We start from the raw sequence: 143,108 nt of genomic DNA, 5'->3' as shown, positions 1-143,108 counted from the left end.
ATCATCGATTCAATGGACTTTGCACACACTCCGGGGGACAGTGAAGGACCGGGAAGCCTGGCATGCTGAAGCCCATGGGGTCGCAAAGGGTCAGACATGACTGAGCGACTGAACAACAACAACATGTGTGTACATACACATGTGGGCTTCCCTGGTGGCTCAAGTGGTAAAGAACCTGTCTGCAATGCAGGATTTGCAATTTCAGTCCTTAGGTCAGGAGGACCCCCTGGAGGAGGAAATGGCAACCAACTTCAGTATTCTTGCCTGGGAAATCCCATGGAGAGAGGAGCCTGGCGGCTACTGTTCACGGGGTCACAAAGAGTCGGACACAACTGAAGTGACTGAGCATGTGGATGCATGCATACATATGTGTGTGTGTGTGCGTGTGTATATATTATTGAATAGAGTTCCCTGTGCTATATGGGGGTAGGGGTGGTCCTTGTTGGTTATCTGCTTTATATACAGTAGTAAATACATGTTAATCCCAAACCCCTGATCTATCTCTCCCATCCTTTCCAGTCTGGTAACCGTAAGTGTGTTTTCTATGTCTGTGACTCTGTTCAGTTCAGTTCAGTTCAGTTGCTCAGTCGTGTCCGACTCTTTGCAACCCCATTGACTGCAGCACATCAGGCTTCCCTGTCCATCAGCAGCTCCTAGAGCTTGCTCAAACTCATGTCCATTGAGTTGGTGATGCCATCCAACCATCTCATCCTCTGTCATCCCCTTCTCCTCCTGCCTTCAATCTTTCCCCCATCAGGGTCTTTTCAAATGAGTCGGCTCTTTGCATCAGGTGGCCCAAGTATTGGAGCTTCAGCCTCAGCATCAGTCCCTCCAGTGAATATTCAGGACTGATTTCCTTTAGGATGGACTGGTTTGATCTCCTTGCAATCCAAGGGACTCTCAAGAGTCTTCTCCAACACCACAGTTCAAAAGCATCAATTCTTGGTGCTCAGCTTTCTTGATGGTCCAACTCTCACATCCATACATGACTACTGGAAAAACCATATATAGCCTTGACTAATACTTTGTCAACAAAGTAATGTCTCTGCTTTTTAAAATGCTGTCTAAGTTAGTCATAGCTTTTCTTCCAATGTGCAAGTATCTTTTAATTTCATAGCTGCAGTCACTGTCTGTAGTGATTTTGGAGCCCCCAAAAATAAAGTCTGTCACTGTTTCCATTGTTTCCCCATCTATTTGTCATGAAGTGATGGGACCGGATGCCATGATCTTAGTTTTCTGAATGTTGAGCTTTAAGCCAGCTTTTTCACTCTCCTCTTTCACTTTCATCAAAGGCTCTTTAGTCCCTCTTTGCTTTCTGCCATAAGGGTGGTGTCATCTGCATATCTGAGGTTATTGACACTTCTCCTGGCAATCTGGATTCCAGCTTGCACTTCACCCAGCCTGGCATTTCGCGTGATCTCCTCTCATATAAGGTAAGTAAGCAGGGTGACAATATACAGCCTTGACGTGCTCCTTTCCCAGCAGAGTGACTCTGTTCCTGTTTTGTAAATAAGTTCATCTGTGTCACTTTGTTAGATTCCACATGTAATTAATGTCATATTTGTCTTTGTCTGACTTGGCTTAGTATGATAATCTCTAGGTCCATCCATATTGCTGCAAATGGCATTATTTCATTTCTTTTTATGGCTGAGTAGTGCAATATTTGAGTAGTGCAGTTTTTTGAAGTATTGAGCCTTATATTAGGAGTCATGCAGAAAAATCTCACTTTTTAATTATTTAACAAGAGCAGAACTAAACTTTACCTTTAGACTACCTATAGACGGCAGAGGTTGAGATGTTGGATAGCATCACTGACTCGATGGACATGTGTTTGAGCAAGCTCTGGGAGCTGGTGATGGACAGGGAAGCCTGGCATGCTACAGTCCATGGGGTCGCAAAGAGTTGGACACAACCAAGCGACTGAACTGAACTGATCTATAAAAAAAGAGAGCTTAACAAAGCAATTCATAGGTAAAGAGACTAAAAGGAGACATCAGTGACTTCAAGCATATTTTAAAACCAGCTCTGTATCTATCTTTATACAAACCATTTGTTAATAGCAAATAATTCTCATCTACTCACCCACAGAGGGCTGGCTGAGCTTGTAATGTTCAGTTAGTGGTTAGTTTAAGTTATTCTTCTTACTGAAAAAATGAAATTTACTCTGGCTAGCAAGATTATGGGTGATTTTTATTCATGGTGATTTACTCTTCTGCATTTTTTTCTGAATTCTCTTCGGCAAGCAGAATGTTGTAATGCCAGCATATATTGATATTTTTTAAATGTTTTTATGATCAGGGGGAAGTTGACAGTATTTTTTTTTTTAAAAAGAAACAAAATCTACTCTGTTTCTTTCTGCATCTAGGCTGTTCACCAGTGCAGTCTGATTTTTCCCCCAAATATCCTAAAGAGAAGAGTGAGAGGCTTTAACTGGGCCTGCAGCTCCTTCAAACTTTCAGGGCTTTTCCTTACTCTTCCTGGGGAGTTGACGATAACCTCCTCTGAATTCCTGTGGGGTCCTCATGGGACAGGACATGGTTACTGGCAACAGGTCCCAGGCCAGTTTCTCCCTCTCCTGCCACTGGTTGAGAGAATGTCGCACTGCGAACTTCTCCAAAGAGACGAAACCTGAGTTTCAGTGGCAGTGGGTCCAATTAAGCTGCTAAGAGTGAGATCTGCCGATTCCAGCATCTTCCCTGGTCCATCCTGAGAGGACATTCTTGCCTCGTCCTGTTCCTGCAGAGGAAGGGGCTGGTAAGGGTGGTGGTGGTTGGGGGTGGGGGTAGGGGTGGGTGACGGGCTGGGGAGATGAGTGGTCAGGGCAGCGGATGCTGGGCTGGGCTCGAGGCTTCTGCGTTTTTCCTTAGAACAAGTGCACACCTTCTGTCGCTTTCTCTTCCAGGTGCGCCAGACTCCTTGAAAAGCCATTTTCTTCCTACACCCTTAGCAGCTCTGGTCTCCAAAGCCACGCAGATCTTAGTCCCCTTCTAAGCCACACTGATTAAAGCCCAATTCTTTTTTTTTTTTCAAAACCCTTTTATTTTTGGCCGCACTGAGCCTTCCTTGCTCGTGTGTGGGCTTTCTTTAGCTGCATCTCTAGTTGTGATGAGTGGGCTTCTCATTGAGGTGGCTTTTCTCGTGGCAGGGTACATCCTACAGGGCTCTGGGGCTTCAGGAGATGCAGCCCACGGGCTCAGGAGCTGTGGCTGGCTGGCTTGAAGCCCGATTCTAAGCTCGATTCCCCGACACTGGATCTCCCTGTGGACGCCACGTCCAGTGACAGGTTTCTCACCAGGACACTTTCACACCCACCCTCCTGACACGCCTCACCCCACCCTGGGCAGGGGGAAGGGGGGGAAGCAGGAGGGGGCTCCTACAGACGGCCGTGGAAGAGTCACATCAGACACCCCTCTCATGCGTGCAGCAAAAAGGGAACCCTCTTACACTGTTGGTGGGAATGCAGACTAGTACAGCCACTATGGAAAACAGAGTGGAGATTCCTTAAAAAACTGGAAATAGAACTGCTGTACGACCCAGCAATTCCACTGCTGGGCATGCACACTGGGGAAAACAGAATTGAAAGAGACATGTGTACCCCAATGTTCATCGTAGCACTGCTTACAATAGCCAGGACATGGAAGCAACCTAGACATCCATCAGCAGACAAATATGTAAGAAAGTTGTGTACATACACACAGTGGAATATTACTCAGCTATTAAAAAGAATACATTTGAATCAGTTCTAATGAGGTGGATGAAACTGGAGCCTATTATACAAAGTGAAGTGAGTCAGAAAGAAAAACACCAATACAGTATATTAATGCATATATATGGAATTTATAAAGACGGTAATGATGTGAGATAGCAAAAGAGATACAGACATAAAGAACAGACTTCGGGACTCTGTGGGAGAAGGTGAGGGTGGGATGATTTCAGAGAATAGCATTGAAACATGTATATTACCATATGTGATCTATTTCACATAGATCACCAGTCTAGGTTCGATGCATGAGATAGGGTACTCAGGGCTGGTGCACTGGGATGACACAGAGGGATGGGATGGGGAGGGAGGTGGGTTCAGAATGGGGGACATATGTACACCCATGGCTGACTCATGTCAATGTATGTAAAAAACCACTACAATATTATAAAGTAATTAGCCTCCAATTAAAGTAAATAAAGTAATTTAGAAAAAGAAAAGCAAAAAGTAAAAAAAAAAGAGACCCCTCTCCTGTCCCTACGGGACGTGTGTTTGGAGGAAGTCACATGACCTCTCAGGACCTCTGTGGCCTCACCAGCCAGCTGGCGAGAGTGATGCCTGCCCACAGATCACTGTAATCAGATTTGAGAAGCTACTGCATATGGCTAAGGGTGCCAATGTCAGAGGCTCCGCCAATGCCCGAAAGGGTCTCCACGTCTCCTTCCCTGTGGACCCCTCCTCCGGGGTCCCCTCTGTCCCCACACAGGCGCCATCCATCATGTTTCCCTAATATCGGTAGGGTTGCCAGGTAAAAAAACAGGACATCCAGTTCAACTTGAATTTCAAATAACAATTAACTTTCAGCATAAGTATACCCCATGCAACATTTTTATTTGCTAAATCTGGCACCCTTAGTTCAAAGAGAGAACGTGCTTCCTGGAGTAGGACACCAAGTCTGACTCACGCCCTCCCAACCCTCTGTCTCCCTCCCCAACCTGGCACAGCACCGGGCACACTCACACACACTGGCGGACAGATATGAGACCCCAGAAGGGACAGTCCTGCCCCCTAGAGGCTGTTTTGGAGAATGGAGGAGGCATTTTTGATTGGCACCATCAGGGAGCCACCACTTGATTGCTTCCCAGGTGGTGCCAGAGTGGTAAAGAGCCAGCCTGCCAATGCAAGAGACATAAGAGACTTGAACTCGGGTTCAGTCCCTGGGGTCGGGAAGATCCTCTGGAGGAGGGCATGGCAACCCACTCCAGTATTCTTTTCCTGGAGAATCCCCATGGACAGGGGAGCCTGGCTGGCTAGAGTCCATGGGGTCGCAAAGAGTCAGACACGACCAGAGCAACTTAGCACACACACCACAGTGCAGGAGGCGACAGATGAAAGGGGCCCCCGCCAAGCATCTAAGGGACAGGAGCCAGGGACCCGTCAGGCACAGAACAGCAACCCTCAGCAAAAAGCTGTCCCTGGCCCTACACAACATTCCTGCTTCTGAGTGTCTGAACCTACCTGATGGGTAGGAGGATTAATTTAGTTACCTTTTGATAAAACACTAGACTATGGCGCATAGTAGTGTTATGTATAGATGCAATTAAATATACTCTTAATTTTTTAGAGCACAGCGGAATAAAAGAGGGTCTGCAACTACCCAGGCGGGAGAAGCATGAGACGGGGGTGTGAGACCAGTACAGGATGCCCTTCAAGCAGAGCGCCCCAGCTCAGGAGGGTCACCAGATCAGCAGCATGTACCCCTCCCAAGGAGAGCTGGGCTCCCCTGCAACCCTCTCTTTGCCTAAGGGGTCGCCTCCTCCTTACCCAGGCAGAGGGTAAAGCCCTTAGAGATCCCCAGTCAGCCGTGGGTGGGAACTGTCCCCTTGGTCAACTGAGGCTCCTGGACGGACAAGGAGGAGCATGTTGGGAAATAGTCTTTGGCTGACTGTGCCTGGGGTGTCTTCTGAGGACTCCTGGGTGGCTAGGGTTAAAGGGCAGCACGTCTCTACCATCTGCCCTGGAGACACGGCAGCTCTGAGGGGCCTCTGGAGCCAGGTGCCCCCCGAGGCAGCCCTGTGGCTGCTCTGGTAACTCTCAGCTCCATCCTGCTTGTCCAGGCAGGTCCACAGCCACAGGCTGCCCTCTCAGAGCCGGGGCATCCTCTAAACAGTCCAGTGAGGGAGTCTATCAGGCTCTCTGCTCTGGGCTTCTTCCTTCTCTATTTCCCCGGGAAATAAGGACACCATGTTTCTTTTTACCCATGCTCCTCAGGTCACCTCACAGCTCATGAAAACGCCTCATGTCTTTCCTTTTCAGGCAATGCACCCTCTTCACTGCCTACAACGGGGAGCACACTTTCTCTGAAGAGCCAGACGGTGACTATCTGTGGCTTCGTAGGCTATAAGTGGGGTCTCTGTCACAACTGTGAATGGGTGTGACTATGTTCCAATAAAACTTTATTGATAAAAACATGCAAGGGGCCAGATTTGACCTGGAGGTCATACTTTACCAGCTGCTGGCCTTTGAGGTTAAGGAATGTAAAAGGGCAGAAGTTTTCTGTTGGAATCCTGAAGAACAGCACGGGCTCCCTTTCCATTTCCCCAGCTGAGTTGCTTGGGCTGTTCTTCATCTCTGCACCCCAAGGAAAGCAGGTAGGCCTCATACTACTCGGCTGGTCAGAGCAGCCTCCAAGTCTCGACAAGACTGACAAGACTTGTTCCTCTTTCCCTTCAAGTTCTTTGGAGCTCACCCTGCTGCTTGTTAAAAATCCAGAACCTCCCTTAGCGAGTGCACTCCTCTCCGTGTGTTTTATGAACACTCAGGAACTGGCCCCATTTTGAAAGAGTTGTATTACTACCTCTTGCTGAGTGAATGCCAAGCCTGTCAAGATGCAGGGAGAGGAGATTCAGTTCCCTTTGTTTTATAGAAAAGAACAATCTCCCGGGCCCACAGGCTTTCTGGTTCCTTCTTCAGTAGCCTGAGCGGACCAGCTCCAGTGGCTAACACCAGTGACCAAAGGACCTATCCCTGGGACAGAGCTGGGCCATCTGGAGATCTTGTTATGATAGAAGCAGTTCCAAATACAGAGGATCCCTGGGGCTTTGTGAAAGTATCTTCTGACTGTTAGACAAAACAGCAGTGTTCGAAGCCGAAGAAACACGGGGTTTCTTCCTATATGATAGATTATGTTTCCAAAGGAGAGTTTGGGTCTTGCTTTAATTTAATCTGACGAACAAAAGTTTGAAGCCAATGCTTTTCCCTCAGAGCAAAGAGTCTTTGGAACGGGACTTTAAAACCCCTTCAAGTGGCTTAGAGAGAGATTTTTTCCCCCTGAGTTGAAGAACGTATTTGACATGTACTGAACATGCTGGATTTCCTGAGTAGGTGATGTACAGCCTAGTAGGCGAATAAGAAAAGTCTGGAAATGATGATTTCCAAAGGAACTCTGAAAAGACAAGGAAGAAAGAGGAGGGGGCAGAGAGCGTGCGGGGAAGGAGGCAATTTTTCACTTCCTACCTTCCCATATTCTTTTGGTTTCTGAACCACACAACTCTAGTATCCAGAACCCCCTACCACCACCGCCCCCCCCCCAAAAGCTAATTTTACAGTAGTATAAGAATGAAACTGTTCATTGCCTCTGCAGTCCAGTTGGGATCGTCGGCCACCTCCTTTGCCCTGGGCAGGGGACTGCTGGTCCAAGCCTTGCTGGGCGTGGGGCTGAAGAGCAGCGCCCCCTGGAGGTGAGCTGTGTCCTAGCTCTGGTTTTAAGACGCTGCCTGGGCCTTACCCCACTTCCAGTCAAAGGTATCCAGCAATTTCAGAAACATTTAAATTTCTTGATTTATTGCTAAATGAGTTCTTCTAAGAACGGCCAATAGTTTCAGCAGGGCTGTGTGGCCATCAAGGAGATCTCAGAGCCGTGAGGACAGAGGCAAGGAACTTGGGAGTCTCCAGGCCTGGATTCCATCCATCACAAAACGCAGACAAATCTCCAGTCTTGCGGACTTGTGAAGAGATGCCAGGGGATGTCCGGAAGTCCCTTAGTAGATCAGCTGCTGCTGCTGCTGTTTATTCGCTCAATCCTGTCCGACTCTTCGCCACACCATGGACTGTAGCCTGCCAGGCTCCCCTGTGCATGGGATTTCCCAGGTAAGAATCCTGGAGTGGGTTGCCACTTCCTTCTTCCAAAGGATCTTCCCGACCCAGGGATCGAACCCGTATCTCCTGTCTTGGCAGGCTCATTGTTTACCACTGGGTCACTGGGGAAACCCCAGGCAATGGGCAGGCTCTCAGTAAAAGAAGCTAAGACCAGCAGGGACCTCGGAGGGAAGACCCCCGGGGAAAGAGGCCGCCGCACCCCACCCCCGCCCGCCCATCACGTCCTAGCACCCGGCCTCTCCAGCTCCCCAGCCGTCCCAGGCCCCGCCACTTCCGGTCCCACCTTAGCCAACCCTCCACGCCCCTCCCCAGAACACCTGCCTTCCCAGGCCCGGCCGTGGCCTCCCTGGAGGAGCGAGGGGCTGAGGGGGTCGGGGTGAGCTCCTGGGCCCCTCCACACCTGCACACCCAGGGGCCTGCGGAGCCCAGGCTGGTCTCCAGATGACTCTGGCAGAAAACAACCACGGCCAACCGGTGCTTAGGGAACAGAGGGGCTTTTGACCTAATTATTCCCCATCGCTGGCCTCCATCGATCACCTTCTCCCGATAATTGCCCGCCGCCCCACATCTCTCGTGGGATAAATGGGGTGTGACGCTGAGAACCAGCAGTCCTCACTTTGCACACACTGGGCCTTTGTGGAAGAGGGTTTTGTTTACCGCCAGGGGCTGCTGGGGAACAGGAAGCTTATGAGGGGGCGAGCTGCTGGTACAAGCTGAGCAGGGCCTGGACCCCGGGAGACCCCGCTGCCTGGCCCAGACCCCGCTCTCTTGCTCACTCACTGGTGTTTGCACACCTTAGCCTTCCCGCCCTGACCCTGGCCTATGAGGACTTCCCCCTCCTGGCCTGGCACTCAAGGCTCCTCCACGTGCCGCCCCTTAGCTCTCTGATTCATCTCCCACCAGTCCCCGCAGTGGACGGCGGCCCTGTTCCAGCTCAGTCCACTATTTCCCGCCAGGACAGTGAATTGCTGCCTTGGCCCCTTCGCTTGGCCGGCGTGTCCCCACCCTGCCTTGCCTCCTCTGCCCTGACACCCACACACACTATCTCCAGCTCTGTGTTGCCCCCTCTGGGGGTGGGTGCTTGCCCGGCCCCTCTGGCCCAAGTATCCCCTCCATCCCATAGTGCTGCACTGGAATGCCCCTTTTTCTGTTTCTCCTGGCCTCAGCCAGCCTGGGAAGCCTGGGCCTTCGAGATCCCAGCATCGTGTGCAGAGCACATGCTGGACATCTGGTGGCTGATGAAATAACCAGGCCGACAGGTGCGCTCCCGGGACACTTACCCCACTGAGGCACTTCCTTTACAGAGCAGGCCCAGGCCTTCCACGCTCCTCCCTCTAAACCCATTGAGACACCTCTGAGCTGTCTGGGGCTCCCAAAGCTAGCCTAGCAAGAGGCTTCAGCAGCGAACTGGAGCCTCACCCTGACCGAGTCTGATTCCTCTGTGCCAAGAATCCCATGGATGGCTGACTGAGAAGAACATCTTGAAAATCAAACTCAAACAGCATGGGTTGGGACTTAATGGAGACCTTTCTCACGGAACCCGACAGAGGACTCGCAAACTGACCTCTCCTCTCCTCACCTCTTCCCCATCGTCCCTCCAAACTGAGCTGATTGGACATCCTGGCCCATGTGGGTTCCCAGCCTCAGTGTGGGAGTCGATGAGCTTGGCTCAAGGAACCTTATAACTTGTGTGTTTATGACATCTACGCCCCCCTAAATCTGTGGTTCTCAACCCTGCCAGGGTGATCTCTGCCCCCAGGGGACAATGTCTGGAAACATTCGCGGTTCTTACCACCCAGGGGGAGGGGAGGAGCCACGCTCCTGGCATTTGGTGGGTGGAGGTCGGGGTGCTGCTGTACACGCCACAGTGCGCAGGACAGCCCCCCTTTAAGAAGGACTCAGCCATAAATGTCCATTGTGCAGAGGGTGGGCGCCCTGTGAGAGTTCTGTAACACACGTAGGCACAGATCACAACGTGTGTCTTCTAGACGCCCCATCTGTTTGATTTGAACTCTGGGATGACATCTTCTCCTGGTCTTCCTTGTCCAGGGAGCTGCCAACGTCACCCTGGAGGAACAGAGAGCAGGAGGAAACGTCTAACTTGGAGAGAAGCCCAAAGTCACAGACACCATAAAGGCAAGTGAATTGGGATGCAGGCCGTCCGGGTGCGTTCCCGGGAGCCTCCTTTTGAAATTCAGAGCACTCCTTCAATCCAGCTCACAGGAAGGCTCCGGATGAAAGGTCGATGAGAGACGTGTAAAGAGAGCACTTTTGTTTCGAAGCTTACAGGGAAGGGCGGGGAATGTTCTGAACGGAGCCAAACCACACACACCTCTATCGGGCCGTGAAAAATGCGCACATCAACAGGACAAAATAATGCACGTGATTGAGCTTTTCAGGCGTACAGCACACAAGGCTTACCAGACGAAATGTGAAGGCTTATTTGTTTAGTGGAAATTCTCAAAGAACGGCTCTGCCTGTTGCAGCAAGTAAAACGTGTAGTGCAATTGTGCTGGAGTTTTTCAACACAGGATTTCTCTGTCTGACAATATTTGAACAGATGGTGTGTAGTGCAGCACCCATGACAGCAAGAGGCCCGAGCGGTTTCCAGCCTGAGACCCGGATCCAAGGTCTCCCACTGTTGGCCGATGTGCTTATGGAGCTCGGCGAGCTCAGAGATCTTTCCTGCCTTCTGTGTCACTAAGATTCCGAAGGTCTTATTTTTGCTGACACTTTCTCCTGTCCTTTACTGACTGTATCTGTTAGGACTGCCTTCAGCTGAAAGTGGCAATGACCCTTTCTAAGAGGGACTTGAGCAATAAAGACCCTCAATTCTATCTTGTCACAAGCAAGAAGCAGAAAATAGCAGGGTTGTTCTTGTGTGGCTCAAGCATGTCACTGAGGATTCTTTTCCTGCTTTGTTGCTGTTGCTGGACTTTTGCTTATTGTTGTTGTGCAGTTGCTCAGTCGTGTCTGACTCTTTGCGACCCCGTGGACTGCAGCACGCCAGGCTTCCCTGTCCTTCACTGTCTCCAAGAGTTTGCTCAAACTCATATCCATTGAGTCAGCAATGCCATCCAACCATCTCATCCTCTGTCGTCCGCTTCTCCTCCTGACCTCAATGTTTCCCAGCATCAGGGTCTTTTCCAATGAGTCAGGTCTTCACATCAGGTGGCCAAAGTATTGGAGCTTCAGCTTCAGCATCCACCCTTTCAATTAATATTAAAGATTGATTTCCTTTAGGATTGACTGGTTGGATCTCCTTGCTGTCCAAGGGACTCTCAAGAGTCTTCTCCAACACTGCATTTCAAAAGCATCAATTCTTCGGTGCTCAGCCTTCTTTGTTCTCAATGATTTAGATTTTCATCCTTAAACACATCATCTTGTGGTCCTAAGATGTTGCTGCAGCTGTAAACACAACATCTCAAACAGGAAAGAAAAGGTGGTCAAGGGCTTCCTGGGTGGTAGAGCAGTTAAGAATCCACCTATGCATGCAGGAGACACAGGTTAATAGAGCCCTGTAGGGGGAAGATTCCAGATGCCACAGAGCAACTAAACCTGGGCGCCACGACTATGGAGCCTGTGCTCTGGAGCTGGTAAGCTGCAACTGCTGAAACCTGCACGCCCTAGAGGCTGTGTTCCACAACAAGAGAAGCCACTACAATGAGACGCCCAAGCGCTGAAATTGGAGAATAGCCCCCACTTGCCACAACTAGACAAATCCCACACGTCACAGTGAAGACCAAATGCACCCAAAAATAAATGAAATAATTTTTAAAAAAAAGTTGACATCCCTCATTGCCCAGGACTGAATGGAGGTTTCTCTGGCAGACTGGGACACATTGGCCCTCATTCATAGGGGTACATCTCCTCCAGGAGTCCCAGCACACTGCCCTTGTGTCTTGGATCACACCCTCACCACTAGGCCAGTGCCTGGAAAGAGGCCCAGGACCCCGTCATGGTTCACCCCTTCCCCTGGGCTTGCCCACCACTCAGATAGAGTTGGTGCTCTATTGGCCAGGAAGAAAGCAAGGATCCAAACACCTGCCAGAGTGCCCCTGAAAAACCGGAATTTCCCAATTAACCATGTCTTACCAACTGAGTGGAGTCTGATGGACTACTCTTTCATTCATTGATTCATTTATTGAAAAAGTATGGGTTTTATGACCAACCTAGACAGCATATTAAAAAGCAGAGACATTACTTTGCCTACAAAGGTCCATCTAGTCAAAGCTATGGTTTTTCCAGTAGTAATGTATGGATGTGAGAGTTGGACTATAAAGAAAGCTGAGTGCCAAAGAATTGATGCTTTTGAACTGCGGTGTTGGAGAAGACCCTTGAGAGTCCCTTGGACTGCAAGGAGATCCAACCAGTCCATCCTAAAGGAAATCAGCCATGAATATTCATTGGAAAGACTGATGCTGAAGCTGAAACTCCAATCCTTTGGCCACCTGATGGGAAGAACTGACTCATTTGAAAAGACCCTGATACTGGGAAAGATTGAGGGCAGGAAGAGAAGGGGATGACAGAGGATGAGATGTTTGGATGGCATCACTGACTCAATGGACATGAGTTTGAATAAACTCCTGGAGTTGGTGATGGACAGGGAGGCCTGGAGTGCTGCAGTCCATGGGATCACAAAGAGTTGGACATGACCGAGCAACTCACCTGAGGAAGCAAAAGGACAAGGAATTAACAGGATTTGACCAAGTGACTTATGAACATAATTAATCTCCTGTGTTGGTCATGCCTCCCACTGTCCAGCCCTGTGGACTTCCCTGGTGGCTCAGATGGTAAAGAATCTGCCTGCAATGCAGGAGACCCGGGTTCAATCCCTGAGTCAGGAAGATCCCCTGGAGAAGGGAATGGCTACTCACTCCAGGATTCTTACCTGGGAAATCGTCAATGGACAGAGGAGCCTGGTGGGCTACAGCCCATGGGGTTACAAAGAGTCAGACACAGCTAAGCAACCTTCACTCATCAACTACCCTGTAGGAAGCTACAGAAACACTCCTGTCAACTGCTTCTTCAGGACTGAGCCCCCAGGAAAATGACTCACCTTGTGAGCTCTGACCCCAAAATGGATCTAACTCTGTATACAGTAAACACCACCACACCGAGGGTCGTCTTTAAAATGCTTCAGAACAAGCCAAACAAACAAGCACCCCCCACACATGCACTTTTTGAATTAAAATAATATAAAATCTAAATTCCTATTTCCCCTGAATATAGCAGAGGAGACTTGGTAAATCTGATCTCTGTAATACTCCAGCCAAGGAGGAAAAACTCTAATGACCTGATATTCTATCTGTCAAAGTGAAAGAAATGACACAGAGCTTTTAATCAATATTTATGTAACACTCACCAAAAGCTGTACTTGCTGAAGTAAAATATAACCTCTCTCTCTTTAAACACCTTTTACTTGTTATTCGGATAGGAAGTTATTCTTTCAGAATTAGCTACATCTGTCAACCCGGCATTCCTGGCTGCCACATATAAAGTCCTTACCATTTCCCACCTTCTCAATAACCTTCTCTTTAGCTTAGATTTTATTTATTTTTGACAACTCCCTGGGGTTTCCTGACAGGAGAAATCTTTAAAACGGAGGCAATATTGTTTTCACATTCAGAGCTACACTATTTTTTTATTGGCGTTTTCAACTCAGAAGAAGACAATGGGGCAAATCCATGCCAAATGCAATGAATTCTTTATTATTATTATTATTATTAATGGCCCCACAGATCCACATTTACTTTAAACCTTAATGTTCCAACTTTCTTGTCTCTTTTGTCAGTTTAAGAGGTGCCCAGTGTGTGCTCAAATGTGTTTTTGTTGGATCGGCATAGGTTAGATCTCTTTGGCAGGAAAGCATGGGTGAAGCAGATGAAAATTCATCAGAGTCTATCTGTGCACAGCTCCATGCCCTTACTACCATTGTTTTGTTCAGTTCAGTTCACTTCAGTCACTCAATCATGTCCAACTCTTTGCAACCCCATGAATTGCAGCACGCCAGGCCTCCCTGTCCATCACCAACTCCCAGAGTTCACTCAAACTCATATCCATCGAGTCAGTGATGCCATCCAGCCATCTCATTCTCTGTCGTACCCTTCTCCTCCTGCCCCCAATCCCTCCCAGCATCAGTCTTTTCCAATGAGTCAACTCTGCATGAGGTGGCCAAAGTATTGGAGTTTCAGCTTTAGCATCATTCCTTCCAAAGAACACCCAAAGAACACTGATCTCCTTTAGGATGGACTGGTTGGATCTCCTTGCAGTCCAAGGGACTCTCAAGAGTCTTCTCCAACACCACAGTTCAAAAGCATCAATTCTTCAGCACTCAGCTTTCTTCACAGTCCAACTCTCACATCCATACATGACCACTGGAAAAACCATAGCCTTGACTTACATTGCCATATATTGATCAGAATGAATCTGTCCCCTTTCTGCCACTGATCCTGGCTTACAATCCATTATCAAAGATGGACAAGATGGTTGGACAGCGTCAGAGACTCAATGGACATGAATCTGAATCAACTCCAGGAGACAGTGGAAGACAGAGGAGCCTGGCGTGCTGCAGTCCTTGGGGTCACAATAAAGAGTTGGACACCACCTAGCAAGTTAACAGCAACTATCAAAGACAGAGTTTTGAGCTTTAGTCCTTGACTGAAAATCACAAAGATTATCTCCTCCTGCCTCTGTCTTGTGCCTAATCCAGTGTCTGTAGCTCTCGCATCTGCCAAGGATACCCCTCCCTGCTATACTTAAACCCTATCATTCAAGTGACACAGAACTATTAGTAGTGAGGTTAGCCTTGGCGTCTCTCCAACAGAATTGTGCCCCTAAAGCAATGGCAGGGTTGAGATTTTCCTTACTCTCCTGGGGGGAACCTTAGAGAGAGGATCACAATGTGTCTCTGGGGGAGGGTGGTCCTAAAAGAGGAGGATGGTTTGTGTGCAAGAGAAAGGAAGAGTTTGATGAATCTGGCCTCAGAAGCTCTGATGTCCGCATACCTCTGGCATTCCCTTTGGGGTTTTCTGGATGTCATCTGATCTAAGTGGAAATCAGAGAGGTAGAAACCGAGCCCTTGAAAGACTGAAAGCAAATGGATTGGGTGAGGTCTTAAATCAGCTTTTTCTTTTCTTTTTTTTTAAAGAAACTGCAAACCACTCTGCCTGCTGTGCAGACACAGCCATTTCTAGGTTCTTGGTTGAAGAACCGCCCAGGCCCTAACTAGCAGGATCCCTGTGATATAGTCCAGATTTAACTTTAAATATATATTCTTTATTTTACCCTGCCTTGTTCCAGAAGGAGTTTAAGGCAGCTAGCTGAAATATATAATCATGAAAAGCTGATTCAACTTCTTATTTGGCAAAAGACGTCCTGCTGTAAATGGGGGGGGGGGCGGATTTGAAATCCTTTTCATTATAAAGTGAGTTATTTGAGATGATTACCTTATTTTACAACAAACAGGCATTTCCAGTAATTGAACACAGTTAAGTATCTGTCCAAAAATTTCCTTTGTACCTTGTAAATTATGGCTAATACTGCTAATATTTACTGTTTTCATTCCTTCCGAACCACCAGGAAATCTGATGTCATTGTATAGACCATGCAGAAGAAATGTTTAGCACAGGCGAGGCTGGACAGTCACCAAATTTGAATCACCTGAGGCCAGTGCTCTGCCTGTGGGACGAAGGGTCTTCAAGGGCTCTGACCCCTCCCAGGGTTCTTCCCCTTGTTATTTCATTTTATTTCATTCAGCACTGAGGGGCACGGGTTTCTAATTTTTTCCTTCCATGAGTTACTTAAAATACCATGTTTCTGTGATTTATTAAAGTATTCCGATGTCATTCTTTTACATCAGTTTAATAAATGAACTCTTGCCCGTATTCATAGCACAGAGCAGAGTCTGTGAAGTCTCTGGCTGGCTTTGGTGGGGCCCCATGGCAGTCAGTTCCACTCTACTGGTCATTACTGTCATTTCTGGAACCAATGGACAGATTCTGGAGAAAGGAGAGGAGAGATGCTATGGCGTCAGGTGGAGACGGACCCCTTGGCTCATGTGTGGGTGGGGCAACATCTGGACTCCATGGTCCCCTCTAAGTGCCTGGTGATTGAGGGGATACACTGCCCGCCAGCCCTCCATTATTCCTGCCTTATTCCTGAACAGACAACACCAGGTAAGCCAGGCTTAAGGAAGAGGTGACAGGGGCGGTCGGGGGGAGAGGAAGCTCTTTCCTGCGTGGGTGTCAAGCCCATTGGTGCTGAGGGTGGCAGGGGGTCTTAGAAGGTGGTTCCAACCAGACCCACATCCAACCATATTCAGGCCGCCCTGAGGCTGCTGGAGCCCAGACTCTGGAGCCTGTATCATCTTATGTGGAGGGGCTTTTACTATTATTTTTGCTTGTTTAATAAAAGACAGAACAGGGACCTCCTTGGCAGTCCAGAGGTTAAGACTCTGCACTTCCAAAGCAAGGGATGCAAGTTCACCCCTGGTCAGTGAACTAAGATCCCACATGCTGCAGGGCACGGCCAAAACTTTTTTTTTTAAGACATGAGTACATCAAGGAACAAAACAGAAAGAGGGAAGGACTCACAGGGGCCAACTTGTTTTAGACATCTCTCCTGGTATCTTGAGCTCAGTGGGGCAGGGCAGGTGCTGAGGGACTCTCACGTACAGAATCGCTCTGCGGAGGGGATGCCATCACCCACATTTTACAGATGAGGAAGCAAGACCCAGAGAAGCCAGGATGTTCTGAAGATCTGTTTGTTTTAATTAGCGGACCATAAAGAAGGTTGAGCATTGAAGAATTGATGCTTTTGAGTGGTGCCGCTGGAGAAGACTCTTGACAGTCCCTTGGACTGCAAGGATAACAAACCAGTCAATCCTAAAGGAAATTAACACTGAATTTTCATTGGAAGGACTGATGCTAAAGCTGAAGCTCCAATACTTTGGCCACCTGATGCAAAGAGCAGACTCATTGGAAAAGACTCTGAAGCTGGGAAAGATTGAGTGAAAGGTGCTCAGTCATGTCTGACTCCTTGCAAACCCATGGACTATACAGTCCATGGAATTCTCCAGGCTAGAACACTGGAATGGGTAACCTTTCCCTTCTCCAGGGGATCCTCCCAACCCAGGGATCGAACCCAGGTCTCCTGCATTGCAGGCAGATGCTTTATCAGCTGAGCCACAAGGGAAGCCCAGGAAAAATTAAAGGCAAAAGGAAAAGAGGGCTGCAGAGGGTGAGATGGTTGGATGGTATCACCGACTTGATGGACATGAGTTTGAGCAAACTCCGGGAGTTGGTGATGGACAGGGAGGCCTGGCGTGCTGCAGTCCACGGGGTCCCAAAAAGTCAAACACAACCTGCCAACTGAACAACAAAGCACAAAGACCCAGAAATGACTATCACAGAGGAAGGAGTTTATGCTCACAGCTTCTGAGAAGCAGGAAGCATGGAACACTGTGTAGGGTGACCCAGGGATGCAGTGGATCAGTCATGGGCAGAGGGCAGGGGAAGAGAAGCTTGGTTCACAGCCTTTACTAGGGTTTTGGGGGGAGGCAAGGCAGGGCACAGCAAACAGTTTAGCACGGGTGAGTTTGAATAATTACAGCAGGCTCTAGGCTGTAGGGCTGCCCCTGGTTGTCTGGCTCCTGACTCTAGGGTAATTTAGAGTACAAGAATATTTTCAGCATCTGTGCCAGGTAGATGCAGGAGACGGTTAAGATGTGAACTCTGGATTAGATGGTTTCTCTGTCAAAAACAGGCTTGCAGGGGAGCTGTTTACTGTCTGTAAGAATTAGCTGGGCTTCCCTGTTGGCTCTGTGGTGAAGAATCCACCTGCCAATGCAGGAGACACGGGTTTGATCCATGGGTTGGGAAGATTCCCTGGAGGAGGGCATGGCAATCCACTCCAGTATTCTTGCCCGGGAAATCCCATGGACAGAGGAGCCTGGCAGGCTACAGTCCATGGGGTCACATAAGAGTTGGACATAGTTTAGCAACTAAACAACAACAAAAAAGAATTAGCTAGCACTGGGAGGAGCAGTCTCTCCAAGTTCAAGTCCCCAAATGCCAGAGCATCAAGAATACAGAAAATAAGAAAATACGGTCAATATGCAGCTAATAAGCAACAGAGCCAGGGTTCAGACCCAGGCTGCCTGAGTCCAGGCCCTTCATCAGATTCAACCTGTGAGAAGTTTCTCATCTCCCACCCCAGCCAGCTGCTGCTGCTGCTGCTGCTTAATTACTTCAGTCGTGTCCGACTCTTTGCGACCCCGTGGACTGTGGTCTGCCAGGCTCCTCTGTCCATGGGATTCTCCAGGCCAGAATACTGGAGTGGGTTGCCATGCCCGCCTCCAGGGGATCTTCCTGACCCAGGAAGGTTGAACCTAGGTCTCCTGCATTGCAGGCAGATTCTTTACCAGCTGAGCCACCAGGGAAGCCCCAGCCAGCTAACAGGAGCCAACTAATCCTCAGGTCCTGCTCTTAGGAGCTTGTTTTGGTTAGAGAGTAAAAGTCAGAAGGAAAACATGAATATAAGATGAGATAATCTCCCCTGGAAAAGTCACCACAGTGGAGCAAATGGCATTTTAAGTGCTTCAGGGACATTGCTGTTTTTAAGGAGGCTCGTAATTCATTTTTTTCCCCCTATAAATTATCAACAGTTTCCTTGGTTTCCTTTCTTCTTTAGATCTACCTTTGTCATGCATCTTTGGGCCGGGGAGTCAGATTTACTAAGAACATGTCTGTTTAGCCAATATTTATGTGTGTACCTGGAAAATTTCTGAGGCAGAAGCAGCTGTCGGAGCTTGAGTTTCTGGAAGTTTCTCCCACTTGCTGGAGAACCACCACCCTGGCTGTCCTCTGTGCCACTGTCCACGTGCAGGCCCACTGTCCCCACGACCAACACACACATGCACGGGTGTCTGCGGAGCAAACGAGAAACAAATGAGAAGTGTATTGAGAGAAACAAATGAGGGAGAGAGGTCTAGGTCAGCCCCACCTGACAAGACGTGTCATTGAATTCTCCAGGCCAGAATACTGGAGTGGGTGGCTGTTCCCTTCTCCAGGGAGTCTTCCCAACCCAGGGATTGAACCCAGGTCTCCCACATTGCAGGTGAATTCTTTACCAGCTGAGCCACAAGAGAAGCCCATTCACACCTCAGATGTATTTAAAATTCTCCAGTAGCTATATAAAAAAGATAAAAAGAAACAGATGAAGAAATATTTAGAAATCTGTTCTATTTAAACCTGATGTATCCGAAGCAGTATCATTTCAACTCGTAATCATGTCAATATTTAAGATGCATTTAACAAAATTATTAACGAGATATTTGACATTGCTCTTTTCTTATTAAGTCTCTAAACTGGTGTGTATTTTACACTCACAGCATCTCTCAGTTCACACCAGCCACATTTCACTTGCTGATGTCACATCTCATGCGGCTGGTGGCTTTCACCCTGGATACAGAACGACAAGTACCAGGCCATTTGGCCTCATGGTTTTCTCCACTGATGTATGGGCCCAGGTTCAACACCTCCTTCAACTAGTCCGCAGATCGTTTTCAACGCTGTGATATGTAAACAATCCCAGGTTTTGAAGATGTTCACATATCTTCATTTGTCTTAAGCATTTCCTCAGGACAGATTACGGGGCAGTTTTGAAAAGACCGTGTCATCACACAGGTGACGCTGGGCCTCATTCTCTGAGGGTTAAGGCACCCACATCATGGGTAAGCATGCAACCTGTATTCTTGGCTTGTCAGGACCTGCCAGACAGGACCCTCAAACCTCCTCAAAGCGTCCCCCCTAAACTGTCCCCCTAAGGAGCAGGACGTGGGCCTCTAGGCTCCCTGTGGCTCCATCTGGTTTTTTCTGCTCACTTTCCCCGCACCCATCTTATGAGATGTCCGCAGGCCAGTTCCCCACGCTGAGGGCCCAACTCCCACCTCTGGGCTGATGGAAGAACAGCAAAGTCATTCCCAGCTCTGCCACATGCAGGCCAAGCTCAGCACTGCCTTGGCTCCTGTGTCTCTGTCCACAGACACCAGAGCTGGGCAGGCCTAGAACATTCCAGAACCCACCCACTAGGACAGCTTTATTACACTCAGGCAGACTGGGATATCTGCCAGCTCTTAACTGTGGATGAAATTAAAAGATGCTTACTCCTCTGAAGAAAAGTTGTGACCAACCTAGACAGCATATTAAAAAGCAGAGACATTACTTTGCCAACAAAGGTCCGTCTAGTCAAGGCTATGGTCTTTCCAGTAGTCATGTATGGATGTGAGAGTTGGACTATAAAGAAAGCCGAGCGCCAAAGAATTGATACTTTTGAACTATGGTGTTGGAGAAGACCCTTGAGAGTCCCTTGGACTGCAAGGAGATCTAACCAGTCCATCCTAAGGGAGATCAGTCCTGAGTATTCATTGGACGGACTGATGCTGAAGCTGAAACTCCAATACTTTGGCCACCTGATGGGAAAAACTGACTCCTTGGGAAAGACCCTGATGCTGGGAAAGATTGGAGGCAGGAGGAGAAGGGGACGACAGAGGATGAGATGGTTGGATGGCATCACCAACTCAACAGACATGATTCTGAGTAAACTCCAGGTATTGGTGATGTACAGGGAGGCCTGGAGTGCTGCAGTCCATGGGGTCGCAAAGAGTCGGACACGACTGAGTGACTGAACTGAACTAACTGTGAGTGGGTTCTTTCCAAGGGAACTCTCTCAGGCCTCCAGACCCCCGGCCTCCTGACTCAACCACCAACAAGCTTCAGAAATACCCAAAACCCATCGACATCCTAGAGTGAGCCAGCTCAGATTCTTGTTGCATCCCCCACCACAGACCATTGACCATCTATCTATTGGCGGTGACAAAGGGCTACCTGGAGATTTTGTGGGAAGGAGTATCATGGGCATCTCTGTGTGTCCAAGGCTGATGAGGATGGAGAGATTCAAGGGGACAACTCAGAGCTGGGGTCAGATGCACTTAAGAATGCGGGAATGCTAGAGTAGGAGGGAGACTTGAGCTGGTGTATCGGTCAGTGTTGCTGCGGTAACAAACAGCCCCAAATTTTCCACAGCTATGACAGGAAAGATGTCTTTCTCACTACATTACTGGGCCCGCTGCTGTGGCCCTGCTCTGCCCATCTTCTCATCCCAGGATACAGGCTCAAGCAGCAGCTTCTTCTGTCTCTCAAGGCAGAGGAAGAGAGCAGGAAAGAGGACAGCTGCTTCTACAGTGCCCACATGTGACTTAAGTCCATGGATTCATGTTCCATTGGCTAAAAGATACCCTATAGATAAGCCCAAGGTCAGTGGGGCAGGGGGTCTAAACCTTTAACAGCAGAGGGAGAGTGATTAACTATGAACACCAAGTCTAAGTACCACAGACACCACATCCCCAGTTCTGTTACACACCTGGGGAAACCGAGGCACAGTAAAAGAAAGTGGCTTGCCCAAGTCCACATGCCAGGTAAGAGCAGAACCAGGGCTAGGACCGAATCTCTGGTGATCAACCCGATGTTCTTGATACTACCCTCAGAGTTTCCCAAAACTTATCCCTGTGTTCCAAGGGATATCAACAAGGGTCTTTACTGTGAAACATCTCAGAGCCTTTTAATAAGCCACTGAGAATTATGACTCTGCCAGTCAACGAAGTGGGTTCTAACTTTTTCTGATTTTTTTTTTTTTTTACCACAAAACCCACAGAACCAGCTGAAGAGCAGTTTGTAGCAGTGGCCCTACTGGGAACACACTTTGGGATGCACAGCAACCCCACACCAGCTAATCAAATGGACTCTAATTAGCCATCAAGAACTTGAAGTTTTACGTCACTAAAAGGAATATGTTAAAACAATATAACCTTCCTATAAATTCTTCAAAGCTTAGAAATAGACGCAGCTCTCACTTTTTAGAAGGTTCACATAGTTTTGTGAGGCCATCATTAATTTTGATTATTTTTTCCACTTTCTTTTTTCAGTTGTAGCCAAAAATGTAATAAATGTAATGAAACTGATCTTCATGAAGTCTTTGGTGGATGAATCATAGGTCCCTGGAAAATGTGTTTGCCTGTCTACAATGTCTCCTCTTTTTTTCTTTGATAAAAACAACAAATGTTACATACCACTTCTCAACAATAAAAATATGTTTTAACAAAATGAAAACGTGTGCTTTGGTGTGATAATGACGACACATGTCATTCTCGAGACATCTCGACGGGTCATAAATGGTCTCCAAGTTGAGGCCATGGAACTATTCTGAAAAAGGCATGGGAATTAGATCATCTCAAATCATGAGAGTATTTTTTTTTCCATGATGAATCTTTTGATCTATAACATATGTGAAATTAAAATCAATGTCACACAGTTTTAGATTTCCCCAAAACCTTCAGAAAGTAAAAGCCTATTTAAATGGCTCCAAAATAAAACTATGAAATACACTGCAGTCACCCTTTAAAATAATTTTCTGACACACTCAAATAGATAGTAACTGAGGCCAGGAGGGACTTCCCTGGTGGCTCAGCCAGCAAAAAACCCACTTGCAATGCAGGAGACCTGGGTTTGATCCCTGGGTTTGGAAGTCCACATGCCAGGTAACAGCAGAACCATGGCTAGCACTCAATCTCTGGCAATCAACCCAGCATTCTTAACCCTACCCTCAGAGTTTTCCAAAAGAAGGAAATGGCAGCCCACTCCAGTGTTCTTGCCTGGAGAATCCCGTGGCCAGGGTCTCATCTTGAAGAACACAGTCAGGGTGGCGGGGGTACAGTCCATGGGGTTGCAAAGACTCAGACCCGACTGAGCGACTAAGCATTCATGCATGCAGGCCGGGAGAGTCAGCTCCTTTTTCCAAGGCTCTCAGGCAGGTAGCCCCCAAAATCACAAACTGCTGAAACAGAATATGCCTGAAAGCCACCAACCTGCTCACTCGGGACCTGGGTCCTCTCTGATAAGTCCCTCTAGGTCACAGCATGGGTCCCAGGACAGTCAAATTCCTTGGGATAGATCAGATGATACCAAACTATCCAACTATTTATTTGGCTGTGCTGGGTCTTCATTATTGTGCATGGGTTTTTCCTAGTCCCCCGATCAGGGATCAAACCCATGTCCCCTGCATTGGCAAGGAGGTTCTTAACCACTAGACCACCAAGGGAATCCCCAGAGCTGTTTGTTATGTGCAGTCAAGACACAACTTCCCTTAGGCTCCAACCCCTGGGGAAGGAGAAAGTGAGTCTAGTTCCTCTGTTCCATGACCATCCCTTCAAATACGTCAGGACCGCCAACTTCCTCCCAATCTTCTCTTCTCCGTGTCAAATACCGGCTGGTCCCAGGCTGCTCCTGGCATAAATGTCTCTAAGACTCTTCAGCTGCTGGAGACAGACATTAGCCTAAAGGAGCCTCATGTGTCCAGGACTCCAGACAGGGCAGAGACAACCTAGGGCTGCTATACACCAGGAAGTGGGGACAGGAGGCATCAGAGCCATGCGGGGCTGGAGGGTCTCTGTCTTCTTCATCTCTCTGTGTCTCCATGACTGGGACCCACGCTGCTATGATGGGGCCTACCCAGGACCAAACACTGGCTATGTGTGGGTGTTTCTTCCTGCAGCAATGCTGACTCATATACCATCAGCATATAATATATGTACAGCTTAGCTCACCAGTAGATCACATTCACAGATTTGCAAAATATCCATTCCAGGATGAAGTAGTTTATCATTTTTACTGGTGGACTGAACCAAATCTAGAATTTCAGGTTGTTTTCTGATAGTATTGAAAATGTGTTTAAAATAATTAAATCTTTTCGACGTGGTGTCAAAAGAAAAGTCCAGCCAAACTGTTTTCCTGTCAAAGTGTAAAGTGAAGTGAAATCACTCACTCATGTCCGACTCTTTGCGACCCCATGGACTGTATGTAGCCTACCAGGCTCCTCTGTCCATGAGATTTTCCAGGCAATAGTACTGGAGTGGATTGCCATTTCCTTCTCCCGGGGATCTTCCCAACCCAGGGATTGAACCCAGGTCTCCCGCATTGTAGACAGACGCTTTACCGTCTGAGCCACCAGGGAAGCACGTAGGTTTCTTTTCTCCCCAAGGCTCCCTTTGCATCCCAGACAATCTTGCTTCTACAGCAGTTGAGAGAAGGAAGAAAAATCATTTGGAGAAGAGAGTCTGGTCAGCTCTCCATCTCTGTCGGGGCCTGCTTGGGGAATCTCCCGAGTTTCATTCCATGATCCTAAAGGCTACCGTGTCTCTGTCCCCACATCCATACCCAGGTGAGCTGGAGGCCTCTGCTAACCGCTGGGGTCCGCCCACCTTCCGGCCTCCTTGGGGACAGTGAGCCTTTCTTTTTGTGAAGGAGAAAATGATGTTTAATGAGAGCACACACACCCTCAGCCTTCTCTGCCAAGGTCTCATCTCGAAGAACACAGTCAGGGTGGTGAAATGCAGTTGTCCTGGGCCCCCGGGAACCCACTCATCTGAGGTCACAGCTCCCCCATGACCCCCACTCCTGCAGGTATCACCTCGGGTCCCCGGGTACCCTGTCCTCCTGAAACTGGACTCCATGGGACATGACCGCAGGGAGTATTGGTAGCAACGAAACATAAGTCACTTGCTTTTCCTCCCTTCCTCTGGAAGCAGCCAGAGTCCATTAGCTATCTAACCGACGTGCTGGAAATCGCAACATGCTGAAATGTCTGCTGGATGACTATCAAGGTCTCAGCTTTGTCAGGAAAACCCTGAACTTGCCAAGGGGACACCCAAGATGCCAGTCTCTCTGCCCCACATCTATTCTGTTTCCATTACATCAAGTGTGATGGGGAAAAACCTTTTGTATTCTATTACAAATTAATCACTAAAGAGATGTTGCCGATAAGCTTAAATTACACATAACAACTCATCTCTAGGAACCTGCCTCCCAGGTAATGAACATGAGGCTTCAATAAAAAAATTAATTAAAAAAAAAAATACCTTTGTTTAGCTCACAGGAAATCTCCAGACTAGGCCCCACCTGCAAATGCCTGCAGGAAGTAAGAAACTAACATATCCCCTCCGGAGGCTGATGGGAACCAGGAAGTGTTTGCCTTTACGCCTCCCTTTTAGTATAAAAGGAGCCTGAAGTCTTAATTCAGGCAAGATGGTTCTTTGGGGGCCATGAACTTGCTGTCTTCTCAGGCTGCTGGCTTTCTGAGTAAAGTTGTTATTCCTTGCTCCAACAACTCATCTCTGAATTAATGGCCGGTTGTGTGGCGACCAGTGCACGCTCAGTCTCAGTAACTCAAAGGCTGCAGAAATCAGCACCCTGGGCTCAGTGTGAATTTGATCATAATTACATCTCTCACTGGTGCTTATAAGCAATGAGGACTCAGCATGTCGAGCACGTAAGGACAGGCTACTTGCTATGTTCCTATGTCCCGAAATAGGAAGGTTGCCCCAAAGACAAATACAGGGAGGAGGGTTCCCCGCCATCATCCCCTGGGATCAGACATCAGGAAGCTTTCAAAGCATCAACACACGTGTGTGTGGGCAGGTTCTGAAGCTGTGCCCCCAGAACCTTGTGCCACTCAGGACCCCTGGCATCTATCGGGCCTTGCCTGAGGGTAGTCTCCAGCCCTAAGTGGACTGATGTCCCATCCCATCATGAAGCCCACATGCAAGAAACACCACTACCTGGACCCCATGGATGAGTTGCTTCAACATGTTTGTGTTTATAGTTACATCTTTAGACTTTATTGAGGTCATTACAAGAAGCAGCTGAATGAGAGCGGCTTCTGCATTGGGGCGGATATCACTGTCAAGGGCAGGGCTCTGTTTGTCACCCAGTGAGCCCAATAGAGGTCCCAGGAAAGGTTTATTTTTTTAAAGAATATAATGCCACAGAGGAAAGGCCTTTGTGAAGATTGCAGGCCCCCCTCCTTCTAATAATGAATATTATGCAACCCAGTGGCTCCTAGGACATTTGGAACCATGGTCAAGGATAAGCCACAGAATGGTCTGCTTGCTGTATCTGCTTCCTTCTCCTCTGCAAGGTCTCGGGGGTTTTTGTTGTTGCTGCATTAACATTGCCATATATAAACCTAAACCAAATAATGTTATTTGGTTTGTGTACAGCAGATTCCAAGGTTTTTTGGAAGGAGATGGAGTATAAATAAATAGTGCTAGATATTAGTAGCTCCATAAATGAGCTTAGCCCTCCCTGTATGTCTGTAAGAATCCCCTGAAGTTTCAGGTCTGGCGACACCATCACAGCAAAACGGGTGGTCCTCATTAATAAAAGTTGCTAAGACATTTGCAAATCATAGAAATGTGGGGAGAAGGAAGCCCTGTCACCTGAACAGAGGAACTCTGATTTTGCGGCTGGAGGCCAAACACCAACAAGTCTCTTGAAAATGGCAATTTTCCCCACCTAGTTCTGGGAAATGATGGAACAGGCTGCAGTACTTTCTCTAAGAAATATTTCTGTTTTTTAAGTTAATTTATTTGTTTTTTATTGACCATGCAGTACAGTATGTGCTAACCTAGCTCCCTGACCAGGGATCAAATCTGCGCTTTCTGCAGTGGAAGCAGAGTCTTCACCACTGGACTTCCAGGGAAATCCCAAGACACATTTTCTATAAGAGAATATGCCTACTTCATCCCTCCTGAAAACACTCATTTTTTGAAAATTCCTAGTTAGAAACTCTACATCATCACTGACTAAAATAAAAGTTTCTCAAAGAAAAGACTGACAGATACAGGGAACAAGCCAGTCGTTACCAGTGGCAAGGGGGAAACAGCGAGGACCAACACAAGGGTAAGGAGAAAAAAGGGTTATTACAGGATTATATGAAATCAGGTGTGTGAAACTTTTGAAAACTGTAAACCACTATAGAATTTAAAGAATCTTTCCTTCAATTGAAAACTATAAAAAATGACTAAACGACAAATATTTCCAGAAGGCAACTGGCACACTAAAGCAGAAGTCTCTTAGGTGATTAGAACTTTGTGGTTTTCCCTGTTTTCCATGACACCACCTAATAACCAGGGGCTTCCTAGGTGGGTCAGATGGTAAAGAATCTGCCTGCAACGTGGGAGACCAGGGTTCAGTCCCTGGGTAGGGAAGGTCCCCTGGAGAAGGGAAGGGCAACCCACGCCAGGATTCTAGCCTAGAGAATCCCATAGACAGAGGAGCCTGGCCAGCTACAATCCATGGGGTCGAAAAGAGTCAGACACGACTGAGTGACTTTCACTTCACTTCACTTCACCTAGTAAGTGGGTTTCCCAGGGGATGCTAATGGTAAAGAACCCAACTGCCAATACAGGAGACATAAGAGATGTGAGTTTGATTCCCGGGTCAGGAAGCTCCCCTGGAGGAGGGCATGGCAACCCACTCCAGTATTCTTGCCTGGAGAATCCCATGGACAGAGGAGCCTGGTGGGCTACAGTCCACAGGGATGCAGAGTTGGACACGACTGAAGTGACTAACGGTTTTTCCTGTGGTCATGTATAGATGTGAGAGTTGGACTATAAAGAAGGCTGAGCACCAAAGAATTGACGCTTTTGAACTGTGGTGTTGGAGAAGACTCTTGAGAGTCCCTTGAACTGCAAGGAGATCCAAACAGTCCATCCTAAAGGAGATCAGTCCTGGGTGTTCATTGGAGGGACTGATGTTGAAACTGAAACTCTAATACTTTGGCCACCTGATAAAAAGAGCTGACTCATTTGAAAAGACCCTGTCCCTGGGAAAGATTGAGGGCAGGAGGAGAAGGGGACGACAGAGGATGAGATGGTTGGATGGCATCAGTGACTCGATGGACATGGGTTTGGGTGGACTCCGGGAGTTGGTGATGGACAGGGAGGCCTGGCGTGCTGCAGTCCATGGGGTCACAAAGAGTCAGACACGACAAACAACTGAACTGAACTGAAGTGACTTAGCACACACCCAATATCTCATCCATCATCAATCACATAAGGATCTGGGGAGAAGCCTAAAATTATCCCACCCCCAGCTGAAGATATTTTCAGTTAAAGACAGGAGGAGGCTCCAAGGACCTAATTCTTCATGGTGTTAAATGATCCTTGGTGTTCTGTTAGACAACCAAGGGTTCTAAGCTGCTTTGCCCTTAATTAGCTCTATGACCATGGAAATGTCCCTTTTCTTCTTGGCCTCCATTTCCTTATCTTTGAAAACAGAAACATGTCTTGGATGATCTTAAGGTCCTCGTTTATTCTGAGCCTGTTGCATCCTGGTGGAGCCAACCTTTCCTAGAATTGCCAGCAAGCGCCTCTCGCTTTCCTAAGGGGAATAGTCAACAATGTCCACCAGGGGGCGCCTGGTTCACTGCAAGCTGTGGCCTTGGGGGTCCGGATACCCTGTGGGGAGGCGGGGTGACCCCAGCTTTCCCATCCAGCCCTGGAAAGATTCCAGGCATCTAGGGATGGAAGGTCCTCCTAGGGGGTTAGGCTAGAATGGCATCATCTCCTCTACTAACCTGTTTGGCCATTTATCTCCACCTCTGAACAGCTGGCCTGGACATCTGTATTTCTGAAATTTCTGGTATTTGGTAATTTGGGACCAGCTGCCTATGTGAGAAGCTTTTCAGTTCATTCACTTCTGATCCATCAGAAGCCAAGAATCTAGGAGCTGGTTGAAGCTGGAAAAAAAAAAATCTGCCTCTTACCCTCAGTCCCTGGGTGCTGAGATCTGGGCTCATGACCAGTGTTTAGAGGGGGTGGTGACTTAGAGGGGTGGTTAATTAGGGGGTCCTGGGCAGGGGGAAGGGGGTGGGGGGCTGAAGATGGGGGTGTGCTGGTGCTCTTCTCCCAAGATGGCCTGAATGTCTCTCCACTCACGAAGGCTACAGTCAACCCTGGCTGAAATATGGTGCTCTGGCCCCTCTATCTGTAGCTAGAACTCAAGCCACATGGGAATTCTCCAACTATAAATACAATCAAACACAAGATTCCCTGTGCTCCCAATGAAGTTCTTTGGATTCTTGGGACTGCTGTTTCTAAGGCTCTTGAAGAACTTCGCCAACTCTGTAGAATATGTTTCTTACAGATTGTTATTCCCTCAAAAATACATGTTGAAATTTCAGCCATTGGAACCTGTGAATGTGATGTTATTTGGAAACAGTCATTGCAGATGTAACTGGTTATGTTAAGGCGAGGTCATTCAGGTGGGTTTTCAATCCAACGTGCCTGCTCAGTCGTGTCTGACTCTTTGCAACCCCATGGACTGTAGCCTGCCAGGTTCCTCTGTTCATGAAATTTTTTTTCAGGCAGGAATACTGGAGTGAGTAGCCATTTCCTTCTCCTGGGGGTCTTCCCAACCCAGGAATTGAATCTGGGTCTCCTGCATGGCAGGCAGATTCTTCACCATCTGAGCTACCAGGGAAGCTCTTGGCTCTTACTAAACTGAACAAAAGGTAGCCCTGCCTACTATCTCCAAACTTCCTCCATGGACTGTTTTTCCATCAACCCCTGCCCTTCCAACATCACCAACCTTTTCTTCTCCTCTCTTTCTTCCACTGCTTCTAAACAAAGATTGAAACAAATCGTTAACCTTTATCCATATTTTTCTCTTCTTTCAGTGTCAAAAATGTCAGGCTCTGGTCATACTGGGTTGACTGGTGGCCCTACCAAAATTCACATCCACCTGGCACCTAAGAATGTGACCTTAGCTTTGAATAACAAGTTTTGCAGATGTAATTGGGCTTCCCATGTGGCTCAGCAGTAAAGACTCTGCCTACAGTGCTGGAGACACAGGAGACTCGGGTTCGACCCTTGAGTCAGGAAGATCCCCTGGAGGAGGGCATGGCAACCCACCCCAGTATTCCTGCCTGGAGAATCGCATGGACCGAAGACCCTGTGGGCTACGGTCCATAGGGTGGCAAGGAGTGAGACGTGACTAAGCACGCACACACAACAAATCAAATATTCAGTATTGCTCTTAAAGTCAAATTCATGACATCTTGTAATAGCAGCTGCCATTTATTGAGCACTTTTTCTGTTCCCTGGTGGTTCAGACGGCAAAGAATCTGCCTGCAATGCAGGAGACCTGGGTTCGATCTCTGGGTTGGGAAGATTCCCTGGAGAAAGGAATGGCATCCCACTCTAGTACTCTTGACTGGAGAATCCCATGGACAGAGGAGCCGGGCAGGCTACAGTCCATGGGGTTGCAAAGAGTCGGACACGCCTGAAGTGACTGAGCATGCGTGCATACAGACGTTATTAAGGTTAGGGTCTCAAGATGACATCATCCTCATTGTGGATGGTGGTGAGCCCGAAGTCCAGTGACAGGTGTCCCTGGAAGAGTCAGAAAGGGAAAGAGCACAAGGAGGGCCACGGGGGAGAAGCCATGTGTAGACAGAGGTGAAGGCTGAAGGGATGCATCCACAAGCCAAGGAGCGTCAGGGGCCACAGAGAGCTGGAAGAGGCAAGGAAGGACCCTCCTGAAAGCCTTTAGGAGGAGCATGGGGACTTCCTCGGCGGCCCAGGCGTTAAGAATCTGCCTCACCATGCAGGGGATGCATGTTCGATCCCCAGTCAGGCAACAAAGGTCTCAACATGCTGTGGAGCAGGTAAGCGTGAGCATCACAACTACTGAGCCTGCACCACAACGAGAGAATCCCTGCATCTCCATGAAATGTCCGGATGCTGCAACTAAGACCTGGTGCTGCCAAATATATAAATAATTTTTGTAAAAAGGCCTGTTGCTTCTTGACACCTGAATTTCAGACTTCTGGTCTCCGTAACCGTGAGAGGATAAATTTCTGTTGTATTAAGGCACAGTAGGTTGTGGCCATTTGTGCAGCCACCCCAGGAACCTGATATGATGATCCAAGAAGGTCTACAGTTGCTGCTCCAAGGTAGATCACTTTCCTTCCTGAAACACTTCTCAACCTTGGCTGCAGAGACTATCCCAGCTCTTTTTCTTCCAGCACTAAATAGGCACTTAGCAAGCGCCTACTCTGTGCCAGACACACTGCTGGGTCCAGAGCTGCGGCTGCAGTGACGGGTGGTCCCTGCCCCAGGGAGCTCAGGTTCTTCTGCCAGCACGCCTCTCCTCCTTGGGTCCTCCTCCCACTAACCAGGGGGTCTTCCCTGCTCCCTCTGCCCAGCAAAGCTTCTGTCACAGGAACAACCTCCAAATCTACAACTGTATCTTCTGCCTGTGTCTCCTAGCTTCCAGACCGGACCTGCCTACTTCGGCTGCTCTGTGACTCCTCCTGGGGCCTCTGGAGATGGCAAATGCCCCCTTCCCTCTAAGCAGCTCTATCCCCATCTATATAACCCGGTTCTCCCGCAGAGTGCCCCATGGCCTACAGGCAGGTGCCTTGACACTCCTTCTGATGTCCCCACTCCCAGGCCCAGCCCAGGCCTGCCCCGCCTCCTTCCCTCCCCCTTCCACCCGCCCCTGGCTCATCCCTTATGGCCCCGTGTCCTCTGTGCGTCCCTCACGCAGACTCGGAGTCTGAATGCCTCACTGTCACAGGCAGGCCTCCCATCAAAGACCCCTGATGGCCTTGGCCTGACTCCGTAATACCGTCCGGCTCCTTGGCAGGGCCAGCCACAGCCCTCCTTAATGGGAGCCCAGCACATGTGCCCCTGAGGGCTTCCACCAACCTGGACCCTTCACATCCTTAAGTACTCCCAGCTCTGTCCTCCCCTTGCCTCCCTGCCCAGCGCCCTCTAGCTTCCCTCAATCCAGCCCTTCCAACCACTGGCCCAGCCTCAAGCTGGCCTCCATGGGGGATGGCGTTCTCTCCTTCCCCGGGACGCTGGCTTGGCCCTGGAGCAGGCTCTGACCTGTCGTCTGGGCCACGTCCCGTCTCCCACCTCCACTTTCTCCGACCTGAACCAGGCGGGAGCCACGGCCACACCACCGCCCACCCCTCCCAGCCACCCCTACAGGAGCAGTCCCAGCAACCAGCCTCAAGGTGGACCAGAGTCCCAGAGCCGTGGAATCAGGACGGGAGAGTTCGGCTCTTGGGGCACATTTTATCCTACTGCAAGTGAAGCATGATTCTCTTGAAGAAATGCAGGTCCACTGGTGAAGACTCTTTGCTTCCACTGCAGGGGGCACAGGTTCAATCCCTGGTCGGAGAACTACGCTCCTGCACACTGCACCCCGTGGCCAAGATGGAAGGAAGGTGACAAGCTCCGTGTGAGAATGAGAACTGTCCCCAGCAGACAATTTCCCACCCTCATCACCCGGACTGTCAAAGACTACGCCCCCACCCCAAGGCCCCCTGCTATGAGCTGTAATTCACATGTTGAAGTCCTAACCCCCCAATCTCGGACTATGATTGTACTTGGACTCGGAGTCATTGCAATTACACAGATGTCATTAATTAAGATGAGATCATCCTGAAGTATGGGGGCCCTTAATCCAAAATGACTAATGTCTATAAAAAGGGGAAATAGGGCACAGACACACAGAGAGGGCAGACCCCGTGAGGATGTAGGAAGAAGACCAACATCTACCAGCCAAAGAGAGGGGCCTCAGAAGACACCTACCCTGCCGGGATCCTGATTTCAGACTTTATTTTAATCAGACTGATTTTATCCTCCCCAACTCCAAGGCATTTCTGTTACTGAAGACACTCAGTTATGGAGGGACATTTACCAAATGTCCTTCCAACCCTCTGTCCTAAAGGGCTGCATTTGCCCCCAGGACTCTCAACAAGGGACGTGCTTAATTCCTAAAGGGCAGTTACCCAGCTCCAGTACGGGCTAATTGCAAGTCTTTTCATGGTGGGTTGGGAAAGGCAGGCGTGGAATAGCCCTGTTTCCCCTCTTCCTTTGTCCTCCCCTTTTCTTCTGGGGCCCCTTGGGCATTTCTCCGTCCAGCCAACACTAAGGGGAGGCCTGCCATATACCAACAAGGCCTGTGGTATGCAAACATACAGCTGGCCCACGTGTTACACCCTGATGTGAAAAGACCAGTGCACCTTGGGAACCTCATCGTGACCCCCATACGCCTGGCTAGCCAGTGGGCACGTTTCCCCTGGACCCTGAGTCCAGCCCTGGAGTAGCAGTTGCCCATGAGAACACAGGTCTTCTTGGGTGCAGAGCATTATGTACAAATATCCCAACTTTATGCTGTTCTTCAAAGGAAAAGAGGAGGTCCACCCCCACTTCTCTTGGGAAATTGCATCTCACAGAGGCAGAGAATGGACAACATTTTCCCCAAAGGATGGACTGGTGGTTCTTCCTGGGAGGCTCCTGGGCCCCAGCAGTGGTGGGAGGCTCTGGCTGTAGGTCTTCACACTGGAAACCAGGCCAGAGAATGCGGGCTGGGATGACTGAGCCCTGGACCCCCGGCAGGGCAGGGGGTTAGGGCCGGACAGAAGGCCAGCAGGGAGCAGGGCCAGGGAGGGAGGGGGTCCAGACGAGCAAAGAGAGCCCAGCCCACCACCATGCAGGCCTGGGGAGTCCTGGCGGGGACCCAGGAGGAGAGGAGGGTCCAGGATCTAGAAGCAGGCAGCTAGGCTGGGAGATGGCCACAGCAGGTCACAGGCCCGCAGTTTAGGAAGGAAACGTCAGACCTAGGTGGAGAGGGGGTGTGTGAGGGTGAGCAAGGCCAGGTCTCCCAAGGATAGACTGGGAAGCCCCCCAGCATGGGGGCAGCGGTCCCAAGAGCAGGACCTCAGCCTTGCCTCCCGGCCCAGATGATAGAAAGGAACCATGTCTCTGAAAATAAGAGGAAAGCCCACGTTTCCAGAAGCAGACTGGCAGAAGCTGCGATTTGAGAAGCCAGCCTCCTGAATGGAAGGCAAGTGCTTTCCGCCTGAGGTCAGGACCCAGCTAGGACACATGGGGACCAGGGGAGGGATTGGGAGAGGATGGGGGAGGGAAGGGCAGGTGCATGGAGCTCAGAGGGAGCAGGGCTGGGGGACCACGCCAGCCCAAGGGCCGTGCTTTTGGAGACCAGGCATCCTGATGGTCTTTGCACGGTCCCCAGATCCACTGACCTGCCCCAGACACTTCAACGACTTAGCACCAGCTCTCAGACTGCCTTTTCTACCCAGGCAACAATCTTCCGAGGCTCACAGGGGTTTGGAAACCACTCTTACTGCCTAAGACTCTCGGGTTGCAGGACTGGTCAGCAGTCAACCCCCAGGCAACACAAGGCCAGCCTGGAGCATAGGCGGCCCCGATCAGGAAGAGGTTTTACTTGGTCTCCCATCTGAGGTCTTGGGAGAGGTGGAAAGGAGTGGGTGGTTGAGCAGGTGACATGGAAAAGTGACCTGCGTTGATGTTTGAGTTGTGAAAACGCATTAACCAGAAGACTAATGTTTAGCCTGCTGCTGCTGTTGATAAGAGCAAGGTGCTTGAAAGTTGCACCTTCTACTGTTTCCTGAGCTGGAATAAAAAGAGGGTCTTTGTTCCATCACTAAACAGACAAATTTGGGGTTTCATCCTTCAGCGAGTCTGATCAACCTACATAATTGTTCATCTTTCCCTGTAATTCTAAAACCAGAAAAAAGACAAAGAGAAGCCAGTTGTGACGTTTAAAAGGAAAAGGAATTGGCAGGAGTTGCCTGCATTTTTGCAGTGTCTGGCTCCTCTTTCCCCTCTTCCACCGTCCACTCGTCTATTTTGGAGAAGCGCCGGCAGGGGTCATTTGTGGATTAGAAATTTCATGACCCCACAGACTCAACAGACAGAGTGAGCGCAGTAAGTAGGAATGACTGCCTCTTAGTAAGTCTGAGAACAAGAAACCGACAAGAGAAAGGGCCTCTTCTGCCTCTGGAGCTGGCTGTCCGAGGGATCGAGCAGCCAGACCAACATTCCCCGGGACGTGAAGGCTGATCCTCCATGGTGACAGACACGCGGAGAATCCACGACACCCGGACACGCCCCCTCCTCCAGCAGGTTCCTCAAGCGAGGGGAACCCTCTTGGTTCAGTCACCCGGATCCTGCACGCCAGGCTTTGCATGAGACACAGACACGGTGAGGCAAAGAGGATGCTCTGGTGGGAATCTCCCCAATCATCAGTGCCTGCTGTTTTAAATTTTTTTATTTTCCCCAAGAAGGCCAGAGGCTAACCAGCAGGGCAGAAGATCCAAGGACCTGAGATCTTAGTCCCGGCCAACACCTGTGGGAGAAGCTCCCCACTGTTATCTCAGGCTGTCCTTGACTCTTCAGCCCTGGGGTCCCTGAACCCCACCTGTGTGGATGGAATGTTCTGGAAGAATGAGAATTTGGGGGACCTCGCTGGTGGTCCAGTGGTTAAGACTTGGCCTTCTTCCAGTGCAAGAGGCGCCGCTTCCATCCATGGTGGGGGAACGAAGATCCCATGTGCCTCACAGTCAAAAAAACAAAACTTAAAACAGAAGCGAGAGTGCAACAAATTCCATAAAGACTTTAAAAACTGTCCAAGATTCAGGATGGGGAACACATGTACACCCATGGCTGATTCATGTCAATGTATGGCAAAAACCACTACAATATTGTAACGTAATTAGCCTCCAATTAAAATAAATAAATTAAAAAAAAATTGCCCAAGAATCTTAAAAAAACAAAAAGACTGAGAACTTGCTCCCTCCCCAGCCCACTCTGTTCAGAACCTACAAACAGCACAACATCGCACAACATGTCCCAAGACAGATCCATGGGGCTGTGAGAAGAAGCTTTTGTCCCAAAGCTGCCAGGGAAGGGCGTGGCTTCCTGACCCACTTTCAGGACCCAAAGCCTCCGCAGAAAGTTCCAGGTGGGATCCTGGAGTGGGGGAAGCCAGCCAAGCTGCTGGGCCTGGATGACCACTTAGTGACACCTTTGGGTGCTGGGGGCGCAGGGCCAGCCAGGAGCACCCTGGAAGGAGAACGCAGTTCCCTCTGGCCCTCGGCTCATCCACCCCATCTCGGGCCTCTGAGCCTCAGGGGGGTCCATCTGCCCCCTACCTCACACCTCACATCCCACCTGAGCTCCCTGACCCAGGCCGGCCCCGGGGGAGGGTAGGAACCCTCCCTGGACACATAAAGGCCCGCAGGCTACTCCCTGGGAAAGAGGCCTGGGGCAGGTCGCTGATGCTCTCCAACTTCCCCATCTCCTGTCTAATAAAGAACACCGGAGCCACCTCCGTCATGGTAAAAATCAGACAGCTGGAGCACACGACAGTTCTCAGGGCAGGGAACACAAAAAAGGCCACAAAAAAGACTCCTCAAAGGCAGAAGAGGGCACTTGGCTTCACTGCTTCTCAAGCCTGGGTGCTCCAGTCTTGCCCTCGGAATGCGAAACCAAGCAGCGATTAAGAAATTAGGGAGTATATGAACGCATTACAGGTATTTTATTTTATAATTATGCGTATATTAGCGCGTATATGTGGAATCTAGAAATATGGTGCAGATGAACTTACCTGGAAAGAGGAAATAGAGACACAGACGTAGAGAGCGCAATTTCTGGCACTATGGAGTATCTGTAAGAATTTGGACCCGTTTCATAACTTCCATGCCTCAGTTTCCTTGTGTATAGAGTGGGATTATAATGATGTGTTAGTAGTAAGCTAACTCAGGGTAATTGTGAGGAGGAAATTTCTTCAGGAAAAGTGTTCAGAAGAGTACCTGGCATTTTTTTCCCCCGAATTTTTGGCACGTACTGTGCACCCTGAACAGCCGGCAGCGCTCCATTTGATGCAGTTTGTGGGTGGATTTCAGAGGGCATGGGCTGGGGCAGCAAGGCTCCTTCATGGCAACCATGCCTCTGGCCCTTCACGGGTCCATGTCCAGGAGATAGCAGGAGGAGTCCAAGGTTCCCCTTTTCGGAGCTACTAGAAAGGACTTGGAGCGTGCGTTGAGCAGTCAGCAAAGGTGAGAGGCAGACCACTCAGACCACCCCAGGTCTGAGGTCTGCGGCAGCTGCGGATATCCATCTGTGTATGGACACCACAGGTGAGCTCTGGCGGCTGGTTTCAGGTGCTGGCAGTTGCTACTAAACTAGCATAAGAAAAGCAAAATGTTTTCCAAAAGCAAGTGGAAACGTTTTCCGGGAGAATCTGGGGTTTCATTCGGACAGACAGGTTGTGAGCTTTTTCATCAGCACTTCTCTGAGGAGGATCAAGACGTTAGGATGGACCCTCTCCACCTGCCCCCCAGACCTCACAGCTGGGCACCACTGCGTTGGTGCAAGCTTACAACGGTGCCTGGCATTTTGTAAGCTCTCAATAACTGCTGGTTACGATTGCCATTGTATTACTGGAGCATACCCTGAAGTAATTTTTCAAGATAGACTCCATGGAAGGTAAAACTTTGAGTCTTTTTTCATGGATGAAATGTCATTATTTTGCCTTCTTATTTGATTGACAGGTTGCAAGATACAAAGTTCTATGTTTGAGATCACTTTCCTTCCGTGATTCAAAATCCTTTCCCTTGAAGCATCGTCTTACTGTTTTCTCCCACCCAAGTGCTAACCAGGCCCGACCCTGTTTAGCTTACAAGATCAGATGAGATCAGGCTCATTCAGGGTGATCTGGCCATGGACTGTCTTGCTGTTCTCTAATATCCAGTGTTGCTAATGAGAAATTCCCTGCAAATGTGATTCTTGTACCTTTGTATATAGCTGTTCCTTGCATTTGTGAGTTTTAAAGCTCTCCTCTTTATGTTTGGTGTTTGGAAAATTCACAAGGATGTGTCTAAGGGTGAAATTTGACTTCTTCAACTTGCCCAATATTTGTCAAACACTTTAGCTGAGCCTGTGTTTCTCTTCAGCTCTGAAAGACTTAAGTTCTGATAATTTCCTTCTATCATTTTTCTGAATATTTCTTCCTTTCAATTTTCTTCTTTTGCACGTTTGGAACTGTCATCTGACAAAATACTGGACTTACTGCAAGCTGGTACAGCCACTGTGGAGTACAGTGTGGAGATTCCTCAGAAAACTGGAAATAGAACTGCCATATGACCCAGCCTGGGCATACAAACCAAGGAAACCAGAACTGAAAGAGACACATGTACCCCAATGTTCATTGAAGCACTGTTAGAAATAGCGAGGACATGGAAGCAACCTAGATGTCCATTGGCAGACGAATGGATAAGGAAGTTGTGGTACATATGCACAATGGAATATTTCTCAGCTATGAAAAAGAATAGGGGCTTCCCTGATAGCTCAGTTGGTAAAGAATTCTCCTGCAATGCAGGAGACCCCAGCTCGATTCCTGGGTCAGGAAGATAAAAAAGAATGCATTTGAATCATTTCTAATGAGGTGAACGAAACTGGATCCTATTGTACAGAGTGAAGTAAGTCAGAAAGAGAAACACCAATACAGTATATTAACACATATAAATGGAATTTAGAAAGATGATAATGACAACGCTATATACAAGGCAGCAAAAGAGATACAGATGTAAAGAATAGACTTTTGGACTCTGTGGGAGAAGGGGAGGGTAGAATGATTTGAGAGAACAGCATTGAAGCATGTATATTACCATATATGAAATAGATGTCCAGTGCAAGTTTGACGCAAGAAGCAGGGCACTCAAAGCCAGTGCACTGGGACGACCCAGAGGGATGGGGGAGAGGGGAAGGTGGGAGGGGGGTTCAGGATGGGGGAGGGGGGAGGGGGGTTCAGGATCAGGATGGGGGGACATATGTGCATGTGTGGCTGACTCATGTCAATGTATGGCAAGACCACCTCAATATTGTAATTATCTTCCAATTAAAATTAATTAATTTTTAAAAATGCTGGACTTACTGAATTTATCCTCTATGTCATCTACATTTTCTTTCTTAATTTCCATCTTTTTATTCTGGAAGACTGCCTTTGTTCTTCCTTGCAAGTCTTTTATTACAGGTTTTATTTTGATGATAATAGTTTTCAGTGTCAAGAACTCTTCCTTATTCTCTAAGTCCTCCTTTTTCAGAGCAACTGTTCTCATTTCACAATGGTGATACCTTCAAAAATTCCTCTAATATACCTATTGGAAGGTTGGATAGAAATTTTATTTTGAGCTCTTCTCTGTTGCCTAGTTTATCTATTCTTTCTCTTGCATTAGTTTTTTTTTTTTTTTAAATCATCTAGGTCCTCCTGCTTGGCCCATTTCTCCTTTTAAAGTATGGTGCTCCTCTGTTGCCCTTCATATTTATACACCAGGAGAGTTGGTTAGTGCAGGTAGCTATTTTCTCTGTTCTTTTTTTTTTTTTTAACATCAAAAAATAGTTGTAAATGTTTGTTAGAGATATTTTTAAATTAATTAGTTTATTTTAACTGACGGCTAATTTCTTAACAATATTGTAAAGAGTCCATTGGACTGCAAGGAGATCCAACCAGTCCATCCTAAAGGAAATCAGTCCTGAATATTCATTGGAAGGACTGATGCTGAAGCTGAAACTCCAATACTTTGGCCACGTAATGTGAAGAACCGACTCATTGGAAAAGACCCTGATGCTGGGAAAGATTGAAGGCAGGAGGAGAAAGGGATGACAAAGGATGAGATGGCTGGATGGCATCACCAACTCAATGGACATGAGTTTGGGTAAACTCCAGGAGTTGGTGACGGACAGGGAGGCCTGCAGTCCATGGGGTCGCAAAGAGTCGGACATGACTGAGGGACCCAACTGAGCTGAATTGATTGCGGTGGTTTTTGCTGAACACTGACATGAATCAGCCTTGGGTGCATCTGTGTCCCTGTCCTGAAGCTCCCTCCCACCTCCCTCCCCACCTCATCCCTCTGATCTGCTGCATGGATGGGCTAGGTGGGAATTGGGAAGCACGTGTTCTCTCTTCTGTCGCATCTGTCACCTCTCCCCTTCTCCCCACACAGGCCACTCCCTCTTTGCCTCTACTGGATTCTCCTCCTCCCTAAACCCCCCGCAACTAGCCCATCCACCAACCACAGCAAGTCCACACCCATAGTGTGAGTCAGCCTAAAATATCTCTGCAAGGGCTTTGGTGTCACTGGACCAGCTCCCACAGATACCCACTTGGTGCCAGGTTATCTCCTTTCCCAGGTGCCCAGTAGATACATGCTGCCCGCCCAGTTGAACATCAGCATTTTGTGGATGGGGTACTAGAAGCCCCGAAGCTAATGTACCCAAGCAGCTCAAAGCAGCTGTACAGTCTGCTGGTGTCTACACACCCCCTATCTAGAGGCGCCACGGTCTTCCTTTCCAGAACAAGGAGTCCATTCGGGACAGCGGCCCCTGGAGAACCACTACTGGCAGACTGTGGCTCAGTAGTAAAGAATCCGCCTGCCGATGCATACGCAGGAGACGCGGGATCGATCCCTGTGTCAGGAAGATTCCCTGGAGGAGGAAATGACAACCCCCTCCAGTATTCTTGCCTGGGAAATTCCATGGACAGAGGAGCCTGGTGGCTCCTACAGTCCAGGGGGTGCAAAAGAGTCAGACATGACTGAGTGCCTGAGCACGCACACAGTACAGACCACTACAGGGTCACCCACAGGCATCAAAGTGGACCCTGCGTTTTGAGATTTAAGGCACTGATATGGAGTTTAATAAGACTCATCATCCTAGATTCATGCCGGAAGCTGAAATGGGGTTTTCATTTCTTTCTTCCTTTTCTGTGTAATGGGATCTCAACAAACTGAGGGCTAGAGATAGAACTATTCCTAGGAGCCAGAAAACTATTTCCAGCAGCCAACACATTCCTGTGATTAACATGTAAGATACTTGGATACATGTTCCGCTCTGAGGAGGCTGCAGGGGGGACTGAGTACAGGTTAGTGACAATCAACAAACTAACTTACTACCAACTTTACTGTAGAATTACATTTCTGAACTCGGAAAGCAAGAGGAAGGATGCAGCTCCAAAACAATTTTCCAGCGAATGAGGTTTTTTTTGTAATCCATTGGTTTCAACGGCCGTGGTAAATCAAGGATATTTTGAACTCTGTGCAACCAAAGGATTCAATGATCTGCAAGTCTTGTCCCACTTGACTAGTTCTCCAACTAAACTAGTTAACACCAGAGACTGAACCAAGAGTGAGAGCTGTATCTGTGCCTTGCCTAGTTCTTTGTTCTGAGTAAAAACACAAATATCTATACTCAACCCCCAACCCCCTTATTATTAATTCATAATATCCATTTAACCACTACCGATAAGTTTTCCCACTCATTTTTTAAAACACAAGTTCAATTTAATTGTTCCAGGCTAAACATATTCAGCTCTCAGCTTCTCCTAGAAATTGGAAGTTAAAGAATCCCTTTGTTTCTCCAAATGAGTTACTGTAGTAATAATAATAATAAATTAGCACTACTGTATTACTTTCCTCAGTCAGTTCAGTCGCTCAGTCATGTCCGACTCTTTGTGACCCCAGTGGACTGCAGCACACCAGGCTTCCCTGTCCATCACCAACTCCTGGAGCTTGCTCAAACTCAAGTCCATGGAGTCGGTGATGCCATCCAACCATCTCATCCTCTGTCGTTCCTTTCTCCTCCCACCTTCAATCTTTCCCAGCATCAGGGTCTTTTCCAAGGAGTCAGTTCTTCACATCAGGTGGCCAAAGTACTGGAGTTTCAGCTTCAGCATCAGTCCTTAATATAAATATTCAGGACTGATTTCCTTTAGGATTGACTGGTTGGCTGTCCTTGCAGTCCGAGGGACTTTCAAGAGTCTTCTCCAACACCACAGTTCAAAAGCATCAATTCTTTGAAATTCTTTATAAAGCACTCAGCTTTCTTTATAGTCCAACTCTCACATCCATACATGACTACTGGAAAAACCATAGTTTTGACTAGATGGGTCTTTGTTGGCAAAGTAATGTCTCAGCTTTTTAATATGCTATGTAGGAATATTACTTTCCTAGAGCTTCCATAGAGTCGGACACGACTGAGCGACTGAATTGAACTGAACTGAACTGAGAGCTTCCATAACAAAGTACAACAAGCTGAGTGACTTAAAACAGCAGAAATTTATTCTCTCACGGTTTTAAGGGCCAGAAATCCAGAATTAAGTTGTGGGCAGGACTGACTTTTTCTTGGGGGCTCATGCCTCTCTCCTCATTTCTGGTGGTTGCTGGCCATCCTTGGAATCCCCTGGCTTGTAGCAACATAGCTCCCATCACTGACTCTACTGTCAGATGACCATCTTCCCTGCCTGTGTCTGTGCCTTTACGTGGCAGCTTCTGCTGTATGTATCTGTCCATTCTCTTCTTCCTATAACTTGCATCTTAATTACATCTGCAAAGACCCTATTTCCAAATAAGGTCACATTCCCAGGTATGAGGGGTTAGGACTTGATCTGGGCAGACCCAATCCACAACAACTGGAAGTCCCACGAGCATTGGTCTGGTTACCCTGGAGGAGGTGGGGATCTGGGGCTATCAGACAAAAATATGTTCGATCTTGATTCCAGCTTCTCAGTCTGTGACTATGCATACAGTTTTTAACAATGAGGTAAAATCTTGAATATTCACTGGGAGGACTGATGCTGAGGCTAAAGCTCCAATACTTTGGCCACTTGGTGCAAAGAGCTGACTCACTGGAAAAGACCCTGATGCTGGAAAAGATTGAAGGCAAGAGGAAAAGGGGATGACAGAGGATGAGATGGTTGGATGTCATCACCAACTCAATTGACATGAGTTTGGGTAAACTCCAGGAGTTAGTGATGGACAGAGAGGCCTGGCATGCTGCAGTCCATGGGGTTGCAAACAGTTGGACACAACTGAGTGACTCAACAACAACAACAAGATCCTAAAGATGGGTTATGTTGAAATCTGCGAAAGACCTCTAACTCTAGGACTCAGAAAACCCCAGGAATCCAAGCTCTCAGTCCTGGTCCTGAAAGCCGCTCATCTTCTGGGCCGTGAGGGTGTGTGCAGACGGCCCTGATGGTCTCCTGGCCATGGAACCAGCCCTGCAGACTTCCTCGGCAGCCTACAGAGCCGTGTGCAATATGTCGCGCTGCTCTGAGCATCTAACAAACGGCAGGATGTGGCTTTGCATGGTAGTTTGAAATGATCAAAAAAATGCATATTTACCAAAATATGAGCTGAACTAGGCCATCCAGATGCTGGGTGTCAATGCACCGTGGATCGGTGTTTAACAGCCGGGCCCATTGGTTTCACAGAACTGATTCGAATGTTTCCAACTGTACAGGCAACGCAGGAAAAACTAACACAAGGATTGGCTTATAGGAAAACATTTAATGGAGAGGTAAAGAAAGAAAAAAAGGGGGGGTGGGGGGGAGAAAAAGGCTAAAAGGAAAAATAAATGGACAAGTGAAACTCTAAGTCTCACAAATCTGCAGGGATTTGTAGCTCAGGAAAACCCTAAACTGAAACACAAATCAAAAAGTGACCGAGAACCATAATCCACATTCCTAAATAAGTTGTCTTTTCCGGTAATGAAAAAAGAATAAGACTGTAAATATAAAATATCTCTCTCCATCGTTAAGGCTTCTTTCATTTCTTTCTTAAAATATTACAAAGCAAACAAATCCTGCATTCTAATCCATTATGAACCAGTTCCATATCTAATCAACTTGAAGCCAAAGCCATATGGGCTGTGCAAACATAAAAAAAAAAAAAGTAATTCTAAGATAAGCAAAACAGGAAATTGGAGGTTGATGATGCTGAAACCGATATCCGAGTGGTAATCTGAGCGGTGAAGTCACTAAACCCTTCCTGCACCATAAACAGAGTTTCTCGGGGTGTGTTTCATTTTCCTTCCCTTGAGATTTGGCAGTGGGTTACACCAGTTAGTGAAAATCATCGTCTTTCGCTTTCTTACCCCCACGTCGGCAGAATGTGTTGGGGGCACCAGGCGTGGCCATCTGCTCGGCTGAACGCTGTGTGGTCCAGCCTTCAGCCGAAGCCCAGGGAAAGGCAGATGGATCCACCTTGGTTTCCCAGTGTCTGCGAAAGCCAGTCTGCCTATCTAGACCAGTCTTCTCAGCCACGGCGCTCGTCACACTTTGGCCGAGATTCGTCTGTTGTGGGCGGGCCGTCCTGAGCCTTGTTGAATCTTTAGTCACACCCCCAGCCTCTACCCACTAGATGCCAGTAGCAATTCCTTCAGTCTTGATAATCAAAAATATTTCCAGCCATGGCCAGACAGGTCCCTGAAGAGCTGGGGGGAGGGGAGGGACATAAGCAACAGAGAACCACTTATTTAAAGGAACCTTTGCTGGAAAGAGCTCAAATCATGCATTTCAGGAAGTGTACTTCCTAAGACTTCACAGAGGGAATTAGCTATATGATGCTTTGAACGTGAATGTCACCTGCATAAGACCTCCTCTGACTGCCCTATTTACTCTCACATACTATTTCTGTTCCATCCCTGGGTGGGGAAGATCCCCTGGAGAAGGAAATGGCCATACACTCCAGTGTTCTTGCCTGGAGAATCCCATGGACTGAGGAGCCCGGCGGCTACAGTCCAGGGGATTGCAAAAGAGTCAGACACAATGTAGCAACTAAATGACAGTTCCTTCAGTTCACTTGACTTCACATTCCAGGATGTCTGGCTCTAGGTGAGTGATCACACTATCGTGATTATCTTGGTCGTGAAGATATTTTTTGTACAGTTCTTCTGTGTATTCTTGCTGCCTCTTCTTAATATCTTCTGCTTCTGTTAGGTCCATACCATTTCTGTCCTTTATCGAGCCCATCTTTGCATGAAATGTTCCCTTAGTGTCTCTAATTTTCTTGAAGAGATCTCTAGTCTTTCCCATTCTGTTGTTTTCCTCTATTTTTTTGCATTGATTGCTGAGGAAGGCTTTCTTATCTCTTCTTGCTATTCTTTGGAACTCTGCATTCAGAGTTGGAAGTGCCAATGACCCCTTAATTGCAATTTTGTAGCAACAAACTATTGGCTGAGAGTTATGTTTATCAAACATGTTCTTTGTTTCTGCCATTTTCAGGTAGTTGAGCCTCAAGTACCAAGGCTGTTCCTCCAGGCTGGAGTCATTTCTCACTCCCGCTGGGGGTCTGATGGCATTTGGTGAGCAGCTCATCACAGGTCTTGCCAACAGACCCTGCTTTGTCTCACTGCTGCCTCAGGCTCTCGCCCTTCCTTGTTTCCAAGGAATCTGGTAGCTGATACCCCCATTTTAGATGGGGGGCCACCACTGACTGTCCACCCTCAACTATCCCAAAACCGACTTCCCCAGTTTGGGACTCCTTCTGGGTTCTTGCTTCCTTCCCCTCCTACTCCTCTACCCCTTCTGCCATGGGATCAAGTGAGTTGGCCAAAGGAAGAGAAAAATCCAGAGAAGACTACTCTACTGCTTTCCATCAAGGAACAGGAAAGCTGTGAACAGGGAGAGAGGTGACATAATTTGCAGGGTCCGGTGTAAAATAAGAATGCAGGGATGCTTATTCAAAACTTGTTGAGAATTTCAAGATGGTGCTAGAAGAGCTTCAGAGCAAGGGCAGGCCCTGCTAAGCACAGGGCCCTTGTGACCAAGCACAGGTCTAGGCCCCTGTTGCTGGTGAAGCAGTGCAAGAGGAAGGAAGGTCGATACACAAGAAACTAGTTATTCAAGCCCCATCTTGATTTAAGGGGACCCAAGTTCCCGGAACAGTACCCAAAACTGGGTAGATTGGAATAAACCAAGATGGGACATCCCAGCGGAGAAGTCAGCCATGGGAAACAGAACAGCCCCTGACCTTGTGTTGCCCAACAGCCCTGCTGCCCAGCCTCCTGGCACAGCAAGTCCAGCAGAGACAACCTCTCCCATTCTCTGCCAAACAAAACTCCCAAGAGACACTGATGGACCCAGCTTCAGGCAAGGGCCCATCCCTGAACCAGCTGCTGTGGCAAGGGGACCAGGTACTCTGAATGGTCAAGTCTGGGTCACGTGCTCTACCCATGCAGTCTGGAGAGGGTGGGGTACTTCGATTGGCAGCTCCAACAGAAATCACAGGGAATAAGGGCTGGTTTCCAAAGGCAAAGTGTATGCTGCAATCAGAAGGGCAATGGAAAGGTGTGTTCAATACAAAAAAAAAAAAAAGCAAATAAAGCCAGCCGCAACAACTCAAGCTAAGTTATACAAAAATGAAATTTAATTACATGAAAAATTGGGAATCCTAGAGTAGGGTTAGCCTCAGAGAGTCCAGGAAATCACACGTAACACCAGAACTCCTATCTATCTGGTTAACTATTCATCCATCCATCCATCCACCCACCCACCTGTCCATCTTTCTTTCTCACGGTCCTGCTTCTATCAATGTATTATTAAGGCACAAGGCTCTGAAGCCAAACTACTGAGGTTCAAGTCCAGATTCCATAACTTACAGGTGTGTAGCCTTAGGGAAATTTACTTAAACCCTCTGAACCTCAGTTTCTCCATCTGCAAAATGGGGATAATAAACTATCTCATAAGACTGATGTGGGGATTAATGGAGTTATTCTTGTAAAGCACTGAGAACAGCATCTGAAAAAGTGAAAGTCGCTCAGTCCATGGACTGTAGCCTATCAGGCGCTTCTGTCCATAGGATTCTCCAGGCAAGAATACTGGAGTGTGTTGCCATGCCCTCCTTGAGGGGTCTTCCCAACCCTTTCTTTCACTTATGACTCTTTAATTCACTTACTTATCCAGCTTTTATAGGCATTGGCATCCAGATCCATTCCATATCAGCTTTGTCCACCATGTTGCCAAAACCAGATGTGTAGGCAGACACTCAGCAAGACAATTGTCAAAATTCTGAAAAACAGAGAAATGAGCTGTCGTCTCAGAAAAGGGGAACGGTCATGCTTAAGCTGCCTGCCAGCCCTATTATTCTGCAACTATTTGAAAGATAATATGGAGAACATTACAGGTGCTACCCATCTTTTCCTTTTCCATTTGGCTTATGAGTTTGTTCATTCAGTCACTTAGTCATGTCTGACTCCTTGCAACCTCATGGACTGCAGCACACCAGGCTGGCTTGGCCTTCACTATCTCCCAGAGTTTCCTCAACTTCATGTCCATTGAGTTGGGAATGCCATCCAGCCATCTCACTCACTGTGGCTTATGAGATGGCCCTCATTAACTAAGAGAAAAGAACAGCCCAAGGTTGCTGTCATTAGCAACAATACAGATTGCCACTCTAGACAGCACCAGCTCTTCTTCCTAGCACAGAACTATGTTAACATTTTTGGAGGCTTTCCTTGACTCACTCGCATCCCTACCTCACCTCCATTTACCGGCTTCTTTGCCCTGCCCTAGAGTAAAGTTGCTGAAGCCCGAAACGCCCATGCTCTGGTTCAGGAGTCAAATGGCTCATCACTAGAATGTTCACAAGGCGATGAATATCAGTAATGCCCTCTCCTTTCTCCCAGGCTCCCACCCCTCCCTGAAGTCAAGTCTAGCACAAGGGCTAACTCTGGGTTGTGGGTCTGCCCTGGAAGGTAAATTGGGCCTCGGGGTATGCCCTCTTCCCTAGCCCACACATGAGCTTGCCTCTGCCTCTTGGCACAAACACAGACCCGAGTTTGCCTTCCAGAGACCACAGTCCCAGAGAGACCAGGGTCAGAATCAGATTCCACCAGCAGGAGTAGAAAGTCAGCCATCTAGAGCCCAATCAGCTTGAGGCTCTAGATCTCTAGGGTGATCTCAAGAGCACCCATCCATGAATTAGGGAATTGGATGAAGGAGGGGAAAGGACACCCAAAAAAGTCTTCACACCAAAGCTTTCAAACACACCGGACTGAAACCATCTGTGCACAACACATCTTTCTGCTGGCCCCTCCATCCCTGCCCCCTCCTCAGACCTGCTCAGTCTTCTCTTTTCCAATAACTTTCCTCTTTCCTAGATCAGTTTGATGAAAGTGAAAGAGGAGAGGGGAAAAGTTGGCTTAAAGCTCAACATTCAGAAAACTAAGATCATGGCATCCAAACTCTTCACTTCATGGCAAATAGATGGGGAAACAGTAGAAACAGCAGCTGATTTTATTTTTCTGGGCTCCAAAATCACTGTGGATGGTGATTGCAGCCACGAAATTAAAAGACGCTTACTCCTTGGAAGGAAAGTTATAACCAACCTCGGTTCAGTTCAGTCGCTCAGTCGTGTCCGACTCTTTGCGACCCCATGAATGGCAGCACGACAGGCCTCCCTGTCCATCACCAACTCCCGGAGTTCACTCAGACTCACGACCATCGAGTCCGTGATGCCATCCAGCCATCTCATCCTCGGTTGTCCCCGTCTCCTCCTGCCCCCAATCCCTCCCAGCATCAGAGTCTTTTCCAATGAGTCAACTCTTCTCATGAGGTGGCCAAAGTACTGGAGCTTCAGCTTTAGCATCATTCCTTCCAAAGAAATCCCAGGGCTGATCTCCTTCAGAATGGACTGGTTGGATCTCCTTGCAGTCCAGGGGACCCTCAAGAGTCTTCTCCAACACCAGAGTTCAAAAGCATCAATTCTTCAGCACTCAGCCTTCTTCACAGTCCAACTCTCACATCCATACATGACCACTGGAAAAACTATAACCTTGACTAGACAGACCTTAGTCAGCAAAGTAATGTCTCCACTTTTGAATATACTATCTATGTTGCTCATAACTTTTCTTCCAAGGAGCAAGCATCTTTTAATTTCATGGCTGCAGTCACCATCTGAAGTGATTTTGGAGCCCAAAAAAATCAAGTCTGACACTGTTTCCACTGTTTCCCCATCTATTTCCCATGAAGTGATGGGACCAGATGCCATGATCTTTGTTTTCTGAATGTTGAGCTTTAAGCCAACTTTTTCACTCTCCTCTTTCACTTTCATCAAGAGGCTTTTTAGTTCCTCTTCACTTTCTGCCATAAGGGTGGTGTCATCTGCATATCTGAGGTTATTGATATTTCTCCTGGCAATCTTGATTCCAGCTTGTGTTTCTTCCAATCCAGCGTTTCTCATGATGTACTCTGCATAGAAGTTAAGCAGGGTGACAATATACAGCCTTGACGTACTCCTTTTCCTATTTGGAACCAGTCTGTTGTTCCATGTCCAGTTCTAACTGTTGCTTCCTGACCTGCATACAGATTTCTCAAGAGGCAGGTCAGGTGGTCTGGTATTCCCATCTCTTTCAGAACTTCCCACAGTTGATTGTGATCCACACAGTCAAAGGCTTTGGCATAGTCAAGAAAGCAGAAATAGATGTTTTTCTGGAACTCTCTTGCTTTTTTCCATGATCCAGCGGATGTTGGCAATTTGATCTCTGGTTCCTCTGCCTTTTCTAAAACCAGCTTGAACATCAGGAAGTTCACGGTTCACGTATTGCTGAAGCCTGGCTTGGAGAATTTTGAGCATTACTTTACTAGTGTGTGAGATGAGTGCAATTGTGTGGTAGTTTGAGCATTCTTTGGCATTGCCTTTCTTTGAGATTGGAATGAAAACTGACCTTTTCCAGTCCTGTGGCCACTGCTGAGTTTTCCAAACTTGCTGGCATATTGAGTGCAGCACTTTCACAGCATCATCTTTCAGGATTTGAAACAGCTCCACTGGAGTTCCATCACCTCCACTAGCTTTGTTCATAGTGATGCTTTCTAAGGCCCACTTGACTTCACTTTCCAAGATGTCTGGCTCTAGATTAGTGATCACATCATCATGATTATCTGGGTCGTGAAGATGTTTTTTGTACAGTTCTTCCGTGTATTCTTGCCACCTCTTCTTAATATCTTCTGCTTCTGTTAGGTCCATACCATCCTTTATCGAGCCCATCTTTGCATGAAATGTTCCCTTGGTATCTCTAATTTTCTTGAAGAGATCTCTAGTCTTTCCCATTCTGTTGTTTTCCTCTATTTCTTTGCATTGATTGCTGAAGAAGGCTTTCTTATCTCTTCTTGCTATTCTTTGGAACTCTGCATTCAGGTGCTTATATTTTTCCTTTTCTCCTTTGCTTTTCACCTCTCTTCTTTTCACAGCTATTTGTAAGGCCTCCCCAGACAGCCATTTTGCTTTTTTGCATTTCTTTTCCATGGGGATGGTCTTGATCCCTGTCTCCTGTTATTAAAAAGCAGAGACATTATTTGCCAACAAAAGTCCATCTAGTCAAGGCTGTGGGTTTTCCAGTGGTCATGTATGGATGTGAGAGTTGGACTATAAAGAAAGCTGAGTGCCAAAGAATTGATGCTTTTGAACTGTGGTGTTGGAGAAGACTCTTGAGAGTCCCTTGGACTGCAAGGAGATCCAACCAGTCCATTCTGACGGAGATCAGCCCTGGGATTTCTTTGGAAGGAATGATGCAGAAGCTGAAACTCCAATACTTTGGCCACCTCATGCGAAGATCTGACTCATTTGAAAAGACTCTGATGCTGGGAAAGATTGAAGGCAGGAGGAGAAGGGGATGACAGAGGATGAGGTTGGATGGCATCACCGACTCAATGGACATGAGTTTGGGTAAACTCTGGGAGTTGCTGATGGACAGGGAGGCCTGGTATGCTGTGGTTCATGGGGTGGCAAAGAGTCAGACAGGACTGAGCAACTGAACTGAACTGAGATCAGTTTTCCTCTCCAAAGCTTTATCCCTCCCTATTTGATGTCCCAGAGCTGGATCTAAAAGAAAGATGTGCAGACATTTCTTCTCTACCTCAACCTCAGCATCGCCATTGCACACCATGGCCCCTGCTGGCCCCCTGCCAACACACGTACACCTGACGATTGACAAAGGTAGGCATCTTTGCTTGTCATCCAGTGGAGACCAGTGGCATTTGCAAAGGTTATTGCTCTTACAGTAAACGGTGTAGCCCAGGGACAGTCACCTTGTGAGCTTCTTTATTCATGAATCCTCAGGATGGATGGGTGACAGTTCCTCCTTCTGAGCCTTTCTTATATATATTTACAGTAGTTTCTGAAGTACATCTTTAATCAAAGGGGCCATGACTCATTGACACATCTTTGGAATATTACTGAGTAACTCATTAAAATGTTAATAGCTTCTGTCCAGATATATTGATCTTGATGTCAACTCTTCTTGGAATAATAAATAAAGTTGAGTCTTTAAATTTTATCTTTCAACCATGCTGAGTGATAATAGAGCAAAGGAGTGTCTGAGGGGAAATATGTTACCTTGGAGGCCTCCAGGTGGACGAGGATCAAATAAAGAGGGATCTTCAAGTGCTGTGATGAAAAATCTCATGGCAGGCTGAGTCAAGCTCCAACCCAGAGTAAGGGAAAATACCCAAAATCCACCATGGTTTTTTCCCCAAGATGTTTCTAAGTAAACCAATCTACAAGGATGATTTGGGGGACTTCCCTGGTGGTCCAATGGTTAAGAATCCACCTGGCAATGCAGGGGACACAGGCTCAATCCCTGATCCAGGAACGAATCTCCCACATGCTGCAGGGCAAACTGGCCTGTGCCCTGCAACTAGAGATCCTGCATGATGCAAAGAAGATTCTTTGTGCACCAATTAAGACCCAATTCGGCCAAATAAATAAATACATAAATAAATTTTATTTTAAAAAATGAGTTTATATCAACAATCTGTGCCAGGCTCCTCTGTCCACAGGATTTTCCAGGCAAGAATACTGGAGTCAGTAGCCATTCCCTTCTCTAGGAGATCTTCCTGACCCTGGAATTGAACCTGGGTTTCCTGCACTGCAGGCGAATTCTTTACCATCTGAGCCACCAGAGAAGCCCCAAATAAATAAAATTGAGAGGGAAAAAGAAAAAACACAATGCATGGATGATTTTGGATCAACAACCTGACAAATACCGCCTGGCCTTCCCAAGCGTTCTCAGTGATGGAGGTCAGGGCAACTTTAGACTGAGAGGGGCCAGTGGCCCACAAGCCATTCTGTTTCCCGAGAGCAAAGTTCAGGGAGGGCGTGCCCTGGTGCTCATTGCTCTCTGGCTCTCCCACCCTTCTCTTTCTACCTTTTTGATCTTTGAACACACCATATTCATATCACACTCCTACCCTCCCTCTGCCTTCTGCCTGGAAAGGTTCTTTGGGTCTCAGGTGTTCACAAGGCTGTGGAAGGCTGGATCCTTCCTACCAGTCAGCTCTCAACCCACCTGTCCTTCCTGGAGATGCTTCCTGGATTTCCCATCCTCCAACACGCCCCTCATCTGCAATCTAAACCTTCCCAATGAGAACCCGCCCAATTTTAAATGCCACATCCCTCTCTGAAGTCATCCTTGCTCTTGGTCCACTTGATTTTGCAGGTCTCCTCCTAGGAGAGTGAATAGGGACCCTGTGTCTATCTGTCACTGCAACCCCAGCCTCTCATCTGAGCCAGGGACATAGTAAGCCCTCAGTCAATACTGGTTGAATAAATGAGGAGTTCCCTAAAACAAGGAAGCGATCCTGGGATGCCCAGAGGGCAATTAAGCTGAAAGGGGCTCCGCTAAGGAAAGCAGGAAAGAGGCTGGAAAGGGACCAGTGTGGAAAAATCCACAGGCGATGTTTCCTACTCAGAGGATAGGGAGGAGGAAGGGATTTGTTTGGAATGCACACCAAAAACTCCAATGGAAAAAAAAAACAACTCCAATGACTACTTGGAGCTCAAGTAAAGAGGGAAAAATCCTTCACGTGGCTCCATGACCTGGGGCCTGAGTGCCATGGTTTAAAGATCTGCTTGAACCTTAAGTCAATGTTTCCAGAACAAACACCCACAACCCAAAGTGGCCAGGACCACTGACACATTACTCTGCTCTCTTGGGCTAGGGCAAGTTCTGTTAGGGACATTATTATCATTTCTGACGATCCCGCCATCCCAGCCCTGGCCGCTCTGATACCCATCAATGGGCCCATTCACATGGAGCTCCGTTTTGCATATTATTCTTAATAAACATTCATAGTACAAGCCATAATGGCCCTTTCAAGGCTGCTGCTTTGAATGCATGTTAACAACAGAGTGTCTTTGTGTACTTACATGTAAAAATACACTGGCCACCCTGTTGATATGCGGCATATATATTTATAAATATTTATCACTGAGTCACGGCTGACATTTTCAAAAGGCTGCATTTGAACTAGGACCTTGGTTTTTTTTTCTGTCTCCCGAGCCAAGGGGCCAGACGAGGTTAATTAATCCAATTTTGCCTAATAATGTGCGGGTAATGATCTCCATGCCCTGGTTTTATTTGTCAAGGGGGAGGGGCCCAAGGAAGGAGAGGTTTCCCAACTCCAGGCTTGATCTCCAGCCAGGCTGGGGCAATGGAGACGTGCCCCCGGCACCTTCTGGGGAAGCAAGAAAGAGAAGAAGCCAGTTGCATATAAAATCCAGGGCCCTGGACGCAGGTTATTCCCTGGGGAAGGGATAAAGTGGCCTAATGAGTTTCTCTCCCGATTCTGTCCCCGGCTCTGTCCCCGAGCCCCTGGGAGATTCCAATGACTCAGACATGACATTCCAAACGCACTCAGATGGACTGGGATGCAACCCCTTGCTCTTTGTAATGTGGTTGATATGAGAACCCTTTCGCCCCTGGCTAGGACAAAACATGCATTGGCTCTGATGAGGACTGGCCGACAGAAATACCTGTTTTTAGAAAAAACAAACTGAGGGAGGAGGGAGGTGGAGTGTATGGTGCAAATGCTTTGACCTCCTGCACTGGGCTGGTTCACAAACCACTGTGAACTGAAGACCCTTCTGCAAATCTGATGTCTCTCCATTTCCCCCAGAAGGGCTTCCTACTGTGTGCATTTTGATCCCTGTTCAGATTCATTTCCTAACTCTTGAAGCTGAGCAGCATCTAGGAACAGACACCGTCTTGCAAGGAGGTCTTCAAAGTGTGTCTAAATCCCCTGAACACCTGCTCATCTCTACTCAACTCCAGTTGGGGTCTCGGTTTTGCCTGGGTGCTGCGGGTGCCTCTCTTCCCTGTGATGTCCCACTGGGGTCTCAGGAATCCTCTTTACCCACCCCTGCTCTCCATCCCCAGGTGGCCTCCCAGGTCTCGGAACAGACCTCACAGATGACAGCTCCAAGCTCATTCTGCCTGGTCACCTCCAGGCTTCCCCTGTCCAGCTCTATGGGTTCAGGAAGCTTCCCTATCCCCACACTACCCTCTGCCCACACTCACCTCCATCAAGCAAACCTGGACTGCCAAATCCCAACACAACAGTCCCACTTAACCCCGACTGAGCAAAACCTAAGAAGAGCAGTGATCTATCAATACTTTTTTTAAAAGTCAAACGCAGGCACCAGATTAGATTTTAAGTCATCTGTTCTTTGGATCACTTCTTCATGAGGCTTAAGTAACAGATGTCTTAACACATCCTCACAAATGGCGTGACTGCCCAGCAGGTATTCACCCCACCCGTGTTCTCTTCCTCAAGCTGTACAGCCAGGAAAACAGCAATAGACTGGAAGTCAGAAACCTGGGGGGAAAATCCCAACTCTGCTGCCTAAAAGCTGCATGACCCTGACAGTGGGCACATTACCTAACCTGTTTGAAACAGAGGTTATAAACTTATTCCACAGGATCATGGTGAGTTCTGAATAAGACAAATTAAGGAAGCGCCCAGAGGGACTTCCCTAGCAGTCCAGTGGTTAAGATTCCGCTTTTCTGATGCAGCGAGCACAGATTTGATCCCGGTCACGGAACTAAGATCCCACAAGCAGGGTGGCACTGTTTAAAAAAGAAAAGAAAGCACCCAGCATGGAGCCAGGCCATAGTAAGTTCTCAGTTCTCAATAAAACATTGAAGAGATCACTGAGGGAGCAAGTCAAATCTAGAAATGCCTTTATTTCTGTTACTTAAAATCAGATTCAATAACACGTAGAGAGCTCCAGCAGCTAAGCCTTAACTCATAAAGCTGGTGTTGTTGTTCAATCAGTCGTGTCCAACTCTTTGGGCCCCCATGGACTGCAGCACGCCAGGCTTCCCTGTCCTTCACCATCTTTCAGAGCTGGCTCAAACTCATGTCCATTGAGTCAGTGATGCCATCCAACCATCTCATCCTCTGTCATCCCCTTCTCTTCCTGCCCTCAATCTTTCCCAGCATCAAGACTTCTTCCAAAGAGTCAGCTCTTCGTATTAGGTGGCCAAAGTATTGGAGCTTCAGCTTTATGGACTCAGAAAAAAAAAAAAAGAGAGAGAGAGAGATGAAATGCACATTGCAGGGGCAAGAGGCTGACTTCTCTCTGACAGGGAAGGAGTTGCATGTGGCAGCTGATTGTAGAGGGGAGTTAGCTCCCCAAGGGGTAGACATAGACCAAGGGGAAGCAGGAGATGAGAGGCAGAGAGATGATGAGCGGCTTCTCTCTCTCCATCCAGGGGACTGCACTGAGAAACACTGACATCCCACAGAGCTGAAAAGCACCTGTGCTGACCCACTACAGTAAGTCCCCTGCATACGAGCCTTTCAAGTTGTGAACTTTCACAGACGCGAATGTGCGTCCTGTCAGCATCAGGCGTGAGTGACATTGCAGCTCACCTTCCGTCTCAAAACTGGTCAGCTCTTAGCTCTCAGCCGGTCAGCTGGCCATCCTTCAGCTCTGCCATCTTCCGCCTCCACCCCCTCCTCCAGTCAGTCACTCTTCTTGCCCCTTCACTCAATGCCAGCCCCTGTGTGCCAGCTGTTGTACTGTACCACTGTACTTTCCAAGGTACTGTGCTGTAAGATTTAAATGCTTTCTTCATTTATTTTGTGGAATGTTCATTGGAAGGACTAATGTTGCAGCTGAAACTCCAATACTTTGGCCACCTGATGCAAAGAGCTGACTTATTGGAAAAGACCCTGATGCTGGGAAAGATTGAAGGCGAGAGGAAAAGGGGGCAACAGAGGATGAGATGGTTGGATGGCATCATCGACTCGATGGACATGAGTTTGAGTAAGCTCCAGGAGTTGGCGACGAACAGGGAGGCCTGGCACGCTGCTGGGGTCGCAAAGAGTCAGACACGACTGAGCGACTGAAATGAACTGAACTGAACTGTTTTTATGTATTATTTGTAGAGAGAAGTACTATATAGCTAACGACTGTATTAGTTGGGTACCTAGGCTAACTTTGTTGGACTTAAAGAAACGTGGTCTTGGAACAGAACTTGTTTTTATGCAGGAGACTTACCGTGGCTCTGTCTTCACATCGACACCTTGCTTCCCGCCCTCCTCGCCTCCCGCCCTCCTCGCCTGCACTCCCCCTTCCCTCACTCAGTGCCCTGAGACTGCACCGAGACTGCACCTCCGCTCCATAAAAAAGCATTAATACTGAATCTTGGCTTTAGGCTCAATTTCTTAGGGAAACTGGACCAAGACAGGTTATTCTAAAAAGGCACAAGCAGAAGAGCAGGGGGAAGGGCTCCTGAATTGAGACTGTGAAGGAGACAGAGGTTGAGACTGTTCATGAGTCCACTCAGTTGATTTCATTAAACCGCCTGGTTCACACGGTACGATGGACTGAATGTCTGTATTTGTCCCCCTGCCACCCCCAAACTCATCTGCTGAAAGCTCAGTCTCCAGTGTGGAGGTATTGGGAAGGAGGACTTCGAGGAGGTAATTAGGTCATGAGGGTGGAGCCGTCATGAATAGGATCGGTGCCCTTTTAAGAAGAGTCCCAGGGACTTCCCTGGTGGTCCAGTGGTTAAGAATCTGCCTTGGAATGCAGGGGGTGTGGGTTTGATCCTTGGTCAGAAAGCTAAGATCCACGTGGCTTGGAGCAACTAAGCCCTTGCATCGTAATTACTCAGCCAGAGAGCCGCCGCTAGTATCTGTGCACCGCAAATGAAAGATCTCGCATGATGCAGCTAAGAACCAACGCAGCAAACAAACAAATGTATTCACAAAAGAGCTTGCTTTCGCTCTCTTTCTGCCTCTTGAGGACACAGCAAGAAGGGGGCCTCCTCTAGCCCCGGGAAATGGGCTCTCACCAGGAACCCAGCTGCCCAGCGCTTTTGGCCTCCAGAACTATGAGAAGTAAATTTCTGCTGTTGAAGCCTGGGAGCCCAAGCTGACTAAGACATGCAGTCACACCAGTTACCCCTTGAAGTCCATGTCCTCTGAGAAGCAGGGGCATGAGGCCGTGGGCCCCACGTGCCAGTTCACCTTGCTGGGCTCTGGATGGCACCAGAGGGATGGTCCAGGAAACCCTGTTCCCAGCCCCTTTGTCTGAGGCTGAATCTTCTTTAGCTGCTCAAGCTCAGCCAAAAAACCCAATCAAGGGCAAAGCATCAGACATTTTCTCTTCTTAGCCTTGCGTTATTTTTATTTACTTCTTTATTGGAGTATAATTGCTTTACAATGCTATGTTAGTTTCTGCTGTACAATGAAGTGAATCAGCTATTTGCATACATATATCCCCTCCCTCTAAAGCCTCCCTGCCTCCCTCCCCACCCATCTGGGTCATCACAGAGCACCAAATTGAGCTCCCTGTGCTATGCCTTGCACTATTTTTAAATAATTAATACAGATGTGGTCACAAGCAAAGAGTTTTACTTTCATGCTGTCATGAAAATATGGTCGGATCAAGGTCGATGAGTCAGGTAGGCAGGCAGACGGCCTGCCCTTTGGACACACCTATTCTCTCTCACTCTCTTTTTTTCTCTGAAGTAGGCTGATCCACAACAGGGATTTCATCTTAATTTTGTCCCTGGAAGAATTCACAAGATCATAAGCCCAGCTGTGCTCCTTCTTGGCCAGGCCCCATTCACCATCCCACATAAAGAGGGCAGAGCACAGCTCCTTTTAAAAGATGCCAATTGAGGCCTCTCATAAGTAAACTTGGGCTTCCCAGGTAGCCCTAGTGGTAAAGAATCTGCCTGTAGTGCAGGAGACGGGGGGTTGATCCCTGGGTCAGGAAGATCTCCTAGAAAAGGAAATGGCAACCCATTCCAGTATTCTTGCCTAGGAAATCCCATGGACAGAGGAGCCTGGAGAGCTCCATGGGGTACAGAGACGGACATGACTGAGCATCTGAACACAATAAGTAAACTAGCAATTAAATCCAGAAGCCAGTAAACCATTCCTTTAACAGTAAAAACAGTAGTACATACCTTAGATATAGCACCACACCTTTTCAAAATTCTTTTTCAGGTGTTGTTCAGTTTGACTGTACAGAAGCCACAAAACTATGTAACAGTTTTGTACTGAGTTGAACCATATGACCAGTTTTGTAATTTAAAAATGGCTGAATATGTTTCAAATTCACTGAACAATGTATTGACAACCAATGTCAAAATTCTGTGTATTTGACAGCCAACGTCAAAATTCTGTAAGAGAAAGCAACATTAGTAAGCAAGAGGCCTTGAGAAAGTCAGGGCTAGAAAAGGAGACGCAGAAAAGGAAGAGAAATGGGCATTAAATTAAACGGTACCAACAGTGACCTCTTTTCTTAGTAATAAGAGTTCAGTGTGGTTTTGAGGTTTGAAATTTAATCTGTATTCCCTCAACCAAATAATCTTATTCCTACAATTAACACATTTTAAAGTGGGTATTTAACAAGTACTTAGTGACTGATGAATGGACACGAAGGTCAACATCGGGAAGAGGGCTACCGGCACCCCAAAATGAAAGGGTTGAGAGTAAAAACATGGCTTGTTTGTCTAAGCGATGGTGAGGCTTAAGCAATCGTGGTTTCTAATGCAGAATAATTTGTCAGATGACCTTGAATGAGACTGTTAACCCTCTTCTTGTTGCTGTGAGAAAGGGGGATAATACTTATTCCATACAGGGCAGTGCTGAAGGGGTAAACATGATTGATCACTTCGAGTTCGGGGAAGGAAGACGGTGTAATAAATACTAATTATAATAACCATTCCTGGCTTGTAAGAAAAATGCCTCCTTTTCAAAAAGAAAGGAAGGAAAGAAAAATTCCACACAAAGAGGGTCTCATGGGGAAGTCATAGGGTGTCATGGCCTTATGCTCCTCAGAATAAATCTAAAGGGTAAAAGGCTTGGTTACAGTTCACAACAGTCAGAGAAGGTGGAAAATATTCTTTTAAAAAATTCTCCTTCCATAAATGCATTTCACGTTTTGGTGACCAAATCTGCACAATTTTAGATTAATATATCAGATTATATTAATTGTAATTAATTAATTGTTCATAAGCACACATCTTCATAAATGCTAAATAAAAGACATTCAAAATGTAAATTTCATGAATTCGCCTCCTGCAATAGCTCAGCTATACATGAGTATGTGTCTGTGTTCAGTTGCTCAGTTGCGTCTGGCTCTCTGTGACCCCGTGCACTGTAGCCTGCCAGGCTCCTCTTGTCCATGGAATTTTCCAGGCAAAATACTGGAGCGGGTTGCCACGTCCTACTCCAGGGGATCTTCCTGACTTAGGGGTTGAACCTGCATCTCCTGCATTGCAGGCAGATTCTTTGGCACTATACCACCCAAGAAGCCCCTCAACTATACGTTGTGGTGTGTATTTCATCAGCCCCCCTGGGCCTCTCGTGGATGGCTGTATTCTTTTTCTTTCAATTTTTATTGGACTATAGTTGCTTTACAATGCTGTGTTATTTTCTTCTGTACAGCCTAGTGAACCAGCCATGCATTATCTTTAATGGATTTCTTCATGTAACCGTGGCTTCCAATTGTACATACTCCAACATCCCATAGTGCAATCTCAAAACAAATGGGAACACCACCTGAATTTTCAAGATGAATTTTCCAACCCTTTAGGTTCTCCCCTCTCAGCTTTCTGGGTCCCCCCTGTTTCTCCCCGATGCTGCACATGGTTTATAGGGCTTCCAGCCCAAACAGAACACACTCCACAGGGAAGGGGGGCTGATTGGTTTAGTTTGCGGGCAGCCCCGTAAGGGGTGGTAATCGACACTTTAGCATATGACATGTTGCGTTCCTTCATCTTGCAGCTGTAATTGAATACACATGAACCACCCCCCGCCCCCACTGCACTGGTGACCCCGGAGTGTGCCACACACCTGGAAGTAGTGAGGTTCAATTAACGTGTCACCGCCACTAATAGCGGCTACCAGTGAGAACCACCAGCAGCCGGGGCACAAAGCCGAGAGCAGGGCCACTCCCCAGCTGAGCTGCCCAGCACCAGCTCTTAAAACCTGGTTTTCCCAGGAAAACGATTTGCTTTTAATTACTCCAATTAATTTTACCTAATGGCTTTGCTCATCACTCACTCAAAGAGTTATTTTGGGGCCAACGTACCAAGTCAACGGAAAGGAAATGACAATGGCCCGAGTAAATTTCCGTGATAACACTTTTAAATAAAGAAACAGATGAGAGATTGAATATGATTTGAAAGGCGGGAGCAGAGGAAATGCAGAATTAGCATGACGAATTCCACCCCTTCTTTCTTTGGCTCCTTCCCTGAGTATTCGCACAGTGCTTATGACAGTCCAGGGACCCTGCAGGGATTAGTGCAGAGGGGTCTCTGCATCCCCAGAACCCAGGGCCTTGGGGTGAGTCAGAGCAGTTATGTGGGGCACCAGGGCCCGGAGGCAGAGAGGCAGTTGGAGCGAGTGGCCCCCCTGCCTGCAGGCCTGGGGCTGCTCCGGGAGGAAGCAACACCTGAGCTCAAGGAGGAGCTGGAGTTCACCAGGGAAGGGGGAAGGGAGAGAAGAGTTTTTCGGGGCAAAACCTCACGTGTGCAGACACAGGAGGCCAGAGAGAAATTGAAATAACCTGGGGTGGCTTCCCAGGTGGTGCTAGTGGTAAAGAACCCACCTGCCAATGCAGGAGACGTGAAGATTCCCTGGAGGAGGGCATGGCTACCCACTCCCGTTTTCTTGCCTGGAGGATCCCCGTGTACAGAGAGGAGCCTGGTGGGCTACAGGCCACAGGGTCACAAAGAGTTGGACAAGACTGAGCAACTTATGAAGCACAGGTGACAAAGAAGGGGCCAAGCTGAGGCGGGGGGTGGGGGTCTTTGCTGGAAGAACCTGAGAGGGAAGACCCAGGCGAGCTGCCACCTCCTAGTCTTCTGGGAGACGAGAGTTTGGGCTTCAGTGTCAGAGTCTAGTTACACTTTTTCCAGAGCCAAATAGCCTTTCTCTTTCTTAAATACACACACACACAGTGGGGGGAGCACTAACATTAGAACTCAAAAAGAGGGCAAGACTACAATTTTGATATATCCTTGAAAGAAAAGTATATTGCATTGTATTTGCTAAATTTCAATTTACATTAATTAATTTAATTTAATTAATTGCAGCGATTTCTGAAAGAGTGGAAATAACACCAAAGCTGGACGGCAGCCCTGTTCTACAGAAGGCGCCAACTGAGTTTCCCTGACCACGCTCTACTCTTCCTTGGCTGTGGCCACGCCCAAGCAGCTGTCACTCTGACCACGCCCAGTCCTCATTGGCTGTGACCACGCCCAGGCAGCTGTCACTCTGACCACATCTAGTCCTCGAGGGCCCTGGCCACGCCCATGCTTTCTTCTTTCCCAACAAATACACAGGCCTGTCATTTTGCTGACTGGCAAGGACTGCTTCGTTCCGGGCCTTGAGCTCCCCTGTGACACAACAAGGGTGTAACCCAGATACGTGTGCACGTTAGTGTGCTGGTTGACCTCCAAGGAGAACAGGACTCCAGGAACCCCCCGCTCGCTCTCTGACCAACTCCTGGCCCTTAAGTCCCCTGAGGAGGAAGGCCTCTTCCATCTAGGAGCCAGCCTGGGTGTCCCTAGACATGGAGGTCGTGTAGGCATGCTTATGGGTGAACCTCTGGGCTGGAGTGCAGACGTGTTTATCTCTACACCTTCCTCAGTTCAGTTCAGTCCAGTTCAGTCACTCAGTCGTGTCCGACTCTTTGCGACCCCATGAATCGCAGCACGCCAGGCCTCCCTGTCCATCACCAACTCCTGGAGATCACTCAGACTCATGTCCATCGAGTCAGTGATGCCATCCAGTCATCTCATCCTCTGTCGTTCCCTTCTCCTCTCCAATCCCTCCCAGCATCAGAGTCTTTTCCAATGAGTCAACTCTTCGCATGAGGTGGCTAAAGTATTGGAGTTTCAGCTTTAGCATCATTCCTTCCAAAGAAATCCCAGGTCTGATCTCCTTCAGAATGGACTGGTTGGATCTCCTTGCAGTCCAAGAGACTCTCAAGAGTCTTCTCCAACAACACAGTTCAAAAGCCTCAATTCTTCGGCTTTCAGCTTTCTTCACAGTCCAACTCTCACATTCATACATGACTACTGGAAAAACCATAGCCTTGACTAGACGGACCTTTGTTGGCAAAGTAATGTCTCTGCTTTTCAATATGCTGTCTAGGTTGGTCATAACTTTTCTTCCAAGGAGTAAGCGTCTTTTAATTTCATGGCTACAGTCACCATCTGCAGTGATTTTGGAGCCCAAAAAAATCAAGCCTGACACTTTCCACTGTTTCCCCATCTATTTCCCATGAAGTGATAGGACCAGATGCCATGATCTTTGTTTTCTGAATGTTGAGCTTGAAGCCAACTTTTTCACTCTCCTCTTTCACTTTCATCAAGAGGCTTTTTAGTTCCTCTTCACTTTCTGCCATAAGGGTGGTATCATCTGCATATCTGAGGTTATTGATATTTCTTCCAGCAATCTTGATGCCAGCCTGTGCTTCTTCCAGCCCAGCGTTTCTCATGATGTACTCTGCATAGAAGTTAAATAAGCAGGGTGACAATGTGCGGCCTTGACGTACTCCTTTTCCTATTTGGAACCAGTCTGTTGTTCCATGTCCAGTTCTAACTGTTGCTTCCTGACCTGCATATAGGTTTCTCAAGAAGCAGGTCCGGTGGTCTGGTATTCCCATCTCTTTCAGAATTTTCCACAGTTTATTGTGATCCACACAGTCAAAGGCTTTGGTATAGTCAATAAAGCAGAAATAGATGTTTTTCTGGAACTCTCCTGCTTTTTCCATGATCCTGCCTAAAACCAGCTTGAACATCAGGAAGTTCACGGTTCACATACTGCTGAAGCCTGGCTTGGAGAATTTTGAGCATTACTTTACTAGCATGTAAGATGAATGCAATTGTGAGGTAGTTTGAGCATTCTTTGGCATTGCCTTTCTTTGGGATTGGAATGAAAACTGACCTTTTCCAGTCCTGTGGCCACTGCTGAGTTTTCCAAACTTGCTGGCATATTGAGTGCAGCACTTTCACAGCATCATCTTTCAGGATTTGAAATAGCTCCACTGGAATTCCATCACCTTCACTAGCTTGCTTGCTAAGGCCCACTTGACTTCATATTCCAGGATGTCTGGCTCTAGGTGAGTGATCACACCATCGTGATTATCTGGGTTGTCTACACTCTCCTGACATTCCTCCAAAGTGGCAGAAAAGCAGAAACATTCAGTGTCTCCCAAGGACAAAAAGGTCAGGAGAAGAAGCATCAGAAGAGAAGAATTTGTGAGGTGAATACTAACTGGACAAATGGTACCTGACTTAGCAGGAGGGAGAAAGATGGCCCCTACATGCTGGAGGGAGGTGGTGCGAAGGTCGTCATAAGAGACAAAATGATCCCTGCAGAGCTGTGGAAAGGCTCAGGACTTGGGGCAGGCAGTTACTTCTGAAGACAAGGGTGCCGTGCCACGTTGGAATCCGGAGGAGTGGTTGAAAGACTGTGCCGGAGTGGTGGGGCCCTCAGGCCTGCTCCTCCAGTGTGTTTGTGGTTCTGCACTCGAATGGCCTGCTACCCACCTTGTCTTGGAACATGTGCTCTCTGTCCATCCCTTTAGGATACTAGAAGTTTTCTCAGTGACTGGTTGAACCAGAGACTCAGAGCACCAGACTCAGTGGAGGGCTAGCACACTCACCCCATCTAATGGCATTGCGAGGTGTGGGGTAGCCTTGGAGGGGATGGCCTTCCTGAATTGGCGGGGTGGCATTCATAGTTTGCCCCTTTCAAAACTGGTGAGCTGGGACTTCCCTGGAAATCCAGGTATTAACATTCTGAGCTTCCACTGAAGAGGGTGCAGTGTTCCATCCCTGGTCAGGAACTAAGATCCCACATGTCACGGGGTGCAGCCGAAGAAAAAAAAAAAACCCTGCTAAGCTGACTGCTCTCTCACCTGGATCCCCACGTGTTAGCATGCAAGAGAACTTTCTAGCCTCTGAGAGCAGAGGAGTTTTGTGCAGGGGCTTGCAGGAGAAAAGAGGAGGAACCAGCTGAAAACAACCTCTCCCTGTCTTCTGAGCTGATGTGCGTGTCAGTGGAGAGTTATGTTGAGACCCAGCCCGGGCGATGTGCCTTCAAAGCCCCATTGTGGGGCTTCCCTAGTGTTCTAGTTGTTAAGAATATACCTGCCAAGTCAGGGAACATAGGTCCAATCCCTGATCTAGGAAGATACCACGTAGTTCAAGGCAACTAAGCACAGGCTTCTCACTGTGGAGGCTTCTCTGGTTGCAGAGCACAGGCTCTAGGGCAAGCCGGCTTCGGTAGTTGCGGTTCCCAGGCTCGAGATCACAGGCTCCATAGTTGTGGTGGATGAGCTTAGTTGCCCTGTGGCGTGTAGGATCTTCTTGGACTGTGGATGGAACCCATGTCTCCTGCATTTTGCAGGCAGACTCTTTACCACTGAGCCACCAGGGAAGTCCATGGCCAAATTTTTTTACACAGAATTACCAGATTGGCTAAAATTTAAAGGACTGACAGTATTGAGTGTTGCCAAAGATTGGAGCAACTAGAACTCTCATATTCCTAGTGGGAGATATAAAATGTTACAACCATGCTGGAAAACATGTGGCAGTATTTACTAAACTAAACCCACCGGCTCTCTGTCCCAGCAGATCCGCTCTTGGACATACGCCCAAGGATGCAGGTACTTGGGTGCACAAAACATGCACAAAAAGGTTCATAGCAGCTGTCTTCACAACAGCCCAAGGTAGCAATCAACCCAAAGGTCCACTAAGAGTCGAAATGAATTTTTAAATGATCTGATATGTATACAACAGAATGCTGGGGGAAATTGAAGACAAAAGGAGAAAAGGGCAGCAGGGGATGAGATAGTTAGATATCATTACTGACTCATTGGACATGAACTTGAGCAAACTCCAGAAGATAGTGAAGGACAGGGAAGCCTGGTGTGCTGCAGTCCACGGGGTCATAAAGAGTCAGACCCGACTTAGCAACTGAACAAAAAAAACTAGCAAACTCTTTCTAAAGGCAAAAACATCTCACAAGCATAATGTTGAACAAAAGAAGTCATACCCTAAAGAGCACACAGTGTGAGACTCCATCTATGTGAAATTCAAGAACAGGCAAAGTGGATCTAAAGTGAGAAGAGTAGTTATTTTTCAGGATGGTTTGAGATGAGTGAGCCTGCTGGGGAGTTAGATATACTCTATAGCTTGATTTCAGCAGTGTTTACAGAGAGATATACAAATAGAGATCGTTATCAAGTTGTTTGCTTAACATTGGTGTACTTTATGTAATTTAAGCCTCAATAAAAAATGGAAGGGAGATTGCTCAGACATCTCCTGTCTGGTTTGGGTTTTTCTGGAGGCAGATCCTGAGGCTGAGACTGGAAGCATGTGGTTTATTATTTCAGAGGTAAAAGAACAGTTGTAAGATAATAGAAAATATGTATATTGGTCTCTCCCCTCCATTCCTGGCCCAGAGCTCCTGAAATCCTTGTAATTTCCTGGGTGATGGGAGTGTCTTTTGTTCTGAGTGGGTGGGCTTCTGGATGAGGGCTGGTTATAGAAAGAACAAATCGTGGTTAGAAGCTGGGGATTTTCAGCCCTGCCCCCCGAGTCTCTTGAGAAGGGAGAAGGGCTATAAATGGAGTTAAAGATGGATCATACCCATATGATGAAGCCTCCATAAAAATCCCCAAATCCCAAAAGTACAGGGTTTGGAGAGCTTCTGGGTTGATGAACATATGCTGTGAAAACTCTGCCCCTTCCCACTTGCCTCAAGCCTGCGTATCTCTTCATCTGGCTCTTCATCTGTATCCTTCATCATGTCCTTTAACACACTGGTAAATGTAAGTTAGTGTTTCCCTGAGTTCTGTGAGCCTCTCTAGAAGATTAATCAGACAGGCAGGGGGTGTCACGGGTACCTCTGATCTGTAGCCAAATCAGACAGCAGTTGTAGGTAACCTGGGGCCCCACCACTTACAACTGGCCTCTGATGTAGCATAGGAGCAGTCTCGTGGCACTGAGCCCTTAGCCTGTGGAATCTGATATTATCTAGGCAGATAGTTAGAGGAGGAAATGGCAACCCACTCCAGTACTCTTGCCTGGAGAATCCCATGGACAGAGGAGCCTGGTGGGCTACAGTCCCTGGGGTTGCAAAGAGTCGGACACAACTGAGCAGACAGCACAGGCAGATAGTAGGTGTAGGACACCCAACTAGGGTAGCAGAGGATTGCTTGGTGGTGAGGAAACTACCTCCCTGACACTCTATAATTGGCTCTTAGAATCATTTCAGCACCGGTAGCAAGTAAAGGAGTTACAGGAATGATACAAGGTGAACTGTGGAACCAGCTCTCATGGTTGGTCATTGGGCTTAACTCCTCAAGGAAACTTGGGGAAACTTGCAGAACACACAGAGAATTATCCCACCTAAGTAGGGAGGGAGCTGGGGTATTTATACACCTACTCCATGGAGTCAGAACTTAAGGGCAACCAGGGACAGGTGCAATCTCCTGGCACTTCTGGCCTGAAGGCTGGTGGGGCGGGTGAGCCCTCAGGCGGAAGGAAGTCAGACAGAGCACATAGACTGACAAAGACGAGGCCCTGACAACACCTGTCACACTCTCATATGATACAAGTCACACTGATAGTGCCCGAAGAGAAATTGTGTGTGTGTGTGTGTGTGCGTGCTCAGTTGTGTTTGACTCTTTGTGACCCCCTGGACTGTAGTCTCCAAGTCTTCTCCATCCATGGAATTTTCCAGGGAAAACTACTGGAGTGGGTTGCCATTTCCCACTCCAGAGGATCTTCCCAACCTAGGGATTGAACCTGAGTCTCCTGCATTGACAAGCAGAGTCTTTACTACTGTGCCACCTGGGAAGAGAATTTACCGTGACAAAAAATAAACTCTGAATTTCCAGAGGATCTTGAAATAAATGTGTACTTAAGTCCATCACATCTGCAACATTGGAAAGGCAGAGGTACTAATGTGCTTGTGAGAAACATCATTCGTGAAATCTCAGGGCCTCCTGGGGGGTCTCAGGACCCCAATAGTCAATGTATCAGCTACTAGTGCTCTTTCTATTATGAAATGAGCCAGCTGCCCCCCTCCAAGCCACAGCTGCTAGGCCAGGGAGTTGGGGAGGGAGGCATCTGGATGGCTTGATCACTAGACGATAACGTCACATTTTGGTATTATCAAAGTCTGAATTAAATGCGTACCCCAAATGATTATGGGGCTTCCACGGTGACTCAGACGGTAAAGAATCCGCCTGCAATGCAGGAGCGGGTTCAATCCCTGGTTGGGAAGATCCCCTGGAGAAGTGAATGGCTACCCACTCCAGTACTCTTGCCTGGAGAATCCCATGGACAGGGGAGCCTGGTGGACTAGTCCATGGGGTTGCAAAGGGTCGGACACCACTGAGTAGTCGCCATTTAAAACACAGTCATGGATTTTCCTGGTGATTCAGTTGTTAAGAATCCTCCTGCCAAGGCAGGGGACATGGGTTCGATTTCTGGTCCAGGAAGATCTCACGTGCTGTGGAGCATCTAAGCCTGTGCACCGCAACTACTGAGATCATGTGCCCTAGAGCCTGGGCTCTGCGACAGGAGCAGCCACCACAGCGAGAAGCCGGCACAGCACGACGAGAGAGCAGCCCCTGCTCGCCGCGACTGCGAGCCCATTCACTGCAGTGCAGATCAAGTGCAGTCAAACATAAATAAATTTTTAAAAAATACAGTCACTTTGAAGAATCTCTTCAGATAAGTCAGGGTTGGTTCTCAGGACAGTTCCGCACTTAAGTCTTAGATGATCCTGGGGGCTTCTGCTCCCTGTCTTCCCATTCTGGTTGCTCCTTTTCCTGGTGTTAGTGATGCCCGAGCAATGATTCCACCCCTATTCCATCCAGTCTGGTTCCCAGTCCCATGACCTATCTCTACACAGCCCCCTCCCCTCAGGGACCCGGTGCCTAGCACTGAACAACCCCCCTCCAACAGACACAGAAATATTCACCCCTCACCCATTCCCCGTAGGGCTGCAAGAGGGGACATCTAGGGCTCCCCCAGGGCTGGTGCACGGCCACCTTCCCTCTTCCCACCCCCACAGGCTTCCGTGTTTTGTCTACACAAAGAAGCCATTCTCCCCTGTCTGGGTTGTGGACCACATGCGAGACCCCAGGAGGGGCCCCACTGCTTGACTACACATGTGGGTTCCACACACACATGACCTCGATCCATTCCTCTTCCAGCAAAATTCGATTTGACAACAGCCCAAGGTCTCTTCTCTCTAATGAGTCTTTTCTTCCGCTGGTCACGTCCAAAGAGAGCAGCATCCCCCGGTGCCTGTTTTGTCTGTTAAAGAATCTTTTTCTCCTTCCCAACTCTCTATTCATGCACTGTAAACCCAAAGGGAATTTCTCTTTATGATATCTAATCAAATGCAGAAATAGAGAAATCGTGAACCCGCCGGAGAGCAGGGTTGGATACACAATGAAACAGGATGGGGGAGACTGTCTATGCAGACAAAGGGACAAGAGGAAAACAGAAAAGGATGAGCACTCAGGGGTGACAAGCCAAGGAGCCAAAGCAAGAATGATGTGAGTGGGACACTGATGTTAACCATCTAAGTAGCATCCCTGGCACCTGAGCTGCAGCAGCAGGGACCTGGGCGGGGTGCATATAAGCCTTTCAGTTCAGTCCCTCAGTCATGTCTGACTCTGCGACCCCATGGACTGCAGCATGCCAGGCCTCCCTGTCCATTGTCAACTCCCAGAGTTTACTCAAGCTCATGTCCATTGAGTCGATGATGCCATCCAACCATCTCATCCTGTGTTGTCCCCTTCTCCTCCTGCCTTCAATCTTTCCCAGCATCAGGGTCTTTTCAAATGAGTCAGTTCTTCGCATCAGGTGGCCAAAGTATTGGAGTTTCAGCTTCAACATCAGTCCTTCCAATGAATATTCAGGGTATTTATGCGCCCCCCCCCCATTTCTGGAAATCCATAAAGCAAGAGGACTCTGACGCTGGCCACCAGCCCAGAACCTCTGTGAGGCCTGACAGTTTATGTGGCCCCCTGATCTGCCCAGCCCTGCCAGCCTCTGGACCGCAGTCCCAGCTGGAAGGGCCCTATCTGGGGTCTCATACCACTCCAACCATCATCAAGTCCTCTTAGCAGTGCCGCCAGCCCCCACCAGGGGTGAGACCCTAGCACAGCCTCCATTGTGCCTTCCCAGGGAGGAGCTACAGCAGCTGTGGCACCCAGGTCTGGCCTGATGCATCCCACGAAGTTGCTAGCGATTGCTGAGAACTGCAGTCTAGAAGCATGCAGAGGCAGTGGAAGGAACCAGAAGATAAATGGCTTGCCCTTCCTGGCCCTTCCCACTGCCCCACCCCCACCTACCCTGTTTGTTCCAAGTTGTTTCCTTGCTAAGTCATGTCCAACCCTTTGCGACCCCATGGACCGTAGCCCGCCAGGCTCCTCTGTCTATGGGGATTCTCCAGGCAAGAGAACTGGAGTGGGTTACCATTCCCTTTCCAGGAGATCTTCCCCACCCGGGGATCGAACGTCGGTCTCCTGCATTGGCAGGCGGATGCTTTACCATCTCAGCCACCAGGGAAGCCCTTGTTCCAAGGAGCAGTGGTTAAACACAACCTCAAGCTGTGGCCAGCTGGGTAATGACCCACCTGTGTTTTCTCCTCTCCCTTTTGGCCTCACTCCCCTACTCCCTCACTCTGGCTTCCCTGGGATGGTACTACCATCCCCACCCCCTAGAAAAGTATTCGCACACAAGTTTTGCTGCAGGCTGTGTTTTCTGGGGCTCCTGGACAAGCCTTGCCCCAGCAAATCGGCACCCCTCAGCACAGCAGTGAGGAGCTGTACCCTGGGATATAAACTACACCTACCCAGTTTGACCTGGGTTTGATCCCTGGCTGGGGAAGATCCCCAGAGGAGGAAATGGCAACCCACTCCAGTTCTCTTGCCTGGAAAATCCCCATGGACAGTCCATGGGGCCGCAAAGAGTAGGACACGACCTAGTGACTAAACAACGATGAAAACAACTTGGAAAAAACTGGGTAGGTGTTTGTTTATATCCCGATCTCATCCGTTTCCTGGAACTGGGTGTTTGAGGCATAGTCATCTATACCCATTTCCTAGGATGTGACAAATTATAACAAAGGACCACACACTGAATGGCTTCAAACAACCAAAATTTATTCACTCATAGTTCTGGAGGACAAGGTCAGAGGTCAAGGCCCTGGCAGGGCTGTGCTCCCTCCCAGGATCCCAGGGGAGAAGCTCTCCTCTCCTCTTCGAGCCTCTGGGGCGGACTGGCCCTCTTCAGCCTCCTTGGCTTGTGGACGCATCCCTCCGTCTCTGCCCCCATCTTCCCATCGTTGCGCATCTGCCTGCCCCCTCTGCCTCTGTCCCTTAAGGACCCTCGTGATGGCATTTAGGGCCCACCTGGATGATCACTGCAGATGGTGACTGCAGTCATGAAATTAAAAGACGCTTACTCCTTGGAAGGAAAGTTATGACCAACCTAGACAGCATATTAAAAAGTAGAGACATTACTTTGCCAGCAAAGGTCCCTCTAGTCAAAGCTATGGTTTTTCTAGTAGTCATGTATGGATGTGAGTTGGACTGTAAAGAAAGCTGAGCACCGAAGAATTGATGCTTTTGAACTGTGGTGTTGGAGAAAACTCTTGAGAGTCCCTTGGACTGCAAGGAAATTCAACCAGTCCATCCTAAAGGAGATCAGTCCTGGGTGTTCATTGGTAGGACTGATGTTGAAGCTGAAACTCAATACTTTGGCCACCTGAGATTGACATGAGTTTGGGTAAACTCTGGGAGTTGGTGATGGACACGGAGGCCTGGCGTGCTGCAGTCCATGGGGTCACAAAGAGTTGGACACAACTGAGCAACTGAACTGAACTGAACTGAACTGGATGATCCAGGATGACGGTCTCCTCTCAAGATGCTCAACTTACACCTGCCAAGTCCTTTTACCAAACACAGTCTCACTCACAGGTTCAAGGGACTAAGATGTCAACATATCTTGAGGCAGGTGGCATTTTCCAATCACCCAAAGAATTGATGCTTTTGAACTGTGGTGTTGAAGAAGATTCTTGAGAGTCCCTTGGACTGCAAGGAGATCCAACCAGTCTATCCCGAAGGGAATCAGCATCCTCCTGCTTCTGGTTGGAATACACAATAAAAAGAAAGAAATTTTAAAAATCCAATGAAATGCTAACTGTATCACCAAACAGTTCTAAGGAGAAGCATGAGCAGGAAAGAAGTGTGAATGTTTCCATTTCTGGGGCCATCTGGGGCACAGGAGAGACCCCACTTTCAATCTTCATGTCAACATGTGTTATTTCTTCCTCGAGAGAAACAAAACGGAATAATCCAGCATCGCCAGTTAGAAGAGCTCACAAGCGCAAGAGCCAGGGCTGGCTGCCCGCCCCTGGCCCTTGGTGATGGGATCCGCCCACGCACCACCCCTCCCTTGCCTCCCACCAGCTCATTTCAGCTCCTCTGGGCCTGAAAGACCCCAGCTCTGCCATAGCTGGAGTGGAACTGTCAGTCCCCCCATTTAAAACCCATCTGTGAGAGGCTCATAAATCACACCCTCGGAAAACTCACTCGTCATTATAACTCAGCAGAGAACAGCTCTGTTCAGAGATTTAAATAAATATGAGCACATAGTAAGTTGGTTGTTTTTTCAGTGGGGGGTTCTATGTAAGGGGATTTTTGCATCATATTCTTTCAGCTGTTCATGTTAATAGAGCCAGGAATAATGACAGGCCTGTCTCCACATGCAGCCATCCCTACTGTCGATTAAGCAAGTGGCCACTGAATACTTAATGTGATTTCAGGGGAGCCAAAAAGGTCCCCCAGTAACTCTCCCTTCTGACCCTGCAAAACAACTCTGTCAATGTCCCAAATTCTACAATTAGAGCTTCCTTCCTTTGGGCTTCCCTGGTGGCTCAACTGATAAAGAATCTGCCTGCAATGCGGGAGACCTGGATTCGATCCCTGGGTTGGGAAGATCCCCTGGAGAAGGGAAAGGCTACCCACTCCAGTATTCCGGCCTGGAGAATTCCATGGACTGCAGAGTCCATGGGGTCGCAAAGAATCAGACACAACTGAGCAACTTTCACTTTCACTTTTCTTTGGACTGCTCCTGGTCAAAACTGATACCACGGGACTTCCCTGATGGTCCAGTGGTTAAGATTCTGCCCTTCCAAGGTAGGGGCTGCAGGTTTGATCCATGGTTGGGAAACTAAGACCCCACATGCCACGTGGCCTGAACAAATTAAAAGAACCAAAAGCCACACGGGTATCACTAAGAATGGGCCATATGGTTTTTTTATTTGGCTATACTAGGTCTTAGTTGCAGCATGTGGGATCTAGTTCCCTGACCAGGGATTGAACCTAGGCTCCCTGCATTGGGAGCTCAGAGTCTTAGCCACTGGACCTCCAGGGGAGTCCCCCGGTGGGGACTATTAAGCAGGGTTCACGTACACATTTATCCTAACATTTTCTCAGAGCAAGGGTTATGGTGGCCATGCAGGATAATCCACTGGGTGGACAGGGAGCCACGATTGAGGGGAAGGTGAAGAATCAAATGCAAGGCTGAATCCTGGAGGAGGTCCCTGTGATTCGAATTTCACACCTGAATGTATGAAGTGCCTACCTTGTGTCCAGGGAGCTGTTCCACCCTCAGGGCCACCTGTGGGGTAGGGACCGAGGCTCTTCCATTTATGAGCAGCCTGGGGTGTAAGTCCATGCTTTCCCACCTAAGGTGACACCCAACACATTACCAAGGCGTATATTCCTTGTTAAGGTAAGTTCCACAAAAGAGCTGTCTCCACACCCTGAGCAAGTAGGTGCTTTGGGGCTGACTTGCTTCACAAGATCTATTCACAAAATAGACGGACACACAAAGGAACGCTGAATCTAAGAGGGGGCCGGGAAAAAGAGAGGGAACTGGGAGTCTCCAGTTTTCTGTGACCAGAAGCTGAGCAGGAGTCACCAAGAACGAGGACAGGAATGGGCAGGAGCTGGCTGGAAGGCCAGGAGGGAGACAGGGCTGGCGTAACCAGGAATCTGAGTGGTGGAAACTGGCTTGAACCACAGCAATGGGGACTGGGTGGAGCTGTCCTGAGGCAGGCTGTGTGTGAGTGTGTGTGTGTGTGGGTGTGTGTGTGTACTTGGTCAGGTCCCACTCTTTCCAACCTCATGAACGGAAGCCCGCCAGGCTCCTCTGTCCATTGGCTGGTGTAACCAGGAATCTGAGTGGTGGAAACTGGCCTGAACCACAGCAACGGGGACTGGGTGGAGCTGTCCTGAGGTAGGCTGTGTGTGTGTGTGCGTGTGTGTGTGTGTGTGTGTGTGTGTGTACTCGGTCAGGTCCTGCTCTTTGTGACCCCATGAACGGTAGCCTGCCAGGCTCCTCTGTCCATGGGATCTTCCAGGCAAGAATACTGAAGAAGGTTGCCATCTCCTTCTCCAGCGGATCTTCCCAATCCAAGGATCAAACCAGCATCTCCTGCATTGGCAGGCAGATTCTTTACCACTGAACCAACCACCTGGGAAGCCTCAGAGAGGGACCCAAATCTGAGATTCTCACCCCCAAAAAAACTTTGAATAATTCCAAGGTGAACTGTAGGGACAAGAGGGAGCTTCTTCATCTATTTGGTAAAAGCAGGCATAGATCCTCTTTGGCGGGAAGGCTTCTCAGGTTAGTTTGCAGGAATCCTACAAATTAAAATTCAGCACAAACAAAATCAACAAATATTTGCGAAGGCAAGTCACTATGAACAAAAGCTAACAGAAACAAGAAACAACAGCTGTAGGTCACCAAGAACTATAGATGTTTCTATTGTAGCAACAGCATGCAGAATTGTGAAAAATAAAACATCTAAAGAAAGGATACACTTATAATTTATGAATAAACAACAGGAAAACATTAGATATCAGTTGGTAGAATCAGATAAAAACACACAGAACTTTTCAAATTAATAACATAACTGTTGGATAAAAAAACTAAACTCAGTGGATGTGTTAAACAGTACATCACACTGTTAAAGAGAGAATTCATGAAATGGAAAATATATCTGAATAACCTTTCTAGAATACAGCAGAGAGAGAGGGATAAAGATATGAAAAAGTATAAAAAAGATAGAAAAAGAACAAGATCTAGCACAGAGCTTGGCACACTACGGCTTGTATGTCAAATCCAGCTGGCCACCTGCTTTTAATAAAGTTTTAATGGCACCACCACACAAATTTGATTGTGTGTTGCCTATGGCTTTTTTCACAATACAATGGAGCTGTGTATTGGAGACAAAGATCATATGGCCTCCAAAGCCTAAATATTTACTCAATGGCCTTTTACAGAAAAAAAAAATTGCCCCTGGACTAGTATATACATGACTGGGAACCCAGGAGAAAAATATAATATTTTTAAATATAATGACTACATTATTCAGAACTGTTTAAAGTTCTGTACACCAGAAAGTACAATATATTCCAAACAGGTTAATTAAAAAGACTCACGTTTGCAGCCATTTGTGTCCCTCAAAGATTCATTCAAGTCCTCAACCTCAATACCTGTGAAAGTGACCTTATCTGGAAATGGGGTCTCTGCAAATGCAGTCAAGTTAAGGATCTTGAATGATATCATCCTGAATTTGAGATGGGTGCTAAATTCAATTTCTAAGTGTCCTTACAAGGAAAAAGGAGAAAGAGAGAGAAGGGAAGGCTACCAGGTGGCTCAGTGGTAAAGAGTCTATCTGAAATACGGGATACGCAGGGGATGCAAGTTTGATCCCTGGGTAGAGGAGATCCCCTGGGGGAGGAAATGGCAACCCACTCCAGTATTCATGCCTGGAAAATCCCATGGACAGAGGAGCCTGATGGGCTACAGTCTGTGGGATCACACGAGTCAGACCCAGCTGAGCACGTGCACACACACACGCACATGCACACGCGCACACGCGCACACACACACACACACACACACACACACACAAGCAGTGATACAGATGCCAGGAAGGCTGTGTGAAGACAGAGGCAGAGACTAGAATGCTGCAGCCACAAGCCAAGGGATGCCTGGAGCCATCTGAAGCTGGACAGGGCAAGGAAAGAGCCCTCTCTAGAGCCTGTGGAGGGAATACAGCTCTGCCCACACCTTGATTTTGGATTCTGTCCTTCAGAACTATGAGAAAATAAATTTTTGTTGTTTCAAGCCACCAAGTTTCTGGTCATTTGTTATCGCAGTCCCTGGCAACTAACACAGACCTTGTTTAGTGTGGAAGAATAAAGATGACTCCAAGTTGTTTGGCACTCTCCATACCAAGAGATGATATTTATCTCCCCTCTTCTTGAATCTGTGCATGGGCCTGTGACTGTCTTAACCAATAGAATATGGCAGGAGACTTCAGAAACCCTGGCAGATTTTGCTTTTATGCTTCTGGGAGCCTTGAGCTGCCTCACAGAAGTGCAGCCACCTGCTGAAAAGAGCCCACGAAGAAGCCAGAGGGGAGAGAAGGGGGCCCTGGGCCTTAATGGAGAAAGAAAGAAAGAAAGGCTCTGCTCTCCAGCATTCCAGCCAGCCCAGCTGTCTAGACGTCCCTGCCACCCAACACTTTGGAGCTGGCTTCTTGCCTTGCCTCCCTCCTGTCCCCTTCCACAAGCCTGGTTCTCAAAATGAGAGCCTCTCATGCCTTCTCAACCCCAAGGAATTTCCCCAGAGAAAGTCCTACCCAGAAGGTCCTATCACAGCTGAGTGAGCCATCTCAGTTGTCCCAGCCCAGCTGAGCCCCAAAAGGCCTGCAGTCCTAGACGGCAGAAGAACCACCCAGCTGATCCCAGTCACTTCACAGAATCACAAGCAGATGAGGCACTGACTCACTTGGAAAAGAGATGTCCCTACAGATACAGGAACTGCAGGCAAAACAAAGCAGAGATGAATGGCTGGTTCTTCATTCCTATTCTCAGTAGATGAACTGATAATAATAAACTCTTAGACATGTATGAGTAGGAAATGTACAGGCAAAGTTAACTTTTGAGTCTTAGTATCATATGACTCTAGTTTTGTTAACCATATACAAGGAGTGTATTATTATTATTATCATTCACCTCTTTGGTACCTATGTAGATAAAACTACTAATCAAATAAAACTAAACCAACCCAGACAGTATATTGAAAAGCAGAGACGTTGCTTACAAAGGTTCGTCTAGTCAAAGCTACGGTTTTTCTACTACTAGTCCTCTATAGATGTGAGAGTTGGACTATAAGGAAAGCTGAGCACCAAAGAATTGATGCTTTTGAACTGTGGTGTTGGAGAAGACTCTTGAGAGTCCCTTGGACAGCAAGCAGATCAAACCAGTCAATCCTAAAGGAAATCAGTCCTGAATATTCATTGGAAGGACTGATGCTGAAGCTGAAACTCCAATACTTTGGCCACCTGATGCGAAGAACTGACTCACTCTGGAAAAGACCCTGATGCTTGGAAAGATTGAAGGTGGGAGGAGAAGGGGATGACAGAGGATAAGATGATTGGATGGCATCACTGACTCAATGGACATGAGTTTGAGTAAACTCCGGGAGTTAGTGATGTACAGAGAGGCCTGGCATGCTGCAGTCCATGGGGTCGCAAAGAGGCGGACACAACTGAGCAACTGAACTAAATGAAACATCAAATGAATAAATACTGAGTTTAAAAAATTAGTAAAACAAACTCACATGGTTAAATATGTGCCTCAGGACCAGAAACCTGACCACCAGATGGAACTGTAGAAGTGAAATGGCATCTCACTTTGGATAATCATACACAGCTCATCTCATAGTCAGAAAGGAAAAAGCACATTGTACCTGAGAGAAACAAATAAAACAGGCTCAGGGAAATAAAAGAAATCTTGAGCCTTTCCTGTAAGTTACTAGCTCCCTAGCAAAAACAACTTTCTCCCAGACTTCTGCAATGCTGCTGCTTGGAGATTTGTCAGGACCTTTGTGGATATGACAATCATGTGATAAATTTGCTATTTTTCTGCCATGCACAGACCGACTGTAATCTCAGTAACCTTGGTAATTTTGAGAATTTTTTTACCTTTAGATACATGTATATATTTTTTGATGATCTAATCCTTTTAGCCCGTGGAGATTCTTAACAGATCTTTTTCGAGTACACTTCTTTTCTAAATACTTTTGTCTCCAAATCTTCCATTTGTGGAGTCCCCAAACTCAGGCAAAGCAGGCAGAGCAGAAGGTGGGAGCAGAAACCTGGATGGAAAATAGAAGAATTAAGTGAACATCTATATGTTGAACAGCTGTCTCTCCCACTTAAGTTCCCAGAAAACTGGAATGAGGTGCATTTTCCCCAGACAAGGAATGGGAGGATTTGACCAAGAAGAAACTAAATGGCCCCAGTTAAAACAATTACGGGCCTTCCCTGGTAGCTCAGCTGGTAAAGGATCCACCTGCAATGCAGAATACCTGGGTTTGATTCCTGAGTTGGGAAGATCCCTGGGAGAAGGGTTAGGCTACCCACTCCAGTATTCTTGGGCTTCCCTGGTAGCTCAGCTGGTAAAGAATCTGCCCACAGTATGGGGGACCTGGGTTCGATCCCTGGGTTGGAAAGATCCCCCAGAGGAGGGAATGGCAACCCACTCCAGTTCTTGCCTGGAGAATCCCATGGACAGAGGACTGTAAGCTACAGCCTATGGAGTCGCAAAGAGTCAAACACAGCTGAGCGACTAATACACACACACACGAAACGATTATAGATATTCACAGCCGGGCCCCCAGAGAAAAAACTGAAGAGCTTCTCAACCACCCCACATGGAAGCCCAGCTGCCCGCATGTCCTTCCAAACAGCTTAGAGCTGTCCGTCAGACCCACTCTCTGATCTGGGCCAAGATCTCTTCCTTTTCTTTGTTTGCTCTGCTTTCTGGTTTTGTTCTGTGTTCCATTCTTGTCTTATCATTGACATTGTCCTCTAACATCATGTTACCAGCTTTTTTTTTTCCTAGCATTCTAACATGACGTGGCCTCTAACATGATAGGTAGAAAACAAACCAACAGGGGAAAAAAGAGATATATGTGAGCAGCAGAATCAGAGCAGTAAGCAGTGTACTCCCAAATTCGAAGAATTGCAGTGAGTAACCTTACCTGGACACGTAAGTAGTTAGTTTATCTTGAGATGAAATTATCCTGGTTCAGTGTAGTGTTAGTCACTCAATCGTGTCCGACTCTTTGTGACCCCATGGACTATAGACCACCAGGCTCCTCTGTCCATGGGAATCCCCAGGCAAGAATACTGGAGTGGGTAGCCATTCCCTTCTCCAGGGGATCTTCCTGACCCAGGGATCGAACCCGGGTCTCCGGCACTGCAGGCAGATGCTTTACTTCCTGAGCCACTAGAGAAGCCCATTCTGATTCAGAGTGGGCCCTAAATTCCATGCCTGGCCTCCGTATAGGAAGAGAGGAGAACACAGAGACACACAGCAAGAGACCCTATGAGAATGGAGCCAGAGATCAGAGTGCTGCAGCTACAAATCCAGGAAGGCTTGGGGGCACCGGAAGAGGCATGGAAGGAATCTTCCTGAGAGCTTTCAGAGGGAGCATGGCCCTCATGACACCTTGATTCCTGATCTCCAGAACGGCGGGGGAATAAATTTCTATTGTTTCTAAGCCACCAAGTTTGCGGTATTTGTTACAGCAATGCTAGGAAACTAATGCAAGCCATGCTGCTAGAGATGCAAAAAATTAGAATCCCAGGCCTGCCAGAGAGGAGGAGCCTTGAGGCTTTCTAAGGCTCAGGATTGATAGAAAGCTTTCAATGGAGACCTCAGGTCTATACCCTGACAGAAAGGGAAATCAGATTTAGTCTGAACACTGGACCAAATTGCAAGCATGAACAATGCAAAAACATGCATATGAAACATGTGGAGCTCACTGTAAAGATCTAACGTAGGTATTACTGCAGTGGGGACAAGATGATGGAGGGGATAAAGAGAAGTGATATTTGAAGACAGACTACTGAGAATTTTCTAAAATGACAAGAGACATCAAAGCACAGAGTCGAGCATGATAAATAACTACAACAAAAATAAGTATTTCTAGGCAAATCAGTAAAACTAATGAAAACCAAAGACAATGCCTTCTATTGGCCATTGATGATGAGGTGGCCTTTGATGAAATCCATAATTTCATCAGAGGTTTACAACATGACATATCCTAATTCTATCCTGCCTTCTTTTATAGACAGTATAGTCAAATACTTTTACACAGAGAGAGCTTTCCCCCAGTTAACCTGTTTGCTTACCTCAGATGTATTTATACTATTGTATTTTAACACCTCATCCACGTTCTTTATTACCATTCTTGTCCTTCATGATTGGGTCCACAGTTGGGCAGTTTGACTTCTTTCGGTATTTGGTTGAATTTAAAGACCCACACTTTCACAGCATAATAATTCCTTTCTATTTCTATTACATTGCATTCATAAAGTCTATGATCCTCTTTCACCATTTTCTACTGACTTTCTAAAATTAATTAGGGAGGGATGCAATAAAATATTCAAAGAATTCGACAAAGCCCACTGAACAAGTGAAGAACACAGTCCGCTGAAGCTGTTCTGCGGACCAGCAGGGACCACCACCAGGCAAAAGCTCAGAAAGCTCCTCCAACAGCTGATGCACCTGAGGCCCGGGGAGATGGGTTACATACATTGTGGGAGTAGACAATGCACAAAGTCAAATGCATGAATCTGTGCTCAGCTAGAGTCCTATCCCCCGTGACCCCAGGGCAGCTGCAATTGGCAGCTGAGATATTATTTCTCCAGAAGCACAAGCCTCTCTCCTCAATATGCAAGTCCTCATTTCCTACCAGGACTCAAGTAGTAAAATGGGGTAGACACGGAAACCCCTGTGGATATTTACTTCCTCGTTCCAAGTAATTGACATTCAACCTATGTATCTTTCAACTCAGAGTATGTAGGGACATGCGAGCATTTTATTTTATGGTTATATCTATAGCCTTTTAGCATCTGATGCTGTGAGTTGAACTCATGTTTAATGCATAAACTCAGGGAAAATCTGATTGATAGGATAGATTGCTAATAGATTTAAGGAATCATTTATAGTTATCAGGCTAGACTCAAAAGAGCGGAAACTCTCTCCAAATAAATGAATAAGTGGCAAGTCCTTTACAAACTGAATAACTCAGCAAGTACTCGACAGGAAAGGAAAAGCTCTCCGAGTGAGTAATCTTGGCTTTCGCTCATGCTCCTCCTGACCCATTAAATTATACAAGGGCATCAGTCATTGAAAGCTAAAATTAACACCTACAGGTCCTGCCAGAGAGCTCTGATATCTCCAGTGGGAACTTTCCGTGCGCTTGTGACAGACCAACAGCCATTGGTGTTGCCATGGGGAAAAAATAAGAATTGAGTTTCCTGCCTTGGTTTTTCCAGCAACTGCCAAGTGGGCAGTCTGCTTGGCCTTTGGCAATAACTCTGCTCTGGTAACACTGACTCAACAAATATTTACTGGCCATCTACTACATGACCAGTACAATGCTGGGATCTAGGGGTAAAGAGGGGCACAGGACGGACAGAGCATGCACCCCAGGTCCAGGAGACCTGAGCCCCTAGACCAGGCCCAGTACTCATTCGTCCCATGGTTCAGGCAGATCCTAGGCACTGGAAGAGTTCCCAGTGAAAGTCACACTACACACCGAGTGAGTAAGAGCTGGATTAAACCCCAGCTCTGTCCCTTACCAGCTGTGTGGCCTGTCTCTGTGGTCATTTAGAAACAGCCAGAAAGGCAGAAGTAGTTGGGATGGTCGAGTTAAAAGGGTGATCTGATTATAATTTCTGCCGGGTTATAATTTTTTTCTTTAGAGAGTAATTTTCATATAATGAAATATTATATACAAGTTTTAAGTATGCAGCTTGGTGAATTTTTCACATGAATCTCATGTAACCATCACCCAGATCAAGACCCAGAACATTCCCAACACCCAGGAGATACAATTTCTAAAGGGAAAATGCCAAAAGTCAAATCTCAGGACCTCTGTTAAGTCACCACAATCCGTGCTACCAACCACAGGGCTGTTTTCTGACTATTTGTTGTTTAGCTACTCAGCCATCTCCAATTTGTTTGCAGTCCCACGCACTGTAGTCTGACCATGGGATTTCCCAGGCAAGAGCAGAGATGAGCTTAGAGTCTTATCTTTCTGGTGAACAAGCCCACTCATTATAAACTAGTCTGCTGGACATAAGGGTACAGATGAAACCTGTAAATGTGACTTGGAACAGTTTGAATGTGTACTGAGCTAACTGGCCAATACAAGGATGAAATCCATAATCTTACCCTATCCTTTACCCCAGGCTCAAATGTACTAGTTACCCAGCCCAGATTCTCCTTGCTATAAAATTTACAAAATATTGCTTCCGTCACAGCTCAGTTGGTAAAGAATCCTCCTGCAATGCAGAAGACCCTGGTTCGATTCCTGGATCAAGAAGATCCACTGGAGAAGGGACAGGCTACCCACTCCAGTATTCTTGGGCTTCCCTGGTGGCTCAGTTGGTAAAGAATCCACCTGCAATGCGGGAGACCTGGGTTCGATCCCTGGGTTGGGAAGATCCCCTGGAGAAGGGAAAGTATTCACTCCAGTATTCTGGCCTGGAGAATTCCACGGACTATATAGTCCACGGGGTCAGAAAGAGTCGGACACAACTAAGCAACTTGCACTTTCAAAATTTTTACAGGACCAAAATAAAAGTTAGAGGAACATTATTCATCATAGCCAAAAGGTGGAAACGAAACACATGATCATCAACAAACAGATAAAGAAAATGTGGACTTTCCGGGCAGTCCAGTGGCTGACTCCATGCTCCCATGCAGGGGGCCTGAGTTTGATCCCCAGTCAGAGGACTAGATCCCATGTGCTGCAACGAATAGATTCTGGATGCCACAACTACAGATCCCACATGCTACAACAAAGACTGAAGATCCCAAGGGCCAAAAATAAAGACCTGGTACAGTCAAATAATTAAAATATTTTTAAAAAAGAAAATGTGGTATATCCATACAATGGAATATTAGTGTTAGTCACTCAGTCGTGCCCGACTCTTTGCGACCCCATGGACTGCAGTCCACCAGGCTCCTCTGTCCATGAGATTTTCCTGGCAAGGATACTGGAGTGGGTTGCCATTTCCTTCTCCAGGGGAATCTTCCCAAACCAGGGATCGAACCCGGGTCTCCTGCACTGCAGTATTTGACCATAAAAAAGGAATGAAGTCCTAATACATGCTACAACATCGATGAACTGTGAAAACATCATGCTAACTGGAAGAAGCCGGACACCTAAGACCACATACTATAGGATTCTGTTCATGTAACAGTCTAGAATAGGGAAATGCAGAGAAAGAAAGTAGGTTAGTGGTCGCTTTGGGCTACTGGTAGGGGTGGGAAGATTGGGAGTTAATAGCTAGTGGGGTTTCTTTTGGAGGTGATAAAAGTGTTCTAAAACTTATTTGTGAGGAGGATTGCACATATATGAGGATATATACTAAAAACCACTGAACTGTACACTTCAAATGGGTGAATCATATGGTTTTGCTGTTGTTCAGTTGCTAAATCATGTCCAGTTCTTTGTGACTGCAAGGACTGCAGCACACTGGTCTCCTCTGCCCTCCACTATCTCTCAGAGTTTGCTCAAATTCATGTCCATTGAGTTGGTGATGCTAACTTACTAACCATCTCATCCTGTCACCCCCTTCTCCTTTTGCCTTCAATCTTTCCCAGCATCAGGGTCTTTTCCAATGAGTTGGCTTTTCCCATCAGGTGGCCAAAGCACTGGAGCTTCAGCTGAAGCTCCAGTCCTTCCAATTCCAGGTTGAGACGGGCTTCCCTGGTGGCTCAGATGGAAAAGAATCCGCCTGTAATGCAGGAGACCTAGGTTCAATCCCTGGGTTGGGAAGATCCCCCAGAGAAGGAAATGGCAACCCACTCCAGTATACTTGCCTGGAGAATCCCATGGGCAGAGAAGCCTGGCAGGCTACAGTCCAGGGGGGTCACAAAGAATCGGACACGACTGAATGACTACACGTTCACTTTCTTTTTCCTTTAGGGTTGACTGGTTTGAATTATATGGTTCCTGATTTTAGTTAAAAATCATAACCCTCTTAGAAGCAGCTATTATCCCCATTGTACAGATCACAAAACCAAGGCTTAGAGAGAAACCAAACTAGATGTGACACCAAAGCTTGCATTCTTAACCATATGCAAGAACTCATTTAAAGAAAAACTTTTTAAAAAAGTTTTTTGTCTTATTAGAAATCATTTCCATACGACAAATGACGAGAAACAGAAGTACTAGCTTAAAAGCTGTGAACATTTCTAAGGTCCTTGATACACATTAGTAGGCCAGATTCTCACAGGCAGTCAGAATGGACTGATTTCACGGCAGGGCCTCTTATCAAGTGAATGCGTGGCTGGGTGCCTGGCACACTGTGGCCCCCCAGGAATGCCTCCTGAATGAGTAACAGCCTGTTTGCAAGCAGGAGAGAGGGAGGCCTCCCCAATTCAAAGAACGACGTTCCTTCTGAAACGTAATGTACAAGCTACTTCTAAGTGAGGCCAACTCTAGACCACTTATGAATAGCCAGGGCCTGGAATATTCAGCCAACCTATCTGCTGTAGCCACCTTCACACGCCAAGTGACTCATCACACAGGCTCCTGGTTTAGCTGACTGCGAAGAGGTAAAAAATGACCTAATAACGTATGCCACGGTGCATCTGGGTGACCACGAATGGGCTTAGAAACTGCACCTATTCTTTTAGTGAGCAGTTCAGTGGGAGCAGTTTTTAGTGAGTGCAAGGGCTTCTGTCTGGATTATTTCATAAGTCCACTGCCCTAGTAAATGCTGATTCTCCACATAAATATTAGCAGCTGACATACTGTCATAGTCCACTAGAGCCCAAGATAAGTCAGACTGTAAACCCGATGCCTTCAGAAGCTACACTAGCAGTGTAGGCTACTACACAGCCTTGACAAGCCCTGCCCTACAAACCTTGGACCTCAATGAACTGCTTTTTCCTGCAGAGCGAAGTTTGGTAGCAAGAGAGTCTGTCTTGAGAATTTCACCACTAAGATACCAACCTGTGGGACATCATCCGACTGTGGGTCTATGTTCCAATGGGTTCATTCAATCTTTCAGACTCTATCACGTGGGATTGTTCACCGTCTTTATTCCCCTTTCAAGGAAAAAAAAAAAGCCCTTAACCTACAGATATTAAAGATGCCCCTTTACTGGTCAACCACTTGTGAAAGAATGAAACTAGATCACTTTCTAACACCATACACAAAAATAAACTCAAAATGGATTAAAGATCTAAACGTAAGACCAGAAACTATATAACTCCTAAAGGAGAACATGGGCAAAACATTCTCCGACATAAATCACAGCAGGATCCTCTATGATCCACCTCCCAGAATACTGGAAATGAAAGCAAAAATAAACAAAAGGGATCTAATTAAAATTAAAAGCTTCTGCACAACAAAGAAAACCATAAGCAAGGTGAAAAGACAGCCTTCTGAATGGGAGAAAATAATAGCAAATGAAGCAACTGACAAACAACTAATCTCAAAAATATACAAGCAACTGCTGCAGCTCAATTCCAGAAAAATAAACGACCCAATCAAAAAATGGGCCAAAGAACAAAATAGACATTTTTCCAAAGAAGACATACAGATGGCTAACAAACACATGAAAAGATGCTCAACATCACTCATTATCAGAGAATTGCAAATCAAAACCACAATGAGGTACCATCTCACACCAGTCAGAATGGCTGCGATCCAAAAGTCTACAAGCAATAAATGCTGGAGAGAGTATAGAGAAAAGGGAACCCTCTTACACTGTTGGTGGGAATGCAAACTAGTACAGCCACTATGGAGAACGGTGTGGAGATTCCTTAAAAAATTGCAAATAGAACTGCCTTATGACCCAGCAATCCCACTGCTGGGCATACACACCGAGGAAACCAGAATTGAAAGAGACACGTGTACCCCAATGTTCACTGCAGCACTGTTTATAATAGCCAGGACATGGAAACAACCTAGATGCCCATCAGCACATGAATGTTTAAGAAAGCTGTGGTACATATCCACAATGGAGTATTACTCAGCCATTAAAAAGAATACATTTGAATCAGTTCTAATGAGGTGGATGAAACTGGAGCCGATTATACAGAGTGAAGTGAGCCAGAAAGAAAAACACCAATACAGTATACTAACACATATATATGGAATTTAGAAAGATGGTAATGATAACCCTGTATGCGAGACAGCAAAAGAGACACAGATGTATAGAACGGACTTTTGGACTCTGTGAGAGAGGGAGAGGGTGGGGTGATTTGGGAGAATGGCATTGAAACATGTATACTATCAGGTAAGAATCGAATCGCCGGTCTAAAAACAAAAAAGATGCCCCTTTAGTGCTACTTTACACACCTCTTGGACTGCACTTTGTAGGAGTCTTTAAAAGGATGGAATTATAATTTGTATTTCAATACAGGAAATATCTAGAGAAAATGGAGGTCCCCTTCAGCTCGTACTCCACAGGTCGCTCTCACATCCATGACGCTCTATCAGATCCTCCTGGCACAGTCAAAGGAAGGCAGGGAGGCAATCTTACCCAACCAGACCTTAATGATTTTATTTATTCCACATGGTCAAAAAACATGTTCGAACATAACTTGCCATAATTTTTCTGGTGATTTCTATGCATCACTTTTTAATTATGAATAATGTTTTCAGAGACACTCCTGAGAAATTTTACCCAAGGTTCCCTTGACAACCAACCTCATAAAGTATCGAAAGTGAAGCTGCTTCCATGACCAACAGGGAACATCAATTTTAAAGCAGAGATTCCTCAAAGATCCATTACTCATCTTTGCTGAGAATGAATCTCAGATTCACAAGTGCAAAGGGTCTCGGAGAAATTCAGATCCACCCACATAACTAACAAAATACATTTACTGTCAAACAAGGTTCAAAGGATTTTTGTACAAAAATAAATTTCCTAACTTTTACTTGGAGCATTTTTTTCTTTTTCTCTAGCGAGGGATTTTCTCTGTGTGTCTAAATTATTGCCTTTCTATCCTCTGCTGAAAGTTGTCAGTTTTTACAGGATGTGCTGCGGCCATGGCAGGAAGAATCCTTTCCTCTTGACTCAATCCAAGCCACTCAGAAATTTAAATGTTTGTGCATGTTAATGAGCACAAATTTCCCTTTCTGGATTTTACTTAGGAAAATCCAAGTAACTGCTGAATCTCAAACGACTAAGTAAGAAAGATCCAAGTACAGGTAAAGGACAGTGGGGTGGGGTTGGCCTGGGAATTCCAGCACTTTCTGCAGGTGCAGCTTCCCTGGCTTCCACTTTCCTTCCTTTGTCAGAGTTGACAGCTTCTGCAAAAAGAACGATGGAGACATCAAACTGAACTGAAACATAAATAGGTCAATTAGCTTTCAATGGAGCACTCTTTATGTGGCTTAGACAGGGAGGTATTTTCTGGTCAATTACTTTAAGTAGACATCAATAAAGACTAAAATTATTTGTGCACCGGGAGTCATGGCGCTGGGCTTTTTCCCTCCCTGGTCCTCAACTCTCCAGGAAGTAAAGCAGATTCATACAGGAGCTTTGCAGTGCTCACTGCGGATATTTAAGGCGTTCAACAAGTGTTTTCGGCTATCACTTTTGGTCTAGTACGTGCTGAGAGCCCCCGAAAGACGTGTAACCTGGCGCCTGTTGTTTCTCCAGGTCGCCAGACCACGCTCCAACGACTGCGTTCACCACCGCGCATTTCTCTCCCCACGCCTGCTTCTATTTATTCAAAAGTTAGATTTCGCAATAAACTTTCCTCGCCCCCTCATGCCAGCTCATGGCTTAACAATCGGTGGGAACTCTCCAGAATGAAATGCAAGATTGAAACTAAGTCTCACACCACTGGAAGAAAAGTGTAATTAACTTCGATCTTTGGAGTGGAGTAGCATTTGCACAACTCCACGCAGCCACTGCGCACACTCACACCCTAATCGCCCCTGCCATCAGGGGGAAAGAGACAACAAAGTACCCTTGAACTTGAAAATCCGCCGGGTGCCCGAGGGCTCGCCTGGTTCAAAAGCTTATCGGAGATAAAAACTGAGAATTCCGTAGTCAGATTAAATAATGTCTTTGTCTGCACCCTTTGGTCGAAAAGAACATTGGTGCTATAACCAAGATTTTTTGTTTCTGCCCTCTAAAAAACGAACACGATGCTGGAGTTGGGGCCAAAAAAGGTCCTAAACCGCAGTTTGAATTCATCCTGTAGTTTATCAGCTAACCGATACTTTTGCCAGGGAAAATACTCCTGAACTGAGAAAAAGTGTTACGTGAAAAAGTCCCCATTTATGCGAAAACGTGCTCCTCCTCCTGGGTATTTGTTCTGGCAACTAAAAGGAATTCTGTCTTGGGGCAGTTAAGGGGCGAGGGACGGCGTAGGGGACTGGCACCTCCCTTCTCAATCAGGGTACCACGCCGGATCTCCCTCCCAGATGGCGGAACCGCCAGCCTGAGAACCCGACTCCGGATCCGGGCTGCGGACGAGCGCGCGAACCGGGGACGGCTCAGGGATCTTTGGCGAAGCCGAGATGAAAGTACTGGCCTCTCTGTTTCCACCAGACTTCCATCCATCAACACGCGCCGGCTCTCACCCTCTCCCCAGACCCCAGGTCCCTCCTTTCCACGACAAAAGGATCTGGGGAAAAGGTCAGACCGAGTACGGGGAGGATGAGAGGCGGGCACGCGCGGGACAACGCCGGCATCCCTCACGCACGCCTGTAAGCGTCCCGCACATCTCCCAGCGCGCACAGCCTCACGCGCTCCAGCTCCGCACAGGCTTCCCTCCTTGCAAACGCGGGCCCTGCCCGGTTGTAGCCTGCGCCCCGGCGGTGAGCGCACCTTTGCTCCAGGGCTTCCTCTTGCTTTGCGCCCCCAGCCCCCTGCCCAAGTGTACTGACACCACCTCCCCGTGCGCGCGGGCCTGCCACTGTTCCCAGAGCCCTGTCCCCTCCGCGTTGACTCAGTCTCTCCTGCGGCCGTGCGCATTGCGCCCCCTTCTGCCAACCTGCCCACGCCCGGGTTTCTAACCACGCGGGCGGTCCTGAGGCTCTGAGCCCGCAAAGGGCGGGAACCCCATCGCAAAGTCCGGCCGCAAGGATCTCTTTCCGGGCCCGCACCCAGAGTAGGAATCCCGAGCCCCTTCTGCGGAATTCAGATGACCTCTGGCGACGGGCATGCCTGAAGCTCGGCCTGTGGCTCTGAGGGGAACAGCAACTTCCAAAACCAGATTTCCTCCCAGGAAAGAGAGGGCCGGCCAGGGGGCCCCCGCCACCGCCTGCGTGCCCTGCGAGATAGGGTGCGGTCCCCTACCGGGTGCCCACCCCCCAGCCTTTCTGAAGTCCGGCTTTAGCGTCCGAAACCTCAGACGCGAGATAGCTCTCTGCTTTGGGCGTCATCACCTTCTCCTGGGATGGAATAGTGTGTTCCCGGACACACACACCTCTCAGGACACTCGCCTTCCACGCTAGCCCTTAAAACCAAAGAAAAAAGAATAAAAATCTGCGTGAAGCAGGGAGACGATCACGCCCCGGGTGGGGCGGCCGCGCGCGCTCAGGCCAGGCTAGAGGGAGCGGGTTCTGCCTGCCCGCCCACCCTCTGGCCTTGTGTAACTTTACTAAACCACAAATGAACGAGCGTACCTCTTCCTACAGATTTGTTTAGATCAGGGCGGTTTCCCTCCATGTTCGCTTCGCTGTGCAAATAGTCCCTTATGTTAATTAAATATTAATAAAACGACTTTGTGTCCTCAAAGTATTTTAAGATCCTTATAGTCAGGCTTACGTTAAAGGTTGGCGATTACTATTACTACGCGCTCGGGGAAAAAACTGTGCTTTCTTTGATGTGCAAAAATTGTCTGGTGGGGAGATTCGGTTGTTTTTTTTCTTTTAAGGAAAAGTTTTGGTTGATATTTTTGAAAGGAGGTTTCAGCGCTGTCGTTAATGAACTAATTGGTTTTCGGATTTCAAGGCGGTCTGTAACTGGTATAGCCACTGAGGAATTTCAGCTTACACCGGACTGGTAAAACTCCTCCAGCACAAGGGTTTCCAGACGCGATCGCTGGCTCGCTGGAGGCGAAAAGCGAGGTTTTGCCCGGGAGTCGATAGGCCGCCTCTCCTCGAACCAGGATTTTGAGGCGACGTTTCTGTTAAGCCGGGGTGAGAGCACGCTGGGAGTTTGTTTTGGAGACTTCCACGCTGGGCCGTGGAAGGGTGGGAGGAAGCCAGGGCTGGACACTCAGCGCCCCTCTCCTTCGGCCGGGATTCCTGGCGCGTCGCTGTGCGCCGTGCGCTCCCACAGGACCCTCGCGCTCTCCCCAGGACACAGGATGTCTGTGTGCACCGCGGGGGTGCCAAAGCGCCGGGCACCTTCTCAGAAACAAGGGAGAAATCGGGGCTAGGTCTGGGAGACAGGGAAGGAATGCAGAGGCAAGGGCTGCCCCCTCACCATCCCACCCCCACCCCCAGGTAAAATCAGAAGAAGCGTGTGGCCGTGTCTCCATGCCTGACCGCGGCTTCAATGGCTCTCCGCGGCCCTCGCTAGGGACTGTGCTAATCACTATAATTACTATGGCACTGATTTTGATCTCTAAATGCCTTCGCCTTGACGGAGGGAGAGAAGCAGGCAGCAGCTACTCTTTTCCTTGGATAGGAGGTCCCCTCTAGCACGCAATCCAAGAACCAAGTCCAAGAAGGACCGCGCTCTTTTCGGATTTCCAGGAGGCAGAATCAGCCTTGAGCAGCCGGGGATAGGCGACTGGGAGATGGGAATAATCCCCTCGCTGGGTGGTGCCTCCTTCCCTCCCCCCTCCCACCCTGGAAAGCCACTTAGGACAGACACCCTGCGGAGGACCAAACACTCGAGCACCAAGGGACCCCAGGACCCCGTGCAGGAGGGCGGATCTGTCCTAGTTACTGAGACATAATCAGATAATCAGAAAGAAGCTGACCAACTCCAAAGCACTTTTCTCCTATGGGGTAGCTGAGTGAAATAACGTATTAAAAGCAAAACAAAACAAAAGGAAACTTCTCTCTTTTCACTACTTGGGAATGAGTGAGCAGAGTGAGTTACTGTCTGGGCTTCTCGAACAATGAATAACATTATGAAATTGCTCTGGATACCTGGAATTACTTTTATACGACGGGGAGTAACATTGTAATTGTTGTCCGATCCTCTCTGGGAGGAGCAATGAGCCCGGGAAAAGTTGCTGACATCTCCATTGGTCTTCCAGAGGGAAAGGAGTGAAAAATCGAAGTACGTTTTTTGGATAGCTCAGACCAAAAACACCTGGCAGCCATGAAATAGTTATATATGTGAGGACGAACCCGAGCTGGATTTTCTGGAGTAACAGCATCGTGCTAATCGCCTGTGTAGACAAAGGCTTTATAAACCGAAGCGGTTCACACTTCGGTCGTCCAGCGTTTTCTGCTGGCTAAGCTTGTCGGGCGGTTGGCGTTCTCCCTGAACACCGCTTCAGAGATTTCAACTCCCTCCTCCAAATCGAGTGCGAGGCCTGCAAGGAGTCCTCTCCTCCCCACCTCCTTAAGGACAAAGTCTTTGATCCCCTTCTGCCCCCGCAGCAGCCCACCCCCTGGTGGAACGTCTGCGCGTTTCCGCCTTGATCTCACGCGAAAGTCGGTTTCCGCGGGGGATGGGCCGCAGGTAGGGGCCGGGCGCGGCCTGGAGGAGAAACAGTTGCGGAGCATCTGAAGCGGAAAATCCAAGCAGATGTGGGTCGGCGGGGCCCCTCCCCCTTCCTCTCCGGGCCTCAATTTCTTCCAGATCTGTTTCCTAATGGAAAATTTCTAAGAGGTGTTGTGGGGGGGGGGGGGCGGCGTGCAGAGGCGTGCTCGTGCGCCTCGGAGTGCGCCTAAGCTCTAGAAGCAGGACGGGCGGGGACTGGTGGCGCCCCACAAGCAGGCCCCCGGCAAGCCCTGCAGAAGTTTCTTGGACTCGAGGTGTCCCACCTGCCCTCTTCCGGGCCCCCAGCCTCCATGCATTCCAGACTGCCCACTCCTTCCGGGCCAGGAGGGCTGTTTCTGGGTGATGCCCGCGACGGTGGGGTCTTTCGTTGCCCATGCGAACCCGTCTCTGTGCTCTGGGCGACGCGCTCGGCTCTCAAAACACAGAAGAAGGAGGGACTCCCTGCCCCCCAGGAGCCGTGGAGCAAGGAATACGCACTGGGTGTTCCCGCCGGCTGACACTGCAGTTAGCGTGGGGTTAGTGCTTTTCCCAATTTACAGAGAGCTTCTATCCTGTGGGTGCCGTCCCAAGTGTCTCTTGGGCCCCAGGATTTTCCCTTCGGTGTGGAGTGCCCTGGGACCACCTTAGCTAGGCTCAGGGGTCCCTCCTTCGCCATCCCACGCAGACAGCTCTAGGCTTCCCCCCTGGGGAAACCCCGAGGTCTTCGCCCAAGTACTTTATTTCGGGGCTGCTGTGAGAGAGTCCAGGCCCGTCACCGCGCGGTGTGTGTGTGCGCGTTTTGCATGAATATATTGCGGGTGGGGGTGATACAATGCCCGCTTGGACGATTGCTGGGGCAGACTGTGGTCCCAAACAGGACCCCGCAATCCTCCATGTGCGAATCTTCAAACGCCCCGGTATGCTACATCTCACACGACACGATGCGAACCTGTCTCACCAGCGCCCACTGCGCACGCCGGGTATCGACATCTCCAGGACCGTTTCCTGTAAAATCCGGGAACTTTGGTTTCAGGAACGTTTCTGTTCCTGTTAACTTGTCGACTTTCTCCCACTTCCACTTAGCCATGTTTCTGCGATCCGGATAATCCCTTTCAAGCTCAGAAGGAATTCTCCCGAGTCCATAATTGAGGATCGGAAATCGTGGGGGAGATGGGAAGCCTTAAATTCCCCCTGAAGCCAGGAAGGTGCCTGAGCGCACTCGGGGCGCGGCCTGTGCGAGGGCGGCGGGGCCCAGCGGGCAGTTCGTCCCCTCCTGGAGCCCCTTCTCCCGGAAAGCGGGGGACCACCGCTGTCCGCGCAACCGGGTGCGGGATTCCCGGCCCAGAAGCGGGCCGGGTGATGCCTTGCGTTTGGGCACTGCCTAACCGCGCCGCTCGCGCGCCGGCCCGACCCTCTGCGCGCACGGCTGGAAACAGGAAAGCGCTCCTGGATCCGAGACCCCAAAGAAAAGGACTAGTTCCTTCGTGCGCCGGGCATTTGTTTGGTAGGGGGCCACCAACTCCGAAGCTCCCTTGGCTCGATGGTTTCGAGTAAGACCACGGCTATGGGTTCCGCGGGACGCTGGGGCAGGCGGGAGCCAAGAAGGGGTCTGCGCACCCTGTCCCGCCCACCGAGGGAGCTACGGCGCCTCCAACGCCATCGAACTTCTGACCTTCAAAGGGGTCCCTGGAAAAGGTCAGGGGCGCCTGCAGCCGACGAGGTGGCCAAAGGGCCTGCCCTCCAGACGCCGGGGAGGGAGGCAAGTTCCAGGTCACTGTACTGCAGTGGGCGCGCTGAGTAGCAGGCTCCTCCCGGGCCAGGGGAGAGAAGCCACCAAGGACGGAGATCCTAGAGCCTGGCCCCGCGGCTCCGGAGTCTCCCCTCCCGAGCTGACCTCTAGATCGGGGGCACCTTAGCCCCAAGCCCACAGCCTCAGCACGTGGCGGAGGAACCCTAGGATTCGTTGCCCTGCGTCCACTGCGGCTGCCCTCTGACCCCGCGCGCCAGGAAGAGTCCTCCTAGTGCCTGCGTCCACACCGCGTTCAGAATGGTTCAGGCTTCTGGAAGGGATGGGGCTGTGTGCGACCTTCGCGACGTGGGTACTTAGGAGGACGCCAGGGGTTGCAGGCAGGGGGTTGGGATGGGAAGGGATACGAGAGGAAGTCCAGCCTGGCCCTGAGGGAAAGCGTCCTGGAGTCCTACGCCCCGCGGCCGGCCGCGTCTCCAAGGGCGCCTACCTACTCCGCCTGCCTTCTGCCCGCACCACCTCGGCCCCAGCAACTCTCGTCCGATGCGCCTCCCTCGGTGCCCGTCGCCCCGCAGCACCCGCTCCAGCTGCACTTCCCTGAAATTCCTGCTGCCCTGGATCGGACTTCGGGAGCGGGTACCAGTGAACCCCGTTCTCTCCGCCGCCCAGGGTAAGGCCTCAGCGGTAGGTTCAGCTCCCCCCCGCCGCCGGCCCCTCTTTCGGTGCGATCCGCGCATCTCCGCGGCCTCCGACCCCTCCAGGGCAGGCGCTAATATTTGGCTCTCGAGTTTGGAGGAGAGAAAGGGAAGAAGGGTCACTTCCGAGCCTCATTCGCGCCGTTTCCTGAGATGGGGGACTCTAGGGGGGGCGTTTTTCTTACCCCTCTGGCCTCCCCGCCACACTTTCGGCTCTCCCTGCGAACTGGGGAGAACCGGGGTCCCCGCGCGGGCTCGGGGACTCATCCTCCACCGCGGGGCACTCGGGCCGCGCCGCCCTGTAGCTGCCCGGGAGCCACTGAGAAGGTCCCGGCACCCCTTCCCCCCTCCTTCGTCCTCCAGCGCCCCCCCCATCCCCCGCCCCGGTGTCCAGGTCCCGCGACCCTCTCGCCCGAGCCCGTCCCCGTCGCGTGCCCCGGGCACTCACCGCCACTTCCTCGAGGCCCGGAGCGCGCGGGTCTCTCCGGGGAGAGTCCCTGGAGGCGGAGGCGCGCCTGTGACTCCGGGGCCGCGGCGGGGTCTGGAGGCGAGGTTGGCCGCCCCCGCCCCCGCCGCGGTCCCTCCTCCCCCCACCTCTTTCCGCCCCCCCTCCCCACTTCCCCGGGCCGCGGCGCCCGAGCGCTCCGCCCGAAGGCGGGTCCGCCATAAACAAACGCGTCTCGGCCGCACGTGGACCGCGGAACTTCTGCGCCTGGCGGCAGATCGCGGGCTCCGGGCGCCGCAGCTGCGGGCACAGGGCACCGCCAGGGAGGGCAGGCGAGCGCTCCCGGGCCGGGCCCAGCCGCCTCCGCTCCCCCTCCGCCCCATGGCTCCTCAGCCGCCGCCGCCCATGCCGCCCTCCAGTTCGGAGGGGCCTCGCGGCAGCGGGTACGAACACTCCGTCAAGGACTAAAAAACACAGCACCGCCGCCTCCTCGCCTGCCACTCTCCAGCCCTGGAAGGAAAGCCCGCGGCCCAGAGAGACGAGAGAGAAAGAAGGCAGAGTGCGGCCGAAGCGAGCAGGGAGCCAGGGCTCCGGTTCGCCGCGGGACAGTTCGGCCCGGAGGAGGCTGCGCCCCGGGGCGGCGGCGGCGGCGGGCGGAGCGCGGGGCGGCGCCGCCGGGTTGCGCCGACCTCCCGGCCCGCGCGGCTGCAGAGAGGCGCCCCGGTGTCCCCTGGGTCGGCCCCGCGCACCTGCTCGGGCGGCCGGCGCCCCACACCCCCCGACCCTCACTGCCAGGTATCCCGCGCCCCCTTCCCCATCGCCACCGCTGCAGCCAGAGCGCGGTTCCGCGGGCCTGGAGCACCGCCGGGTCTAATATGCCCGGAGCCGAGGCGCGATGAAGGAGAAGTCCAAGAATGCGGCAAAGACCAGGAGGGAGAAGGAAAATGGCGAGTTTTACGAGTTGGCCAAGCTGCTCCCGCTACCATCGGCCATCACCTCGCAGTTGGACAAGGCGTCCATCATCCGACTCACCACGAGCTATCTGAAGATGCGCGCCGTCTTTCCCGAAGGTGAGAGGCCCGCAGGTGGGCGGCCGGGAGCGCTAGGAGGCCCAAACCGGAGCGAGCTCTCCCAGAGGGGCGGCTTGAGTCTCCCGGGCCGCTGCCGGAACATCTGGCGGAGGTTGCCGCGGGGAACTTCGGCTCCTCCTGGAGTTGAGGGGCCAGGGGCCTGGTCCCCAGACTACCAGACCATCCTCTGGCCCAAGGCTGGAGAGGGACGAACCAGGAATCAATGCATGAGTGTGCGAGTCCAGCCTGATCTTCTTTCTTTTCCTCTTTCCTTTCTTCGTTTCTTTAACTCCTCTTTTATTCTTTCCTTCTTACTTCTCTTTGCATGAAGTGGGAAGGGCAGTGTACCTCGGCAGGAACTGAAGGGTGTTTGCCGGTCGCAGCTGGGAGAGACTGGAGTACATACCGGGAAGCCCTGCAGGTCGAGCTCCCAGCAGAGCACCTGGGGAGCCTGGGCCTCAGAATGAGGCCTCCCCGGTTGTCTGTTCTCTGCTGAGCTTTCTCGAGGCTGGGATTCCAGAGGTTAGGGTGGGAGAGACCCCGCTCAAGGAGGTGAACCCAGATGAGGCAGGAGAGACAGAGGGAGGTGGTTCGTTTGGAAGTGGCAGGCGGGCCTGAGCAGTCTTCTTTTCTAAATTGGAATTACGAGCCCGGGAGGGGCAGGTGCCCTGGTGGTCAGGGGTCACCAGGACCCTCCGGTCCTGGCAGGCTCTCCGTGATCAGACATGGTGGCCCACTAGGCAGGGCACTCCCTGCCCGACCCGGCCTGTGGGTGCGTCGCGGGCACCTCTGGGCTGGAAGAGGCCTGATCACCGCAGCGGCCGTTTTGGCGTCCCTGTAACTCCAAACCGATGCCTTTCCGGAGTCTCTGTGCCCAGCCACAGGGGCTGCGGCCTGGCAGAAGGGATTAGGACCCTTGTCTGAGACGCTTTGCTCTGGGGCCTGAGGGGCACAACCCCCACGGAGACGTGCAGGCCTCGGTGTCCCAGGAGCTCCTCCGGGACTACACTTCGGCCACAGGGCACAGGGAAGGATCTCGGCAGTGTCCCAACAGGTGTCCCTCCAGCAAAGAGCACCTCCGTTAAGGTGGTTCCAGGCCAGGTGATCAACCTGAAGTGGGTAAACCCGATCTTTGTATGGTAGGTGCCCCTGAACCTGCTATTTGGCATCGTCTCTAGGTCTTAAGCTGCCTTTCACACCGCCTTCTGGGTGGAGTGTGGAGGGCCTGTCCTCCGGCTCCGCAGTGGGCGGCTTGGAGCTCAGCACCACGCAGGACGCAGAGCCCAGAGGACTGGAAGCGGTGGCCTGTCCCTGCTGGCGGGCGCCCTGTGCCTTCCAGCTGCACCCGGCAGCCGACTGGCGCGTTTCTCCCAGGATCAGGAGCCTGTGACCTGACCGCCAGAACCCCAAGCTCCTAGAAGGGAAAGTTCTTTTCCTTTCCCACCAACTCCACACCCCACCCCAGAGGCCCCCAACTCAACTCAACTCCTCCCTTTGGGAGCTTCAGTGGCAGGCGGGTAGTGATCGCTCACCTTGTCGATCTTCCACCGAAGTAGAGATGATTCCTCTCCTGCTAAAGTTTCAGTGTAAGTTAGAGGAGAATTAGGTTTTGTAAAAGCCGAGTCTCCTTCCAACCCAGGGAGGAGGGATGGCAACTGGTTTGCCATAGTGAGCGGTCAGTAATCCACATGCTACAAAGCAGGTGCTGAGTCCAGACAGGACAGAAGCCTCCTCTCCTGTCCCAAGATTAAATGACTTTTAAGCAAGTCAGAACTGAGTTAGAGGTCCAGAGAAAGAGGCTAACTTGCAGGCCACTCGTTGTTCGGCAGTTTCCAGGAAAGCAGCTTACAAATTGGGAACTGGTGGGTGGACTGCTGCTGCAAGTACTTCAACTGAGGCTGCAGGTTTCAGCTCTGGGAAGCAAGTCTCCAGGCCTTGGGGCCCAGAATTTCTTGGCCCTGAGGCTGAACGAGATAAAGAACCCGCCTGCTAATGCAGGGGACTGGGGTTTGATCCCTCAGGTTGGGAAGATGCCCTGGAGGAGGGCATGGCAACCCACTCCAGCATTCTTGCCGGGGAAACTCCTATGGACAGAGGAGCCTGGCGGGCTGCAGTCCATGGGGTCACAGAAGAGCTGGACAGGACTGAGACGACTGAGCACAGAGCTGGCTGCAGGGATGGGTGGGCTGCGGTCTGGCCCCTGAGCACAGGCCCCAGTGTTTTGTTCCTAGTGATCTGTGCGTCTCCTGGAGGTGGGGGCGGGGGTGGGGGGGGAACCATCCAGATTGGAACTCCAGGAGGGGTCGGGGATTGCAGTTTGGTCCTAGAGTTTGGTAAATAGTACTGGACCTATGGGGGGTCCCAGTCCATCCAAAACGGGGAGCAGAAGGTGGTCTACCTCAGCGCTCCTGCAGGGATGATGCTGGGGGGTCCTGGCCTGTCTGGTGGGCAGCAGCCTGGGGGACTCCTCCCTGGGCTCAGAGACCTGGGCCCTGCTGTTCTGGTGGCGACACTACCCCCCCTCCCAACCCCAAGTGAGTCTGGGACTGGAGAGGTGCCTAGGGCAGAGAAAAGGATGAGTTTAGAAAGACCTCAATTGTGCAAAATGACTGGTTCCCCTCTCCGGTAGCTCAGAAGGGCTGGGAGTTCGAAAGTAGCACGTGAAATTGATTTAACCTGTTCGGGAGGGACCGCCGGGAGGTGGTACGGGGTTGGGATGGGGGCTGGTGGAACCGCGAGGGGTCTCGAGGCGGGCTTCAGTGAGGTTTCAGGACCACGCCAGTCCTGTGATGAGGTGGGAGCTCCAGGATCTGCTCCAGGTCTCAGGGCAAATGGAAAGATACAGAAACACCCTCGCTGTTGGGTGGCTTGGGAGCAGGCGGGATCCCGGGTGAAGAGGAATCTAGAGACCACATTAGGACTAAGGGAGTTAGCACATGAATAGCACAGGCTGAAGGAACCACGGGGGTCCTCAAGCTAACGCTTTGCATTTGAGGAAATTGAGGCTAGAGCGGGACGGGCCTTTCCCCAGATCCCGTTTCACCTGGCGAGGACCAGGCAGGCGGTGCCCGCCAAGGGCAGGGAGGCCAGTGCTGAGAGGCCACCAGGCCTCAGCTCTGTTCATCCTGAGACCGCCGGGTGGAAGGAGAGAAAGAGACACCCCAGCATGGGGACAGGGAGAGGCGACTGGAGCCAGGTGGACACTCCCGGGGGAGACCAGGTTGCAAGCTGGATGGTGCTGGCAGCCCAGACAGCCGGTACAAGGCTTGGCGCTGTCGGGCTGCCCCGCTGGGCCTTGGTCTTCTTGTCTGTAAAATAGGCCCATCAGCAACTCCATGGCTGCGCAAGTTTCCTGGGATGGGGTGTGAGGAGGCAGGCCGGAGCAGGTGGATATTGATGATGTTCCTCCTCCAGTCTGCGTCCTTCCCGTGAGCTCGCTGCCTTCCCCCGACCCCAGCCAGGTGTGGCTTGAACGCTTCGGCCCTACTGGGCAAACTTCTGGGACCCACCGCCTGGAGTTGGAAGAGGAGTGGTTTTCGGGGTCCCCACCAGTTCTTCCCCTTTAACTGCAAGCGGAGAAGTGGTGAGGTAGATGGGCAGGCAAGAGGGCAAGGGAGCCAAGCTGGCTTTGGCAGGGACTCAGAATGGAAATCTTAGTGGGTTAATGTGGGTGGGAAGGCTGGGTGCTCCCAGGGCACAGGGTCTGCCTGGCCTGTTGTCACTGTGCCCTTCCCTTCAGGGGAAGGGGGCGGCTTTGGAAACACAGAAGCACCTTGGGTGGGCCATCACTGCGTGTGACCACGCCAGGCTGTAACACAAAATTATTCCGCAATCTGGTGATCCGTGCTGGGCCTGGGGAGGCTGGGGTCAGAACTGGGAAAGCACGGGAGCTGGGGTTCCCAGAGAGTGGCCTCCTTCTGGACACTTGTCCAGAAAGCTCTTGTGGAAGAGACTGGCTTCACATCCCCAGTTGAGGAGCAGAGCTGGAAACAGGCTGATTATGGAGAGAGAACAGAGCCCCTCCTCCCACTGGCAGCCCCCCCAAGACCCCAGACAGGTGTGGGCGCACGAGAGAGGCAGGGACCACAGCACAAGTGACAACCTTTTACTCCAGAGAAGCGAGCTTGTCACACGCACAGTTAAGTGGGATTGGAGGCCTGTGTTATTCCAGTGGCTGGATTTGTCTGGGTTTGGGTTCAGGCAGAACCTTTCCCGCCCGCCCCGCCCCGACACACCTGAGTGCCAAGGGGAGGGCTGGGGTGGGGGCTGTCCCAGAAACAGTTGATGGGGATGGAAACACTTTGATTTAGAGGCTTCGGTAAGGAGAAACGCCCTAAACCAACCTGGGGTCACAGATCCAAGGCCTTTCTCTACCGCAGCCCAAAATAATGTAGGGTGTTTTTTTTTTTTTAAGTAGACATATTTTTTTAGATGAAAGTGAGTTTTTACAACCCTCTCTCTCAATCCCTACTTGGAAGTATGCCAGGCTCTGTGCCAGGTCTGGGAGAGGAGGCTCACAGAGCAGGAGAGTCCGGCCGTGGTGATGGGAACCCAGAGATGCAGGGCCCTGGTGGCTGGGGGCGCTCAGATTCACCTCTGGGGGGTTTACCAGCGCTCTAGACTGGCTGGGGGTGCTCTGGGGTGTGCACCCAGAAGCCTGGCTGGGCATGCGCTGGCCACGAGGCCTCACCCACCCCATCCTTCAAGGTGTAAGCGTCAGACGACAAGGTCCAAGATCGCTGGTCTCTTCCAGTTGTCGGTGGTCTGAACGAGGTGCAACGCTGACTCTTGGCCAAGTAGGACAGGCTGGAAGCCCCCCTTCCCCTACCCCAACCCAGAGCCAGGCTCCGTTGGGACGTCTCTACCAACTGCTCCCCTCAATACTCACTCTCATCTGCTGTGCAGCTGTTGGTTTGGAAGAGAGTTCTCGGGCCTGGATTTTCAGGGAGCCCCGTGACAACAAACCATTCCAAGGCTGGGAAAGAACTGAATCACCCCCATTTTCGGTACCCAAAGTTGCGCTGGGGGAACTGTGAGAATCGCCATCGGTCAGGAAGTTCTTATCCAAGTCTGGACCCATTCGTCACTGGATATAGTGGGTTCTGCTCCTGGGTCCAGAGGAGCAGACCCAACTGCCTCCTTTGGGTCTCCACGTGTGTGTCCCTTCATCTGAGAGGATGAGACCCGATCCCTCAGCGAGGGAACCCCTCCAGTCTCCCGCCTCAGCAAGGAATCGACTTATTTATGTGATCTGATGTTTATGGCCTGTGACCTGCACCCAAGCACAGCCGGTGCTCTTTCAAAAACTGTATGTTGACTGACTACCTGAGCACCCAGATAGGAGAGACCATATTTAGGTAGCTTCTGTGGCGGGCTTCCCAAGTGGCTCAGATGGTAAAAAAAAAAAAAAAAAATCTGCCTGAGATGCAGGAGACCCGGGGTTGATCCCTGGATGGGGAAGATCCCCTGGAGAAGGAAATGGCAACCCACTTTAGTATTCTTGCCTGGGAAATCCCATGGACAGAGGACCCTGGCGGGCTGCAGTCCATGGGGCCACAAAGAGTCACACAAGACTGGGCGACTAATCACTAAACCTGGTGGGCTGGGCATAGCCCGCTGACTGCGGGTACAAGGTTACCCACAGACCTTTGGAGGAAGGGGATACCTGTCTCCCTTTTCCTGTGACCTCGTGGCTGACCACCCCCCGTAATGGCCTAGCCATCTAGATTCCCAGCATCAGACAGTGCCCCCCTGCTGCCAACACATGTAGGGCACTCGAGACCCCAAACCCTGGCTGGAAACCACAGGCCAGGTTGGGAACCCCATTTGCTCCAGTCATTGGTATGGTTGCAGGGATTTCCCAGAATCAGGCAAGACAGACCGCCAACGACATAAACCCAGGGGAGCTCAGCCCAGCCTTTTCTTACACTCTTCCCTCATTTTTCTAACAAACGAAGCTTTTTGTCAGGTCCAAATAAGGACCATGTATCCAGCAGCTCACTTTTTCAGGAGTATATATGGCTTTATGGTAACAAGATGATTTTTTTTTTTTTTGGTTACAAACCTTACCTTCTTTAGTCTCTGCATCTCGCCCAAAGTAGATTTTTATGGGCCCAGGGAAAAGGCCTCGCGCACAGCGGTTTCTAATGGAAGAGCTGGCAGCCCCATCACCCTGTGAGGTGGCCTGGGGGCAGGGGAGTTCGGGGAAAGCCTCCCACCGCCCATCCCACTCATGCCAGGTCCAAATCTCCTCTGGCAAAGCAGAGGCGTGGAGAAATCGAGAAGTCATAGGAAACATTATAATAAGAGGACAGGCTCTCCTGATGTATCCAGCTATTTGAATTACACAGAAAGTTGGCCTGTGTAGCCAGTGCACTTTGGTGTGTGAGGCTAGAAGGCTTTGGGGAGACCCAGGGAGTCTGGTGTGAGGGGGTCATTCCCAAAGGTGCAGATTTCCCCAGGTCTCTCAGACCCAGGCCTTCTGAGGAGTGAGGGTCAGGGACTGTGCCCACTGTCCACAGAGAGCCAGGCAGAGGTGGCCTGGCCCAGACCGGGGGACAGGACCAGGAGTGGGCTAAAGGACAGTTTAGCAGCTGTGTTTGCTGACTGGCGGACATCAGAATTCCTGGACCCTCATTACACTTTTTTCTTCATTCAGGCCTCCGGGGACTTCAAATTTTGGTTCTTTCCATTTCTGGTTAAATGGAGTAAATGGCAGCACCAGCAGGCTCTCGGGTGTTGGGGAGGAAGGCCCTACCGATGGTCCTGTACTGTGGTCACCTCGGTCATCCTTGGGGGTGGGGTGGACAGTGGCTTCCTGAGGCTAAAGAGACACCTCCATTCCACTCTGAGGTGGGGTCTGGGGAGTGGGGTGGGAGTGGTGATGGTATTTGGGAGATCGGGCTATGCAGAAATGAACCAATTCCTTATGGGGAGACCAGGATAAACCTCCAAGGAGACATAGAGGCCACACCTTTCTTAGTTGCTTAGTAGAACTGGCTGGTAGAGGGGTCTCCAGGGTCTCTGGGGCCCCTGGGCCTGGAGGTGCTCTGGGCCTTGCCGCACCCAGGCACTGGGGGGGTGTGTTTGCTGCCCACTGGGATTGAAAGTTCCAGAAGCTGCGGTGTGTTCCCGGTGCCCCTCAGGGGGACTGTCCTGGGATTGGTCCTCGGATTTGCTCTGGCCCCAGGTTGGGCCCCACACTCCCGGGAGCTGCAGCCAGGGGGCCGGTCTGCCCTGGAGGAAGGGGACGCCCTCTGACCCGGAGGCAAGACCCCAGCTCACTGAGTAGGGTCGCAGCCCGGGTGGGAGGGAGCGGGGTGCTAGGACAGCGGTGACCGGCCTTCACCATGTAGCACCAGCACCAGCCTGGGGATCGCTGGAGGGTTTCGGGCCACTGGCAGGAAAGACTTCAGGGAGCGGCTTGCGGGTCCCTCTGAGCTGGCACTTGGTGCTGCAATTTCACTGGGCTTTCCTGCTTTCTGCAGAGAAAGCCTGGGAGCCCCCGGGATCACAGGGCCCTCAAGAGGGATATTCTGCTGAGCAGGGCTGCCTTTCCCCTGGAGCACTTTCTACAACACCAGTGGCCTTCCTGGAAGTGGTGAAGAGCCACCGGAGGCTTTGGGGGACAGTTAAGAAGCGGAGGGGCTTCGAGACCCCGATTGTGTGACAAACACCTCCCAGTTACTGTCTAGTACATACACCTCCCTCCCGGCCCTCGGTCCATCCCCCGCCCCCCAGCTGCTGGTGAGTTAGGAGTTCACCTTGGGGAAGCCCCCAGGGAACCCCTTTCCAGGTTGGGGCTCCTGGATTGGAAGAAGGTCAGTGCTTCTGGGGCCTGTGAGGGGGGTGCTAAAAAGTCAGGGAGTTGGGAGGATTCCAGGAGATTGAAAAATATTTTTTTAAAAAAACCAGAAAAGCCGCCTCTAAGACGGCCAGGGCTCTAAGTGTGGGCCGCTCTGTCTTTGTGAAAATACGTAGGTGCCAGCTTCACAGGGGAGGGAGAGAGGGGGTACCTTTGGGGGTAATATTTACTGGTCGAATCCATATCCCCGTTTGGATACGAGGATGGCCGATTTCAAAGCAGATTAGATTACCTTGTGGCATGTTAAATAAAACGGCAGTTTCAGAGCAGTGAGCCTGCAGGCGACCCAGAGGAGCTGCCTACGGGCCAGGTGGCCTTGGACCTGGAGGCCTCTGTGGGAATTTCTCCTCTGCCCTTTTTTCTTTTTGATCGAAGGCCAAGGAAGGGGTGACTGGGGGCGGAGGTCGCTGGCTGGGTGCTGCCGTTTACCGGTTTGCTTTGGTTCCCGTCCAGGTTTAGGAGACGCGTGGGGACAGCCCAGCCGCGCGGGGCCCCTGGACAGTGTCGCCAAGGAGCTGGGATCGCACTTGCTGCAGGTAGTGGGGTCGCCACGCAAGGGGAGGGGGAGGAGAAGTGCTGTGCCACCCAAGGCCCTGCACCCCATGGGGCCTCCCTTCCGACTGCCTTGCCAGTCTTGGGGGGGGTCCCCTTCTCACGGAACCTCTGGAGGGTCCATTGACCAATCCCCAGGCTGAAGAGGTCAACAACTATCAGACTTGGGGCCAATAGACTCCCCATAACTCCTCTTCTGGGGAGGGGGACGCCGGGGCCCCATGTGGATTCTGCACAGCCAGTGCAACCTCGGGTTGGCCCCCCACAAACCCCACACCTAGCCTCCTTTCAACTCCTGCCCCCAGGACTCTGTAGCCCTTGAGACCTAGGGGAAGGGTGAGGTCCTCTACAACCTGACTCTCCTCAGCACACTGTTTCGGAGCACTTGCTCTGTGCCTGACACCGAGCCAGGCGCTGGAGCCAGAGAAGCAAGGCCCAAGGAGGTACTCCAAGCCAGAGAGAGGGAGCAGTGAAGTGCTTGATGCTTGGGTGTGTGTTTGAAGTTGCAGTCGAGACAGCATCCATAACTGAATCTCAGCAGTTGACGGCGGAGGGCCGTTTCACTGCCGGGCCCAGATTCTATTCTAAATCTACTATATCATCTCTTCCCTTAGAAGTGTGTTCTATTTTTAACTGCATTTTTTTTCAGAAGAAGAAGTCGAGGCACAGAAAGGTTAAGCCGCGGGCCTGAGGTCACACCACACCGGGCGGAGCCTTGTTCCACCCGAGTGGTCCAGCTCTTAAGTGGGGGCAGCTCAGGACATGGTGCGGCGATCCTGGCTCACCGAGGAAGCCCTGACTTGGTCTGTGGTGCGCCGCTTAGCGCCCCAGCCCGCAGCCATACAGCCGGGGGCTGTTAAACCGCCCTGACTCGGGTTTCCCCCCGCGGTGTCTGGGGCCGCGGCAGAGTAACCGGCCGCACGACCGGCCACTTCCAAGTCCGGGGCTGGCGCTAGGTGGGGACAACAAGTCCTGGTGTCTCGGAGTCTTTCAAATGCCCTTTACAGAGCCTCATCAACGACCCGATTCATTCCCCCCGCCCGTCATTTGTCTCTGCCACCGAAAAATGCCTACCGAGAGCTATTTTGCATTTCCTCCTTCTATTTTCTGTTTTCTTAAAAAAAAAAAAAAAGTTGGCTTCGAAACTCGGGCACTTGGGTCCGCGCTTCGAAAAAGCAGATCTGTTCAAAACTCTTTTGCCCCCAGATGCCCTAGTGTGATTTTTTTTTTTTTTTTTTTAATGCACGCGCTGGGGAAGAGAAGCTCCCGGGATATGTTTGAAACCCGAGGCTTTTCCAACAGAGAGCCAGCGGTGCGCGAGCCCGCCCGGGAATGGCGTTGTTGGAGCCCTTCCCGCGCCCTGCGCGCTGCCCCCAAGCTCACGTCCGGCGCCGCGCGGGGTATTTTGCGTGCTTGATGCTCCTTCGTATTACAAGTGACACTAATATCAGGGACAACTAAGTGCCAAGGAGCGCCACTGAAAACCTGGCGGCAAAGTCAAAGCCCCCAAGTTTCTCCACTGTACATTTGTTTAATTCCGGAGTGTGTCTGTGGATGGGCGGCTTTGCAGTTAATATACATGCGAACGCATTAGGTCACTTGCAGCTCTGAAGGCAGAACCAACATTTTCCATTAAGAGTATTATTTTTTAAGCTACTACTGGCAACGTTCAGAATTTAATTATGATGCAACTTTTTTTCTTTTCCTCATACAGCCGCTATTATTTCATTTCATGTATCTCTTTAATGATTTTGGAGTTAAGCATGCAAAATGGGCCAACATGGTGATAACTTTAGAAATTGCTAGTTCATATCTTTGAAAAGGAGTTTAGTTGGTAAAATGTTGCGTACCTGATTTAGAAACATGAAAGTTGGGCACCTGATCAAGGTGTTGATTTCAACCTCAACACAAGGAAAGCTAATGATAGTTCAGTTGGCAAAGACGTTTTTGCAGCAAAATTGTATTTGAGACAGCAGAATGTAAGGATATCTTTCAAGTTTCACTTCTACATTCTTTTTTAGGCACCCCCCCCTCCAAAGAGGGGGTGGATTTAGAAAAACCAAAGGTAATCTGGTTTCAATTACATGCTGTAAAAATAGAATTTGTGGCCAGAAATTAATTTGGAATATTTTTTATGGGGGCGACGTTGTGGGTTGTATGGGTCTTTCACCAACTTTATTGCTTTTCTTTGGTTCTGGATCTAAAATATGAATGGGTAAATAAAATGCAGTTTCCTTTTTCAAAAATAATTTAGTCCCTTTATCCTTGCCACACATAAATGCAATCATTACCTTTCATTTGACTTAATTACGTCTTATAATTTTACTTTATTTTTTTGAGGGCTAGCCAGCTTTGGCAATAATCAGAATATCCTTTGGGTGGTTTTAATTGTTCAGAAATTGATCCTTCTTCTCCCTGAATTTTGCAAAGGTCGTTTGATCTCTTGCAAATTCTAAATAATTAATTCTGTAGACATAGTCTGTTAAAAATAACCAGGTATTTTCTTTTATTTTCTGGGGAGTGGGAGTGTTCAGAATTTATTATTCAAATGGTACTTAGGGATAACTAGAAAATTGTGGCAAATAAAGCATATGTTCTAGTGGTTTAAACGGCTGCCAATTATGACATAAAATGGTCTATACAGTGGTAGATTTTCCCCTAAGTACCATACAACTCCGGATTTGTGCTAAGTGCTAAAATAACCCCAACAATAAAGCTACTACGTTTAAACTGAGCTTGATAGGAATTCTCAAATGTTTTGCATGATTTTTGTGATGTAGATGTAAGACTGTTTTTAAAGTCCTTTAAAAGTATTTGAGAGCCTGGCTGGGGAACGAAACCTAACGTCTGTCTCACGGCTCCAGGACTCCGTTTTTACATTTAACCATATACATTGACTATAATATTTTATACATTGCTCCATCCCAGTGACCGTATGATGACCAGCTTTAACTCTAACATCTATAGTCTCTTACCCTGATGCTTTTTCTTTTACAGACTTTGGATGGATTTGTTTTTGTGGTAGCGTCTGATGGCAAAATCATGTATATTTCGGAAACAGCTTCTGTACATTTAGGCTTGTCCCAGGTGGGTATCATCTATGTACAATTAAAATTTTATGTACAATTAAAATAATAAATTAAGCGTTGGCGGATCTTGACAGCCTTGAAAATGAGTCTGTCGAAGAGTCTGCTTTTGTGTATGAACCTAATCCAAAATTGCAAAATCGTTCTTTTTTTTCCCGCCGACAGGCTAGGTTTTTCTTCTCCGTGTTACATTTCACTTTTCCACTTTCTTTTTCCTTTGGGGCTAATGCCTAGTAATATCTTTGCAACAGTCAGCTTTGTCTGTTAGCCTGGACTCTGCTTATACTGTAAAGCTCTCTGCCACTAACAAGAACTTCACAAAGGGAGATTTTTCAGGGCACGCTTGATGGTCTACATGTGGTATTGTGAGTTGCTATGAAAGAGAGAGGCAAGCTGATGTAGAACACGGATTTTATGCAGAATGTGCTTTGGGGAGAGAGAAAAGGGGGGTAGATTTATGAGTGTTCACATGGAATTCAGGGTAATTTTTCCTGAGTTTTTCCAGTTCAGTGGTCGTTTCAGTAAAGCATTTTATATGCTTGTGATAGAAACTCATAAAACTCAGTTTACTACTGTTTTTTTGCACAGCAAGGTCCTGGTTTCTTTAGAACATTTGAATATTACCGATTTTCCTGGAGCCCTCTTCTAAAAAGGAGGTCGTTCCCTAGAGGAGAGAGGGGCACTCGGTTTTATCTGTCCCGTCAAGCCAAGGGTTTGGTGGAGGATTTTGGCTGCTGTCTGGGCTGTGGCCAGTCTGGATGGCGGGGGAGTCTGCTGATGGTTGCCCATTCACATTTCTGATTTAACAAGCCTGGATCATGGTTCTAAGAGTCACACTGTTTAATACATGCAGGGGCTAAATGTTTCTTTACATTGTGAGTGACCGGAGTGCTTTTTTTCATTACAACTGAAGACACACCAGAATTAATTAGATACAGGAAATAGGCTCCCAAGAGGCAGATGAATAATCTGTGTTGCACCACTCTCCTGTAGTTAAGCCAAAGTAAAACATGCCAATTAAAGTGGCTTGAGTTTTCTCATTGAAAAACAGAATTACCAATTTGGAAACCTGCATCTGGTATATTCTTTTTTTTTCTTCTGCCAAGATGTTTCTTAAACTTTCCATTTGTTTACAGCCTTCTTTCCCAGTGGATGTCCATCCTTACCCAGGTCCAAGGGGGTTTCTGTGCCTGTGTATTTCTTCTGCAGAGTCTTCTAAAATGAATCACGTATTAAAATTGTCCAGTATTTTCTGTTCTCTTCCTCTTCTCTTCTTTTATGATACCAGGCCTCCCAGATAAGATTTAATAAGGTTTGACTCTTCCACCTATGTGACTCATGGGATTAGTGTACTGGTAGAATGGGAAACAACTGAAGCCACTTAGCAGCAGCAGCAGCAGCAGAATGGGAAACACTATCGGAAATACGAAGTTTTCTCTTTTTATCTTTTCCAGGGTTGTTATTCTCTGAATTTTCACCTTATTAATCTCTGAATGGTTAGAATTATTTAAGACCCTTTAGTTGGACCTGGCCTGGTTTCTACTCCTGACTTGATCTTTGGCTGAGTGCCCTTGATCAAATTTCTTAACTTTTTAAATGTAACTTATAATAACTTTTGATTAGCCTTGTAATAATGTCACAAACAAGACAGAACGTTTCACATACTTTTTTAAAATTTACTTTTAATCGAAGAATAATTGCTTTACAGTGTTGTGCTGATTTTTTCGTATAATGTGAATCAGCCATAAGTATACATGTCACCTCCCCCTTGAACCTCCCTCCCACTCCCACCCATTTTGCATACTTTAAAAATGACTGGCCAAATATACTTTAAAGTGGGTAGAATCACTTTAATTGAACATTAAATTCAGATCTGAGCTCCCTAGCAGCCAGAGCAAAAAAGGAAATGTATTTAGTTTTATGGTTTTCATTGTGTGATAAGGGTTGGCAGTTGATCTCTCTGAACCATAACTTAAATAAGAAAGTAACGCCTACTGTGCTGCTGCTTTAGAATCATGGTGAAAATCATACCAAAGGCCCATCTTGGGTGATTTATAAACTATAGGGAGCTACACAGAAGCCAAGCAGTATCACAGCTAGAACTGCACTTCAATAAGCATCCTTTGGTGGGCACATATTAGGGACACTTAGTCATGGGAAATGTCCTGACACATCATAAGGCTCTGTGTACATACCAGGGCATTCCAGTTCATTCCATCAGGCTGTTCTGTCTGGCATCTTATATCCTTCTGTCATTTTTCTCTTTTCATGTGGGAAATAAAAATGATTGCTTTTGAACATGATAATTAAAAATGACCAAAATACTGGCTAGGTAACATATATAGCTCGTGTTCATGATAAACGCCACAAATGGAAATCTAATCAGAATCACAATTTAAACTATATTTCCTCTCAGTCCTAATGCAGACATAAAAGTTTGTATATCATAATTTTGAAAGGGGAGGGAGTTACACACTACCATTTTCCAAGAAAGCTGTAGAGATGCCTTTTGTCTGTACGTTGCCCAGAGAAGTGTCCTTTTCAAGTAAGTCAAACTGACCATCTCTGAGCCTGGCTGATTTTTTTCTGATCTCCTGGCAGGACTATCCCAGTGTCAGCCTCCAGCTACAAAAACACTTTCCCGGCGACGTCTGGGGAGTGTTTCATGGTGAACTGTTTAAATAAGCAACAACAAACTTTCCCCTCAAATCTACCTCCTGTTCACGATTAACTCTGCAGAAGGAAATCTAGGCCGAATCACAAAGTATATTTTTTAATGTCTTCTTAAATAGTAAAATAAGGTATTGAAAAGAATGTCAAACACCCAACTTCTCTTTAAAAAAATGTTTGCACCTTTTGGATTATTTTTATTAGTGGTAACAAGTCAGACAAATATATCAAACATGAAAACTTAAATTAAAATAGGCCTCAAGATTTTTTAAATCACCAGAGATAAAAGTGTTGATATAATTTTACCCACTAGTCAAGAGTAACCTTTTAAAAAGGTTTTCTGATGAATAAGGGTGATAATAGCTTATATTTACACTACGCCCTCTGTGTTCCCAGAAATTTCAGTTACTCTAAAAAATAATATCTCTTTAAGTAATGACTCTTTCACCTTAATTTGGGGGTTAAAGTCTATGTTAGCAGCTTCTAGGAAACATAAACTCCTAGGTTTGCCATAATTGTGTGATAATTCATAGCAAAGTGGTTTTTTTTTTAAATCTACACTATCTAAATAACTCTGAATTATCTGAGAGTATAAAAATGACTCTTTATGTGTTAATAAACCCATCCCAGTTCAAAGCCTTTTATTGAACTTTTTTAAAAGCACGTATTGGAGTAAGTGTACTTCATTTGGCAGAGTTTATTCATTTATTTTTGCTTTTGAATTAGTAAACGTGGCCATCCTTGCTATCAGACTTTGGTACCAAAAAAAATGACAGAAAGAACCCCAAAATTCAAATTATTTCCTCAGCCCATAATTCAAGCGCTGGGGGGGGGAAAGTCAGGCTTCGACTTGTAAATTCTATTTGGTATATGCCACACTCATAATCCAAAATAATTCGTGAAGACAAACTTACATTTGCTCAGAAGAGGTAGAGTTGAGGCAGCACTCTTTATCCACCAAGTTTATTAAATGATTTAGTTTCATGGTTTTTTTTATTAATTAACTTACATTTGAAGCAGGAAAAAAGCCTTGCATACCTGCTGTGTATTTTTTCAAACATTTTAAAGTATCCTTGTGGTTTAAATTTCCTTACCAAAGTTGCATATGGTATATAACATCTAGGTAACTAACATGCATTCTCACATAACAGATACTTATGAAATAGCCGTTCACGAGCTACATAAAGGAAACTGTAATATTTGAGAGTGTGCCGGAAGCACAACTGTAAAAATAACCATGGTGTTGTTTGGAGCCATAAGACTTAATCCTTTCACTTTCGAAATAAAGAGAAAGAACAGCGTTTAATGTTTGTTGACATAACTTGAACTCTGAAACCCAAACCATTTTATTTTAAAATGCTTAATTTACCATAGTCAGCAAAACAGCCAAAGCAGAGCAATGTGTATTTCCAGAGTACTGGGTGAGTTTCCCCTCCGACCCAGAATATATCCATTTAGTGCTGTATTTATCATATGTAGTTCTCTTGGCAGGAAGAAAAGCTATTCAGCAAAACATAAAAAAGCTCTTAGTAGGAAAGCAATTCATTTTGTAGTTAGCTGGGTTTTACAAATACTAAAATATCACATTGAGGGTCTGTTTTAATAAGGTTGATGTATGAGAGCTGGGAGTTTTATAGAGACAACCATATTTTTTTTTTTTTTCTGGTGAGGTAGTCACATTTCTTTCAACATTCAAAAGCACGAATAGGTATCTCAATACAGGAAACACCATGTCAACCATAATTTTGAGTCAAGGTCAGCACTGTTTTATCATTCCCAAATTTGTTCTTTAAAAACATTTCCGTGATTTGAAGACTGTTTTACTTCCTAGACAGCCTTAGAGGTTTATCACAAACCTGAGTGTACAGAAAACCAAGCTTTTTCATTCATGGACTGCACTCTTCTCATTCTCCAAAGGCAAGTGATGAGAACAGGCTCTTTGGGAACAGATGAAGCTACTTCAGGGATTAAAACACAAATCAAATCCCTATGAGCCCAGATGCAAGTCTTTTTGCAAATGTATGAAGATGTTTCTCTACAAAGACATCAGTTACTTTTTTCTAAAAACAAACTCCAAGCAAACCAGAGTTGTCATTTTTCTCTAAAAACCCGGGTTAAGGGAGAAACGATAGGCTAACACACACACATGCTATTTATTTTTTCATTTTTAAAAATAAGCCACTGGAATTGTGAGTCCATTAAAGAAGAAAATAGCTTTCTTATTGATTAGCCTCCATTATTCTCCACCTGACAGAATCTCTAGGGCTGCCCTCAGGAAACAGCTGACTTGCGTGTTGCTGGTTTGTTTAAACTTTTTTAAAGATTAACAGGACTGACTTGAAGGATATTTCATTTTTACTCTTTTATTTTTAATGAAATCATGTACTAACTTTTAAAAAATAAAACTTGGCACAGAGTAGGTTCTTGTCCTTTTTTTAATATCTGTGGCTGTGCTGGCTCTTAGTTGCGGCATACAGGATCTTTAGTTGAAGCATGTGGGATCTAGCTCCCCATCAGGAAATCGAACCCAGGCCCCCTGCACTGGGAGCTTGGAGTCTTAGCCACTGGACCACCAGAGAAGGCCCTGACAGAGTACCTTTCTACATAGGCAGATATCCATTTGGGTCATCAGGAAAGTGCCAGGTTGGGGAGATAGAGAGGGAGGGTTTCTGTAAGCAGATTCTCTCTATTGGTCTATATAATATTGGGGAAAACATTCCATGAATAATACAGAAAGTAGAACTGAGAAAACCAAGAATACTTAGTTAGCTGGGACCAGCTTAGTTAGCAGGAACCCAAGATTACTTATCGGACCAGAAACGTAATTTTTTCTGAATAAACAGACAACTCTTAAACATCTTAACACAATGGAGAAAGTGGGTGGGAAGAGTGGGATGAACCTCTTTACCTCTCTGTGGCCCCCTAGCCTGATGATGGCCTTGACCCTGGTTTGGAACGGTAGCTCCTGGGAGAACCTCTCCTTTAAACCACTTGCTGGGGCTGCACAAGGGGGCCCCGTCAAGGCTCCCCTTTTTCAGAAGGTCTCTGCTCTGATTAAGAACAGCCACGAAGGGGTGGTTGGGACAAGCCTGCCTTTGCTCTCAGATGGTGCCCTCTCCCCTGGGAGCAGGGCTGAGAAGGTTTCTCAGACCCACCTAAGGTTCTGTGCCACCCAAAGGCAGTTCCTCACCTCTCCGCGTCTTCCCGCACTGGGCTGTTGGGCTCCCACTGGCTGTAGTAGAAGTACCACCACCGCCCCAGGGGCCCTGACCGATACCAGGTGCGTTGATTCGCTAACCTGGCCTGCACTGTCGATCTCTGAAAGAGAATCCACCACAACTGCTCGGAAGGCTGCACTGTTGGTGGTAGCTTTCGGAACATTCTACTCTACGGCCCATCTTCTGACGGGAGAGCGGGCCCAGGTCCTGAGGATCTCTGTCATCCCCTATCGTGACACTTGTGTTTGGGAGAACAATCCAGAAGTTCTCAAGGTTAGGATCTGTGAGTCATCTCCAGGGACCTCTGTGGAGAGACGGTGACTGTGGTACTTTCCTAGGGAGGCCCATGCCTAAATGCAAAAAGCCGAGTCTGGTCCAGCAGGGACATGGCCTCCAGGCCTGCGTGGGCTCCTCTGTGGGGTGTGTCTGGAAGTAGGTGGTATGTGAATATCGGGAGCAGCCCTCAGGTCATGTGGCTCACTGGAGTGGTCCACCTGCTCCCAGCGGTCACTCAGCCAGCCAGCCATACCCACAAGTGGGAGCCAGGGGTTAACACAGTGACCCTGGACCGGACGCATTTCTGGCCATGTAAAAGAGGCCTGGCAGTGCTCCCAGGGGAAGGACCTTGTTGGGGAGAGTTGTCCTTAATCAAAGGGAGCCCCCAAGTTTCCCCTCTCAGCCCCTGAGGGCAGGAGCTGTCTGCTCTGGACGTGTCCTGGCCACCCATTCCCGAGGGCAGCAGGTCAAGGATGGGCCTGGCTCCAGTCTGATTTTTATTTTTATTTTTTCAAGATTGATTGATTTATTTTGTTTCTGGCCATGCTGGGTCTCATTGCTGTGTGCAGGCTTCTTGCTGCAGTATCTTCTCTTGATGTGGAGAACAGTCTCTAGAGCACCCGCTCAGTAGTTGTGGGCTTAGTTGCTCTGAGGCATGTGGGATCTTCCCAGACCAAGGATCAAACCTGTGTCCCCTGCATTGGCAAAAAGTTTCTTAACCTCTGGACCACCAGGGAAGCCCCTTCAGTCTGATTTAAGGCACCTCCCGTGTGAAGGATACTGCCCAGGCTGGGAGGGTCCCCTGATCCATGGCGCACCTTTTCCATCCTTCATTCCACTTCCTCCTGCTCAGGACTATCCTGGCCCTGTTGGGAGACAGTTGAGCGCTGATTGAAAAAACGTTTCTGTTGGGGGGGGGGCCGGGGTGGGGCCCCCCCGGGGCGGGAAGGGAGTGGGTTGTAAGCAGAGATCAAGGTCCTGCTTCTCCCTGGAGGGTGCACACCTGTGATACAACTTCACCTTCTCCCTCCCTACCTCCCCAAAGTCCTAGAGAAGATTCCTGACCCTTCCCCCATTCCTTTCCATGGCAGGTGGAGCTCACGGGCAACAGCATTTATGAGTATATCCATCCTTCGGACCATGATGAGATGACGGCTGTCCTGGCAGCCCACCAGCCTCTTCACCATCACTTGCTCCAAGGTATTTCCCTGAGACAAAAAGAAACCAGAATGAATGCCAGATGATGCTCTTTGTCATGACCTAAGGGCTTTGTTTCCCACGCTGCCCATCCAGGGTCCCTCCAGCAAACATGCAGCGTCCACCGAGTAGGGGGTTGCTTTTATGCCTCTGTCCTTTAAAGCAATACTGCGGATCTCCTTTCATGTGCCGGAGACTGTGAGAGGTGCAGAGCAGGAGACAGAGAAGAGTGGTCCAAACCTTCCCTCCTAAGGTGCTCCTGGTTTAGAATGCCAACAACCCAGGTCTAGATCTGGGCTTCTTAACCACAGGGTCCGAGGATAAAACTCGGGGAGACCATGAAATTGCATGAGATAATTACATCTATTCCCTATTTAGTTGAGATCTAGCGTTTCCTTTGCTTGTAGACTGTAGACAGCAAGCTATCTTACTATCACTAGTACCTGTGGCTCTGACTATAACAGAAACACAGGTATTTTCACTTCATGTTATAATTGTTGCAGGTATTTAAACATATTGGTTATGCTCACCACTGCTTTGAAATTTCAGGAGTTGTGATTCTGTTGCACGATCTTGTTATTTTATGTGTTAATAAAGTAGCACATTTATAGCCCACTGTGATAAGCACCTTAGAATAGATGTGGCATGGCTGTTCCATGGACAATGTGGAACCAGTCTTCACACAAAAGACTCCTTAATTTACAACTGCTACGCATGCTAGGAAGACACAAAAAGACTTAATCCAAGGGCCCTGGCCTTGTAATTCCTTCCCATGGTCCAATGAGACCAGCCAGTATGCTGACCAATATGTCACTTGTCTGCTTTGGGCTATGGAATTCCAACTCAGCCAAAATTCCGCAGTGAGATAAAATGCCAAAGAAGAAGTGTCAAATGTGATGAGAATGGGGTAGCCAGCCACAGAGGGGAAAACAATGGATTCCATTCTTATTGCTTCCTCCTGGGATGGATCCTTCTAAGGCTAGGAGGAGAGAACACAGACTAGCACTCTCAGTTTTAAAACCGCTTGCAGATCCAGCTCTGTGGCCCTCCTGTTTTAGCCCCAGAAATAGTCACCATGAGTTTACCAAGGATGGACACTGGTAAGCTGGTTTCTGAGATGAGATGGGGCCTTGATTGTAGCTGTGACCTCTGGTACTTAAGTCCTGGGAAATGGTCTGGCTGCATAAATGAACAGGAATACGATTCTAAAGAAGTAATGTCTAACAAAATGAGAGCTAGAAGAGCACGTTGCTGCTGAATCTAGTGCTTTCACTGTGCAGTTGTTTAAAGCTGGACAATGACCGCTGGAATCTTAAGAGAATCCCTCAGAAAGTTGTGTGTGTTTGTTTGTTTTAATTGAAGTATAGCTGGCTCACCATGTTGTGTTAGTTTCAGGTGACAGCAAAGTGATACGGTTTTATATATATTCTTTGTCAGATTCTTTTTCACTACAGGCTTTTACAAGATACTGGATGTGTTGTTTTAAAAATTACAGTGAGTTGATTGCAGGGGAGTGGGCTTTCTGCCATTAGCTCTGGTTTCATTTTACCTTCCATGCTTTTAAAAAGTGTTTGGACAAAGACAGCAAATGAGAGTTGGGATTATGGCGAGACACATCCAGTTTCCCCGTGGGGTTCACATCTGAGGTGAGCCAACAACACAGTAGGAGTGGGTCTGGGAGAGGTGGGGTCTGTGTGGGACTCATTTCCACAGCCAACCAAGTGTTCAGGCTTTGAGGTTCACTAGCGGTTAGTTTTCTCCCCGATTTCTTATCTTCAGAGTTATTTTTTTGCGTCTGAACTGGCCTCATTGTTTTATGGTAATTGTGTGAGACGTGGGGCTCTTTCCAAAACTGTGTAATTCCTGGGGGGTGATGGTTTTTGTACCTGAGCGTGGAAACGTGACAGACTAGCCGCCACGTTAAAGGAAAGCTCCCCGGCCCCAGCCTGGGCGGAGGAATTATGGGTAAACGTGAAAGCCCCGCCCACTGGGGGAGTCAGGGCCTCTGAGGCGACTGGGAGGGGCACAAGGCATTCCATTCCCTGTGGTAACCTTTCTTTAAAAATTAATTTATTAACCACCACCAAATGGCTGTTTATTTAGAGTGGAATGATCTCGCTCTCACCTGGGGCGAGGACGCTCTACCGTCCGTGCCCAGAGAGCTGATGTCCGCTCAGTAAGGCGGAGGGTGTTTTCTCAGGTTGTTTAGTCACCTCAGTCGTCTCCGACTCTTTGCGACCCCATGGACTGTAGCCCGCCAGGCTCCTCCATCCATGGGATTTCCCAGGCAAGAATCCTGGAGTGGGTAGCCATTTCCTTCTCCAGGAGATCTTCCCAACGCAGGGATCGAACCCACGTCTCCTGTTTTGGCAGATGGATTCTTTGCCACTGAGCCACATGGAAAGGCCGTTTTCTTGGGGGATGTCTGCATTTGCAGTAGTGATGTGGAGATTTGTGTGTGAGGGCTTGGAAGGGAATGAAGGAAAGGCTTGGCCAGCCAGAGAAGGAGTGGGCGGGGAGCGGGATCCACCCAGTGCTGTAACTCAGGGTGAACGCTTTGATCAGGCCCAGTGGGTCCACTGGGCCCTGTGCCCAGTCCCATGTGGCTGGGCAGTCCTGGTGCCCATGGCCATGGGCACACTGGTGGGAGGCACGCTGGGGCTGGCTCCCTCTGCCAGAGAAAGGCCTGCATTTCTGAGTCCTGAGTTAGATGGGGGAAGTCAGGTGCTTCTAAGCTACCAGGCAGGCACAGCACCTGCCTGGGGCTGGCCAAGGCAATTCTCCAGGTGCCAGGCCTCTACATAGCTGCCACAGGGGACCATGGGCAGGTTGAGCTGGGCAGGGTCCCTACACAGAGATTCTCACCTTGGCCCCAGGCTGGTGTTTCCCAGGTTCTTGGTATGGCCATGTTTCCGGAGCACATGGAAGCCACACAGGGACAGGTGAGTCTCCTCAACCCATTGGAGGCCTGAAAGTGAAAGTGTTAGTCTCTCAGTCATGTCCGACTGTTTGTGACCCCATGGACTGTGTAACCTGGCAGGCTCCTCTGTCCATGGAATTCTCCAGGCAGGATCCCTTCTCCAAGGGATCCTCCCAACCCAGGGATCAAACCTGGTTCTCCCGCATTGCAGGTGGATTCTTTACCTTCTGAGCCACCACCCAGGGCCGGGTCACCAGCAAAAATGCTCTGGCTGGGGGTCTGGGCAGCCCTGAGCGGAGGACTCTAGCTGCTGGATCCGGCCCTGAGGGTTTATTGAGAGCCTGGAGATGAAGTCAGGGAAAGCATTGTGGGACAGTTTGCCAATCTAACCTCCTGCCTGCTTTCAGAGTATGAGATCGAGAGGTCATTCTTTCTTCGAATGAAGTGCGTCTTGGCGAAAAGAAACGCTGGCTTGACATGCAGTGGATACAAGGTACCCAGCCTCGGGGCTCACAGGTGGAGAGCGGTTGGTTGCGGGTCTTCACTGTGCTCTGTGTTTGCTTCACAGTCAGGAATATCTGCAGACGGGAAGGTGGGGGGACCCAAGCGTTCTATACCGCCTAATGTAGAACTTTCTAGGGACACCACTCATAGCAAAAGCTGGCGTTTTACAAGGATGTCCCAGACAGGCTGGATTGCGTTGTCTGAGACCAGGAATACGTGGGGCTAAGGGTAATATTCGACTTTGGCGCCTGCAGGCTCTACTCTGCACACAGGGCAGTCCCTCTAGAGTAGCCACACCTAGACCTTGTCCTGCCGCAGAGAAAAGGATCCTAAGCCCATCACTCTGGAGCGAAAGGTGGACAGGAGCCTTTTTATTTTTTCACGCTTTTCACTTTGTATTGAGGTGTAGCCAGTTAACGATATTAAGAGAGTTTCAGGTGAGCCAGCAAAGTGACTCAGCCATTTGTATACATGTATCCCTTCTCCCCTAGATTCCTCTCCCATCCAGGCGGCCACGTGACACTGAGCAGAATTCCCTGTGTTGTACAGTAGGACCTTATTGATTATCCATTTTAAATATGGCAGTGTGTACATGTCATCCCAAACTCCCTAACTGTCCCTTCAGAAAGGAACCTTTTTGCAGGAGAATTTGTATAAAAGGAGGGAGGGGTGAAGTGAAAAAAGAGGGGATGGTTTTGTGCCTTTGTCCTCTCTTTCTGGAATACCCTTCTCCCCTCCTCTCCATCCCAGGGTCTGCCTTTCCCCAGCCTCTCCTCAGCCCCCTCCTTTGAGCCTCACTCCTAGCTCCTCCCTTTGACCTTCACCTCATGTTTATTTCATAATCTGGGAAGTGAGTTTCATATCTGCTGTCCCAGAACCCCAGCCTCAGAGATGGGAGCCTCCAGCACTGCTCTACACACAGTAGCTATTCTTCTGGAGACTTGGGTCCTGAGATGTTTCTGACTCTTATTACCCATCCGATTGGCTCATCTTAAGTAAAACCCATCACCCACCTTGTCCTCAATTTCTTCATCAGTAAAATGGGAGAATAGGTTTCATGGGTAAGGTTTGTTCCAGCTCCAAAGACTGAGTGCATTTGGGAATACTGAAGGAAAGTTTTTGAAAAGAGAATATTTTAGCTGCTCATCACTACTGTTAGGATGATCTTGAGCCTTTCAAGATTTTACTGACTGTAACTTATGTAAATGCTTCCAATATTGAGGTTTAAAGCTGTGCACATGTTTCTGTTTGACATCTGCAACTCGATAAACACTTTCTTGTATATGGTTCTTGGCTAGAACAGTTGTTAATAGCAGGGTTTCTATATAGCCACTGAATTTTTGCTTATTGTTGTTGTGTAGTCACTCAGTCATGTCTGACTGTGACCCCATGGACTACAGCACGCCAGGCTTCCCTGTCCTTCATTATCTCCCAGAGTTTGTTTAAATTCACATCCATTGAGTTGGTGATGCCATCCAACCGTCTTCCTCTGTCGCACCCTTCTCCTCCTGCCCTCTATCTTTCCCAGCATCAGGGTCTTTTCCAGTGAGCTGGCTCTTCACATCAGGTGCCCAAAGTATTGGAACTTCAGCTTCAGTATCAGTCCTTTCAATGAATATTTGGTGTTGATTTCCTTTAGGATTGACTGGTTTGACCTTGCTGTCCAAGGGACTCTCAAGAGTCTTCTCCAGCACCACAGTTCTAAAGCATCAATTCTTTGGCATGCAACCTTCTTTATGATCCAACTCTCACATCCCTACGTGACTACTGGAAAAACTATAGCTTTGACTATATGGACCTTTGTCAGCAAAGTGGTGTCTCTGGTTTTTAATATGCTGTCTAGGTTTATCATAGCTTTTCTTCCAAGAAACAACCATCTTTTTTTGCTTACTACCAGTAGATAAAATCTTAAATTATAAATAAAGTAAATAGGGACTTCCTTGATGGTCCAGTAGTTAAGAATCCATCTTCCAGTACAGGGGATGCAGGTTTGATTCCTGGTCAGGAAACTAAGATCTCACATGCTGTGGGGCAACTAAACCAACATGCCACAACTAAGACCCAACACAGCCAAATAAATAAATATTTCCAAAAAATAAATAAGGTAAAATTTAAAATGAGGACTTTTTACCCTGAAAGAATTCTTCATTTACTGGAGTGATATAGTTTGTCAAATGATATCCCTGTCAAGTTAACAGTTGCCAAGTTCATCCTCATCAGGGGGTGATAAGCATAAGAATCATGACTGAAGTAAACATTATGGAACAAAAGGTTCAGTTGTCGCTAAGTCATGTCCAACTCTTTGCAGCCCCATGGACTACAGCACACCAGGCTTCCCTGTCCATCACCAGCTCCCAGAGCTTGCTCAGACTCATGTCCATCAAGTCAGTGATGCCATCCAACCATCTCATCGTCTGTCATCCCCTTCTCCTCCCGCCTTCAATCTTTCCCAGAATCAGGACCTTTTCCAATGAGTCAGTTCTCATCAGGTGGTCAAAGTATTGGCGCTTCAGCTTCAGCATCAATCCTTCCAATAATATTCAGGACTGGTTTCCTTTAGGATGGACTGGTTGGATCTCCTTGCAGTCCAAGAGACTCCCAAGAGTCTTCTCCAATACCACAGTTCAAAAGCATCAATTCTTCGGTGCTCAGCTTTCTTTACAGTCCAACTCTCACATCCATACATAACTACTGGAGAAACCATAGCTTCCCAAAATATCTTTGTGTGCCATCTAATTGCAACTTGGCCCTGAGTTGAAATGAAAGTGCTAGACACTCAGTTGTGTCTGACTCTGCAACTCCATGGACTGTAATCTGCCAGGCTCCTCTGTTCATGAACTTCTCCAGGTGAAAATACTGGAGTGAGTTGTCATTTCCTTCTCCAGGAGATCTTCCCGACCCAGGGATCAAACCCGGGTCTTCTGCGTTGCAGGTGGATTCTTTACCATCTGAGCCATGAGGGAAACCTGTTAATTTGCCTAAATCCACTTTGCAGTGCATTAGAGTCCCCTCTTGTGGAGTTACCTAAGCATAGTCAATTGCATAAGACAACCCTTATATTTAATTATTATCTCTTAGGAGATATTACCTCCTAAGAAAGAAGCAGAGTTCATTTCTTCCAAGCAGTGAATCGGGCATCTGTCAGCATGGGGCTCAGTTGAGGGTGGGCTTGGGGATATTCCAGCTCGTTCCCAGAAAGCAAGCAGGCCCAGAGTCAGGAAGAGTGGGTATGAGGCTGACCCTGCCTCTCTTTCCCAGGTCATCCATTGCAGTGGCTACTTGAAGATCAGGCAGTATATGCTGGACATGTCCCTGTACGACTCGTGCTACCAGATCGTGGGGCTGGTGGCTGTGGGCCAGTCGCTGCCGCCCAGCGCCATCACTGAGATCAAGCTGCACAGCAACATGTTCATGTTCAGGGCCAGCCTCGACCTGAAGCTGATATTCTTGGATTCCAGGTGAGTCTGGCACCTGCTGTAGCAGAGTTCTGGAAGATTCTGATGTTGGAAACTGGATGCTGGAAGCTACACTATTAAACCAAAATGTAACAAGCAGTAAGCCGTACTAAGAATGCAAATTAGAAAGAGATTTAGTGAAATAAAGTCAAGAATTGAAAGAATTAGTATCAACCTTAATATTCAGGAGTGACTGGCTTCTCCAGCTTATAGGTACTTGGTTTATTTGTTTATATGTTCATTATCTCACTGGAGTTTGAACTGGAAGTACGTATTGTAGGCAACAGCCTTTTTTGCAGGCCCATGATGTCAGGATTCTGCCTCATATCTCCGTCAAGTTGGTAGGATGTTAAAACAAACAGAAAGTTTCCATTCTGAGTGGTGTGTGTTGCGGGAGGCCTTCCAGCTCCAGCTGGCGGGAAGCCAGGCTCTGACGGTCACCACAGGATGGGGCAGCAGGCAGAGAGGTCACCTTTGCCGGGGGAGAACTGTGGGCTCAGCCCCACAGGCAGCTTTCGGGGCCTGGGCTGGGAGGCTGCCTCCAGTGGATGGGGAGGGGCGCTACAGCCGCCAGACTGTTTGCCACTGGGCAGAGCCCGGCAATTTGAGAATCTCTTCTCAGAGAGAGGAGGGAAGGCAGACAGGGGAAAGGCACTGACCTGTTGTTTTGCTCGGCCTGGGGGAGCCCACTGGCAGGGGGAGGCCTGAGGGGGGCACTCCCTGGGCTTGCGTTTTCTTCATTCACTCAGCTGCCCACATGGCTGTTAGGAAAGATGAAACTAGATGGTAGATGGAAGGTGTTTGTAAAAGGAAAAAACCTGATATACCTGCAAGGTGAGTCATCTTGCTTCCTGGCCTTTTAGATACCTCAGCTGTACAGACAGGAACAAGTGGTCAGAGACCCCACTCCTGACTTTTGGTGTGTGTAGCTGAGCTTTCTTGGAGAAAAATTAATATATATATCACTAGTATGTGTGTGTGTGTATATATATATATATATATATATATGCACATATGGTAATAGTGGTGAAGAACCCCCCTGCCAATGCAGGAGACATAAGAGATGGGGTTCGATCCCTGGGTCAGGAAGATCCCCTGGAGGAGGGCATGGCAACCCACTCCAGTATTCTTATCTGGAGAATCCCATGGACAGAGGAGCCTGGCAGGTGACAGTCCATAGGGTTGCAGAATCAGACCCAACTGACGTGACTTAGCAAACAGGCATGCACATATATGTATGTGTATATAAATACACATATGTATAGCAGATTTTTCCTGTATGTCTTGAAGCTAGAATTTATTGATTTTTTTCCCACTTCTTTTTTTAAAAAGATTTGTTAAAATTTACAGTAGTTGTAGTGCATGGGCTTAGTAGCCCTGAGATATGTGGGATCTTCCCAAACCAGGGATCAAACCCATGTCCCCTGCATTGGCAGGCAGATTCTTAACCATTGGACCACCAGGAAAGTCTTTTTTCCACTTTTAAAACATTGCAGTAAAATATACATAACATAAACTTGATCGTTTTACCCATTCATGGAATAAAAGTAAACTTACTTGGTTAAGGATGGGAGATGAAAACATTAATTAGTTTAGTTCATTGTAAATGCATCTCAGAACCATTCGGAGGTAGAGACATGGCAAGGCATGGCCTTACAAAGTCATCATCATGCTCCCAGAAACTCTAAGCCAAAGAGGAAACATAACTCCTTGGGGGAAGGATGCCGGCCCCAATGCTGCCCAGGGATGTTTTCCTGCAGTAAAGATGGGAGCACCTGCAGGGGAGGAGCCAGGCATGGGGTAGACAGCACGACCCACAGTGACAGAGCAGCTCTCTCCAGACTTAGGAACCACTTCTAAAAGGGACTTCCTTCCCCGGTGGTCCAGTGATTAAGATTCCATGCTCCCAATGCAGGGGGCATGGATTCGATTCCTGGTTAGAGAACTAATATCCCCGCATGCTGCAAAACATAGCCAAAAAGACCAAAAAAAAGTGAACTGCAAGAGAATCCACTGGCCATGTTTATTATTGTGGAAATTTGGGAGAATACGACAGATTTCTCCTTTGTTTTGTCTCCCACTTTTTCTTTAGCCTCTGAAGCTCAGTGAATTCTCTAGAAGAGGAAAGAGGGGTGTTTCCCCAGAGAGAGTTCGGGTCTTCTCGAGCTGTTCTATCCACACAGTTCTGACACAGAAGAGACAAAGGGAAGGCTTTACAGAAGAGGGTGTGCGACCTTAGCTCAGAGGCCAGCTTCCTCCTGAAGGGACCTCAGATGCGAGTTTTCCTCTGCTTCAGGGTGTGAGGGCCAGGCCCCTGAGTGGGTTGAAAGCAAGGTGGTCATGCTGAGGAAGACTTTCTGTCTGCAGGAGCCCAGGAAGCTCTTCTTGCCAAGTACAAGGAAGCTTCTAGCAAAGCCTTGAGGTGCTTCTGAACCCCAGCCACCCAGGAGGTCCTTAAGATGGTCTGAAATTTGCTGGGAAATTCTTCACTCTGGCCTTCAGGCGGTTGTAGCAGTTGAAAGGCCACTGGGCCGGGGGACAGAGGAGCTGGCCCAGTGCTGGGTGGGCAGCAGAGTGGCCTAGTGGGGTGACGTCAGTTCCTACATCCAAACCCCAGAAGCCACAGAGAGGGGTTGGCCTGAAGCCCAGCAGCTCCAAAGTCACAAGGGCCAGGGTGGTGGGCCTGGGGAAGGGGGCCCAGCCGCCCCCCACCCACCCACCCAGCGTAATCCCAGACAAAACTGAACTCGACATAACCTGAAATTCGGTTCATAGGGGTTTTGTGGTATTTCACTTTGAAACTGTAGCTGGTGCTTTTGCTAAGGATAGGTGAACCCGACGATGTTTGGGTTTGGCAAATCCCTCTGACAGGTCTTCAGACACTAGAGGGTTGGAAAAAACCAAGAAGGCATGCTGCCAAAGCCTTCCCTTCCCTTTAATTTTTAAAGCCAGTGTGTACTTTGATGAGAAATTTAATACATGTGTTTCTGATTCATTTACACATTCGGGGCCGTTGTTCTGAAACTTTACGTCTAACGGATCTGGGAAGCCTCTTTCATCCCCACACAGTAGAGATGCTTGGTTTTCTTCTTGGGTGGGGGAGAGCCAGACGTCTCAATTTTCCTGCCACACAGAGGCAGACTCCGGTGGGGCCTGAGGTTCTAGGTGGCCCTCGGACAGGTCCCCTGGGCCCTGAGAGGCTCTGGCCTGTGCAAATTCCCTTTCTACCCACCTCGAGCCCCATCTCCTTCCTGCCCTGGAGGAACACCATGGAAATGTGTACACCAAATAGTGAATGATTCCAGGGAAATATGAGGCTTACAGAGATTTACGACCCGAAGCCCATGCAGAGCTCAACAGAAAAGGAGCGGGTTAGGGAATGAAAGTGAGGTCAAATTTCCCCGTTTAATTTACAGCTAGCATTTCAGATCCGGGCCAGCAGGGCCCCCAGTCCGTGCCACCCTCAGTCCCCACTTACTTCTCACCGTGGCCTCACCGCCCTTGGAATCTCCTCTCGTCCCCTTCTTTTATCTGTTCTTGAATATATGTCACCAAGATGTTGGGGCCACCTCCTCTAGGGATGTGGTTCCCAACACAGTTGCCCAAGGCCTGGGAGTCAGTATCACGGCCACATGCAGTTTTTACCTGTGGGTGGAGTGATCCATGTGCTAGTGATGTTGCCATCGTGGGTGCTGGGAACTACTCTTCTTCAAAGAGCTAAAGTCAGAATCAGTATGCCTGAGGCTTGATGAAAATAAGAACGAGGTAGGGGCGTATAAGCACCAGGAGAGTGTTTCCATGTCCACAGTGAGCTTAAGGCTTGCTTTCAGTCACAACAGTTTGGGATATTGTTTTACTATTTCTGGGGGCTCTAAGACAGTCCTCTATTGATAAAGAGGCTTCAGTGTCTCCATTATTCCCTATATTTCATCCATAGGAATCACCCCATCATAGCATCATCCCCCTGAGACCAGCTGTGCCAGTTAACAGTGTCCAGTGTGGACGGGAGGGTTACAGGTTTGCACATGCAATATGTGAGATGTGAAATCAACCCAAATGTCCATCATTAGGTGAAAGGATAAACAAAATGTAGTGTCTACATAAAGTAGAATGTTATGCAACCATAAAAAGGAGTGACATTCTGATAGACGCTACGGCAGGAATGAGCCGTGAAAGCATGTTAAGTGAAAGAGAAGCCAGAAGCAAAAAGTCAAATATTATATCCCTCCTCTTAGATGAAATTTCTAGAGTAGACAAATTCACAGAGATAGAAAGTAGAAGAGAAATTGCCAGGGACTGGGGGAGGGGGAGTGGGGAATCATTGTTTAATGGATACAGTTTCTGTTCTGGGTGATGAAAAGTGCTGGAAGTGGAAGTAGTGATGGTCATCGTGAATTGTACCCTTTAATATGGTTAAAACGGTAAATTTTATGTTGTGCATATTTTAACTACAAGGATTTTTAAAAGATTCACAGTAATTTTTAAAAGGTTCTCTTTACCAAAAGCCCCAGCGAGTGGACTCTTAGTCACCTTGGCAGCTTCTCCTGATATTGGTAACAAGTTCACTCTTTAAAAAAATATTTATTTATTTATGTATGTATTTATCCATTTGGCTGCACCTGGTCTTAGTTGTGGCATGTGGGATCTAGTTCCCTGACCACGGATGGAACCCAGGCCCCCTGCATTGGGAGTGCAGAGTCTTTAGCCACTGGACTATGAGGGAAGTCCCAACAAGTTCACTGTTAAACGTCCTCTGATAAGCTTCACCTTGAAAAGGGATACAGTCTTCAGTTCAGTTCAGTTCAGTTGCTCAGTTGTGTCCGACTCTTTGCGACCCCATGAACTGCAGCACACCAGGGCTCCCTGTCCATCACCAACTCCCGGAGTTCACTCAAACTCATGTCCATTGAGTCGGTAATGCCATCCAGCCATCTCATCCTCTGTCGTCCCCTTCTCCTCCTGCCCTCAATCCCTCCCAGCATCAGAGTCTTTTCCAATGAGTCAACTCTTCACAAGAGGTGGCCAAAGTACTGGAGTTTCAGCTTTAGCATCAGTCCTTCCAGTGAACACCCAGGACTGATCTCTTCTAGAATTGCCTGGTTGGATCTCCTTGCAGTCCAAGGGACTCTCAAGTCTTCTCTAACACCACAGTTCAAAAGTATCAATTTTTCAGCGCTCAGCTTTCTTTAAAGTCCAACTCTCACATCCATACATGACCACTGGAAAAACCATAGCCTTGACTAGACGGACCTTTGTTGGCAAAGTAATGTCTCTGCTTTTTAATATGCTGTCTAGGTTGGTTATAACTTTCCTTCCAAGGAGTAAGTGTCTTTTAATTTCATGGCTGCAATCACCATCTGAAATGATTTTGGAGCCCCCCAAAATAAAGTCTGACACTGTTTCCACTGTTTCCCCATCTATTTGCCATGAAGTGATGGGACCGGATGCCATGATCTTAGTTTTCTGAATGTTGAGCTTTAAGCCAACTTTTTCACTCTCCTCTTTCACTTTCATCAAGAGGAGTTTTAGTTCCTCTTCACTTTCTGTCATAAGGGTGGTGTTATCTGCATATCTGAGGTTATTGATATTTCTCCCAGCAATCTTGATTCCAGCTTGTGCTTCTTCCAGCCCAGCGTTTCTCATGATGTACTCTGCATATAAGTTAAATAAGCAGGGTGACAATGTGCGGCCTTGACGTACTCCTTTTCCTATTTGGAACCAGTCTGTTGTTCCATGTCCAGTTCTAACAGTTGCTTCCTGACCCGCATATAGGTTTCTCAAGAAGCAGGTCAGGTGGTCTGGTATTCCCATCTCTTGAAGAATTTTCCACAGTTTATTGTGATCCACACAAAGGCTTTGGCATAGTCAATAAAGCAGAAATAGATGTTCTTCTGGAACTCTCTTGCTTTTTCCATGATCCAGCGGATGTTGGCAGTTTAATCTCTGGCTCCTCTGCCTTTTCTAAAACCCGCTTGAACATCTGGAATTTCACAGTTCACGTGTTGCTGAAGCCTGGCTTGGAGAATTTTGAGCATTACTTTACTAGCATGTGAGATGAGTGCAATTGTGCGGTAGTTTGAGCATTCTCTGGCATTGCCTTTCTTTGGGATTGGAATGAAAACTGACCTTTTCCAGTCCTGTGGCCACTGCTGAGTTTTGATACAGTTTTAAGTCATTCCAAATCTTTTTTTTTTTTAGCACCTCCTGCAGTTGCTTGCTTAAGACTATTATTGAAACTCTTAAATATCCCACAGATTTCAGAAAATAACTCCTTTTACAGTTTTATTTATTTTTATTTTCATCCGCTCTGGGTCTTTGCTGCTTCATGGGCTTTTCCCTCGTTGTGGTGCGTGGGAGCTGGTCTTCATTGCAGTGCGTGGGCTTCGCACTGCGGGGGCTTCTCTTGGTGTGGAGCTTGGGCTCCAGGCAGGCAGGTTTCGGTCATTGCGGCTCTCAGACTCTAGTGCACAGGCTCAACAGTTGTGGCACACAGGCTTAGTTGCTCCGAGACCTGTGGGACCTTCCCACATGGGACCAGGGATTGAACCCATGTCTCCTACCTTGGCATGTAGATTCCTATCCACTGAGCCACCAGCGAAGCCCCCAAACCTTCTTCTAACTAGTGGTTTCAGAAGGACATTCCTGCTCATGAAGAGTGTGGCATCCTGCAGAGCAGGCTGGGGTTCATAGACTTCCTTCTTGTAAAAAACAACTCCACCAAGCCGTTTCTCATCTGATTGGTTGGCAAAACCGACGTTAGTGTAAATGAAAGGCAATCTCAGGGCTGTATAACTCACCAGGAACTGCCGTCCTCCCCTAGGGTGACGGAGCTGACCGGGTATGAGCCGCAGGACCTGATCGAGAAGACCCTGTACCATCACGTACACGGCTGTGACGTCTTCCACCTCCGCTATGCGCACCACCTCCGTGAGTACCACGCCACCCTGCCCAGGAGCCCTGGCAGTGGGGAGGGGCGCCACAGAGTGGGGACGGCACCTGGGCAGCCAGGAGGGGACGGCACAGAGTCTGGACGGTGCCCTGGTTTGCTGCAGTGACTCCCCATACGGTACACATGGATCTGAGGCCTCAGATCTTTCTCTGGGCAGCCGTGGATTTCAGCACAGCCCCTTGTCAGTTCTCATACATCTAAGGAAACCCTGGAAGGTGTGGGATGGTTGCTGGAGTCTAGATTATGGATGTGGAACCTCAGTTGTTCTGGATGGCCATCTGGATGCCAGTTATGGATAACAACCAAAGCAAAAGAACTGATCACTTACAGGGAACTTACTACCATCCAGCTCTAGTTTAAGGGATTAAATTCGTTACCAAGCCAGTGAGGGAGGTTCTTATGCACATGATCCTCCTTTTACTGTTGAGAACACCGAGGTTCAGAGAGGTTAAGCTCCTTGCCCATGGTCACACAGCAAGGAGGGGGCAGAGCTGGGTGCTGAATCCAGCGAATTTGGTCTCCAATGGCTGGGAAGCTCAGGGAGACCACAGGTTTCTAGGATGGGAGAAATCCATGTGGAAAGAGAAGATAAACAGTACTCCATCTGCAAATGGAGGCAGTTTGGGGACCATGCAGTGGGAGGTGGGGGCGCTAGTCACTGAAATGTCTAGACAAGTATCGCTCTCTTTTCTAGAATCCAAATTGAGGCAGCAGATAACTGGGATGGAGCAGAATGCCTCATCCTCCCAGCGTCTAGCCCTGCCACGCTGATGGCTGGTTCAGGGGTGCTTGTTTGTGGGGTGCAGAGGGTTGGGGAAGCCAGAGCTGCTGTGACACGGCCCCGATGGCACGTCCTGCTTCTTGCTGTGGAAGGAGGACTAAGAGGTGTCAGAGGACAGATTGCTGGGGTTGGTTGGAGGCGGACAGTGGGTCTAGGGGCTGCCTGGCCATTTGGTGACAACTGGGACCTGGTCAGCCTGGCAGTTACTAGGGTGTCGCTGTTCTTTTGTCCTGAGTCACTCAGGGCAGAGACCCGTGATGACCGGAACATTGGCTGGGCAGACCCGTCGCTTCTTCCTGTTCTTGTAAGTCACGTGGAAAGAACTCTCCCTGCTCAGAGACACGGAACTGTGAGCAGCCTTTTCTTTCTTTTAGTACAAATGGTCAATCACGCTCTCATATAAACACGGCTGACCTTAAAGCCCAGCTTGGTAGGAAGTGGCTGCCTAATGTTGGGATGGGTTTTTAGGTCAGAGTCACTGATTCAGGAGCCAGATGGCTTCCTTGTGCAAACAGGGTGGGAAGTGTCCATTACAGAATGAGATCTCTGAGGGCCTGAATGGGCAGGCGGTAGAGGGGAGCAGTGGGGGAGCACGTGCTCTGGAGTAAGGAGAGCGGACTAGGATGTGGAAGACGGTGTGCACTACGGAACAATCTAGAAGGGAGGACAGGCTGGAGGCAGGGGACCAAATGGGAGCGTTCACACCTCCACACACCCCCCCACCACTGTCGGGATATCCGAGGGGAAGCCCCAGCCCTGGGGTTCCCAGCCCCATCCCTCCGAGACAGGAGGGCTTGGGAGCCTCTCTCTGCAGCACAGGAGTTAACAGTAATTCCTTGAATTACACGGAGGGAGAGTTGTTCCCCAAAGAGTAGAAGCAGCTTGGGAAATGTGACCTGGAAATGCAGAGAAAGGAAGCTAATGGAATTAAAAGTCTTTGTTTTAAATACCATGTTTTAATATCTCTTACACTGCCTAGCTAACAGAGGGGAGCAGGGGATTTTTCAGGCAGAATAAATTCAACTCGGGCTTTGGAAACTGGCCATGGTGGTGGCCAGTGGTAGGTTCCCAGGTTCCCCAGTGCGGACTGAATGCTTTTCACCTATTGAACCTGAGGGCCACTGGGCCAGGTGGGCCAGGAGGTGGAAAGGCCTGTGGGTGGAACTGGACCCCAGGCCTGTTGGGCACTGTGGTCTTCAGTGGTTCTGACCACTCAGTGGGTCTCCAGCGTGTCCACCAGGATCCCCTGGTCTTCCCCAGGTCACATGACTTCCCAGAAGCGGAAGAGGGTGTGTTTGTGAGGCCTCCTGTGACTCACGTGATGACTTCACCTTCCTTCATTTCGAATGGGGATTTCCAGACCTTGCAGTTATCAAAAGGACCCTGAGAGGAAAGGTGCACCCCGGCTTCTCAGAGACACGCAGAAAAGGTGGAGGGTTTACATGCCAGAGGGAAGATAGCTTTCTTTGCCAAATGAGCTGTAGAATTGGTCAATCAAAGAAAACAGAGAACAGCGGTATTGACAAGCCTCTGCAGAGGCAGGAGGCCCAGAGTGGGGGACAGCGGGCCCCAGGTGGATGGGTGTAGCCTCAGATCCAACCCGGCTCCCCTCCACCAGCTTCCCCATGCCCTATATCAGTGTGTCAGCAAAGTGGCAGCCCAGGCTCCTACCCACACACTGGGCAGAGGTAGGTCTCAGCCTTGGCTCCAGCCTTGGGACCCGCCCCCCTCCAGATGTCCCCTCAGAGCATCCAAGACACCACCCTGAAGGTCTCTGACCCTCAGAGCTAGAGCTTTGGATGAGGAAAGTGACGATGGTCCTCAACCGGGGCAGGTGTTTGGAGGCAGGTCTTCGCAGCATAGAGCTCGGGTGATGCTGAACATGTGGTCCCCAAGGCCTTGCTCTCTTTCCCAGGCTTCCTGTTCCCACCTCTCCACCCCTAGGGAGGCTTGGCATCGCCTTACCTTCCTTAAACTCCAGAAGCTGAGTCAGGTCCAAGGGCAGCAGGTTATCTGGACGGTCGCCGAAGCAGGGTAGTGAGTGGGAAGGACCCAAAGCAGGATAGTGAATGGGAAGGACCTGCGGAAGGGAGGGAGCCCCTGAGAGAGGGAGCGTGCTGACGGCCCTCCATGCCCCAGGAACCCTGGGAGCCAGGTAGGACCCCTGGTGGGTGCTGAGGGGAGAGGGGGTGCAGGTACTTACACCCCAGCAGGCATCGGCCAAGGCACTCTTGGGATGTCGAGTCTGCCTGCTTATCTGTTCTCTGTCAGCACGCGTTCAGCCTAAGAAGGGCCAGGTGTGGGGAGTCTGGGGCGGGAGGGGGGATCTGGAGTGTAGGGGGGACAAGGTCGGGGGTCACGGGCCGGGTTCTCTCCTCTCTCCTTCACGGGTTCTCTCCTCTCTCCTTCACGGGTTCTCTCCTCTCTCCTTCGCTTGTGGACACCCGGCCGTCTTCTCCCTGTGTCCTCCTCCTGTGTCTGGATCACTTTCTCCTCTCTCTCTGAGGACCTGGTCACACGGGGTCAGGCTCCCCCACGTGACTTCGTGTTACCAATCACCTCTTTAAAGGCCCCGTCTGCAGGTGTAGTCATGTTGTGTGATGCTGGGGTTGGGATGTCAGCATGTGAACTTGTCAGTCAGGGGGACACAGTTCAGCCCGTGAAAAGGGCTTCTCTTCAGTGTCTCTGTGTCCTCGCCTGGGGGGTGGGCACAGTCCGTTCCCACTGGACACCCTGGCTTGGGGAGGACAGGTGAGGAGACGGAGGAGGTGGGACGCGTCCCTTCACCAGGTGACGTTTTGGTTGTGTCTCCGGCCGCTCTGGTGGCTCAGGGGCCCAGCCGAGCCTCCCATCCTGCAGGGTCCCCACGAGTCCCTATGATGGCCTCTGGGGACGGGGCCTCGGGTCCTTTAGTCCAGCCACAGCCAGAGCTGCCCTGGGGGCTGCCTGGGACCTGGGCGGCTACTCGGCCTTGGCTGCTTCTCCCCCACCTGCTGCAGCTGAACGCAGCCACGGTGACCCTCTCGCTGGGCCCCTCAGGCCTCCAAGGCCCCTGGGGGAGCCACTTCTGTGAGACGCACTGAGCTTCTGTCATTTGTGGTTCATGAGGTAACTCAGCTTGGGAAGAAAATTAACAGCTGTGGACAGCCAGGACCAAGGGAGGTCATCGTCTGGTTCTCCCAGGCCAAGCTGTCTCCTCCATACCGCGATCTGAAACCAAGGAGCCAGGCACAGGGCTCTGCTAGAGGCCTGATTGGACGTCATGAACGGAGGCTCTGGAGGACCGTGGTCGGCCATACGGTTTTCACACATTCTTCAAAATATTATCTTAACCGGGAGCAGGAGTCCACAGAGTCTGAAGAAAGCACAGCCCCTGAAGACAGAATCAACGCCTTCCAGAAACGCAGCCTTGCGAAGAGGGCTGGCCAGGATGGTCCTGGGGAGCTCGGGCTTCCAGAGGCCACGAGACAAGGGGGCAGAGATGGCCCCAGCACCTCGTGGCACCTCGGCCTGTGGTCAGTGGGGTCCTGGGCATTCCCAGCTGAGCTTTCCAAGGGGGACTGTGCTGTGCCAGGGCTCCCCCCAGAACATTCTGTAAGGGGTTCCTCTAGGGCAGGGGCCCCCAACCTCTGTGATCTAATGCCCGATGATCTGAGGTGGAGCTGATGTAATAATAATAGAAATAAAGTGCACAATAAATGTAATATACTTGAATTATCATGAAATCATCCCCCCCACTCTGCCCCAGTTTGTGGAAAAACTGTCTTCTACAAAACCAGTCCCTGATGCCCAAAGGTTGGGGACTGCTGTTCCAGGGGCTTCTCTGGGAAATATCTTGGGCCCTCCTGGCTCGTTCCCCTCACTGCCTCCTGGTGGCTGAGGGGCAGTCCTGCAGCCCCATTACAGGGCCTTGGGGACAGGCTCCCCAGCTGGAGCCTGCCCCCTTGCTGCCTTTGTGAAGCATTTGGGGACTCTTTATTGTATGTGGGGGGCTTGACCTGCAGGTCCTGGAGGTGGGCAGGGGGCAGCCTGGTGCACAGGTAGGGCAGGGATCAATACTGGTAAACCCGAAGGTGTGTGTCAAGGGATACTGAGCAGATTTATTGTGGACACAGTGTTTAGGAAGAACCTAATGTTTGCGTGGCTGTTCATCCAAAGTAGTGGAGAATCTCACCTAGTTCTCTAGGGAGGCCCCTGTCCAGAGTGGGCCAAGCCCCAATGCCAAAGAGAACACAGGCTGTGTTCCAACTATCAAAACATTTTAGTGTTCCAGAAAGGCTTCGAAGCCTGAACACGTGGAACATATTTCAAGCAACAACTGTCATAACAAAATTATAAAACCTTTGACTGTGTGGATCACAACAAACTGTGGAAAATTCTTCAAGAGATGGGAATACCAGACCACCTGACCTGCCTCCTGAGAAATCTGTATGCAGGTCAAGAAGCTACAGTTAGAACTTGACCTGGAACAACAGACTGGTTCCAAATCGGGAAAGGAGTACGTCAAGGCTGTATATTGTCACCCTGCTTATTTCACTTATATGCAGAGTACATCATGAGAAATGCTAGGCTGGATGAAGCACAAGCTGGAATCAAAATTACCAGGAGAAAATATCATAACTTCAGATATGCAGATGACACCATCCTTATGGCAGAAAGTGAAGAGCTAAAGAGCCTCTTGATGAAAGTGAAAGAGGAGAGTGAAAAGTTGGCTTAAAGCTCAACATTCAGAAAACTAAGATCATGGCATCTGGTCCCATCACTTCATGGCAAATAGATGGGCAAACAATGGAAACAGTGACAGACTTTATTTTGGGGGGGATCCAAAATCATTGCAGATGGTGACTGAAGCCATGAAATTAAAATATGCTTGCTCTTTGGAAGAAAAGCTATGACCAACCTAGACAGCATATTAAAAAGCAGAGACATTACTTTACCAACAAAAGTCCATCTAGCCAAGGCTATGGTTTTTCCAGTAGTCATGTATGGATGTGAGAGTTGGACTGTGAAGAAAGCTGAGTGCCGAAGAATGGATGCTTTTGAACTGTGGTGTTGGAGAAGACTCTTGAGAGTCCCTTGGACTGCAAGGAGATCCAATCAGTCCATTCTGAAGGAGATCAGCCATGAATATTCATTGGAAGGACTGATGCTGAAGCTGAAACTCCAGTATTTCGGCCACCTGGTGTGAAGAACTGACTCATTGGAAAAGACCCTGATGCTGGGAAAGATTGAAGGCAGGAGGAGAAGGGGATGACAGAGGATGAAATGGTTGGATGGCATCACTGACTTGATGGACATGAGTTTGAGCAAGCTGTTGGGGGTTGGTGATGGACAGGGAAGCCTGGCATACTGCAGTCCATGGAGTCTCAATGGGTTGGACACGACTGAGCGCCTGAACTGAGATAGGACAACTGGTGTAGACCCATAGAGAACACACTCTAAAGGACACACAAGAGTCAGACTCAAATGCTTACGGGGCCAAGCATGTAACATGAATGTATGAACGGGCTCAGGGCAAGAGAGAGTGGTGGAGCTTATGGTCAACTGGAGAACACATGACCCATCCAGGGGTGTTCTGGTGGTAACGGCAACTCTATGCCACCAACATAGCGTGTCTGTGGACACATGTTCATGGAATGTCAGCTGGTCTTCAGATAGAAGATACACTTGAGGGCTTCCCTGGTCTCAGTGGTAAAGAATCCCGTCTGCCAGTGCAGGAGACACAGGTTCGATCCCTGATCTGGGAAGATCCCTTAATTGCTGTGGAGCAATGAAGCCTTCGTGCCACAACTTGTGCGCCTGTCCTCTGGAGCTTGGAAGCCGTGGCTGCTAAAGCCCTCGAGCCCTAGAGCCCATGTGAGAGCAGCCGCTGCAGTGAGAAGCCTGCACGCAGCAACTGGAGGGTGGCCCCTGCGTGCCGCACCTGGAGAAAAGCCCGCACTGCCACAAAGGTCCGGCGCAGCCAAAAAATACGTACACAAAAATGGTTTTTTAAAAAAGATACATTTTAAAGGAGTTCTCCAGTTCCCAGTGAGGACTTTTGATTGACGTTCCAGGGAGACTGGCTTCTGCTGCTGGTTTCTTTGGCCTCTGGACTGAAAGGGACAAGGGAGCCTAACTCACACACAGATCCCTTCCATATGCTGCCCTCCAAGCAGAGTCTGGAGGTTGAGGCAGCTCTGCCTTGCTGATGAAGGTGTGGGGAGCCCATGCCTTAACTGGGAGCCATGAGCCAGGAAACAGGAAGTAATCTAGAAAGCACAGTGCTGTCTACACGCCACCCTGCTCCCCGGGAGCAGTTTCGGGCGTTTATAGGTGTGACCCGATGGGTCTGCGGAACCTGTCCTCTGTGCTGTGTCTGCACAGTGTGGCCTTCTGGAAGTTCTTCCCGTCCTGCCCCACCCCCTGGACTTTCCAGATCTTCTTACCAACCAGACTGCCTCCAGCAGCAGGTGTAGAGCAGTGGGGTGTTGGCGGGGCGTGCAGGCACACCGAGACCCGCTCCCCTAAGGACCGTATGGCTTGTCTTCAATCTTGCTAACTGCACTCTCCCTGGGGCCCCATTGGCAGCAGAGACTGAGATGAGAGTCCGGAGGAACACGGGACCGCACTTACATCTTCCCCACGGGGGTGGTTTAGTCTTCTGTGGCAGCCGTAAAAAGTGAAAGTGGTAGTGACTCAGTCATGTCCAACTCTTTGTGACCCCATGGACTGGGGCCTGCCAGGCTCCTCTGTCCATGGGATTTCACAGGCAAGAATACCGGGGTGGATCGCCATTCCTTTCTCCAAGGGATCTCCCCACCCAGGGATCGAAACCAAGTCTATCACATTGTGGCCGTAACCAAACCCCAAAACCGAGCAGCATGAAATAACAGGAACGTCTTGTCTCACGGTCCTGGAGGCCAGAACCATCACGGTGTCGCCAGGGCCGGGTTTCCTCTGGAGCTTCTGGGGTCAGAGCCTTCCTGCCTCCTCCAGGTTTTGGTGGCTGCTGGCATCCCTGGCTTGTGGCCTCCAACTCCGTTCTCTGCCTTTGTCTCCCTCTGTGGGTCTGTGTCTTCTCCTTTCTGTCTCCTACAGGGACACGTTATTAAATTTACTGCCCTCCCTAATCCAGAATGATAACATCCTTAAGATCCTTAATTACATCTTACAAAGACCCTTTTCCTAGGTATGAGTCACATTCACAGGTTCTTGCATTTAGAATGTAGAATATATCTTTTAAGGGGACACTATTCAACTTATGACAGGTGGTGAAGTGAAGTGAAAGTCCCACTCAGTCATGTCTGACTCTTCTCGACCCTGTGGACTGTAGTCCACCAGGCTCCTCTGTACGTGGAATTCTCCAGGCCAAAATACCAGAGTGGGTAGCTGTTCCCTTCTCCAGCAGATCTTCCCAACCCAAGAATTGAACTGGGGCTTCCTGCGTTGCAGGCAGATTCTTTACCAGCTGAGCTACCAGGGAAGCTGACAGGTGTCATTGGTATCCTTTTAGCTCTTAAAATTCAAAACAGAAATGGAACTTAGGCTTGTGGCCAAAGTTTACTTTCCTTCCAGAGGCCAGCTCATTGACCTGGCTCTGCCTCCAGGAAAAATGGTGGAAGCAGGAGGAATTCTGGAGGAACCAGGAAGGCTATCTATCTTCCTGGATAGTGCATTTGTAGAAGCAAAAGTTCTATTCCTGAGTGGCCTCGGAAAACCGTGACCATTGGCGCTCATCTGGGCGTGGGTCCCCTGATGTGGGAGACACTGCAGCCCAGATGGAGGGGCAGCTGAAGGCTTCGGGGACATCTCCCCCGACCCCTGCGAACCACCACAGTTAGCAGGGCCTTGTGTCATAGCCCACACCTGGGATCCTGTCAGACAGCTGATTCAGTTCGACAGATTGGATGAGGAGCTCCAACAAACCAAGAACGTTGTAACTAAGCGTCTAGGATTTCAACTTATATCAATATGTTGATTATCAGCATGAGTCACAGAGAAGAAGAAAAAAAATTTTTTTTAACATACACCTGTTTGTTTGGTCTCTGTACCTAAGTTTAATCTTTGCAGAATCGGGAAGGGTCAGAGCTAATAAAACAGCTGAAATTCTGCCATTTGAATTCTCATCTAAAACAGTTGGGATAAATATTCTAATATTCATTGTATCTAGCTTAAGTTGATTATGAGGAGATTTTTAGGAACATTAAGGATTAAGGAGAAGCCTAAAGTATAAGATAGGAAAAAAGAAAAGTATACTACCATAGTCCCTGGGGCTTTATAAATACTGCAAGGAATAGGTTTCAAAGCCAAAGAGATTAACAAGCGTTTCAGTTGAAGAAAGAATGACATCTCAGGAAATCCACAGACAGGGCCTCAGTTTGACCCTGTGGCCGTTCTTTGGGGGACCATGAGCAAATTGTTAACTGAGTTTCCCCTGTGCATTGGCTCACACCCACCCCTGTAAGTAGCTTTGCAGAACCTTCAAAAGGCCACTGCCCCATCCTGCCTCAGCAGGCCTGGAGAAACGAGAGTCAGAGCACCTGGCTTGGGCCCCAGCCGTGCCCTCAAGCTGTGTTGGCCCCTATTTCCTGGTGATGCCCACCTGCCATGGGTGTAGGGGGATAAATGCAGTGCATGCAAAAATGAGCTGGAACTAGAAACCTTGTATTTTGTGCTTCGAATAGCAACCCTTTGGACTTCCCTGGAAGTCCAGTGGTTAAGACTCCACACTTCCACTGCAGGGGGCATAGGTTTGGTCCCTGGTCCGGGAACTAAGATTCCCTGTGCACAGCCCCGAAATAAAAACATGAAAAAGCGATCCTCAGAAAGAAGCGCTGGAAAGACGCTCTTCTTACCTACTACCTTGGGCTACACTCTTCAGCATGGGATCTTGTTCCTGCCCAGTGAGCCCGCTGAGGTGCAGACATTAAGCCCGGGAAGGAAAGAGTTGGTCTCTGTGCTGTTCCAGAGCTTGGCCTCGGCCTCTGGGCCGGATGGTGGTTACTCATTTGTCCCCGGCTTCATCCCTAAGGAGAAGACCTTGTATTTTCACTTCCCACTCTCACACAGACTGTTTGCCTACGTGAAAAATAAATTTTCCTTCTGTTTTTAAAACTTAACACCACATGCTTATTGGAAATTTAGAGAATCAGGAAGAGAAAATGAAAACTGTCTGTAACTGTGTCAGTCTGATAAGTACAAGCTGGTATGTGTGGAGCCTTTCACACACGTCTGCCATGGTTCTAAATCTTCACGTAGATGCTCTAACCTTCAAAGCACCCAGTGGGATAGAAATTGTGACTGTCCTCCTCTTACTACCAAGGTAACTCAGGGAGTTAGTAACTTGTTCAGGAGCATACAGTTAGCTGTGTGTGACTGCGTGCACATACTGTTTCATAATTAGAATTATACTCTATGCAGTTCTGAGTCTTGTCTTTTCTTTATTTAACATTATGTCACACATATTCCCCATCACATGATAAATTCTTATCCATCATCATTTGGCTGCGTCATGGGGTCTTCTGTTGCGGTACACGGGCTTAGTTGCCCCAGGGCGTGTAGGGTCTTAGTCCCCCGACCAGGGATCGAACCCATAATCCACTGCATTGGAAGGCAGATTGTTAACCATTGAACCACCAGGGAAGTTCCCTCAATCATCATTTTAATGGCTGCTTGGTACTCCACAATTTATTTATCCTCCTCCCTGTTATCAGAGAGTTACCTCTCCCTCCTTTTTCTGCTGAAATCTAAGCAGGACTACAAGGGATCTCTGGGCCCTTGAGTCTTTGCCACAGGAACCTCACTGATTCCTCTCCCCCCGACCCTTACAGCCCCCTGCTCCCTGCACTCCTGAAGGCCCTGAGGAGAACTTTCTTGAACCCACTTAACTTACTGCTGTGTTTAAATAACTACATCACTCCCCATTCATTATCCCTATTAAGAGTTCCAGGGATTTTAGCATAATTATGGCATTTTGGAAACTAAAAAGCAAAACCAGTTTTCTCCCTCTGCCAGGTGACAGTGTTGTCTGGGGACTGATGCTTCTCCCGGTGAAAGCAGTTAAATTAGAGTTCTTCACACGGGAGGGGAGAGGCTGCTCCGTGGGCCCCATAGAACTGGAAGCAAAAACCCTGCGTGTGTGCATGTGCATGTGTGAGTGCACGCACACGCGCAGGCATCCTCCTTCAGAGAAAGCTCACACCCTTTGTCAAGTTCTCAAAGGTGTCCTCGGCCCCAGAAAGGCCCAGAACCGGAGCTCTCGGTCATCCGCGGGGGGCGGCCTCTGCACGGGTGGGTCCGGCTAACCGTCCCTTGGGACTCCTGTCCCCTTGTGCTTGCAGTGCTGGTGAAGGGCCAGGTCACCACCAAGTACTACCGGCTGCTGTCCAAGCTGGGCGGCTGGGTGTGGGTGCAGAGCTACGCCACCGTCGTGCACAACAGCCGCTCGTCCCGGCCGCACTGCATCGTGAGTGTCAATTATGTCCTCACGTAAGTCAGACGTATTTGTTTCTCTCCTTGCTCTCTCCTCCCCGTCCCTACCCTGCCACCCCATCCCGCATCCGATCGGTCCCATAAGCTCCATCTCTCACTCCCTGTCTCTTTCTGGAACTGCTCATTTGTTTCCTGTTCTGTTCTGTTGGACAGTCTGGTTGTCTGGGAGGTTCTGATCTATTTCTGGGTCAGCATGGAGGGCAGCGGTGGGAACGTGCTCCTGCCCCGGGCACAGCGGCCCCGGGTGCGGGAATGTGGGCAGCAGAGGGTGAGCGGGCGATGCCCCCCTGACCTTGAACATGACAGAAAGGGGGTGCACGTCCCAGACCAAGAATACAAAGATAACACTCTCTGGGCCCACTAACATTCGGGCCACCCTGCTCACTCTTCCCACTTTTTCCATGTCTGCCTATACAGCCTGTCGTAAATGATAATGAATATTTACTGCCTTTAAGTCTTCAGAAGTTAAGTTCAGTGGCAGTTAAGACCGTTAGAAGCCACAGGACACAAGTCTACCTGGAACCAAATGTCACTCCCTGCCCACCATGCTGTTACGTGCTATATCACTTTGTACCCAGCTCTGACCTTGAGCTCCATGTCCTTGCAGCTCCCCCAGACACACCCTGCACGGGCTCCTCTCCTGCCTTTCCGTCTAACGCAGTGAGGTTTGGGGCTCTCTGTTCTTTCACAGAATGATTGTCAGATTGCTTGGGGTTTTGGTGAGGGGAGTGTTGGGAGCTGGGTGTTTGGTTTTTTTGTTTGTTTTTCCAAGGCAGAGTGATTTTAGCAGAATTGTAGGGGAGAAAGCATTTTGGTCCCACAATGATTCTTCCTGAGCCAACTTGCATGGGCTGGGGCTGGTCCTTGGGGCAACTTCCCCTTCCATGAGTGTGCCGGTGCCCGGCTGGCTCTTCAGGGCAGAAATGAGTCCCAAGTGTGAAAGTGGATGAGGCTGGAAACCAGGCTCCGGGACCCTCAAGGGACCCCTATTTAGCCTCCCTGGTGCTAAATAGGGAAGCAGCCGGGCCACAGACACTCAGTTGATCACGAGCAGTTTCTGCCTTTTCCTTGTTGCCCTGACATCCTGCCTCGGGGCGCATGGTGTCCCCAGGAAACGTGCCTGGGGGCCCCGTTAGGTGGGAGAGAGCTACTCCACACTCCCTGTCTTCCTGCCATGGAATACCAGGCTTGCTCAGCATCTCCTGGGGTCTCCAAGCCTGAGGCTGCAGGTGGCTTTTTACAACGGGGGGAGGGGGCCACCCTCAAAGCCCAGCACATCCACTTAGTGCAGTGACACAGAGGAACTTCTCAAATGAACTCGCCCCAGGAACAGGCCTGGGAGGGCGTCCCTCCTCGTGGCTCATGGACATGACCTGTCCCGTCTGGCTCCTCAGGGACATCGAGTACAAGGAACTGCAGCTGTCCCTGGACCAGGTGTCCACGTCCAAGTGCCAGGACTCCTGGAGGACCACCTTGCCTACCTCACAAGAAACTAGGAAGTTAGCTAAGCCCAAAAACACGAAGATGAAGACGAAGCTGAGAGCAAACCCTTACCCCATACAGGTAACAGCTGCCACCCGCCGGGGCTCGGGGCACGTGAATGAAGCGTGAGGCCCCAGCCGCAGTCAGGGGTCTCCCTACCCAGAAGTTTCTCTGGGGGAGGCAAAGTCCCTCTGGCCATCCTACCCCCAGGATAGAGACTCAGCCTGGGGGAGACAGGCCAAGCTGACGGCCAGGTGGGTGAGTCAGATCTTGGAGACAGAAGACTCCCTTGGGGAGGCTGATCAAGTCTGTGTAGTCGGTGCTCAGGACTCTGGGGCCCTGTGTTTCCAGAGCGTTTTTGTCTGGAATGGGAACACTTCTCTTTTTTAAAAAAAGTCTTTTGCAAGCTCTCCGAAGGTGCAAGTGGCTTGTGTTGTCACTTGGGGGTGAGGCGATCTCTTTCCACGTGGGGCGGGGGAGGGGAGGGGGGATCCCCGGAGGGCTGTCGGCCGGCCTCCCATCCTGGGTGGGACCACGCCGGTGGCCCCGGGACACGGGCAGGCACCGCGGGGTGAGCAGGCAGCTTGCTGCCGGCCACCCGTCCCCGGCAGCCCCTTCATCTGTCTGCTTTCCTCGGCAGCAGTACGGCTCTTTCCAAATGGACAAACTGGAGTGCAGCCAGCTAGGAAGCTGGAGGGCCAGCCCCCCTGCCCACGGCCCGGCTCCCCCAGAACAGCAGCTCCATTCAGAAAGTGGTGACCTTCTGTACGCCCCGTCCTACGGCCTGCCCTTCTCCTACCACTACGGACCCTTCCCTCTGGACTCTCACGTCTTCAGCAGCAAGAAGCCCGTGCTGCCAGCCAAGTTCGGGCAGCCCCAGGGACCCCCGTGCGAGGTGGCGCGCTTTCTGCTGAGCACCCTGCCAGCCAGCGGCGAGTGCCAGTGGCGCTACGCCAGCCCCCTAGTGCCGGGCAGCCCGTCTCCGGCTAAGAGCCTTTCCGAGCCGCCGGTGAACCCTGCTCGGCACAGCCTGATGCCAAACTATGAAGGTGGGTCCTGTTTACACGAGGGGCGCGGGCAGGACGGTGGATGGCGGTGGCGGTGGGTGGCAGACGGAGAAAGGATGCCCAGGCTCTGGGCAAACACGCCTTTCCTTCTGCCTCTGAGCGGGAGCGGCCGTGCCTTCCCGCCCTCACTGCGAGCACTTCCCGAGGCTGCGACCACGCCTGTGTGCCTCGTGGACACCAGGGATGGTAGAGATGGGGTGTTGGGCCACCCTCCGTAAAAGTCCCAGACCCCCTTTGCTCCCTAAAAGGGAGGCAACGTGATTTTCTTATATGGCTTCCCAGGTGGTGCTAGTGGTTAAAAAAAAAAAAATCTGCCTGCCAATGCAGGAGACACACGAGATGCAGGTTCGATCCCTGGGTTGGGAAGATTTCCCCGGAGAAGGAAATGGCAATCCACTCCAGTATTCTCACTCCAGGGAAATTTCATGGACAGAGGAGCCTGGCGGGCTGTGTTCCATGGGGCCACAGAGAGTCGGACATGACTGAGCAGTTGAGCACAGCGCATGTATCCCAAGAACCCCCAACTGTATTTATTTTATGATTCCTTTGTATTCCACCCCAAAATGAACACAAGACACTATTAGTTTTCTTCTCATGCCAGTTTTCAAAGCATGGGAAGCAGTGGTGGAAAATCACGGGCTTGGGGACAGAAATGCCAATGCCCCCACCCTAAGGCAAATAGCACAGATTCTCCAGGACTCAGTTTCTTCATCCATAAGATGGGAGCGTGAACCACGTGGATCATACCTACCACAGGGCTTGGTAGGCAGACAGGATTGGCCATCCAGCGAGCAGCCAAGCAGAGGTCCTCTGTGGAGGTTTTACCAGCTGCCCCCAGGCCCAGACAGAGCCCTGCTTCCTCCCCGGGACAACCCCAGGCAGAGGGTAGGAGGAGGGGGTCAAGGGTTAGCTGCCACCCAGACCTAACCGCTGCTGAGACAGTAGACCAGGTTTGTGCAGGAGCCCTGCGGGACCACTGAAGGCTGGGGACGTTGTGAGCCCCCAGAAGAGTGACATGCCTGGCATCCCCTCCTCTCCTTCGCTCTTGGGAGGCAGGTCGGGCTCTGCTGCTCCTACAGCTGCTGAGCAAACTTCTTGCTCTGTGCTGCGCCACAGTCTTCACAAGCCTTTGAGATACAGAAGAAAAGGGCTAGATCCGGGAGAAATGTGACATTCTCAGAGATTACCAGCACGTGTTTTTCAAAAGTAACCAGTTCAGAAAACAATATGCCAGCAACCAGAGCAGTGCAGGCCTGGGATTTGCGTTCCTAATAACCATCAGTGCACCGGGTCCCCCAAAGAACCGCAGCAGGGATTTCCTTGGCACAGCCCGGGGAAAGAAAAAGCAAAGGGATTGTCCTAACAGCTGGAACTATTACCCACTGGAGACGGGACTTGAAAGAATTACTTTTCTTTGTGTAGGGGTGTTGACCAATGAGATAAAACAGCATTTGATTTTTTTTTCATTGCTATTTTGGAAGTGAAAGAGGTTAATAAGCACTTCATTTGCCAGATACTTGGTACTTGGTAAAAACTGGACCAAAGGTGCTAATTGGGGGCAATTGGTAATCGATTTCCTAGTCTTTTTGATATTAAAGGAAGACAAAGGATGTCTGAAGGTTTAAAAGTGGGGAGGGGAGCTAACTGATTCCAGACCATCTAATTGGTGATGCTGGTTATGACATTAATTAGGACAGTACTAAAAGGAGCAGGGTGATTACCACTCCACCCTCTCCACTGCTGCTGCTGCTGCTAAGTCGCTTCAGTCGTGTCCGACTCTGAGCAACCCCATAGATGGCAGCCCACCAGGCTCCCCTTGTCCCTGGGATTCTCCAGGCAAGAACACTGGAGTGGGTTGCCATTTCCTTCTCCAGTGCATGAAAGTGAAAAGTGAAAGTGAAGCCACTCAGTCGTGTCCGACTCTTGGCGACCCCATGGACTGCAGCCCACCAGGCTCCTCCGTCTATGGGATTTTCCAGGCAAGAGTACTGGAGTGGGGTGCCACTGCCTTCTCCATTCCCCACTGAGGGAAAAGCAAAAAAAAAAAAAAAAAATAACAGATAGTGGCCGACTGGGGCCACCTAAGAGTAAGGCCTGGGGAAGGAAGCCTGTAGACCAACGCT

General features: G+C 49.0%; 1 protein-coding gene and 2 long non-coding RNA genes across 6 annotated transcripts; 1 reads left to right on the top strand and 2 right to left on the bottom strand.

Moving 5' to 3' along the window:
* Nucleotides 1-70,494: 70,494 nt before the first annotated feature.
* LOC120880774 lies at nt 70,495-93,541 on the bottom strand. Its single transcript, XR_005725134.1, has 6 exons — nt 93,425-93,541; nt 76,792-76,964; nt 76,428-76,556; nt 73,308-73,435; nt 72,372-72,474; nt 70,495-70,869 (listed from the first exon to the last, which is right to left on the bottom strand). It is a non-coding gene; the product is annotated as an uncharacterized LOC120880774 (long non-coding RNA).
* On the bottom strand, nt 85,810-87,483 carry LOC120880785. Its single transcript, XR_005725135.1, has 2 exons — nt 87,246-87,483; nt 85,810-86,162 (listed from the first exon to the last, which is right to left on the bottom strand). It is a non-coding gene; the product is annotated as an uncharacterized LOC120880785 (long non-coding RNA).
* Nucleotides 93,542-94,254: 713 nt separating the features above from the next.
* On the top strand, nt 94,255-141,314 carry SIM2 (SIM bHLH transcription factor 2). 4 transcript variants are annotated; one of them, XM_040264203.1, is made up of 10 exons: nt 94,255-94,491; nt 102,809-102,891; nt 105,905-105,994; nt 113,249-113,357; nt 116,682-116,767; nt 120,037-120,236; nt 127,054-127,160; nt 138,286-138,433; nt 139,831-139,999; nt 140,559-141,314. In XM_040264203.1, exons 1-10 carry the CDS (start codon nt 94,317-94,319, stop codon nt 141,201-141,203), a joined length of 1,812 nt encoding a protein of 603 aa, XP_040120137.1. In that variant the 5' UTR covers nt 94,255-94,316; the 3' UTR covers nt 141,204-141,314. The 4 variants fall into 4 exon arrangements, with proteins under 4 accessions (XP_040120137.1, XP_040120139.1, XP_040120141.1 ...); XM_040264205.1 differs by having other exon boundaries at nt 94,317-94,491; nt 140,562-141,314; XM_040264206.1 differs by lacking the exon at nt 94,255-94,491 and adding an exon at nt 95,562-99,287.
* The last annotated feature ends 1,794 nt before the right edge of the window (nt 141,315-143,108 follow it).

This window comes from Oryx dammah, unplaced genomic scaffold (assembly GCF_014754425.2).
Source record: "Oryx dammah isolate SB20612 unplaced genomic scaffold, SCBI_Odam_1.1 HiC_scaffold_2, whole genome shotgun sequence".
Lineage (NCBI taxonomy): Eukaryota > Metazoa > Chordata > Mammalia > Artiodactyla > Bovidae > Oryx > Oryx dammah.
This window is presented reverse-complemented; position numbering and strand designations above follow the sequence as displayed.

Coding starts and splice junctions, on each gene's coding strand:
- SIM2 (XM_040264203.1), top strand. CDS start 94,317: ATGAAGGAGAAGTCCAAGAATGCGGCAAAGACCAGGAGGGAGAAGGAA. Junction 113,358..116,681: donor TCACCATCACTTGCTCCAAG/GTATTTCCCTGA, acceptor GCCTGCTTTCAG/AGTATGAGATCGAGAGGTCA. Junction 120,237..127,053: donor CTGATATTCTTGGATTCCAG/GTGAGTCTGGCA, acceptor GTCCTCCCCTAG/GGTGACGGAGCTGACCGGGT.